General features: G+C 41.9%; 1 protein-coding gene across 1 annotated transcript; it reads right to left on the bottom strand.

The window, feature by feature from the left end:
* Positions 1 to 1,508: 1,508 nt before the first annotated feature.
* ATP9A (ATPase phospholipid transporting 9A (putative)) lies at positions 1,509 to 119,757 on the bottom strand. Its single transcript, XM_029070406.1, has 28 exons — positions 119,600 to 119,757; positions 90,905 to 91,049; positions 88,433 to 88,546; positions 83,841 to 83,949; positions 68,753 to 68,811; positions 67,390 to 67,441; positions 65,822 to 65,916; positions 63,591 to 63,671; positions 62,904 to 62,979; positions 57,570 to 57,646; positions 55,959 to 56,119; positions 55,474 to 55,616; positions 55,130 to 55,242; positions 43,174 to 43,386; positions 30,091 to 30,252; positions 26,301 to 26,393; positions 25,665 to 25,748; positions 23,596 to 23,766; positions 21,327 to 21,425; positions 20,179 to 20,268; positions 19,886 to 20,030; positions 18,643 to 18,707; positions 16,450 to 16,605; positions 13,516 to 13,580; positions 12,334 to 12,442; positions 11,766 to 11,823; positions 9,619 to 9,822; positions 1,509 to 7,205 (listed from the first exon to the last, which is right to left on the bottom strand). The coding sequence occupies exons 1-28, from the start codon at positions 119,665 to 119,667 to the stop codon at positions 7,069 to 7,071; spliced, it is 3,144 nt and encodes a 1,047-aa protein (XP_028926239.1). The 5' UTR covers positions 119,668 to 119,757; the 3' UTR covers positions 1,509 to 7,068.
* Positions 119,758 to 144,179: the final 24,422 nt, after the last annotated feature.

Below are 144,179 nucleotides of genomic sequence, written 5' to 3' on the forward strand. Positions count from 1 at the left end.
TTCTGGGTCACCCTGACTTGCTCCCTCTGCTCTTCCCCCCTTCCGGCTCCACCGCACTTAGGTACGTCTGTGATTATTTATATTAATGTCTGTCCCCCCCGCAAGACTGTAAGCGCATTGTGGGCAGGGAATGTTTCTATTGTTGTATTATTCTCTCCCAAGCGTTGGTACGGTGCTCTGCACACTGTAAGTGCTCGATAAACACGACAATGAATGAACCCACACAGATGAATCAATTCTAGTGTTAGTGACGTCAACACCCACTCTCTTGTCACTGCCAGTCGTGCTCCCACTACGGCACGGGTGCAACGAGAAGCAGTGTGGCCTAGTGGAAATAAAACAAAGCTAGGAGTCAGAAGGCCTGTGTTCTAATCCAGCTCTGCCACATGTCTGTTGTGTGATCCTGGGCAAGTCACTTTACTTCTCTGTGCCTCCGTTCCCTTATCAGTGAAATGGGGATTCAGAGTGTAAGCCTCATGTGGGACAGGGACTGTATCCAACCTGATTACCTTGTGTCTACTCCAGTGCTTAGAACAGTGCTTGGCACATAGTAAGTGCTTAACAGATACCATCATCATTATTATTATTATTATGCCTCATTTGTAAAATGGGTATTAAGACTCTGAGCTCTATGGACTGTGTCCAACTTGATCAGGCTGTATCTACCAAAGCGCTTACTACAGTGACTGACGCATAGTAAGTGCCTAAATACCATACAAAAAAAAAAATGAATGAGTAAAAGGGCAGGGGTACCACAGATAGTAAGCGCTCAATAAATACTATTGAATGAATTGTTAAATATAAATTACTCATTTACATTAATATCTTTCTCTCTGGACTGTAGGCTCATTTTTTAAACGGCATTTGTTAAATGCTTACTGGCACTGGTCTAAGTGCTGAAATAGCTACAGATTTATCAGGTTGGACACAGTCCCTGTCCCATAGGAGTTCAGAGTCTATATAGGAGGGAGTAAGATTTAATCCCGATTCTATAGTTGAGGAAACCAAGGCACAGAGAAGTTAAGTGACTTTCCCAAGATCACACAGCAAGAAATTGGCAGAGTGGGGATGAGAACCCAGGCCCATGCTCTTTTCAGTAAGCCATGCTGCTTCTCAATGTGGGCAGGGAACACGTCTACCAACTCTGTTTTATGGTGCTCTCCCAAACACTTTGTTTAATGATCTGCACACAGAAGCACTCAATAAATACTATAGATGATGATGATGCAGGTTCAGCATATATCCCCATTTACCCGCTACAGGCAGGACACGAATGAGAGCCCAGGTCTTCTGATTTCCAGAGCGGCACGCCGGATCTACATTAGGGCTGGACAAGAATCCCACGGGATAGATAGAGTTTATGCCATACTAGCAAATAAACCCCTTTCCTGTAAACTTTCCCATTCTCTGAATCTCTTTCAATGCCACCCAATCCCTGATTTGTGGTGAATCCTCACAAGTCGGATAAGAAAAAAGAACCAATTGAATTCACACCACCATAGACCAAGTATAAATAAAAGCATGAAGTTGCATAAAATTTATTTTTCACTTTTTTTTAAACATCAATCCCTTTCAAATTCTCATTTGGAACATATAACTCCACGGAACAATAAATAACTTGCTTTTGTTTTAAGCTGAATTAAGACTTTTAACTTGAGTAAAATATATTTACATTTTATGAACTAGATGAAAGGTACAAAACATCAGCATCACAATAAATATTCATCATTTTGACACCAGAATTCATGTTTTCATACAAATAAGAATGATCTTTAAAGGCTTAAAAGTACACTAGATTTATTAGGCAACAACAATGATCCATACCGGCAGACAATGAGAGAACTTTTGAAACACTACAGATCACGTGTCTCTTCTTAGAGTTGTAGTTCAATTCACTTGGGATTTCGTACTAAATATTGTACCAGTTTCACTCCTATCAAAAAAAAATCTATCGAATAATTTGAAATCAGGATTAGGTATGGGATACATGGGGAAGGAATGTGATTCCGCATGAATTTTAAACCTACCCCACTGAATGGAACATAAATTTGTCTCCGTTGTAATCGAGAAAATACAAATATACTTTGCCCCATAGTATTTAAAGACTGTCTCCAAAGGGTGCTAAAGTTGCTGAGGACACTGTTGCAGAAAAAATGGTACTTCGGCATGATAAGTGTCAACGGGCCACAGGTGCCAGAGCCAGGTAACTTGGGCTCCGCTCAAAACCTACCATGTGTTTCGGTAAAAATGGAGGACAAACTGGGAGACTGCACTTTAAGAAGGGTATTACGTTAATAAAGATTGGAAGGAAGTGTGGAAAAATGCAATCTGCTGAATTTACAAAGTTGCTTGAGCCTTTTGTAAATGGTGATATTAACTCGTGGGTGTAAAATGTCGATGCCATCAGAATGAACCATTGCATACCGAAATCAAAGATACGCAAGTATACAAAGTCAGAAACCCAAGTCTTAACAAAATACTCAGGCGCCGGAAGGGAAAAACTTCTGAAAGTAACTCCTACGTGTTTCTTTTTTATTTCTGAAATTAGAATGAAGAACAAGAATGAGACACAAATACTCCCCCCTAAGGCTCCGTTAAGCTCGTTTGGCAAAGGTTCGAAACTGTTTCCCCCAAATCACATGTCTGAATGCGATGAACCCCCCCCCCAATAAATAATATCTAAGTATAAAAACAAAATCCCATCTGAAGAAACAGATATTACGATTTCAACTCCCAGCGAACACCAAATTCAAAATATATTGAAAAGTCCCCGGAGGAACGCAAATTTCCAGGGCAGAATCATCCCCGTTGAAATTTTCGGTAAACAAACATCAGTATTTAACATCACTGTTACAAAAATTATTACTACTCGAGGAAACCCACTCAGACACAATACATAAAGTGCTAAACTCGAAAAAGAGACAGTAATTGCACAACCTGCCCAGTGCTGTCGCGACAGCTGGATTTGGATAGTAAAAAAACCAGCAGAAGGAGGGCTAGAGGAACCCTACTGCCTCCTGGCTATCTTCTTCTGGCCAGAAGAGAAGGTGACGGTGTCCTGGAGCTGGGGGGGTTAAAGAGGAGCATTGAGCAAACGACTTGGTGTAGGCTTTCCCAGCTCCTGGTAGTGTTCCGCGCTTACTAGGTGCCACGCACTGTACTGCTTCGCAGAGGGACCCCTGGGCCAGAAAGGAGTCATCACTGGGGACGAGTGTGGAGCTAGGCCTTCTCTGGATCCTCCGTACCACTGGAACTGGTCCAGCCCAGCCAGGGGTTTCTGCCGGAAGCAGTGCCGTCTTGGGGCTAAGGGAGGTTCCGCGTCACCTCCATCTCCACCGCCCACTCCGGCCTGAGGTGGGATTTCCGCCCCGGCCGCTCCCCCTTTCCCAGGCCCATCCTGGCTCCCCACAGGATCCTCTAGACTGAAGTAACCTCTGGGGACAAAGACGCCCACCCCGCTGGAGCACACATGACGTCATGACATAATGGTGCAATGTCACCCTGGCCCACGCACTGAAACTCAAGCCTACTCTGCTCCTGAGAACCGCTCTCTGGCTTTACAGCCAAGTTCTCTCTCCATGGCAAGAAGCCAGAGTTAAGAGCTAAACCACAGATTACTCTAACGCCACCCACGCACAAATGCTCACACACATACAGCTCGTAGGGATGGGGGTGTTAAGAGCTTTTCCACGCCACATATACACACATGCACCCTAAACTTTAACATCCAAACTAACTATGACTCACTAAAGGCATCTGCTCAGGTAGCTCGGTACCCTGCTTTAAGTTCAAAAGTTAAAAATAAAAATAAAGCGTGCAAACGAAGATACCAAAGAGGAGTTCTATCATTATTATGTTTAAAAAGGCAAGGAAAACTTCGTTCAGCGGTCTTTAACTATATTGATATGGCCCTCCAGGCTGCATTTGAACAGCCAACGGGAAATCTGATCTATTTATTTTACCCGCTGACGGTAGTACTGTCATGTCCTAAGCATGGAGGTGGATTAGATGATCTCTTTGGGTCTTTTACAGCTCTGATCGATTAGCTTAGAGGAAGAGAGAGAAATGGTATAACTTGAGAAATAAAATGAGGCTTAATTCTCAAGGTTTATTCATCCAAACTGTTTGCCATCACAAACGAACTACGATCTAAATGAAGTGATCCTTTCGACCTGACAATATCCCTTTAAAACAAGAAAAAAATATAATCCAGTTTGGAATTTTAATGCTTGATATCTGTTATTTTGGACTGCAGTTTGCCAAACTCAGTAACCCCAGAAAGTGGTAACCTCAACCCTATTTATTTTTGATAACATAGTAGACTTGGCACTTGTATTATTGAAGAACATTCGATTACTGATATAAAGCTAGTAGAGATAGCAGTGTTAAGAGCACAAGTACTAATATCATGTTCCTTCAACAAGACAAGAAACTTGAATTATTTATCCCAACTGGTTTCCCCTTTGAAATCTTCATGGTTTTCATTACTGAGTCTCCATGAAATCATATTAGAATGAAGAGTCCTTAAACAGATGTCATTTCCACAACTTGCACTTCCAGATTATCTCTCTTCTGCCTCCATTAAAGCCCTTCTTCCCTGAAGATAGAAACCATTTAAAAATCTGGATACCCACTATTACCAAAGGCTGTTTTGAATGAAGCTTATGGAAAAAATTCACAGGGAAATGGGAAATCCAAAAATAGCAGGCTTTTTCATACCAATCATCTATATCCCACACATGTGCTGTGGTCATATCATGTTCACAAAAGAGGGGCCTTACTACTAAATGGAGCCCTAGATACTTTTTCTCTCTGGGAATAATCGAAATAAGCTGAAGACATTTCTGTAATTAAAACAAGCTCAGATTGCTTCTTAACGTAGACGGAGATCTCAAAAAATAATAATAATCCAAATCGCCAAATTTCAACTGTCTAATTTCAGTTGAAGAGGAGATGCCAAACCAAATCTGATGGGGCTATTGCTACAGTATTTGAATAAATCACCATATTTCTTTAGCACCATCCCCGTCAGTATTTGCAAGCAGAATGAGAGGCTCCGATAAGATTCCCGATATTACGGATAGACTTGAACTGGCCTCTTCCGCCCACTTCCCTTTGAGGTCGCAGATGAAGAGCACCCACTAGGAGCTCTTCCAGCTTTTGAAGAGTTTGGAGAGAAAAAGGTACACTCTTGCCTACCTAGGGATTGCACTGTTTCATTCTGACATCTACTCCACCGCCTCCTGATTTTAGTTTGATCCATTTCTGGGTGAAGAAATGAACAGAGGAGATGGAAAGGGCTGGGTCTATTTTCTAATCTGAAAACCCCTATTGCACCAATTTATGACAGAGCCACACAACTTTTAATGGTCAACCTATCCTCGCTGTTAGGTTATAGAATTTCTGTGTAGGCAATAAGTCCCTTTAAAAGGTGTAGATGGGCTGCACTGAAAACACTGAACACAAGTCCCTCCAATATAGCCCAGCGCTTAGAACAGTGCTTGGCACATAGTAAGCGCTTAACAAATACCATCGTTATTACAGCCAAGTTAAACCCAATGCTCCCCAATTCTTTCAGCCCAAATTTGGGAGAATCCCCTCTGGGGCCAGGGGTAAAGGGCTAGAAAGGTAACTACTAAGACTTATTTTAAAATCCCACCAACTTCCTCCTTTCTGGTACTTTGCAGCTAATAGAGGGAAAAAGCCCCCCACCCCCACCCCGACATGCATTTTTTGTTTTACCTACAACCCTTTCCAACTCCTTGTAGCCTCCACTGAAATAAGTCTTGCAAACTCTCCCCCCCACTTTCATTTAAAACACATTCTGGGGATTTCTACCACAGGAGAAGCATCATGTCATTTATCACAGACTGCCTTTCAGCAGGCTTCCTTCAAAACTTTTGCTCGATGAAGCAAATTCCAATTTTTAATGCTGGAAGCCCTGCACATCTCCGCACTGGTTTTCCCGCTCTAAAAGCCTCTGATGAATGGCAACAGTGTAAGATGCTTCGGCTTATTTTCAGTTCTTCTTCATTAATTCCTCCTAACAGGAAACAGATTTTTATGTAACTGAAGAGCAGCAGCTCTCTGACCTTTCCTCTCAGCCTCAGAGGATTTGAGTCATGTCTGCCACATTGTCTAAAGAATTAGTTCAGTCTCTTATCACTCTGTCGACACATTTAAGGACAGTTCAGCTGCAAATTTCCTGCTAAGGAGCTTTGCTTAAATTCAGGGACTCTGCTGAGAATGCCAGCAGACCTTCTGTTGTTTCTGCATTATTGGCTCTTTCTAGCAGAAACGCTTCACCTTTAAAAAAAAATAAACTGAAAATATGGTATACTGTCTCTCAGGAGACGCTGTCGTGACTGCTCTCAAAGTTGGGCCAGAACACGATAGAGTGGTCTGGATTTTCAATCTTTTAGTCTTTCGCTAGGGATGCCAGAAGGGAAAAACTAATCTTAACAAAGGAGTCCCAGTTGTGTGCAGGTATCAATTAATAGTGGAGCCTTCTCGAATGGAGGGGTAATACCAGAAAGCAGTCAACAAAATCATCTGTAGCATTTTTATGCCCAAACAGGAGTTTCCAAGCACCCAGCATCTGCTGCTGAACCTTGAGAGAAATAATAAAAATATAAATAATACAAAGCCATTTCACAGCACAGAATGGTTCAAAAAAACCCACAAAAACAAACACACCCTGCAATCTTCATCCAAACTAAAAATATTCTGCCACATGATAAAAATTCAAAGTCGAAGAGCAGCTTTCCAGGTGAACACTTAGAGCTCTGGTTAAATCGTCATCCATTCAATTGAACGACAAATGGTGGCGAAACTGATCCGGTCCGGTGCATGAGTGGACTTCTCCCTCTGACACTGAGTCAGTTTAGCTTCATTTCACTACATCTGTAAGTCTTCTCATTCAAGCAGCATAGGCTACCGATTACTGCATATTCATGTGCAACTATCCTAAGTGTTAGTAACAAGGGATACATTATGTTTGTCCATCAGAAGTGTGCAAAGTTCCTGTTCACCAATCCCACCCGCCCACCCCCGCCCCGGATTAGCAGCCTATGACGTGAGCTTCGAGTAACTGGGAGGAGAGAATCGTCTTCTCAGGTATTTCAGAACGTAGAGGGGAAGACAACTGACCAGAGTTATGACTGTGACTTTCCACAAGAACGATAAGGTGGCAATGAAGTACACATCTGCAACAAAACAGGAAGAAAAGAAACATTCTTAGTTGGGATCCAGTATTTTCTCAGGGCTCCAAGTGGCTCAGAGATTCCACTTAAAAATGCTAAAGGCAAGGAAAAACAACGCTTCCCAATCCAAACATACCATCCTCCGAGGGTTCCCCTTTCAACATTCTTTTCTCTTGTTATCCCTCAGTTCCCCAAATGTCCCCTTCTCTATTGCCGTATATTTTTCAATATTCATTCATTCATTCAATCGTATTTATTGTGCACAGCAATGTACTAAGCGCTTGGAAAGTGCAATCCAGTACCCTAACACACTGATAGCTTAATTTCCAGATAACTATTTTTTTTTTAATCGGTCAGGATACGTTTCTTCCCAAGGGCACCCACCCCGATCTACAATGCTAAATTACACTCGTATCAGAAGGAGAGCATTTAACAAAGAGTCTTTGGGTTGGGAAATGCAAAATAGCCATTTCTCTCTGGGATTATCATTCTGAATATTTATAACAGGAATGTCAAATTCACAGTCTGAGTGTGCAGTTTCTTTCTGAGAGGAAGTGTAAGCTCCCATTGTAATAATAGTTAATTACTATTAATACTAATAGTTAATAGTTGTGTAATATCTGTTGCCAAGTTGTACATTCCAAGTGCTTAGTACAGTACTCTGCACAGAATAAGCGCTCAATAAATACTACTGAATGAATGAATGAAGAATAGTTTATTATGGTATTTGTTACGTGTTTACTATGTGTCAAGCATTGCCCTAAGTGCTGGGGTAGAAACAAGTTAATCAGGCCCCACATGGGGCTCAGTTTAAGTAGGAAGGAACACAGGCAGTGAATCCCCATTTTACAGATAAGAAAACTGTTCCCCAAATACGTAGTACAGTGCTCTGCATACAATAAGTGCTCAATAAATATCACTGATTGGGTGCTTTCTGTCTATGACTTCCCTTTCTGCCTTTTCCCTTCTGTAGCACTGGATGAGGGTCCACAGAATAAGGAAACAATATAGCTCTATTTACCAATTTCATTTCCTTTGTTTTATTCAATAATTAATTGAAAATGTATTCTATTCTGACTCCAGCTTCCAGATTCCTCAGCACATCCTCAAACATAATGTTACAGAATAAGTTGAATGGAATAAGACCTACAATATGCCATCATACCCATGTTTTGAAGGTATACTGTAGGGAAGCAGTGTGGCCTAGTGGATAAAGCACAGGCCTGGGAGCCAGAGGGCCTAGGTTCTAATCCTGACCCACCACTCGCCTGGTGCGTGACCTTGGGCAAGTCACTTAACTTCTGTCTGCCTCAGTCTCCTCAACTGCAAAGTGGGGATTCAATATCTGTTCTCTCTCCTACTTAGATTTTGAGCTCCGTGTGGGACAGTGGCTGTCGGTGGCTTGATTAACCCTGATAAAGTTGATTAACCCAGCCCTTAGAACAGTGCAACATAAAGTCAGCGTCTAACAAATAACAGGGGGGAAATAGTGCCTGTCAGGAGTATGTCACCCTGACCCTTTTTCCTCTATACTTACCATCAAAATTGCTGTACCAGAGATCCTGCCCTACTGAAGCCTCAAACCAAGCAGCAAAGAAAGAGAATTGGAAACTCACCTGGAGATTCAAGTTTCCTTTTTTAAAAAATTGTATTTGTTAAGCGCTTCCTATGTGCCAGGCACTGTACTATGCACTGGGATAGATACAAGTAAATCAGGTCGGATTCAGTCCATGTCACCCATGAGGCTGGCCTACTGGAAAGAGTCTGGGAGTCAGAGGACCTGGGTTCTAAACCTGACTCCGCCACTTGTCTGCTGCATGACCTTGGGCAAGTCACTTAACTTCTCTGTGCCTCAGTTACCTCATCAGTAAATTGGGGATTAAGACTGTGAGCCCCATGTGGTACAGGGACTGTGTCCAACCTGATTGATTCCAGGGCTTCATACAGTGGCTGGCACATAGTAAACACTTATATATCATTAAAAAAGAGTTAGGGACAAGCTTTTTAAATGACACATCTAGAGGGTTTAGAGAACGGGCTGATTAAATCTCAGCCACATTAATTGCTGAGGCTCAGGAGCCCTTAGATAGCTGGGGAAAGGAGGGAATATATGCTCCTCTACACTCGAGTAAGAAATGACTTGAGAATCTGATCAATAAATGTCTTCAGCATCTGATAAAGATAATGAGCTGCAGTTATTTTCAGTTCTGGCAGGCTAGATTAGATGGCCCCAAGATTACCCACAGCCCAGGAGGAAAATAGCAAGGTCATTCCAACTATCACATACTTCAAGTTTAGAAATTGGGGCCAGAGAAACCACTTAAGAGTCCTGCAAATCTTCCCACCCTGGAAATCCGTGACTTTATGTACCAGTTACTCGTAGACTGATCCTGAAACACTGAGGGTGGAATCTTACCGATAAACTCATGCAAGAAGACCAAAGAAGCTATATAGCAGGAAAGACTGAGCAATTCTGCCACGATCATGAGCCAGTGCCATGTCTGAATTGTTAAAGCCACCATCAGCAATTCCGTCAGAATTAAGGATGTGAAGGAAATGGCCACTATGTGGACAAACTCAGATTCAAATAGCAGCAGTGCTCCATACATGATGATGCTTCCTGTAATGACAGGGGAGAAAACATTAGTTATGAAACAACTAGGATGAGTAAGGATTCCACTGAGGTTAAAACAGAAGGAAGAGGGCTTAAACTGTAGCAAGGTGAAGGTTAGGTGTGAGCGGTGGAACTGAGATTTGAATGGCCATCCTTCCACGGAGAACTTTAAGAATAGATAGTCCAACAGCTGTTGACCAGGGATCGTGTCTACCAACTCTATTGTATCGTACTCTCTGAAGAACTTAGCTCATCCTAAGTGCTCAGTAAATGTCAGTGATTAATTGATGGAAGCTTGTTGTGGGCAGGGAACATGTTTCCTAACACTGGTGTATACTGTAATAATAATAATAATTATGGTACTTGTTAAGGGTTTACTATGTTCCCAGCACTGTTCTAAGCGCTGGGGTAGATGCAAGTTAATCGGGTTGGACACAGTCCCCGTATCACCTGGGGCTCACACTCTTATCCCCATTTTATCGAGGAGGTAACTGAGGCACAGAGAAGTTAAGTGACTCGCCCAAGGTCACACAGCTGACACGTGGCGGAGCCGAGACTAGAACCTAGGTCCTTCTGACTCCCAGGCCTGGATGCTATCTACTAAGCCACGCTGCTTTGCTCCCGAGTGCTTAACGTAGCGCTCTGCATGCAGCAAGTGCTCAATAAATACTACTGATTGATCTGTTTGATACAGGTAGCAGCAGCCAAGAAAATAAGAATACAAAATGGAACCAGCTCACAAAAAGTTTGAACCAGCTTACCCTCTTCACAGAAAATTTTCAGAAAAATGAAATTTGCCCTTTCTACTTGTCCAGAATAAAAATAAAAATGTTATTACCCTTGGGTGAGTGGATATTTATTTATACATCTGTCTAGTGTAGTTCTGGCACCAAATTAGATTTCCCCCTTGGGGCTAGGATTCTATCCATCCTCATCCAACCTCATCAATAGTAGCAACATCAACATGTAATATGTCTGGATTTGCAAATTCCACTGAAGCTGAAATGTGAACAAACAACTTCTGATGAAAAGTCCTGCTGGCAACTCCAGGTAGAGGATAAGCAATGAAATCATCTGAATGTTGTGTCTGGCTGACAAGGGAAAACAAATCATTTGACTCTACCTCAGTTATCCCTAAATATTTAGGCTTTCCCCTGTTTTTTAGAGGGCTCCAAGAATTTTTAACCAACCAGCAGCGTCTCCTGCAAAATCAATACTTCTCATTTGCTACTTTATACTGTCCTGAATATAAACAGGCGCACTCTATATTAATATTTTTATCTCTCATCTGAGCTTTTTCTGGTAATACTCCGCTCTTCTGCAATTGCTTTTTTTTTAAAAAAAAAATACCAAATGCCAATTATTACTTTTTTCTTCTGAAAAATTGAAAAAGAGAGCTAGAAACTAAAAAGAAATGTAAACTACAGGTGAAACCTACACATAATAACTATGGCGTTTAGTGAGAACCTCACTGGAGCATGGAGAAACAAAGCAACTATTATAAAACACAGGCCAAGATTCTCTTCTAATTTAACAAGCACTCGTTATAACAAGTATTTCTTGGAATTTTATAAACACTCATTATATCAAAGTTTCATCCGTACTTAACTTGGCTAGCTGGACATGAGTCATGATAAAGGAGTCAGTGATCTATCAGAGGCAAGGGGAGTGAGGAGTGCTATTAACTAAATCTTACCCTTTAAGTTTGACCACAAAAATCATGTGAAAAATCCTATTCCTCTCTTTCCCCTCCATTACTGCTTTTAAAGAACTTTAATGACTATACAGGAGATTGTTTCCATAATACAGTAATTCAATAGTGCTATACTCATCACTGCTGTTTTGCATTACTGACCTCCCGATATATTATTCATGTATTACAAAGTTTTGGGGCAGAACGTTTTCTTTCAGGGATTGCCACAAAAGGAAAAATAAGTCTAATTTCTTACCTTGATAAATGCTTATCAAAACCCATATTAAAAATGTCTTGTATGACAATGGCCGTCCCTAGGTAGAACACAGAGAGATTAGAGGAGTTGAATTTGGATAACCACCATCTGCCCGAATGCCACCTGAAGGCGATATCTTTCCATTAACCAACCACAAGAGAAAACCTGCCTATTTTCATTAAATGATTTATAAGCATTTCAATGCACTAGAGGAACTAAATAAGGAAATTAAGAGGGTCCCACTCCCAAGAGGTGTGTACGGGAAAGCTCTTTGGCAAATTGCATGACTATCTTAAAACAAAATAAATGCTATTACTGCATCAGAATAATGGCTCATCCAAGCCAGCATTCTGTGCCCCCAAAATGGACAATTTGATTGGCAGAAAAACAATGTGATGGAAATCTTCCCTGACATCTTGTCACATGTTTAAGGTTAGCGAACCACCCTTATCCCTCTACTACATCATTATTGACGATTCATTTATGAATTTAGTCAAAACTACTTGTTTGAAATCTCCCAATTCAAGCTAAATGGCACAAAATAAAAGGTTGAAAAAAGAGTTTAAACCTTAAGGAGGTCTTTGTAGAGCTCTGGATATAGCATGGCAACTTCAGATTTAACATCTTTGTCCAGGACAAGAGAGAACACCGGAAACATGGTATAAATGGTCGAGTACCTTGGAAGAAGGAAAGTCACAAATGTTAATGTCAAATGTTGAAGATGGTACTCAATCAATCAATGGTATTTACTATGTGCAGAACACGGTACTAAGCACTTGGGAGAGTACAAACAACAGAATTAGACTTTTTCAGACTCTCTTCAACTCAAACAACCTACCAGCATATTCAATGGACTAATGTGCTTTTTCCATCCCAAATACCCTGAGGGAAATGCCAAAAGTGGAAGGCATCTTCTATTTTGTTAAAAAAAATCCAAGAACAATTAATTCCTTCCAAATGGGACTGAGGAAACACTTTGGAAAAGGCCAGGAAGCCCGCATCATCTGCAGTCCAGCTGACTAAACAGGTAATCATTTTTCTACTAGTTTCTCTTGTGACTGCTTATATCTGACTTGTTCTTTCACAGTCTTCAAGTTGTCTTTTCCTCTCATTTCATTTTTTTTAACTATATTCAAACTGGAGAAACCATCCATGTAAACTGTATTGTTCTAATTCCCAGCCTCGTCTTTCCCAACAGATAGATGCCCTGATGCCCAAAGGAAGCACCGTTCAGGATTTTCATTTTTCTACTTGAATTCTCTTGACACAACCTTCTCACACTATCCTTTACACCCTTCATTGGACCCAGGAGTCTCATTTCTATTTCTATTTGAGAAGCACCATGGCCTAGTGGACAGGGCAACAGGCCTGGGAGTCAGAAGGACCTGAGTTCTAATCCCGGCTCCTCCACTTGTCTACTGGGTGACCCTAGGCAAATCACTTACCTTCTCTGTGCTTCAGTTAACTCATCTGTAAAATGGGGATTAAAACTGTGATCCCTGGACTGGGTCCAACCTGATTAGCTTGTATCTACCCCAGCACTTAGTACAGTGCCTGGCACATAGTAAGCGCCTAACAAATAACTTTAAAAATTTCTAGCAGTTTGGGAAGTTATGAGGAAAACTCTTTTCATTTGCTGAGAATTACTGATAGAGCCATACATTATTTTTCTTCTCCCTAGAGATCGTCTTCCACTTTCATCAGATTTCAGTGTTCTCAGAAAGGTTTATTAAAAGAGGATTGTTCTTACCCAATAATGAGGAATCCTTGATAAAGAGGAACTGAGGCAAAGTAAAACACTGAAGAGAAGACAGCCTGTGACAGAAACATGGGAACATTATCAAACTGAAAAAACAAATGCTTTCAAATCACCACACTTTCAATAATCTGCTCATATCCTGAAATGGAAAATGTCACCCATTAAGCTAAGAAATCACATCAGAAAAGACAAAAACATGAGCCTACGGTGTTTACTTTTCATGCTCTCTGATGGAAAAAGAAGCTTAATGCAATTGGCTTCTTGATACATTTTTCTAGGAAACCAAAGAAGTCTGGGCAATTACATTCTAAGATGCTCCCTAAAAACAAGCATCTGTGATCAGGAAAAACATTTAATCTAAGACAATTCAGCCTCAACACCCTAGGAGGAAGGGAAGACATACTGCAAAATGCAGTAATGGAATCCAGAATGCAGAAGTAGTGTGGCCTAGTGGAAAGAGCACAGACCTGGAAGTCAGAGGACATGGGTTCTAATTCATTCAATCCTATTTATTGAGCGCTTCCTGTGTGCAGAGCACTGTACTAAGCGCTTGGAAAGTATTCGGCAACAGATAGAGACAATCCCGACCCCAAAACGGGTTCACATTCTAGAAGGGGGAGATAGACAACAAAACAAGTAGACAGGCATCAACACATCACTAATAAAATAAATGGAACAATAAATATGTACAAATATACATAAGTGCTGTGGGGTGAGGAAGGGGGTAGAGCAGAAGGAAGGAGTAGGGGCGGAGGGAAGGAGCAGAAGAAAAGGGGGGCTCAGTGTGGGAAGGCCTCCTGGAGGAGGTGAGCTCTCAGTAGGGCTAGGATAAGGTAACTACAGGGTACAAATCCAAGTGCAAGGGTGCCACAGAACAAAAAGGGAGTAGGCGATGTGAAGGCTTAGTCAGAGAAGGCCTCTTGAAGGAGATGTGCTTTTAATAAGGCTCTGAAGGTGGGGAAAGTGATGGTCTGTTGGCTATGAAGGGGAAGGGAGTTCATTCATTCATTCATTCAGTCGTATTTAATTCCTGCTCTGTCACTTGTCCGCTTTGTGACCTTAGACAAATCACAACTTCCCTTTGCCTCAGCTACCTCGTTTGTAAAATGGGGATTAAGACTGTGAGCCCTATGTAGGACAGGGATTATGTCCAATCTGACTACCCTGTATCTACCTCAGTGCTTAGTAGTGTCTGGCACATAGTAAGCACTTAACAAATACCATTAAAAAAAGAGTAATAATACAATACTCCTATCAGCACTCTAATGGTCAACTAAAATCCTGCTGGGGATATGTTCTGAGTTTTCCAGGAGAGCATGACTCTCTTCTATAGTAACCTTCGGCTCCAGATGAGTCTCCTTGACAGGACGTACAATTGTGGGAAGCTAAGGAATACTGCATTTATTCTGTGTATTTAAAGAGGGCCCTCATTCCAAAAGTGGCCATAAGGAGAAAAACTGGTTTAAATACATCATTTTCATAAACCAAAGATATCATACCAGCTTCTTTGTAAAATACAGTGTTTTTCACCAGTTTTCAAACTGCAATCAACACATAACACTGTAGAGTCCCATCACTTCTGCTATACCACTTGCCCCTGCTAAAGAAGCATCAATTCTCTTTTCTCAAAGTAAAAACTAAAAGACAAAAGGAGATTAATTTAGCCTAAATGAATGATAACATCAAGCAACGGGGACTCATCAAGCCAACTTTTTCTAGGTGGCATCCAGTTACGACAAAATACTTTCCAAATGATTAAAAACAGTTTGAGTTCATCTAAATGATTTAATTAATGTAAATGAAAAGCATGGCTGTAAGGTATCATTAGCCCCACCAGCTGCTTGACTGTGGGCCTTTTTGAATGAAAAGGAATTTAAGTGTTCCCCTCCTCACGCCTCCTCTGCAAACACCGATGGATACCGACATATAGTGGGTCGAAGGACACATCACAGACACACACAAACACTCACACATGACCCGGGTATGACAGGGAAAGGGAAAAACAGAACCATCTGAATGAAATCTTGGTGAGTAACAACATTCAGAAAAGAATTTAAGAGCATGTAGCACAATGAGACTAAAGGACTAGTAGGTTTTAGAAAACAAAACAACAAATAAGCTAAATAAGCTCTTCTCTGTCCTTTAGACTGTGAAGCACAGCAGTTGGGCTGGTAAAGAAGAAAAAAACTTTGGGTCATCCACCTTCAATTCTTCAACCAGGATCACCTAGTTGAAGAGGCAGGACTAGCAGCCAGAATGCTTACAGCAACTGGAAGAAGAAATTTCCCTCTTTATGGCTTTCTGCTAATGGCAGAATCACAGTAGCTACACTGAGGGGAGTTCATTTACCCCTGCCTCATCTTCTCCAAGCACTCCCACTCATAATAATAACAAAAACTGAGGTATTTGTTAAGCACTTAATGGGTCACGGACTGTACTAAGGGAGAAGTAGAACAGGTATTTAATCCCCCATTTTACAGATGAGGAAACTGGGACATGGAGAAATTAACTAATGGGCTCCAGGTCACATAGCAGGTTAGTGGTAGAATTAGGATTAAAACTCAGGTCCATAGTCTTTCCACTAGGCCCTGCCGCTCCTCCCCAACCTTCACCCTTCTCAGGCCACATGGGATACACATGGGAATACCCAATCATATTTCTTGAGTACTTACTGTGTTCAGGGCACTGTACTAAGAGCTTGGGAAAGTGCAATATGAGAATTGGTAGACATGAAGATGTGGAAGAAAGGCAGATTATGTGGGGGTCTGTAAGAATATCCTTACGATATCGTGCTTCTCTTATCCAGGGGAGAAGAGGGCTGATTGTACTAATGGAACTCGTTGGCTTTTATTTTGATTGACTGTCTGAAATTCCAATAAAAGTAGTAAATATGCTTCATGCACCAAGAGCCCTTGATCCATTTACCTGCATGGTGCTGATACACAGGCTTCTGTGGATCACAAACTGACTGAGCGCTGCTGATCTCTTGTAGCTGTTCCTTCCGTGAACCATCAGTAACCGTCCCAGATGCTTAAATTGAGTGACAGAGAAATCCGCAGCAAGAGATGCTTGTTTTCCTTCCTAAAATCCAGTGAAATTGGACACCATTAAACACAGGAGGTCAGAGCAAATGCTTTTTTTTAATTAAAAAAATGAGACATTCTTAAAGAATCTTTGGGAGACTTCAATAAGGGGATGCGAGTTCTTTGGTTTCAAGCTACACACTGTAGGTGGTCCAACTCTAAATGCAATCCAAGAAGTAGTAAGAATTGAAATGAAAACATAATCGTATTACAGGTCAGTTGTCATTTGGGAGTGTTATAAGATACACTAATAAATTACAAATATATATCTGAAATGCATGGACTCCTCCTCTGTGGCCTCTACAAATGATTTCTTTTTCCCCAAGAAATTTTTTTTAATAGGAAAAGCAATAAAGATTGAGTTCTTTTTTTATCCAGACTCAAAGACAGTTTTGCTCATATTAGTAGAGTTGTCCTTTGATTTGAAGATGATGTTGCCAATGACGAGAACAGGGCGTCAGAAAGTTGGAGAGTGGAGGGTAGAAATCAAGGCATAGTGAGAAGACTAAGCGTGGGCCAAACTAGCTTTTACTGAGCACTTACTGGGTGCAGAACACTGTAATAAGCGCTTGGGAGAGTACAATATAATAGGTTTGGTAAACACTATCCTTGCTCTCAAGGATCTGACAACCCCACGGCACTTATGTCGGAATCTATAAATTATTTATTTATAATGGCTAACTCTCCACCAGACTTTAAGCTCGTTGTGGGCAGGGAATTTGCCTACCAGGCCCGCTGTAATGTACACTCCCAAGTGTTTAGTACAATGCTCGGCACATTGAGCCCTCAGTGAATACCACTGATTGATTGATAGTGGGGGAGATGGACATTAAAAGCCCAGATATGGGAAAGCAGTAGGATATAAGGTTATGTATATAGAGCTGAAAGGGTATAGACCCAAGACCACAAGTGAAGCAGAAGGAAGGGTGAATAAGGCAGGGAAAAGAGAGGTTAGTCAGGGAAATCTTCATGGAGGAAAGCAGCGTGGCTCAGTGGAAAGAGCCTGGGCTTTGGAGTCAGAGGTCATGGGTTTGAATCCCAGCTCGGCCACTCGTCAGCTGTGTGACTTTGGGCAAGTCACTTGACTTCTCGGTGCCTCAGTTACCTCGTCTGTAAAATGGGGATTAAGACTGTGAGCCCCACGTGGGACAACCTGATTCCCGAGTGTCTACCCCAGTGCTTAGAACAGTGCTCGGCACATAGTAAGCGCTTAACAAATACCAACATTATTATTATGATGCATAAGGCGGGAAAAGAGAGGTTAGTCAGGGAAATCTTCATGGAGGAAATATGATGCTTAGAGGTCTACCTGGAAAGTAAGGGGTGAAGAGAGTCAATATACGAGAAAGAGAGCTGGTAAAGAGTCTCCAAGTCAGTTGTGAGGAGAGATATGGGGAGCCATTAGAGGTGGCAAAGTCTCCCATGATGCTGCTTCATAAAATGGATTAGGTTTCTAGGATACATGTCCCAGAAACAATAGGGGCAGCAGTGACATGAGGCCACAGTGAAGTCCCACATTTCAGTCGCCCCCCACCCTGGATTTCCCCACTGCTAATAATAATAATGTTGGTATTTGTTAAGCGCTTACTATGTGCAGAGCACTGTTCTAAGCGCTGGGGTTGATACAGGGTCATCAGGGTGTCCCACGTGAGGCTCAGTTAATCCCCATTTTACAGATGAGGTAACTGAGGCACAGAGAAGTGAAGTGACTCGCCCACAGTCACACAGCTGACAAGTGGCAGAGCCGGGAGTCGAACTCATGACCTCTGACTCCGAAGCCCAGGCCCTTTCCACTGAGCCACGCTGCTTCCCCTGTTGTCACCTTTGACGCAATGAAGCTGTGTTCCATTACCCCATGAAAATGGCAACAGCTATACAATACCCAGGAAGCTCATGAGGGTGATGATGTCTCATCTATTTCAAATTTGAACTGCTCTTTGCAACACCCCTGACAGCGAGATATGGAGAAGAATCAGGCACAGAATTTAACTACAGAGAAAACGAACCTGACTGAACTTATCAGTCATCCACTCACCTTTCCTTCGACCCCCACACCACAGTCAGATTCCTGAATCATACTGACGTCATTTCCCCCATCACCTGCAGGCCAGGTGAAAGAAAAAAGGAACAAAGCAAAAAAAGATGAATTTGAGGTTGGTGACAGCAAACAGCCAGTAACATTTTGGGGGCTTGGATCCAACGTTTTAATATGGATAGTATTTATTACGTGTGTACGCTTCGCCAGGCTCTCTGCCAAGAACCGGGGGTAGACACAAGATAATCAAATCAGACAGTCTCTGTCCCACAGACATGGGACTTGCAGTCAAAGAGGGAGAGAGAAAAGGAATTTATTACCCCCATTTTACAGATGAGGAAACTGAGACCCAGAGAGATTCAGTGACTTGCCCAAAGTCACCAGCAGATGGATTTTCTTCCACAGAGACGTCCTATACCGAGCAAGTTTGTGCTCTACAGGCCACCACTTCATAAAAATAATAATAATATTTGTTAAGCACTTACTATGTTGCAGGCACTGCACTAAACACTGGGATAGATGAAAGGTAATCAGGTTGGGCACAGTCCCTGCTTAATTCCCATTTTACAGATGAGCTCATCAAGGCCCAGAGAAATTAAATAGCTTGCCCAAGCCCACACAGCTGACAAGCGGCAGAGCTGGGATTAGAACCCAGGTCCTTCTGACTCCCAGGACCATGTTCTATCCACTAGACCATGCTGCTTTGGCTCAGTGGAAAGAGCCTGGGCTTCGGAGTCAGTGGTCATGGGTTCGACTCCCGGCTCTGCCACTTGTCAGCTGTGTGACTGTGGGCAAGTCACTTCACTTCTCTGTGCCTCAGTTCCCTCATCTGTAAAATGGGGATTGACTGTGAGCCTCACGTGGGACAACCTGATTACCTTGTATCTACCCCAGTGCTTAGAACAGTGCTCTGCATATAGTAAGCGCTTAACAAATACCAACATTATTATTATTAACACAAACTTAATTACCAAGCAAGAAAAATACTGTGCAAAAGAGTTTCTCAGCCACCCCCAACACCACCGTCCTCAAATCGAGAAATCAATGAAACTAGAACTACAAGTAGGGGAAATGTGACACCAAACGAGTTCTGGTTGACAAATGAACTTTATGAACCAGCAAACCTCAGGGCTTTAAGAGGTTCTTCGTTTAAGCACTCTTAAAGCTGCAGCTGCCAATGGAAGGTCGAAAGAGAACTGGTCCAGGTGGGATATGCCAGGGCTCAGGGACTCAAACTTCTTACCTACAGCACAGGTCAGCTTTCCCGTCCGTTCCTGAAGCAGGCGCACAATCTGGGCCTTCTGAGTTGGGGCACAGCGGCAGCACACCACAGCGGGACACTGGCAGGCCAATTCCATGAACTCGTATTCATAGTATTTCAGACACACCTGAGCTCAGAGGACAAGAGAAAGTTCAGGCACGGTTCTCTCTCACAGGATTTGAACAACAAAGGAGAGGTGAGGGGGGCAGAAGGGAGGGGGGACCAGTTATTTTTTGGGAGCCAGCCACGTTCGTCACCAGAATTCCTAACCTCACCTCCAGGGAGTCTCCGGAGATGACCAGGGCACAGTCATGTTTCCTGCGGAATGCATTCAGCTCCAAATGAGCTTCTCCTCTGTTAGTCACCTGGAAATGAGCAAAATGGTGGGAAAGATCTGGCTCCGCAACAACTACCAAAACAGACACCGTATCGCTAGACTCCTTCATGTTGTCTTGTCCCTGGAGTCTTCGATCTAGTTGGGGTTTTGTTCCACCAGAGGGATGAGGCTAAAAATAATCCGTGCAGGAAACCAGGTGAGAATTGTGTTCCCCATTCCTGGCAACAAGTTCTCTGGCAGTCAGTTCCAGGTTCTCCTCTCTGGGGATGCAGAACAGACAATACAACTCCTCTCTCCCCTCCACACCCTTTCCCCCTACACATCCAGAACTCTGTGACATTGCTCTCAGGAGATTAGCACTTATGTGCTTATTTTGTAACCCATTCTCAGCACTTACCCGTTGCCAAATTGTACATTCCAAGCGCTTAGTACAGTGCTCTGCACATAGGAAGCGCTCAATAAATACTAATGAATGAATGAATGTACTTACATTCATTTAATTATGCGCTCGAGTGTTTATTTTGATTTCTCTGAAAGCATTTTTGCATCCGTCTCCCCCATTAGAATGTAAGCTCTTTGTGGACACTGCTGAACTGTATATTCCAAGCACTCAGTACAGTGCTCTGCACATAGTAAGCGCTCAATAAATACTACTGAATAAATGAACGGGCAGGGAATGATATATACTTCAAAAAAGCTTAGTACATTACACTGCACCCAGTGAACGTCCAGCTATTACTTTACTAACACTATCACCCTGACTACTCCTCTTACGACTACTGTTTCTCTTGGAGAGGAGGTTTGCCTAGTTAAAGGACACAGAAGCAAGAGTGTTATTCCCAACTGAGTCATTGGCTGTGTGACCTTGGATTATTTGCTTTGCCACTCTGTATCTGTATTTTGGCCTGTAAAAGGCAACCGTAACTCTTTATAAAAGAAACTTTTGTTAGTCTGGAATACAGGCAAAGCATGAGACTGGTAACTATGAATTTTAAATATCACTGACAGCTTTGATGGCTATAAAACAAGTCTAACCAAGGCACTTGCAACCGTTTCAAACGCGGGCAATTTCTTCACAAAACTCACCAGTCTAAAAATATGAATGTCCTGGTTTCGGGTTACTAGGTGAGCATTCTTTGCAGTACATGTGGCTGTCTCCAGTTTGTCCCCTGTGAGCATCCAAACCTGGAATTTAAGCATAAACAAACTGCCTGTCAATTTTTCTGCCACTGAGGTAGGTAGTTCAGCTTCTGAGAACACTAAGCTAAACTTTATCTCTTCAAGTTATTGCTTATAGAAACATGCAGTTTGAAAAGAGTACTCCACAGGAAATCCCCCATCTGATGAGTCAATGCTTTAATGTTCTTTGGCCTGTGATTTACATAAGTGTCCACTTCAATCTCATGCACATTATCGTCTGTTCTAAACACTCGCAATGTACCCACTTACTGAGAGTCTCCTTGTGGGGTCCCTCAGAGGAAAATACTAAGGGTGGAAGGAAGTCCAAATAAAGTCTTCCATACCCCCAAAATTCTTTTTCAAGCAAAAAATGAAATCTCTTAACTCTTGGACAGTAACTAAAAAAAACCATCAGAAGCCGAATCAGAAAACCCAATCTGGTAGTAATTTGGCAGTCATCCATCAAATTCTAAGTACAGAGTTTTAAAGATTAAAAATGAAAGGAGGATTTTCCTCTGCAAATTATCACCATTTATTACCATCAGACTGTGCTTATATAAGATAACAATTAATTGGGCTGGGTTTTTTTTTTTCAATTCGACTCCCAGCTCTGCCACTTGTCAGCTGTGTGACTGTGGGCAAGTCAGTTAACTTCTCTGTGCCTCAGTTACCTCATCTGTAAAATGGGGATTAACTGCGAGCCTCATGTGGGACAACCTGATTACCCTGTATCTACCCCAGCGCTTAGAACAGTGCTCTGCACATAGTAAGCGCTTAACAAATACCAACATTATTATTATTATTATCTGTTTCACAAGAGGCAGCTGGACCATGGAATGAAAATAACAAGCAAATATATAGAAAACCAGATGACCCCAAAGCGGTATTTAAGGTCAGCCCTCTGCTATAACATGCTTAGGCCACTGAAGGCTTTGTGGGAGCAAGAGATGAACAGGTAACAAGGATGGGAGTGATGTTAGCTAAATCCAAAAAGGTTTCATCTGTACTACAAATAGGACACAGTCTGAACCAGCTAAGAAGCAGGGTGCTGCCAACCCTGCCTTTTTAATCCCTAGAGTTTTCCCATTTTCTGTGCTTTTTTTTTCTTACTGACTTGAGAAATTCAATGCAGATGAGTTCTAGGGGTGAGTTCTGAAGCTTTTCTACGTAAAGCCAAGCAAAAATAAATGGTAAATTCATATTTTACTTGGAGACTGATCCACCGGCTCCCTCTACAGGCTGTTTAAATAACAGAGATTTTCTTAGGTTCAAAAACTTAACCTTCCAATAATCTGGAAGGAAGGGAAACTTTGCTTTAATTATGACTTCCTTACCCCTCACCATTTATCTCTAATCTCATCATCTTCAGTTAATACCGAGTCCTATAGCATGCAGCCAACAGATGAGAGAACCTGGACTTTTCCTCTTAAAAACTTTCACTTGAAATCTTGTCTCACCTGTTAACACCAGACACACGTTTTCAAATGGAATTTCTTTTGTTTAAAACTAAACCACGATACGCTATGTTTTAGCTCCCCTCCCACCATTGTTCTAATTAACAGTATTGACTCTGGAATGTCTCCAATGATATAAAAGAAAGAAAATTTACCCTTCCAGAACCAGGATCTAAAACACTGCACTACAAGAATCAACAGCCTGAAAAACACCCTGACCCAGAAAAGAATGATACATACAAATGGTCTCTCACATTTTGTTTTCATAATGTTGATGAAAAATGTGGTGTAATTTATTCCAATTGTGGACAGGCCTTTCAAGCAGCCAGGAAAGCAACAGATCTGGGCTCCTTATGCAACAGCTTCAGATCAGCCCATCTTAGAAACTTAAAATAATTATAGAATTTAAGTACTTTTTTCAGTGGTATGTGGTAAGCACTTACTACGTGTCAAACACTGACCTAAGCACTGAGGTGGATACACATTAATTAGGTCAGACACTGTCCTTGTTCTGCCTGGGGTGCTCAGTCTGAGTAAGAGGGAGAACAGGAGAATTGAGGTACTGACAAGTTAAGTGATTTACCCAATGTCACCCAGCAAGTAATTGGCAGAGCTGGAATTAGAACCCAGGTCCTCTGACTCCCAGACCCAAGCTCTTTCCACTAGGCTATGCTTTCCTTTAGGACAGCAGGATTTAAGCCTCATTACTAGATTGGCTCTACCTTAATGCCAGCATTTCTCAGAGTCTCCAGCGTTGGCCTCACGTCCATCTGTAGCTGGTCTTCCACTCCAGTTAGACACAGCAGTTCCATCTCCATTTCAAGACTCTCGATCACAGTTGCTACTTTCAGGGAGCGGTCATGCACACTGAGCTTTGCTTGGACGTAGCGTGCCTGAAGACGACCCACAGCACATATCCGTTCACTGCCTGTGCAACTCCTTTTGCTCACACATACTAAAACCAAATCCAGACCTAACTCTAATTTCATCTTTTCCTTCCAAGAGAGCTTTGCAATGAGCAGAAGATCAACTAAGACTAGTTAGACATATGCATATTTTTTTTTGATTCAGGGATTGCAGCAAAATTAAACCTAAGGAAGTCTTCCCACCCACTTTTGAACAGGGGGAGTGGTTTTCAAGCGACGTTGTATATAATCCTGCTGGCATCCATCTTTCTCGAAGGAAATAATTATTGTCCCGCTTGGAAGCAGGGAGATAACCAGTTGCTCACCATCTCAAGGAAGTGTTTTTGAGGATCTCCCACAGCAGTTGCCTTCAGTTTAGGAAACTGCTCAAGAGAACTGGTAGAAATAGCCGAGTACTGTAAACTCGTTGTGGGAAGTAAATGATTCTCCTAACTCTGTATTGTACTCCCCCAAGTGTTTAGTGCAGTGCTCGGGGACATAGTAAGTGCTCAATAAATACCATTGATTGATTTTTTTCTTTTTAATCATAATTATTGGTAATTGATATGATTGGTAATAATAATAATTACAGTATTTGTTAAGCACTTACTATGTGTCAAGCTCTGTTCTAAGCACTGGAGTAGATACAAGGTAATCAGGTTGGACACAGTCCCTGCCCACAGTAGGCTCAGAGTTTTAATCTCCACTTTAAAGATGAGGTAATTGAGGCACAGAGAAATTAGGTGACTTGCCTGAGGTCACACACCAGACAAGTGGCAGAGTCAAGATTAGAAGTCAGGTTCCCTGATCCCCCAGGTCCTTGCTCAGGTCCTTGCTCTTTCCACTAGGCCAAGCTGCTTCAGAGTAGAGCATAGATTCACTTGCCTCACCTGATTCCCAGGATTTTTAATAATTACGTGCTAAGCACTGTGGTAAGTGTGGGATCAATACAGATGATCAGATCAGCCATGATCCCTATCACAGGCAGCGCTCACAGCCTGAGAGAGGGAAAGCATCATTTTATCCTCATTTTACATCTGAGGAAACTGAAGTACAGAGAAGTTAAGTGACTTGCCCCAAGTCACAAGATAGGCAAATTGTCCTCCCACTACCACCTTGTCCTCCCAGCTCTAAGCTGATGTATACTTTAGGTGGGTCAGGCCTTGATTAATGAATTATATGACTTTAATTTCTCTTACAAATTTTGGAATTAGGCACTCCTGAATTCCACATGCATAATCTGTAAAAAACAGGCTAGCCAGGGTGTTGGATTAAATTTAAAAAAAGGTGCTTTATGACAGCATTGGTCATTAGCTTTGTTAAGTGTTTCCATTGGGCAAACATTACACACTGTTTTCTTCAGAACAAATGTTTTTGCTACTCATTTTGGAAAAAACGGGGCTAGGAAAGTAGGGAATATTCTTCCAACACCACACATCTATCTGGAAAGGGCGCAATGAGATATTGGAAGAAATGCATTTACTATATGTAGCACAGTCATGAGGAAAGTAAGCCCTTTGGTAGGGGAGACCTGAGTGCACATGCCATGAGGAGAAATAAAAGGATTACACTTCAGATTGAGTCTCTGGGTTCCTCTGGAAATCTCTCTTAAAAGTGCAAGCTAAAGGGGTAGAGTCTTGTAAAGATCCACATTTTATACAAAGTAAATATCTTTTACTAGCTTGATAGCTTCTGAGAATAGAGTGAACTAGTAAAATATTCTAAGGCTGGTAATTTTTCAATTTTTACTTAAGAACCCGTTCAAGAAGATACCAGAAGATAAGTAAATGGCCTGCCTTCTTCAAGGTCTTTCAAGCCCAAAGAACTTCTCCTGCCCAATGAGAATTACAAAATGGCATCTCAAAGTTATTATAAAAATGACTTACCTCAAAGTCTTGATACTGTTCCTCGGTCAAAGACTTCTTAGCCACCACAAGAACCCTCAAGCCTTCCCTGGCCATATTGCCGCACTAAGGTTCAAAATATCACAGTATTGAAGCTTGAGACACCAAAGGACTTTCATTAAAAAAAGTTCACCTCTGTAATTCCTGAACACAATGTAGGCATTAATGACTAAGGTCTGGAATCTCAATCAAATGCAACACTGAGAACTGTCACCTTAAAAATGTTCGAGTCCAAGGATTTTTAGAAAACATCCCTTCCTGTCACGAGAGGGAGAGTCTGAATGAACCAACACAGGATAAGCACCAAATTCCTGTAACTAGTGTCATGGTCTACTTCAGAAAAAGAAAAAAAAGAATCTCACCCTGCCTGCAGGTATCATCCTGAACTAGGCAGATTAAATTGGCATTTGGTCTGCATTTAAACTGACCACCATGAGCTTACTTGTTTGATCTCATTAATTTGTTCTAACAGTTATACTCCATCTCGCACTGTATTTCTTGGCATCTTGCAGCTTACCCCATCCCCCAAGGCAGCAGCAGTCCCTTCTCATGAGGCTGCTCTTATTACACCTGGCCTTTTAAATATTATTTTAGAGAAAGGGTACTCCCATTATATACCTCTTCCTCCAGCCAGTCATTATACTGCACAATGCCAGCCATAACCACGTCAGCTCCCTTCATGTAAAAAGTGATTTCTCCTGTTGATTCATCCTGCAAGAAATAAAAAAAAATTGTAGATTAAAGGGGTGTCCTGGTTCGGGGTACCTGGTTCTGGTTCTCTCTTCCTTACAAAGTCAGCTCTAATTTAAACAAACCATTTTCCACATGAAAATCTTTGCTCTGCTGGCGGTTCGAGTATTTGCTTCTGGATAAAGCCCAGGTAGAGCAGAAGTTCTCTCCGTTCTACAGAATTCATTGGGAAAATTGCTGTGACCAAACTGCTTAAGTGCTCGCTTCACTTTTCCCGAAAAGACACAGACGCAGAGGCTATCCGAAATAATCTCCAGCAACAGCTACATTTTAACCCTAACTTCTGCTGACTACCTCACTTTAGTTAACAGAGACACACAATGCAGGTGGATGATAAAAGGCAGATTCAGTACGTCATGCTCTCTTTTGCTATCACTAAGCTCAAACAATATTAAGCAATAATGCCTTTAAAAACAGAGTTAACCTATATGTAACCCCATTTCTCTCCCAAACCAATAGGTAGTAGAAAGCTGATGATTTTAAAAATTGGCTCCAAAATATCGAAAACTTGTTTAGGACAGCAAATTTACTTACAGAATAATTTATGAACTCTGAAACCCAACTTCCAACACAAAATTTACTTCAGAGTTAAATTATACTATTTTCATCTTTGGTATAGTGCATGGTCTTGGAATCCAGGCGAAAGGTAGTTGTTTGTGTAGGAAAGTATATGAATTTTAATTCTCAAAGAAACTGCTTAACAACAGCTCTGTAGGAAACTGATGTCTTCCACTTCCTTTGGTATAGAACTGGTTTAAGATAGTTTAAAAATTTTGTCCAATATAAATACTGTATCAACTGTCTTCTTGTATTAGTCATTTCCTCCCACCAAGTTCATTACAAGGTCACTTCGTTCTCATATTGTGGTAAGATCACAGTATAAATTTCAGAGAGATTTGCCAGTTGTATTGTTTCAGAGCTTCATCTTTTTCCACCCTCGTTTCATTTTGGCTAGAGTTCAAAGGCCTCTTATTCCAGATATGACAATGGTATGATTTCTTTTGGAGGAGAAACTTCATCATTCCACATATGTTGGAGGAAAATGTTAGTGGAAAATGCTGTGCACAGAAAAAAAAATAACCCTAGAAATAATCTTACTCTTAGAGTCAGATAAGTAAACTGACTATAGCTCATGATTAAAATTGAGACACTCAAACAGAAAGATGGCATTTTTGAGTGATAATTTAGCCAAACGGTTAAAAGAATACATGATATAAGAGCTAATTACTCATGAGAAAACCTTAAGCTATTTAGTATGAATGATAATCAAAACTAAAAAAAAATGTTAAGCAGATTGGTCTAATTTATAACCAATACAAACTCTACTACTCTCTTAAAGTAGAGGTTTACCCTGAATAAGGCTTAAAGAAGTTTTAGCTGGGGAACACACTGACTAGAGAAATTAAATTAGAATTTCAAGGAAGAGGTCTCTTAGTCCAGAGGCCCAGAAGTAGCTGTTGTTTTGTTACTATCATAATATTATTATCAATCAATTGTATTTACTGAGCATTTACTGTATGCAGAGCACTGAAGTAAGCACTTGGAAGGGTTCACGATAACAGCGTTGGTAGACATGTTGCCTGCCCACAAGGAGCTTACAATCTAGAGGGGGAAACCGATATTAATATAGATAAAATACAGATAGGAACATAAATGCTGTGGGGCTGAGGGTGGGGTGAATAAAGGGTGCAAATAATGTTGGTATTTACTAAGCGCTTACTATGTGCAGAGCACTGTTCTAAGCGCTGGGGTAGATATAGGGTAATCAGGGTGTCCCATGTGAGGCTCACAGTTAATCCCCATTTTACAGATGAGGTAACTGAGGCACCGAGAAGTGAAGTGACTTGCCCACAGTCACACAGCTGACAAGTGGCAGAGCCAGGAGTCGAAACCATGACCTCTGACTCTGAAGCCCAGGCTCTTTCCACTGAGCCACGCTGCGGCAAATCTAAGTACAAGGGTGATACAAAAAGGAGTGGGAGAGGAGGAAATGAGGGCTTAGTTAGGGAAGGTCCCTTGAAGGAATTGTGCTTTCATAAGACGTTGATGGTAGGGAGAGTAATCATCTGTAGGGAGGGAGTTCCAAGCCAGAGGCAGGATGTGGGTGAGAGGCTGGCAGCAAGACAGAAGAGATCGAGGTACAGCTGCAATAAGAAATCAGGGAGGAAAGGTAGGAGGGGACAAGGTGTTTGAGTGCTTTAAATTCAATGGAAAGGAGTTTCCGTTTGATGCTGAGCTGAATGGGCAACCATTGGAGGTTCTTGAGGAGTGGGGAAAGGCAGACAATGTTTTTTGTAGAGAAAATGATTTGGGCAGCAGAGTGAAGCATGGCTTGAAATGGGGAGAGATAGAAGGCAGGGAGGTCAGTAAGGAGTCAAATAGTCAAGCATTATAAGGCTGCATTCTTATTTTAGTCTGACAACACTTTAGGAAGGTATGAAGGGAGTATTATATGAATTTTATACATGGGAAAACTAAAGCATAGAGAAGTCCACTGACTCCTCCAGAGTAACACTGAATCAGAGATGGAACTGGAATTAGAGTCTAAGTATCCTCTCCTAAACTGTAGCTCCCAGACCAGATAATCTTTTCCAGGGTTAAGGAACACATGACACTTCTGCCTTTTAAAAGGAAAACCTTGGGTAGGTTCATGATGAGAGATTCCCGTACCCTGATTTATTATCAGGATGGCAAAAAAGAAGGAAGTGAAAAAGTTAACTTCAGATCAAGGAAAGACTATAAGACAACAGTACCGATTATGATAGCTCTGCTTCTCCAGGTCTGAAACAGATTGATTCTATTTTGTATGCCGTAACTTCCTCGTATAGATTACAGATCGACAAATCAATCGATGGTATTTATTGAGCACTTACTGGGTGCAGAGCTCTGTGCTAAGCCCTTGGGAGAGTACCATATAATAAAATTATAAACAGAATCCCTATCCCCAAAGATCTTACAATCTAATTGAGGAGAGAAACAATATCAGAAATTGCAGATAAGAGGCGGTAGCAGATTATAAGGAAAGGTACGTAAGCGATGTGTGAAGCAGAAGGGACAATGAATAGGGTAGAAAAAATCACGGAAGACCTTTTGGAGGAAAATATCCCTCTCTTTCTGTAATCTGACTAGTTTATATCTTCCCTTCTGCTCAACACAGTACCTGGGACATAGTAAGCACTTAACAAATACCATTTTTTGAAAAAGGTGCTGTTGACTGGAGCTTCCCGTGGGACAGGGATTGTATCCGGCCTGACGAACTTGCATCTACTTAGAACAGTACTTGACACATGGTAAGTGCTTAACATACACAATTAAAAGTCTACATTGCATTCTGAGCCCAGAGTACATCCTACTTACTTTCAGCAGAGGTGAACAGATAGGTAGTTATCAACTTGAAATGCTCAGTACACTGACATTTTAGCTTAAATTAGGCCTGAACTACTTCTCCTTATTTCCCGAAGTTATTTCAACCATCTGCCATGTTTAAAGAGGCACTGAAAACGAATTCAGTTCAAAGCCATCAGCATATTAATATTTGATCCGAGTTTTACAATTGAAAAAGATAAAGAGCATCAAAGAGAGTGAGATCAACAGACGTACTAGATTGACCCAGAGGTCAGTCTTTTGTTCCGTTTTGGTTTTTTAGATCCCTACTTACTCTGACAATGATCCCCATCCGTTTGCTTTCATAGGTGAACGGGAAGATTTGCAAAATGGTGAAGTTTAGGATTTGGCCACCGGGCGTCCTCAGCTGCATAGAAGATTGATCTCTGCCCACCAGGGTTAAGCCTACACTCTCCGTCCACTGTACCAGGGCCACCTAAATGTAACAAAAGGTCACAAGTCAGATAGATCGCTGAGTTTGCAGGTCCAGAGGTCACGCAAATAAATTCGGAGGAGGACGCGCAAGAGTCTGCCGAAGGGAACACCGATTCTGTCGGTTACGCTAACGAGAACGGATCCGTTTTCCCGTGTGGGCCGTGCAACCTGAACACACGGTCCTCTCGCTTAGAGTCTTGACCAGTCCCGACCTGACATGCGGCAAGAAGGTGATGTAGATGGCCTACCCCATCCCTCCTTCAGGCTTCCACGGCTGCCCTGCAAGAGGGAGAAGGACACCCAGCTGTCGTTCATTCCCGGGACACACTTTGGGCCTAATAATAATAATGTTGGTATTTGTTAAGCGCTTACTATGTGCAAAGCACTGTTCTGAGCGCTGGGGGGGGGGGGGGGATATGAGGTGATCAGGTTGTCCCACGTGGGGCTCACAGTCTTCATCCCCATTTTAGAGATGAGGTAACTGAGGCCCAGAGAAGTTAAGTGACTTGCCCAAAGTCACACAGCTGACGAGCGTCGGAGCCAGGTTCAGAACCCATGATCTCTGACTCCCATGCCCGTGCTCTTTCCACTGAGCCATGCTGCTTCTCTACATGCATGGATAGCTCAAGCTTTCCACGGTCCTAATCCCCATTTTATAGATGAGGTAACTGAGGCACAGAGAAGTTAAGTGACTTGCCCGAGGTCATACAGCAGACAAGTGGTGGAGCTGGGATTAGAACAGATGTCCTCTGAGTCCTAAGCCCGTGCTCTCTCTTGTACTCTTCGAGGTAATTAATGCAATGTTCTGCACAGAGTCAGCACTCAAGTAACTCTTGATTGATCAGAAATTAATTAGCAATGACTACCCGGAGATGCGATTTCAGTTCGGCTTTGAAAATGGAGAGTTCTGTTGTACCACTTCCAATGGGCATTCTTGTCTATTGGAAATCTTAATCACTCAAAGGAAGGGTGATTCAATTCTCTACAGGAGCACATTATAGCTTTTACTGAGCCAACCAATACACAAATTTTATATAATTTGCATATTCCTAGAGTTATGCTATTAGGGAATTTCTCTGCATTGGACTAGGTTAATACAATCAATCACATCTAGTGAGCACTTACTATGTGCAGAGCACTGTGCTGAATACCTGGGAAAACAGAGTACCACAGAATTAGCAGACATATTTCTTACCCATAATGAGCTTATGGTCTACTGACAATTGGTCAGTGCCATATTAAAGAGACATATAGTCCAAATACAAAATTCTACCTACCAGAAAGAAATATATCTGGGTTAAAGAAAGGTCAGTCTTCTACGGCTGGTTATGGAGTCCTCTGCATTTGACAGATATTGGGTTTAATGAGTAAAATGTTGAGAGAAATCAAGCCACTTAAGGGACAGGGACTGTGTCTAATTCCCACCTGTGTATTCTCTCCCAGTGCTTAATACAGTGCTCTACACACAGTAAAAGCCTTAATATATACTATTACTACTAAGTTAAATAAAGTTAGGAGGAAAATAATGTCCCCAAAAGTTTAGCAGAGTTTCGGTCTCTTGCACTGCAAAGCAATCTCTTGGGAAAGTTGCTTTTAACCACAGCAGCAGATGTTACCAACTTCAACTGTGAGGCCTAATATGGAATTAAAAAAGCAGTTTGAGGTAAGTGCTATCAAGGGAAATGCTTGATTACTGGTGTCTTTCTCCATGTTTTCTGTTCTTCTAAGAGGGTTTAGTTATGATTCAGATATACAGAATCCTGGAAAGCATGTTTCGTGTCAAGTTTCCAGCTTTGGTATGAAAACAACCACATTTTTATTATCAATAAAATTAACATTTAATCATGACGTCTTTTGAGAGTGGGTTGGCAAAAGTATAAAAAACTTTTTTTTTTTACCTAATTTTAAAGAGAATCTCTTTTTATTTATTCTCAAAAATGGAAAGCCAAATTTTTGTAAACTACTCTAAAACAATTTTACTAATGTCTTAATTCCATGAATTATAATTACTTCTCCCATCTCACCTCTTAAATCTTAAATTCATTCATTCAATAGTATTTATTGAGTGCTTACTATGTGCAGAGCACAATACTAAGCGCTTGGAGTGTACAATTTGGCAACAGATAGAGACAACCCCTGCCTAATAACGGGCTCACAGTCTAAATGGGGGAAACAGAGAGCAAAGCAAAACAGAACAAAACAAAACAAGCAAAATACCTAACCCAAATATCCTTTGTATATTATGGGAAGATGATTTTGAAGCTGAATATTAGTATTTGTGCTTTTGAATGTGCGTACAGAAAGATGTCCCCATTCAGACATGGTAGATATTTTTAAAAATCAAAAATATTGCCCCAGAGTCTTACTATAATTTAGGGGTATTAATGGTGGTGAACACTGCCAACACTCCTATTTCTGACCTTAAATTACAGTCAGGAGTGGCAAGCGTTGTCTGCTTTGGTGGTGGTGAAGAAACCAGATATAAACTGTGAGCTGTCTGGAGAGCCATTATGGTAATAACAAATCAGCAAAAAATTATCTGGCTCAAGCCAAGTTTGGGCTGGACTTCAAAATTTAGGTTGCCACGGAATACTAACATCAAAAGGGCAAAGTCAAATTTCTGAGGGGAAAAAATATTATTTTCTTCACATTCAGAAGTCAACAACAATACATGTACTCAGAATACAGAAATGTTTGGTGGGAGAGAAGATTTAAGTCTGGTTTTGACAAAATAATTTCACGTGGCTATTTCTCAATGGGCTAAACTGAACTTCACGTCACTGCAAGCATTGGAAATTTCCTGATTCCATACACTTCAAGTACATATCCCAGGAGAACTTTACGTGAACTTTTAGTAATAAATAAAGCAGAGAAATCCTTCACCTCAAAGGTCCCTCAGGTAACTCATCCAAAATATCCAGAGCAAGGAACTTCCCAACATCACAGGTTTAAAGTCCAGTATTGTGATCAATTGGGGAAATGGCTCTATCACAAAAATACAAGATTCTGAATAAAGGTGAATGCTTAAGGTTTGTTGATTTATCCATGGCCTACCCCCAGTCTCTCCTCTGTGGCATTACATTCCCCAGAATTCACATTAAGGAATCTAGTTTTCTGCAAACTGCTCTAACACTGCAATGACTAAAACCGTGGAGGGCCAGTTTAGAGCTTATCCAAACAGGATATGAGCACTGTAGGTCGTCTTCCATTTTCGCCTTCTGTTCCAGCCTGCTTTTTTATTATATGTCGGGATCAATTTAAAGAAATGTTCAAAAAGACTATATCAAAAAAGTCCCTATGTCCTCACTGAGGGCAAAGATTGAGTGGTAAGTTTTACATTTAAGATGCTCGCCAGTCTCTCGACTAAATTCAGAAGATAATTTGAGTTAATAGTCCTGGTTCAACATAATTCTTTAAGCTAATTTCCATTACACTGTGATTTATGGATCGGCTATTCTAGACCCTTGGAGCATTATCTGAAAGGAATCATACCGGCTCCGTGAATAATTTTAAAATAACTTTGCCTTCTGGGCAAAGCCGCTTGGCGCAATTTCTTTTAACATCCCATTTCCCAGAACCATAAATCGTGCCTGAAACAGTGTAATCTTGGGCCTCTGTCTCCTAATCGACTTCCCTAAAATACAAAGAGGTAGGAGTATGTTCTCAGAAGCCACAGCACAGAAGGGTTTCAGTGCAAAATCAGCTCTCTGAAAACACAGTGGGGAAGAATTAGCTCCACAAATTCAGTTATTCCCCAGTGTGATTGAACTGTTTTCCTTCCCTGAAAAAAAAAATATATAAAAAAATTCAGGAAAGTGCATTCCAAAGATCACCAGAGAAAGGGGTCTTTTCATTATCTATGAGTAACAAAAACTACTTGTGAAGGGATTTAATATCCCCACTGCCTTTCAATTTAGGTTTGTGCTTAGAAAATCTGCCAGAACACGTACAATGTCCTATCCAGAAATGAAGTCAAAACCACAGTTTATCTGCATAGGAAGCCAGATCTTAGGAAGGTGATTTCTTAGCTGAAAATCAATTTTTGACTTAAATCGGTCCATTAAGACGAGTGGGGATACGAACCACACATCCACCTGACACAGTCCATTAACGACTTTATATCTCCAGCCTTCTTTTCCAGTGGGTCAGGTGTCCCCAGAACCCAAGACTATCTCTGCATACTAAGAGGGCTGGGGCATATTACCACCATTATACCCAAGGAACAGCCAATAACTGAACTGAATCTACGACACAATGTCATGACAAAAATTCTGCCTGCACCAATCTATCGCTTATAGCCTCACACCAAGATGCTAACAGTAAATCTTCCTATCATTAAACCATCAGCTTTATTTAGGCACAGTTGGAGTCCAAAAACTTTGTTTAACCTGCTATTAGGTTTGCTAGAGTAGTCATTATTTTAAGAACAAGGAATGGGTGTGTCACTCTGCTTCATTAAGAAGAGTTCACTTCAAGTATTCAGTAGGATAGATAGATCTACAGATCAAGTGCTTAGTACAGTGCTTTGCACACTGTAAGCACTCAATAAATATGATTGAGTTACAGTGTTCATCTGGGTCCACCTGCCTTTAAAGAGTAGTCTGACTTGGCCGCTCGACCTCAGTCAGAAGCTAGGGATTCTCACTGATCAATTCTTTCATTCCACCCTATTTATTGAGCACCTACTTGTGCAGAGTGCTGTAACAAGCTCTTGGGAGAGTACAACAGATACATTCCCTTTGCAGAGTACTAAACTAAGCACCAGGAGGTACAATACAACATAATTGTTAGACCTCTTCCCTGCCCACAAGGAGCTTACAGACCATGCATTATGTGAAGTAAGGACAAAGTTTTGACCCAACACCATCTTTGATTTAACTGGGCAATAAAGGATGCCCCCAGGCAAGACAGCGAATCTACCCGCGAACCCTGGCAGCAAAGACAATAATAATAATGGTGGTATTTGTTAAACGCTTACCAAGTGCCAAGCACTGTTCTAAGCACTAGGGTTGATACAAGGTAACCAAGTTGTCCCACTTGGGGCTCACAGTTTTAATCCCCATTTTACAGAAGAAGAATCTGAGGCACAGAGAAGTTAAGTGACTTGCCCAAGGTCATACAGCAGACAAGTGGTGGAGCTGGGATTAGAACCCACATCTTCTGATTCCCAAACCCGTGCCCTAAAATGACCCTAAATGCTCAATACCACCAGGGAGTTTCCCAAGCCACATCAGTTTCCCTTGGCACTTTGGTTGGGAACAACTAAAACAGTTTCACATCTTGGAAGGTAGAAGATAGCAAAAGACATTTTCTAATTTGCCTGAAATTAGAATAATTAGAATAATAACAGACTAATTACAGTAATGCATAATCCTATTTCAGCATCATATAATTAAACTAAGCTACACTCTTTTCAAATTCAAGCTCTGGGATAAATAGGAATTTTAAAGTTTAGTAGAATACAAAACCTAATTCTCCTAACAATCAATGAATAGTATTTATTTAACACTAAGAGTGCAGACAGCAGAACTAAGTGCTTCAGAGAGTACAGAACGTCGGAGTTGGTAGACATGTCCCCTGCCCATAAGGAGCTTTATAATCTAGAGAAGACTCTACTTGGAGTCTACTTGGACTTTACTAGGAGCGCTTAGAAAATACAGGGGTTCCAAGAGCTTAGTACAGTGCTCTGCACACAGTAAGCACTCAATAAATACGATTGAATGAATGAGACAGATATGAAAATAAATCACAGGTATGTACCTAAGTTTACTCTATGATAGTAAGCTAGGTACTAGCAGCGGGGACTAGTGAAAAGAGCAGGGGCCTGTGAATCAGAGGATCCTGGCTCTTCCACATATCTGCTGTGCAACCTTGGGCAAGTCACTTCTCTGGGCCTCAGTTACCTCAGCTGTAAAATGGTGATTAAGATTGGGAGCCCCATGTGGGACAAGGACTGTAACCAATCTTATGAGCCTGTGTCTACCCCAGTGCTTAAAACAGTGCTTAGGACATAGTAAGCACTTATCAAATACCACAGTTATTATTGTTAATTACTAATATTCTTGGATCCACAAAGGGGTTTGATATGACAGTCCCCTAGAGGTCTAAAGATTAATGTTCTTTCCAGATACCTGGTTTAATGCAAGGAGATCCACTTAAGTAAATGGGCTGCATAATCGCTATAATCAAATCCTCTGTGCAGGTATTGAGTCCTGAAATCTCAACACTGAGGCTCACTCATCTTTTCCGACGGGAAACTCTGTCACTCTTAGACACTGGGAAAACTGGTCTCCCAGTTTCCATCAAAAGCTCACCATTCTCCAGTCACAACAGTGCTCTGTACAGAATGAACTCAGAAAATACTATTGAATAAACAGATTAGAAATGAAAACCACCATCCTACACTAGAGGCATATATTAAGGTATTAATAGGAGAAATGGTTCTAAAAACAATAGCTTAAAGGGTATTTCTTCCTTTAATGGCTTTCCAAGAAATCCTTGTTACATTAGTTGGACCAAAGTGAGGCAACTTCAGGTGTCTTCCGGGGACCGTTTAGCACTTTCCAAAGTAGAACCAGTTGAATCTTATTTCAGCCTTTTACCCACTAGTTAATAAGTAACAAAGGAAAGGCATTTTTTCAAGTTAAACCACGGCCCTTCTCCAAAATCGTACTGACTTGGTGTTGAAACAGTACTTTATGCTCATTTGTCCACATCTCATTCATTCGATCATACTTATTGAGCACTTACTGTGTGCAAAGCGCTGTCTGGCACTGTTGAAAAACCAACTCAAGGCAAAAGAAGGAATTTAATGAAACCAGAGCAAGATGTCCCTAATTTTCCTGCGATATTAAACTGACCCTGGAAGGCCTTTTTTCTTTTCCCTAACATTTTACAATGCAGCATGCCTAACAGCATGACCAAACTATGACATTTGGAGTAATCTAATAGTTAATTCCATTTATGTGTTTGATAAAATTTCTATAGGTGTCTGTATGTCCTCCTCCCTCCTTATATGGCCGCTCACGTAAATGTTGTGTCCCCTAGACTGTGAGCCCTACAGATGTTTAATTCTCATCTGTGTATTTTCTCCCAGGGTTAGTACAGTGCTTAGCTCTCGCAAACAGTAAGTGCTTAACAACTACTATTACTATTACACCTAGATTGTAATTTCCTACTTGACAAATACCAAAACTGGTTAACTTGCTTAGTACAGTACTCGATCCATGGCAGCATGCCGGTTCGTGCTAAATAAACGGAGAAAGGGAAGCAAAAAAAAAAAAGAGGATAAAGAGACGGGCAAGAAGAGTTTTTAAAATTCTTGAAGTTAAAAATTGCCTAGGCTGAAAAAAAATACCAATGCAATAGGTGAGTGACCTTTATGAAGTAAAAAAAAAAATCAAAGTCAAGGAAGTATGAAAAAGTCATTCATTTATTCAATAGTATTTATTGAGCGCTTACTATGTGCAGAGCACTGTACTAAGCGCTTGGAATGAACAAGTCGGCAACAGATAGAGACAGTCCCTGCCGTTTGACGGGCTTACGGTCTAATCGGGGGAGATGGACAGACAAGAACAATGGCAATAAATAGAGTCGAGGGGAAGAACATCTCGTAAAAACAATGGCAACTAAATAGAATCGAGGCGATGTACATTTCATTACCAAAATAAATAGGGTGATGAAAATATATACAGTTGAGCAGACAAGTACAGTGCTGAGGGGATGGAAAGGGAGAGGGGGAGGAGCAGAGGGAAATGGGGGGAAAAGAGGGTTAAGCTGCGGAGAGGTGAAGGGGGGGTGGTAGAGGGAGTAGAGGGAGAAGAGGAGCTCAGTCTGGGAAGGCCTCTTGGAGGAGGTGAGTTTTAAGTAGGGTTTTGAAGAGGGGAAGAGAATCAGTTTGGCAGAGGTGAGGAGGGAGGGCGTTCCGGGACCGCGGGAGGACGTGGCCCAGGGGTCGACGGCGGGATAGGCGAGACCGAGGGACGGTGAGGAGGTGGGCGGCAGAGGAGCGGAGCGTTTGGGGTGGGCGGTAGAAAGAGAGAAGGGAGGAGAGGTAGGAAGGGGCAAGGTGATGGAGAGCCTTGAAGCCTAGAGTGAGGAGTCAAAACCCAGGGAATCAGAATCAGCCAAAAGTGTGGACTAAGAAACATGTGTTCATGGATCACTGGTAAATGACAAATTTAAGAGTAAAATTAGTTACTCTTGGATTATCAGGAACCATTTCAGAAGGTAGGCACCATCTAAATAGCACAATTCTAGCCCAAGATGATTATCAACTATAAGTTCTCATGGCATTGATGTTAGAAGGGGGGGCAAAAATTTGAAACCTCAAGTTTGAAATAGTGATGTACCAACTTTCCAGTGATGGCAAATGACAGACAAGCTTCAATCCAGTCTAGGAGGCTTCTTGACTGAGATGCCTAATGGTTAGTGCAGTGGCACTTGCAGTCTCTTAGCCCTGTCAATCATGTCCCCGCGAGACAACTGCTGTCATTCAGAAAACCCATAAAAATACCACCTCATTTTTCATTCTCACTTGAACTGTAGGGTCTATAAGGCAAAACAGAAAGTAAATTTTGTTTGAACCCAGGATGTGTTAGAGTATATTTGATCTCTTCTGGGGAAAATGGTTTCTCAAAGCAGACAAGGCTTAACAGTGGCATGGGCTCCCTCTATATTCTCATATCCCTGTTCTGGTAGCTAACACCCTTCAACCAAACATCTTAGCTTTAGAGAGTAAAATGTCATGTATTTTTGTTTTCAAAAGCTTTCCCAGGGAAAATATCGGTCTCCTGCTTATGGGTCTACAAGAGGCAAGAATTTTCCAACAATACTGTATTGTGGAAGGAAAGAGGAAAGATAAGGCAGAGGGGGAATGTGAGCCACTGACAGCCAGTCACAGGCTATTCGGCGAACCTAACCAGCGGTGACTCACGAGTAGTCGATCTGTGAGTTTTTTGTCTAGAAAAGTCCCCACCATTGACAAAAAGCAAATGTGTGGAAATAGGTAATACAAAAGATTGAAACAATTCCTGCACTGACACGAAAACTCACAACCATATTCAACCATTTATTCCCTGCCAAGATGTTAGTTTGTTGTCATGTAAACCCAGGATAAATTATGATGTAAGGCAAGGATACAGATTTATCACTGTGTGAGTACTATGTTTTCATTGGTAAGAGGCTTCTCAAATGACAAGCATAGAGGAAAAGTAAAAAGAAAAATGAGTACAATAGGTAATTCAAGTAGTTTCTTTTTAAGCCATCTAAATAGCTGAATCCTCTCACTCATGCACACTTATTTTCTCATGAATCAAAGACCCAGGAGACAATCCATAAATCACCTGGTAAATTTTTCAAATTAAACTTCCTCATTAAGGTTTTGCCTACCCATATCACCTCTTTGCTCAGCTCACTTCAGCAGACAAGATTCCATTCTTGCATCCTAAATCTCCTACACTCAGTACTGCCAGAGTTTGATTATGAGAACATGGCAACAGAATTAGGGAATGGTCTTCCAACCACATGAACCTATGATATTGTTCATAGCTTAATACAGTGCTCTGCACATAGTAAATGCTCAATAAATACAACTGAATGAATGAGTGGATGCAGTCAGTAAGTCAATCGTATTTATTGAGCACTTATTTTATGCAGAGCACTGCATAAAACTGTAGCACTGTAGCACTGTACTGAGCATTTGAGAGATAAAAACATATCAGATACATGTCCTGCCCACAACAAGTTTACAGTCTACAACAGAATGTGATGTTGGGAGAAATGGTTATGATCATGTATGCTGCATGGTGAGTACAAGAAGGTGTGTTTTCCTTAACCCAGCTTTCTACAAGAATGCAACATCATTTGACATCATTGTACTCTGCCTGAAATTACCACTGGAGAAAGAAGTCCCTAAGAATTCTGTCTCACCAGAGGGATCATTGGAGGGTAATCAGATGACAATCTCTGCCCTTTCTTCACATTGACAATGTGGGAAACACAAGATTACTGGTCTCGGACCTTTAAAATCAACTACAGAAAAAGTGCTGATTTTTCTCAAAGGAGTCAAATTAAGGACCGACAGACCCTTTGCCATAATCCAGTCACCCTGAAAGTCGACTACCAAAATCGAATACTGGATCAAATAGCCAACTGATCACCGAATAGCTGCCCCAGAGAGAGTCGGCAATATGACAGAGTGGAGTGCTCATCTAGATTTTTTAAAAAATAAAGGTACACTTTTACTTCCCAAAGAGAGCCTCCCATGGCTAACCATTTCATTCTCTAATTACTGAATTATCCAGGATGCCATCTTTATTAGTTGTGTCTGTTTAATAGAAACAGATTCATTCTTGTTTCTTATCAGCTGCATTTAAGAAGGACCAACCTTGATTCCCCAGGTCCAGGTACAATGGCTTTAATCAATTCATCCCCAGAGCTCCCTCTCCCTAGGTCCCGCAAGCAGTGGAATGCTGGCGGGGTTAAATACTGTTGCCCAGAGATCTCAAGCCCACTTATCTCTGATCAGATTATATCTATTTCATTTCCCCTGCTAGTTACTGTAAGGCTGCCACTGAGGGGTCGTGGTGCCCTTTGGGCTGTAATCAATATCTGAATAAAGACACTTCAAGGATTCTAAATGGGAATGTGCACAGGAAACAAATTTAGGAAATCCTGCTTTCTGTTACAGGAAATGAATCCTATGCCAACTGGTAAAAATTACTCTAGCAGCTCCACGTAAAATGAATACAAGTTTCTGTATTCAGTTCATAAAGTGACCTTGCCTAAAATGGTAATATTTTATTGATATTGAATTTCAAAGGGAGGATTTAAACCCCAGTAAGAATTTTTGTGAAATCCCTGAGGGTCTGGCCGCAGAACAGCTTCTTAAAAGGATTTTACTTGGGTTGAATTTATCACCTCCTAATGTTATTCATTTGTGTCTCCTTTAAGACGCAGATGCTTGATCAATGTTGACACCTTTAAGGAATGAGCTCTAAAATCGGAAGAAAAAAAGGACTTTCTGAAATCACTCAGGATTCACTGTTCAAAACATCCCAATATCAAGAAGACTACAATTCAAAACAAAGCCTGAGGAAAAAGTCAAAAGAATTCTTTTATGGGAAAAGAAAGAGAGTTGGGCTATTTTCGGAATAACTTTTACACTTCTAAAAACCTATGCACAGTCTCAAAGGTAGAATATCAAACTCAATAAAGGCCTAGAAACATGTGGGGGCGCATTAGAGACCTGTGAATATGCATGTAAATAGGCAATAAAAGTATTAGGAAACAGTCCTAAGTGGTGTCCAGATTGTCAACATCTGGAAATTATTCAGATCTTAATTCAGTGAAAGACTAACAAGCTACTTGTAGCAGTGGGGATAGTTACTAGTTAACATACTCCTTCCCCCGATCGACCTTTAAAAGCTCATCATTTCCTTGCCACCCAGCTCTGAAAGAGCTCAGGTTACTGAAACAATGATGAAATCCTTTAAATCATGAATTTGAAATAGTTCCTCTGATTATGATTTCATGGAAAATATGAGGACTGACCAGGGAATTGGAACCTCTCCCTCTGGGTTCCTCAGTTGGAAGCAGAGAGTTAACCGGGGACAAAGGAAGTCTTTCACTACAGACAACCTGGTTTAAATCAAATCAGATCACAAGTTAAAGGAGTTGGATCACTTCGGGTAAGTCCTTCCTAGATATCTGGCACATCACAGCCCATGTGCTAAACGGTACAGTTGCAGCATAAGCAACATTTCATCACAGGAGCTGCTGGTTTCGTTAAGCATGAAAGGTATAGAGGAACGAGACAGGGAGTCTCAAAGTAGCCTTTAATTTGGGGGAAGCATCCCATCTTGCACCCCTACTTTTCCTAATCATATGCTAGAATAAGGAAGCCTGAACTTTTTCTGGGGTTCTAAAATCTCCAATTGAAGAGATTAGGATCTAAAATTTTGAATTTAAAAAGCAGGAACTCTCTCAGACACACAGATTTTTCATAAAGTTATGGCATGTATATAAAATCACAGAGTATTCCATGAAAATTTTAAATAGCCAATAAGCTTGCAGATTCCTGACAGGTCTAGGCACTACGGAAATATGATTGTACTTCACTGTTCTTTGGAGTTCTTCGATGAAAATGCAACCACTTCTACTTAATAAACATGGGTAAAAAGATTACAATTTAGAGTTTGTGGTGTATGGAATTAGATCTTAAAAGTAAAAATTACAGCTTAAAAGGAAAAAAAAGTGCACATTTCAAGCTAGAGGTTCAGAACGAAAGCCCCGCTTTTCACAAAAGCAACTCATCTTACAGATCCCAAGAGGAAAAAAACACGTTTCCAAAATCTGATATTGTCCCTATATTAGAGTGGCAAAAATGGTTTACATGAAATATGCCAATCTGCATATCAGGAAGTATTAAAATAGTTGCCTACTGTAAACGCAACAGAAAGGTGGAAGTCATGGACACATTTAAAAAATATTAGAAAACTAATTGGAATCACATTACAGACCTACTTAGAGTTTACTGGTCTTCTCAGGGTTCCATTCAAAAATCAATGGGATAGACAGATCCAGATGAAATATTTAGGTTAGAAGAGTTTACGTGGAGCCTAGATAAAGGAAATACTTTAAAGCGTAAGACTGAAATCGGATCTAATGTCTTTTCAATCTTGACTATTAAAACTGCTGATCAAGACCTTTCCCAGTTCAGCATTTATAAGCTTGAATGCGAGTTTCATTTATTTCCACAAGTCACATATGGTCAAGTCTCTCGAGTTGGTTTCATTAGCAATTATCTACTCTGATTAGTAGTTTCCTGATAACTCCTTGGGAAATTGCCAATTCCAAGCCTGTAAAAAAACATGAAGGAAAGGGCCTGGGCCCAGAGTTTTATCTAAGAATAATTTTTTACCTCATCGGGGCTGGATGCCTGGTAGACCCTACATGTGTCTTCATAATGCTTCTCAGCTTCTGCTTGGTCCGTCACTCCATTAGATTCATAAACCGGCGTAACATTATGGCAGAGAGCGATGGCTTTCACAGCTTCGTGAACTCGGCTACTCATGGTTTTGCGCACTTTGGTGGTGAGGGTAGGACCTTTTATCGCAGGAGGATCTTGTGATTGCTAGCAAGACAGGGAAGCGAAAGATAATTAGGCAAAAATCCTTGAAGACTGAAAAATCTAAGCATGGGGCCATTTTTTTTTTTACAGCTATCCTCTGAGAAAAAAAATATCCCATATGCACGCATCTTTCTGGTACTTTGTCTGGAAAAGAGTTTTCAGCACTGAGATTATATTATTACTGATGAACCAGCACACTTGACACCTGAACTGTTCCTATTTCTAGCTAAGTACAACTTACTAAACTGTAGACTTTGAAAGGACAGTCAGAAAGACAGCAATTAACATTTATCTAAGCCCGCAAACATTTTATAGCCATCACCTCCACCACCATCTACAGAAGCCCAGTGGTTAAAACTGTTTAGTACAATTGATTTATAGATTGCACGTTGCATTAAAAACACATTTTACTCAACAGAAGCCAAAATATCTGATACCTCAGAATGAAAAACTACATTTCACATGCACGGACACAGAGTTACCAGAAAACACAAAGCAGATGGATAACCAGTCATTTTAAAATAACTTTCGTTACATTTTTAATACTATTTTTAGTAGTAGTGGTCAGAGTCCTCAGGTAATTATGCAATTACTAAATTATACTGGTCACTGAGGGGACATACAGAGCTCTGGCTTCCTGCTCTGTTAACCTTTCGTGTCAAGAGGACAAAAGTTTCACTTCCAGGTCAAAGGGCACTGCATGGTAATAATAATTAGAGTAATGAATCAGAACTACAGTTTAAATGAATAATTACTTGCCAAGTGCTTTTAATTATAAAGAATCTAATCTCAGCAGTTATAAATAAGACCTGAAATTTCTGGTCATCTTTGCAGTATAGGTACAGTGAAATATTTTTCTTGTAGTTGATCACGAAAAATATGTCAAGATTAATAATTACAGTTCCTGAAAAGCATGTTTCTGAGTGTCTCACACATTCCTCAGCAAGTGGACTAACTTCAATTATTAATATCTAACAATAGGCCCAAGTGAAAGCAAAACATCCACAGTAAATCAAACCTGATCTATTAAACCATGACATGCCGAAGTTCATCGAGCCTTTTTCTCATTGAATTTAAATTCACTAAACCAGAAACTCATTGGACACATTTTCTCCAAAATTTCCTGGTCCTGTAAATTTATTTTTGTGTCCTGGCTGAGAATTACAAACAACAGAGTCAGCTCTCACCAGCTGATTAGGCAGAGACACAGCCAAGTAGATAGGATCTTCCTTCCCGTCCCCTCTCCCTTCCTTCAACACACAACTTCCTCAGTTGAAAAAGGAACAGGAATCCTCAATTACGTGAGAAGAGTAGCTAGCAACTCAAAACAACATTGAGTAACTTCTCATTAGAAGTCTGATCCGTCCTGAACTAGGATAGGTAGTTTTGTGTGGAATCTAGGTCCGGTGAATCACTTTATACACCTGAGTCACAGATAGGGTGGTCGCTGAAGGTGCTAAAACATTTTAGGCACCCCTCTGTCGATCCCCTGTAGGTGGCCAATGGTTGTCAATCTTGGATTGTTTGGCTAGGAGACAGACATATGTTAAATGACACACATCACATAAGCAGAATCTATCAATCAACCACATTTAATGAGTGCTTAATGCACGCAGAGCACTGCACTGATTGCTTGGGAGAGGACAATATAACGATCTAGCCAACACATTCCCTGCCCACGGTGAGCTTACAGTCTGGCGGGGAGGTCTGCGGAAACGATATAACCGTTGAGCCCGTTGCTGAATGGACCCCTGACCTAATGGAAGGCGTAAACAGAGATTCCACTTCCGAGCTGTGGGACTTGGCACAAGGAACTGAAATGGAGTGGGGCTGGACTATTAAAAATAAAAATATCAAATGTCCAGTCCATAATCTGTACTGCTCGGAACAGCTGAACAATGGTCTGCTTAGTATGAAAAAGGATGAATGGTCAATCTGGTGAAAGAATCTTAGGACTGGAAGCCAAGAAGTCTCCCGCATTGATTTCAGAAAGGATCGCATGTAAATCACTCCAGGAAAATATGAATATCTATGTTTAAAAATTCCCCCCAAAATTAAATATTCCACAACTCTCTTCAATAACTCATTCTGGTATTAAAGATCCTTACTGTGACATAAGGATTACTGCAATAATACAAACAGCAGATGATAATAATAATAATAACAATATTTGTTAAGCACTTACTATATATAGGCCAAGCATTACACTAAGCACTGAGGTATATGAGAGATAATCGGATCAGATAGTCTCAGTATAAGAACAGTGTCTGCCGAGTTCCAGCCCCGATACTTATAAACTCCAAAGTCCTTAACCAGCAATCGGGTGAAAGGAAAGAATTTTCTGGCACTTAGAGTTGGGCTATTTCCGTAACAGCTAACTACCAGAATCAAGCAGGATGGCATTAGTGCATAGAGGCATGTAGAAGCAGCATGGCTCAGTGGAAGGAGCACGGGCTTTGGAGTCAGAGGTCATGGGTTCGAATCCCAGCTCGGCCACTTGTCAGCTGTGTGACTTTGGGCAAGACACAACTTCTCGGTGCCTCAGTTACCTCATCTGTAAAATGGGGATTAAGACTGTGAGCCCCATGTGGGACAACCTGATTCCCTTGTGTCTACCCCAGTGCTTAGAACAGTGCTCGGCACATAGTAAGCGCTTAACAAATACCAACATTATTATTATTATTATTATAAAACCCGGGCTTGGGAGCCAGAAGGTCATGGGTTCTTATCCCTTCTCCACCACCTCTCTGCTGAGTGACCTTGGGCAAGTCACTTCATTTCTCTTTGCCTCAGTGACCTCATTTGTAAAATGAGGATGGAGACTGGGAGCCCCATGTGAGACAGGGACTGTATCCAACTTGATTTGTTTGTATCGATCCAAGCGCTTAGTACAGTGCCTGGCACACAGTAAGTGCTAAACAATTACCACAATTATTATTATTACTATTATTATTAAATGCTATAGAAGCAGGGTGGCTCAGTGGAAAGAGCACGGGCTAGAGTCAGAGGTCATGAGTTTGAATCCCTGCTCTACCACTTGTCAGCTGTGTGACTGTGGTCAAGTCATTTAACTTCTCTATGCCTCAGTTACCTCATCTGTAAAATGGGGATTTACTGTGAGGCTCACATGGGACAACCTGATTACCCTGTATCTACCCCAGCGCTTAGAACAGTGCTCGGCACATAGTAAGCGCTTAACGAATACCAACATTATTATTAAAATAGATCACAATGGGTGGGGAATACAAGGTGGCAGGAGACAAAGAAACTCACTGGCCAAAGTTTAACTGAAATTAAAAAGCATAAAAACCACTGGACCAACTCATTCACCTGTTTTACAGTGAGGAAAGAATACATTTGTAAATCACACTGACAAATTCCAAATAACAAAAAAATTCTTGTATGCCTAGTGAAGGAAAGAATACGCATCCTCCAGCCACCTCAATACAACCGATGGACAAAAGATTGTCACTCTTTATTGCTGTATTGTACTTTCCCAAGTGCTTAGTTCAGTGCTCTGCACACAGGAAGCGCTTAACAAATACGATTGAATGCATGAATAATGATTTTTTTTATTTTTTTGCCAGACCTCTCTCCTACTCCCTCAAGCTTTTTAACCCATTTGCTTTTCATCTTAACAAAAAAATGTGCTGAGAAAACAAAAGCAGGTGCTAGATCCACGACAGCAGGTTCCTGAACATTCTGCCTTGGGGATAGCATGCTAGTCTCTTGCATTATAATGATAATTGTGGCATTTAAGTGCTTACTATGCACCAAGCACTGTAGTAAGCACTGGGATAGATACAAGATAATTAAGGGGCTCATAGTCTAAGCTGGAGGAGGAACAGGTATTGAATCCCCATTTTGCAGATGAGGGAACTGAGGCACCGAAAAGTTGAGTGTCTTGCCCAAGGTCACACAGCAGTGGTGGAGCCGGGATTAGAACCCAGGTCCTCTGACTCACAGGCCCATGCTCAATTCTCTAAGCCACACTGTTTTTCTTGCTCCTTCATATCTCATAACTCAACGCTCCACATCTATTTCTGTGTTTATACCCACGGCATATCTATGAGATAAGTGAGGACCGGTATTATTATCCCCTTTTCAGATAGAGAAAGTGAGAGGACACAGAGTGTTTAAATGCCTAACCCGGATCAAACTGTGAGTTAGTGGCAGCCTTGTAACTGGACTCCTAGTTTCTAGGTCTCAGCCCAGTGCTCTCTCCTTAGCTTCTTTCATCAGATGACAGCTTTTTAAAATAGCACTCGATGTGAATGTCTATTTCCTCCCTGGTTATTATTATTATTGCATTTGTTAAGCGCTTAGTATGTGTGAAGCAGTGTACTAAGCACTTGGGTAGATACTAGATACAATGTAATCATGTCCCACAGGAGACCAACAGTCCAAGTAGGAGGGAGAACAGGTTTTGAATCCTGATTTTGCAGATGGGGGAGCTAAGACCCAGAGATGTTACTTAACTTGCCCAAAGTCACACAGCAGACAGTGGTGGAGTCAGGATTAGAACCCAGGTCCTCTGATTCACAGTCCCATCCTCCGTCCACTAAGCCGTGCTGCTTCTCTTACTCCTTCATATCTCATAAACCCAAGTTCTTTCACATCTATTTCTGTGTTCATACTCGCAGCGTATCTATGAGATAAGTGAGGACTGGTATTATTATCCCCTTTTAAGATAGAGAAAGAGAGAAAGTGAGAGGACACAAAGTGTTTAAATGCCTTACCCAGGTCACCCTGTGAGTTAGTGGAAGCCTTGTAACTGGACTCCTGGTTTCTAGGTCTCAGCCCATTGCTCTCTCAGTTTCTTTCATCAGATGACAGCTTTCTGAAATAGCACTGGATGCGAATGACTGCTTCCTTCCTGATTATTATTATATTTTTTAAGTGCTTACTATGCATCAAGCACTGTTCTAAGTGCTGGGGTAGATACAAGTTAATGTCCCCGATCAGGGAATTCATTTATTTTAGTGGCAGTACAGCTAAGTTTTTACTTTTCGAGCTAATGTAGTAGCAAGTGTTGCCTATCTTTGCAAATAACTTGCACGTGTATTATGTGCACCTCCAATCATTTCCCAGTTCTTACTGGCTTTCTTCTTCCATGTTGCTTTCATCAATGGTGGCAGGTTGAATCAGGGAACATTTCTCCTTTGCTAACAATAAAGTACCCAGTTGGAGGGTTGGAATGTCTAAAAAGACACGTAGGGGAAAGGGAAAGCAGAGGGCAAAGGAACAGCTACAGAGGGAAAGGAGAGGAAGGGAAAAATAAGATGTAAGTTTGCAAAAATATTTTTTAAGCCTGTAGCTTTTCAATCACTGTCTTCAGGAAACTGCAGATATATTTCATTCTCTTTAATCAGCTTTTCGCCCCCCCCTTTTTTATTAAATGATTTTCAGTATACTCTGCAACTAAAAAACTCTGATTGTATACAATCAGAGCTTAGCACAGTATTTGCTACAAAAGTGAGCGCAAACTCCAAAGTTATTATAATCATATTAATCCTGCCTCCTCCCAAAAAAGGAAACCCTGAAATTAGATAATTCAATTTTTAAACTTTAATTATCATCTCCTTTTTTACACTACTTCTGAAGCAATTATTCCTACAACGTTTTCAGGATTTTTTTCTAGTGTGACCATGAGCCGTTCATCTGGCTAAACTAAGTAGGTCACATTTGTGCAAATATTGCCAACATCTGGTCTTCCCAACATACCCAAGGCACTGCTGAAACTGTAAGTCTTCAACAGGTCCTTGAACATCTCAGTTTATGAGGCTTTCCAAAACAAGAATTATGAGTTAGAGTGCTACACAGGAAATGTAGTTTTCTGACCTTTACAGTTCACAAAGAGTTATGTCCTTGTTTTTATAAAACGGCTACAAAAATCTGAGCCATAAAGATTCAAACGGCCTGCACTGGTTCAGGTCAGGGACTTTCTTGAGTGAAGTTCCCATTCAGGCTCACCTTGATCTGTGCCAGGACTGTTCTGTGGCTACAATCCCTTGGATTTTCTGCTACAACTTGTAACTCAAAGTTTTGTAAAGCCAAACGTCCTGGCAAAGGTATATTCCATTGTCCTTCACATTGTCCTTGTTAGATGGAACCACTAACAGTAAAATTGACTAATTAATGTGACTGCAAAGGCCAATACTAGACCAAACAGACCCTATGACACTGTGTGCTCAGACACACGCACAACAATTGCATGCTCATTCATTCAATCATATTTATTGAGCGCTTACTGTGCACAGAGCACTGTACTAAGTGCTTGGGAGAGTATAATACAGCAATAAACAGACACATTCCCTGCCCACAATGAGCTTACAGTCAGGAGGGATAAATACAATTGATTGATATGTTTTCTGTTGCTGAAATATTTTTGGATTTGCCTTAGTTTCCCTCAAAGAGACAAGGAGGCGCAGCAAACATTAGGCATGATGACACAACTAGAGGCCTCGGCTTTTGGGGGCGTTTTTTTGGAAGCAGCAGCATGGCTTAGTGGAAAGAGTACAGGCTTGGGAGTCAGAGGTCGTGGGTTCAAATCCTGGCTCCGCCACTTGTCAGTTGTGTGACTTGGGCAAGTCATTTAACTTCTCTATGCCTCAGTTACCTCATCTGTAAAATGAGGATTAAGACTGTGAACCCCACGTGGAACAACCTGATGACCCTGTATCTACTCCTGTGCTTAGAACAGTGCTTGGCACATAGCGCTTAACAAATACCATTATTATTACTAATAATGCACTACGTGGCCAGACTGTGAGTCCCACATTGGTCTCATCAGCCACATACGGACTCATAGGTGAACTTCATTGTCAGTGGGGTCTTCTTCAAATACAGACAGCTCTATATCGTTTCTCTATTCTCTCAAAAACTCTGTTTGAAAAATCAATCAATAGGATTTATTGAGCGCTTACTCTGTCAGAGCACTGAACTAAGCAGCAGTGACAGTGAAAACAATCCTTCCTTACTTGATTGGCACTCACCAAAACTAATCACATCGGTTATGTGAGAGCCAAGTGTTAGACTGACCATTGTGTTATCAAGCAATCAATGGTACTTGCTGTGCACTTACTGTGTGCAGAACACTGTACTAAGCAAGGACTTGGGAGAGTAAAATATCTGACCTTCCTACTTAGACTGTGAGTCCCATGTGGGACAGGGACTGTGTACTTCTACCTACCCTGGCTCTTAGAACAGGGCTTGACACAGCAAGAACTTAATACTAATCATCACCATCATCATCAAGAGAAGCAGCATGGAGTAGTGGATAGAGCACGGGCCTGGGAGTCAGAAAGTCATGGGTTCTAATCCTAGCTCTGCCACTTGTCTGCTGTGTGACTTTACAGGTTAGGGTTAAAGTGGGGACTGAGACTAAGTCCCACGTGGGACAGGGACTGGGTTTAACCCCATTTGCTTGTAATCACCCTGGTGCTTAGTACAGTGCTTGGCACATAGCAAGCGCTTAACAAACACCACAGTTATCATCATCATTATTACGACAGAATTAGTCAACACAATCCTGCCCTCAAGGAGTTAACATTCTAGCAGAGAATAGATATGCAAGGAGGAAAAGGGAATTGGAACATCAGTTAGTTTACAACATAACCAGAGAATCAAAAAAAAAGATCCTCCGACTGACCATATCAGCTCAATGTTAAGATCCTAGAGAACAAAATACTTGCAAGGGGTTGTGCAGCGGCTTTATAGCAAATTTTTTAAACAATTCACTTTCGGTACAAGTTCCCACATAGAGTGTCGCCTGCCAGATTTGGAACAAGTCAGACAGTTAGCTTAAAGCAATATGCTTAGTGGATCACAGCTTCACCAGACAAAGACAATGTGAGAAGAAAAGGCAATTGGGGAGATCCTGAAATAACAGCTGCATGGTGTTTTGAAGGCATAGTGAAGCAGTGTGGCCTAATGGGAACTGCATAGGCCTGGGAATCAGGGGACCTGGGTTCTAATCCCAATTCTGCCACTTGTCTGCTGACCTTGGGAAAGTCACTTCATTTCTCTGGGCCTCAGTTTTGTCATCTGTAAAATGGGGATTGACTGCCTGTTCTCTCTCCCCCCTTGGATTGTGATCCCCTTTGGAAAACAGACTGTGTGGGATCACTGTGGGCAGGGAATGTGTTATCCAACTTTGTTATAATCTTCCAAGCACTTAGTACAGTGCTCTGCACACGGTAAGCACTCAATAAATATGATTGATTGATCTGATTACTGTATCTACCAAGTGGTGCTGAAAAGGGCTTGGCGCATAAATAGGGGTCTACCAAATTCCACAATTATTATTATTGCCACAATGAAGCAAAAAGATGGCATAAGCACAGACAGTTGGATGACAATTTATTGCCTTTAAAAACTGGGTGACTCAGAGTAGGGGCTTCGAAAAGATATCAACACCTTCCTAAATCACATCCCTCCCCACCTTCAAAGTTCTAAAAGTCACCTCCTTTAGAAACATTCCCTGACTAATCCCCTCACCTTCCTAGTTATACAACCTCACCAGACTCCTCGGCACTCATGTATGTTTGGTTATTTCTTATCTATTTAAGTGCTTATTTTTGGTTCTAGTTTTTTATTGTAATTTGTGTTTGCCTGTCTGCTCTATCCAACTGTAAACTCATAAAAATGAAGAACCATGTCATTTACTTCTTCTGAAGTAGTAAAAAAGGTATTTATTGAGCAACCACAGTTGCAGTGCACTGCATTAAATGTTGAGAGACTATAATATAACAAAGTTGGTAGGCACTTTTCTGGAGAATGAGCCTTCGGAGTCAGAATTGATGTTTCTGACCATGATTATTGTTCAGTGTGGGTGAGAGCAGAGTGGCTGATAAGAATGATGCATTCTTATCATTCTGTCCACAAAGAGCTGACGTGCTAAGGGGGAAGACATTAAAATATTTCCACATAGGGTTATCAGAATCAATAGAGAAGCAGTGTGGCCTAGTGGATCAAGCATAAGCCTGGGAGTCAGAAGGACCTTGTTTCTAATCCCAGCTCCAACACGTCTCCTGGGTGACCTTGGACAAATCACTTTAACTTCTCCGTTTCTCAGTTACCTCATCCATAAAATGGGGAGTAAAGCTGTGAGCTCCACGTGGGACACTGACCGTGTCCAACCTGATATGTTTGTATCTAACCCGGCTTTTAGTACAAGGCCTAGCACATAATAAGGGCGTAACAAATACCATAAAAAAAATTGACTGTACAATGTATTAACATGTATTCTCAAGAGTTGATGAAGGATATAAACATTTATGGACTACAGGTATGTTCTCAAGTGCCTAGTACAATGTATTCTACATAATAGCTGGTCAATAACTGCTCTGAGCTCTGTCTGCAGTTGGTATAAAATCAATAATGAGGATGAGAAATGAAAACTGATCCAGGTACTCCAGGTAGCAAACAAAACAACAGAACAAGGGGTAGTCTTTAATGCACTCTGTAAGTAAGGGATTGTCACATGTATCATTCTTATCAGCCACTCTCACCCACACCGAACAATATCATGGTCAGAAACATCAATTCTGACTCTGAAGGCTCTCTCTCGAGATATACCGCCCCTGGGCTGCTTCCAGGGTGCTGCCTCCCCTCAGCCATGACTTCATGCCTAGTTCCTTTGGTTCCTCCACAAACCCACCCAGACAAACCCAAAGCAGTGTTTTCACAGCAGTTACAGGAGGCACGGAGCAGAAGAAACTAATCATTAAGAGTGGGGGTCAGTGAATGGGAAATATACCAATTGATATATAATACTAGTAATGTAGAAAAAAAAAAGTAACAGTAATTGAATGCTGACAACGTGCAGGGGGCCGCTTTCAATTCTCTACATGACTCCGAGGAAATATCACCACTTTGGACACTGAGAGGCACAAGACTGTGGAATTGAAAGGGAAAAAGGAAATAACCGCATTCAAACCTAAACAAAAGTGTCTTCTAGTTTTAAGAAAAGCAGCCACCCAAATGCTACAGAAAATAAAAGGCTTTATGTTGTGGGGCTGGAGGAGGAGCGGCGTGCTGGAAAGGGAAATTTTACAGGTAGGATTAAACTCTGGTCTGAAAGAACATGAGTGTTGATAACGAAATCCCGGAATGCACAGGAAGGATAAGAAGTCTGTACCTCAGCACAGTTATCTGAGTTTGATGAATTTAGGAAAAGACATGACAGACTTATCTTTAGAGCTTCCCTGACATTTTTCTTGGATGAGAATCTGAAAGGAGCAGCTTACTACAGCTACTCAACTTGTTTTCTTGGTAAATTAATACAGTTAATTCAGAAGGATTAATCTTTGTTTCCAGAAAATACCTACGTTTCTGCTCAGTCAACATCAAATTAGAAAAGGTGGCTGCCTTTACCTTTCCCCAATGAGAGGTATATATCTAAGTGACCTTTCTGATATTAGTAGGATTTTTTTTTCAAAATTTCAAAACAGGTGGCCTAACACTCTCCCATCCTCTCCCCAAATTTTGTCCTTTATTTCTTATTTTGACATTTTCCAGTTATTTTTTAGCAACACTTTCACCTTTGCTAACTATGATTGATAGCCAATATGAGAAGAAAATCAAATATCACCAATGACATTATAATGCTTGGCACAGAGGGACACTTCATCATTTACATTCATCATTAGCTTTCTTATCATAAAAAACCCCGTTCTTTCATGATTTGCCAGCAGCCAAGTCTCAACATAACTAGTTCTCTTCACCCCTTCAAATCCCTACTGAGAGCTCATCTCCTCCAAGAGGCCTTCCCAGACTGAGCCTTTCTTTTCCTCTGCTTCTCCTCCTTTCCCAATCACCCCTACTCCCTCCCTCTTCTCTACCTGCTTCCCTGCCCCACAGCACTTGTGTATTTTTGTACATATTTATTATTCTATTTATTAATGATGTATATATATATAATTCTATTTATCTATCTTGATGCTATTTATGCCTGTCTACTTGTTTTTTTTTGTTGTCTGTCTCTCCCTTCTAGACTGTGAGCCCACTGTTGGGTAGAGATTGTCTCTATCAGTTGCCAAACTGTACTTTCCAAGCACTTAGTACAGTGCTCTGCACACAGTAAGCTCTCAATAATATGACTGAACAAATGAACATAAACTCTATTTAAAAACAAATCTCTCATAACATTTAGGTAGCCTACTGAGAAAAAGACCACTAAGCTTAATTCTGTCTTGTTTTGCAGGGCTTTGTACCATCAGGCCTGTGGTTTAACAGAGGACAAATTACTACTATTTTCTACTGTGACTTCGCCTTTTTCTTCCCCCATGCAACTCCACCTAATTGAATCCACACATCCTAGAAAATTTAGAAGTTTATTTGCATCTTCCCTCACAATTTTTTTCAACGATTAGTTTTACAATACAAACCAAATGGCCTGTTCATTGAGACACTGGATTCACCTCTCAAACTTTCCTGGTTTATCTGCAACACTATATTTGGTTTCAGAATGAGTGTAGATGAAGAGGAAGCCAAAAAAACAAAAAAAATAAAGCCAAATTGTTTTACACAATGTACAGCACCTATATTTTTCCTACTTTAGTCTCATTAGCCAAGCAAAGGCAAAGAAACATTGACATACAGGTGAAAAAAACTGAAATATAGCACCATTCTTTTAAATTTTCCCAACGTCTGTCCTTTTCGGTAAAGTGGAATAGTATAAACAGCTTGATTTACCTTTCACAGATGAATGGGAAGGAATTGCTTTTGATACAAGAAACTTTACCTGAGTGTATATACTAAATATATGACTCTGAACTTCATCCATTGAATCCAATCCATAAGCTACTGTTCCAAGATGAAGCCGTTTGAAAACCATCTCATTCTGAGTAAGAGTTCCTGTAATACAGGAAGCAGGAGTTACTATGTCCTAGGGTTTGGAAGAACATTACATCAAATAAAGACTTTCTCCTTGTTCTTGCAAAGGAAAAGAATGAAGGGGCAAATTACTGTATCCTCCCAGAAGACAAAAAAACATATTGACTGAATATGCAAAATAAATATTATTCCCAAAGCATTTATGACACTTATTTGAATGGTAACTCATGTTTCCCTGACTGCCTGGCTTACCTGTTTTGTCGGTAAGTAGGTAAGATATCCTTCCAAGCTGCTCTGGAATCGTGCTGGAGCGAACCACTGTTCCGGGTATTTTGGAATCCCTACGGATTACCCAGCTGTAAACAATTTTCCCCATGTCCAGGTTGACCCGCAAACTGTTCAGAAGAATCAGAGCAAAGTGATTAAAGATAATTATCCATTTATTCTCCATAAAATTAAATACTACTTGTAATATGCATTATACACACACACACACTCTCTCGCTCTCTCTCTCTTTTAGGATTGTGAGCCCCTTGGAGGGTAGGGACTGTGTCCAATTTTTTCTCTGCGATTAAGACACTGCTCTGCACCCAGCTGGTGACAAATATTATTATTACTATACCTGTGTCCTAGGAATATGGTCAGTAAATTCACAAACAATGAATGTTGAGGCTCAAAATCAGTTCAGTAGAGACAACCTGAATCAGAAAAATACCATTTTCCTTTGTTAGCCTTACCTGATAGGAATGATGTTGGAAAACAAGAGGAGGAATCTAATGATCTGAAGATACCAACGACCAGCGAAGTGCTGAAGGGCCACCATGACGAGCGAGACCACCACCAGAGCTCCAAAGAGAATCTTCGTGAGACAGTTCACTTCCAGGTCAAACAGCCCGATCTTTAAGGAAGTGGGGCAAAAGGTCATGTTTGGGAGAGTCAGTGCGATGAAAACAAAACTGGGATAAACAGAATGCTCCATCTGGGCAAACCGGACACTTTGTTCAAGGTGCCTTTGTTGAACCAAGAAACACAGCAACTGGTCTTCATGACTCTGGTCTGTGGCATGTGAGTTGTCTAAATTAGTGCTTAGATGGGGCCTTGGGTGAGCTTTTCTCTACTTCAACTCCATGTCCCAATAATAACGGTATTTGTTAAGCGTTTTTTTGGTACTAGGCGCTGTTCTAAGTGCTGGGGTACAGTCCGTGTCTCACAGTGAGATTCACAGGCTTAATCCCCATTTTACAAATGAGGGAACTGAGGCACAGAGAAGTGAAGTGATTTGCCTAAGGTCACACAGCAGACAAATGATGGAGTCAGGATTAGAAGCCAGGTCCTTCTGACACCCAGGCCTGTGCTGTATCCACTAGGTCATGTTGCTTCTCCCTGAAATGCTGTGGAAGTGCAGGGAAGAGCTGCAGGGGGGCATTCTTTCAGCTTTAGGGCAGAGGCTACCGCCTTCTTTCTCCCTCTCCTTCCAGCTAATCTTTCTCTGAGTCAGCATCAGGGCCGTAGCCAGGAATAGAGTGAGAACAGACTTGGCCTGAGTGGGAGAAAGGTGGAGGAAAAGGAGGAGACTGTGCCCTTCCCAGGTGTGAAATGGGGAGGTTTCCACCCCTGGGTAATAAAAAAGAAAGAAAGAAGAATCAAATTCAGCATTCAATTTTGAAATACTCCTCCCTTCCAATAATACTTTACAGAAAAAATGAATATATCATCTCACTGGAGTACCAACCCCTCATTTTGAGCCCAAGGGAGAAGTTGAAGTGGAGGACTGAGGGGGCAGAGTGTTGGGGATGAGTCAGAAAGCAAGGAACATCAGCAGCCAGGAATGGGCAAGCTGAGCCCCACAGGATCTGCACAACTGCTGCGCAAGTGAGGAGCCCTGTATCACTGACATTTGAGTGCTTACTGTGTCCACAGCACTGTACTAAGTGCTTGGGAGAGTATAATAGACTCGGGAGACAGGATACTTGCCTTTGAGGAGCTTTCAATCTAGTGGTTGTAACCCTGGCATCTGCCTCTTCCCTGGAGCCTTCCCAAAGCTGTCTGAGGTACTTATGGGGCAATGGGTGTAAGCCTCAACCCCGCTGAGGGCAAGAGGGCCGTTGCTTGCCATTAGAAGCTGGTGAGGGCCAAGGACTAGCAAGCTAGCAAGAAATAAGGCCGATATCTCGTCTCTCTTGGCCCCAGTCCTATGCGATCAGTTTGTCTCTCTCACTCCCATCACCTGTGACGTAGGCACCCCCTCCAACCACCATCACCTCGGCTCAAGCCTTCCAGCAAGGAGCTTAAATGTATAGTCTCGTAACTGAGCAGTCATGAGTACCACATCTATTTCGACTACACACCTTACTTCGTGGATTTGAGGTGTTCATCACACTCCGTAGCTCCCGGCCTGTGTAAAGAACAACACCGACCACCGTACCTATGGGTGAAATAATTGAACCAAGAACAGACCAAAGGAAATGTTAAACACTGATGGGAAATAAATGGTATGAGCTAAGTTCCTGGGGACACAGTTGGATGAGGTAGGGATTTCAACCCCAGAACCACCAACCTCAAGAGAAGCTGCATGGATGTCATGAAGCTGCCCCTGATCTTTTCTTTTCCATAACCATTGTTATAGGCAGAGAAGTGTGTATACAAAGGCAGGAAAGTACACGCAAAGAAGTAGGAGTGCACATATATTCTGGGAGTGGCGGAACGGAGGCCCACTGTCTCCCCTACTCTAGACTGTGAGCTCGTTGTGGCAGGGACTGTCACTCTTTACTATTGCATTGTACTTTCCCAAGCGCTTAGTACAGTGTTCTGCACACAGTAAGTATTCAATAAATATGATGGAATGAATGAATAAGGCCGGCTGTACCTTAAAACAGTCCAGCTCTCTACCCAGTGGAAGGAGACCACCTCAGATGTGATGGATTCTCAGTTAAATGGACATTTGTGGATCTGAGTCATCGATATGCAAAACAAAAAATCCTTCTCGGTGAGTTATTCCTTTAGGGAAACTCGTGTTTAGTTTTGATTCTTTAAAACTCTCATCCTTGTTGGACTACAGACTGATAAGCACCTTTGAAGTCATGATAAAATAGCCTATGTGGTATGGAAACTTTCCTGCGCCTTCTTGATTATAGTCTCTCCCTTTTGTGTCTGTTTTCCAAGATCACAGAATTCAAAAACAACAACAAAAAAGTCACTGGAATATTGTGCAATGGGGAATAGAAACCAGATCACTTTTTAAATTCCTGGCTACCAACTACGACTCCACTGCCTTGTACTATGAACACTATCCATACTCTTGTTTCTACATTTCAGATCATACAATTAAGTCAAGAGCTTGGCCTCGTTTTTTTTCTTTTTCTTTTCATGGAGAATAAGCAGAAGTCCTCTCAACTAGAATTCTCCAAATGCGGTTATGAATGTAATTCTGCCAGAGTAAAAAATGCCAGAGGTTATGGAAACCAAAAGAGCAGAAAAACAAGACTTCACTTCAATCTCATTTTTTTCCATAATTTAATTGTAGAAAATAGTGGAAAAAAGTGTTAAATTACCATTCCTAGATGCCTAAAACGACAAAGGAAAACCTCCAAAATTTTTAAATGCCATCCCTGAAAATGGAACACAAAAATTGGTCCCAAAGCACAATTTTAAAACATCTCTCAAGTTGGGGTTTTCACAACTTTGGAGCAAAAACTTTCTTTAAAAACCAATTTATAAATGTAATCTACAGAGAAACAAACCGGAATAGTACCACAGTTCTTCATCCTACCTGCTGTGTGTGATTTCAAACTCCGGGAGCACTATTATTGAAAAGAAGTTTGTCTTTTCAGCCGTGCTCCGGCTCTCCCATTCTCAACATGACCAAGAGCCGAAATTCTCCACACTCTCAATGCCCCAGGCAGTCTGATTGATGGGAAATTATTGACAACCTTCGCTTACTCCCTCTTCTAGAATTTAAAACTTTGCAGGTATATTCCAAGGACCTCTGTTCACACAATAAGTGAAAAAGAGATCCAGAGAAAGAAAGGTTCTAGTTTCACACAAAGCTCTCCTTCACCACAAGGCTGCACTGTTGCCTAAATCGACCCTGAATCAAGATTTAGCGAGAGGCTTACCCCAAGACTTGGGCAAGCACACAGATATTCAACCATCTACTTCTGTGGTTGATAGGAGACATCACTCCATTTTACAATTGCACAGAAAGAAATTAATATCTTGGTCCCTCAGAAGAGATGCTGTCATAATTTTAAACAAGAAAAGCCAGCCGGATTAGATGAATTAAACGAAGCCCTAGCAGCCGGTTAGGAAACAGCATACCTCTCCCCATCTTCCAACTATTCCTACCAGCTCAAAGCTGCTGATCATATTAATCTACATAAAGAATAATGGTGACACATTAGCTGATTAATTCTCAACTCGATTTCTTCACAGAGGGTTGAGCGCCATATGAATGAAGGGGAGGATTAAATCCCAGGGCCCACAAAACTGGCTTCTCCTCTATTTAAGGCAGAGGCATTAAACAGAAGCATCGTGGCCTAATGCAAAGAGTACTGGACTGGGAATCAGAGGACTGGAGTTGTAATCCCAGCCCTGCCACTTGATTGCTGTGTGACCTTGGACAAACCACCTAACTTCTCTGTGCCTCTGTTTCTTCTGTAAAATAGAGAGTAAATACCCTTTTTGCCCTCCCCTTTAGACTAGGAACCCCATGTGGGGCAGGGATTGTGTTCGACCTGATTATCATGCACCTACCCCAGTACAGTGTGTCTACCCCAGCAGGTATTAAGCTCTTAATACCACAATTATAATTAAATCTAACACATTTTGCTGCTCCTTAAAGCAGGAGAAAGAGTTTAAGGGGAATACTGTAGGATTATTAAAAAGCCACATTAAAAATGCCTACATTTAACCTAACCCCCAAACTGAGCCCCACTAGCAAGAGAAATAACTTTCTTAGGAACAGTCGATTGAAACAGCCGGCTCAGTCATATGCCAGGTTGTGAGACTTACGGCATTCTAAAATCAGTAGATGGCAAACTATTCCAAACCCCCCAGAAGCAGCTGATATTCCTGCTGTTGTTACCCTGCGCTGAGATCTAGTAACACTATTCCTGAGAGGCAGAATTCAATCCCAATGGCTGGAGCCAAGACTTTAGGGGAAAAAAAAAATCTAGAGAGAATGAGTCTCCTTCAAATTAAAACAAAATAACCATTGGGAGAGTAATATTTAAAAAAAATGGAAGCGCATAAAGATTTTTCTAATCTGTCACAACCACACTACATCAACCTATTGTTTTGGGGGCGGTGATTTTTCACTTTAAAATGCCAAATTCATGGTATTTGGAATGCTGCCTAGGAAACTGAGGCAAAGAGAAGTTAGGTGGCTAGCCCAAGGTCACACAGCAGGCAAGTGATGGAGTCAGGATTAGAGCTCAGGTTTCTGATTCCCAAACCCATGCTCTTTCTTTTAGGTCACCCTGTTTTGCCTAATAACAAAAATAATAATATTTGTTAAGTGCTATGTGCCAAGCACTGCGCTAAGTAGTGGGAAAGATACAAGATAATCAGTTAGAAACAGTCCCTTTCCCACATGGGGCTCACAGGGTAAGGGAGAACAGGTATTTCATCTCCATTTTCAGATTAGGAAACGGAGGCACTGAGAAGTTGGGTGAGTTGCCCCTGGTCACACAGCAGACAAGTGGCAGAACTGGAATTAGAATCAGGCCCATGCTCTTTTCACTAGGCCACGCTGCTTCTGTTCTCCATATGGCTTACATGTGTAGTACAGTTGCATTTATTGAGCACCCATTTGTTGGAGTACACTGGTCTAGATGTTTGGAAAGTACAGAATAACAAAATGGCATGTTCTTATCCACAATGAGCTTGTACTTTTATAGCAGAGGCAAAGCATAAAAATATGAGTGCTACCCTATGCAAGTCACCAGCTTCTTTAATACTTTTGAGCTGTAAATATGCATCTGTGTAATAGGGAAAATGGAGTTCTACTGTGCTACGTTCTCTAGAGTTTCTCTTCCCACTGAGTTTAGTAGTAACAGCGCTAGTAAATACTCTTAGGAATTCTCCCTACCTCTTCTGGCTAATATAGTTTGTTAATAATTAAACTTCATAAAATGTAGTTGCAATTCTTTGTTTTCCAACCAGGTCAATGTTAAGCTCATCACTTTCTAGAAAAACAGCAGATATGATCAATTAGATCTTGAGGAACCACGATTCTGGTTTACTGAATGTGGAAAAAAAAAATTGCCCAGGGAAGAAGATGGTGCCTGTAGGATCAAGGACTGTGTGGCCCTGCTTATTCTGACTTTGTAGCATAATAAAGGGTCAATAAGAAGGCAGGATTTTGTGCAGGACCTTTCACAACGGCTACTAATCTATTAAAGCAGCCAAGCATGATCTATGCTAGTTATTCTTTATTAATGAAGTTATCCAGATAGCCATGGTACTTTGGGTCCTGTTTGTCTCAGATAACTAAACTTTGACTGTAATCTAAAAAATTTTCACAGCGCCTTTGCACTGACTTCAAAGGGAACTCTGCACACAAAAGGCTCACAAATCAGCCTGTGATATTACCCACAGCCAAGTTTTTTGATAATTTGCTGTTCAAAAGGCAGTCAGTCTCCTAGCAGTATTGAAAGCCTTTACTTTTCTCATATCCTTGGGTGCATACTTTCAAAATAACATTATGCAACAGAATAGTAGTCAAGGAGACAGGAGTTCTGCTCCTGGCTGTCTGCTCTGTTGTTGTGTGACTTGCATAGAGTGTCTTGCCCATCCTGTACCAATCAATCAATAATATTTATTAAGCACCTACCATGTGCAGAGAACTGTACAAATGCTTGGAAGTGTACAAAAGACTTAGTGGATATGACCCCTGCCTATCAGGAGCTTACAATCTAGTGGCCCCCTCCTCTATAAAATAAGGATACCTGGCTCTACCTATTTCATAAAGAACATTTCAATAAATGTACAGAAAATATTATAATGAAACCAAAGGGCTTAATTCCAGAGTGATTTTGTCATTTGGGAGGTCTTGAAGTTTTTCAACTGCTTTAAATTATGCAGTAGGTTATTAGGATGAATAAAAATATAAGAGTATTTTTTATATGAAGAGATTTCAGAATCTATTATGCTGTTTGGACTGCTTAGAAAAGGATCTATCTACATTTAAGGTAACATTAATCTTCACTAGCATGAAAGTCCTGCTCCCAAAGAACATTGATTTTCCCTCTCTCCTGTTGCTCCAGTGAATAAATAGCCAAAAATTCAATCGCCGCAATATACTCTTGTGCTTACAGAATCTCTCAGCAACAGCAGGATCTGCCCTGTCATCTCTTTAGACACATTTCCATTACCAGATTCGGTTTGACACAATTCTGTTACAGATTAGAATGTCAATGTGGAAGGACAATTAAGGCCTGTTCCCAAAGTGGATGTTCCAGAAGAGCCCAAAGGCCATTCGAATTCCCGATCCTTCGCATCTATAAATGTCTGAGAAGTAATTAGATGTCAGCCTAACTCCCTAGAGGTGTTAGGACAAGTGGAAAACTTCATTATACCACTAATTTTCCCAACTGACAGAGGATGATTGCCTCAATTACAAAAATATTTTTGTTTTTAATTGCTAACATATTCCTCAAAAATTATACTCCAGTTCCACTCACCTGAAGCGATCACGGTGCTGGCCCATAGAGTATTCTCTATGCTCAAGCTCTCACTGACGGGAGGGTCACTGTCCTCCTAATAAAAACCAAGATGAATACCGTTATCTGTGAACTTTGCAGAATACCCCCCAAATTCTCCTTCCTCCCACCTTCCCCCTACTTGAGCTACAAAGGAAAGCTTGTTCCCTTATTCTAAGTAGGCCAAGAGGAAGCCCTTCTCTGAGCTATCCCAAAGAGAGAAGCAACATACAGCTCTTTTGGACATTTTGCTTTGCCCTAATAATTTTCTGCTGAAATGCAGTTTTGGGGTGAGCAACTGCACAATAATAATAATCATTATCACGCTACTTATTAATGCCGACTTTGTCCTACGATATGAGGTAAAGAAAACAAGGTTAGATGTGAGTAGCAGTGAGAAGAAGTAGAGATAAGGAAGAGAGAGAAAGTGTAGACGCAGATGTCTTTGAAGGACTCCTCGTCTGGTACTCCTCAAATCATGCAATTACTTTCTGGGCATAGTCAGGAACATTTTCAAGAATCTAGAATTACAATATATTTCTGTGCACAAATTTCAGTTGCACAAACACCCCCCCTCCCCCCCGGGAAAGCATTATATTTCCCTTAAAAGTGCATTGTCATAGATTTGCATCTTTTTTTGGTGTTGTTTTTAATGTAAGGTCAACTTACTCTGGTAAAAGTTCCCACAAAATTATGAATGTCAATATTTGGTTCTTCTGCATAGACGTAGGATCGGATTTGAAGAAGATCCTATTGAATTGACAGATAATGTAATAATTTTAGCACACTGACATAAGCCATTGATTCTTTCTTCAGAGAAGCACTACGGTACGTGCTGCTATTGCTATAATGCCATCATAAACAATACCTCATTTACCAATGTTAAATCTGATTCCATAGAAAGGTACAATCTTTCTTTAGGTTTACTCTTTGAATAGTAATTGAAAAAGAGATCAGAAGTTCCCTTACAATTGATGACATTTAAAATAGCACCTTCTTCCCTTTATAAAAAAATGAATGGAGTGGGTCCTCAGTTTACCTCCAGGAATAAGCAAAACTGCACCTAAACCTAATTTAAAGACACTCGTTGCTTGTTCTAACTTTGAAGAGTCTCCAGGCAAAGCAATTCAACAACTCCCAACAGTAGTTTGTCCAACAGTTAGCAAAATTATATCAGGAAGCTTAACTATGTCTAGCCTGTCTGATCCATTAGACTGTCCAAAGTGCTTTGTCATCTTCCCCGTGAACCAGACAGGAGCAGGCATCAATCCAATTTTTGATTAAAAAACTGAGGCAGATTTCCTAATGGCCACTGTTGACACTGCAGCATCCACAGTGCCAAGAGAGGACACTTTGGTAATGAACTCCCTTTATAATTCAAAAATGTTATTTCAGAGCACTGTAAAAATACAAAACATCACAAGAATAATTACACAGAAAGTATAAAATTCCCTCCTGCCTCCTCACCCACACCCAAATTCTTCCCAGAAACAAGCTTGTGTGACTGTGATCAAGAACACCTAAAGCAGCGTGCCTGGGAAGCAGCGTGGCTTAGTGGAAAGATTCCCGGGCTTGGGAGCCAAAGGTCATGGGTTCGAATCCCGGTTCTGCCACTCATCAGCTGTGTGACCGTGGGCAAGTCACTTAACTTCTCTGTGCCTCAGTTACCTCATCTGTAAAATGGGGATTAACTGTGAGCCTCAAGTGGGACAACCTGAATACCCTGTGTCTACCCCAGCACTTAGAACAGTGCTCTGCACATAGTAAGTGCTTAACAAATACCAACATTAACTATATCTCCTCTGGAGAAGTCTATACATCTTTTAAGAGACTGGGGTCTTTTTTGTACCATCTAAATTATTGGTTTTTTTTTTAAAAAAAAAAGACTGAATCAGAGCCAGGAGAAATGTCAAGATGCCAACAGGGAGAGTCCCCAACTCCTGGTAAGTAATCACTTATGCCACTCAGGGCAGGTGGCTCTTTTCCCCCAGCTTCTTCTTTTTTTAAATAAAAACAAACCCAAAACTAATGTGTTCTATCCAGAACACTTATTGAAAACACACATCATGGAACAACTGAGTGTTGTTTGGAAAATCAGCCTAACACTATTCAGTTCAGGCCAAACTCTAAAATAATATAAATTCTCTAATAACTGGTATTTCTCATTCATTCAATCCTATTTATTGACTGCTTACTGTGTGCAGAGCACTGTACTAAGCGCTTGGAATGTACAATTCGGCAACAGATAGAGACAATCCCTGCCCAACAACGGGCTCACAGTCTAAAACGGGGAGACCGACCGCAAAATAAAACTAGTAGTCAGGCATCAAAATTGAATTTCCCTGTAGAACGTTCTTTTTCAGTAATGGTGCAAGCCTACAGTCCAATGCATTCATTAGTAGTCCATTAGGAAGATATGGACCACTAATCTGTACCTTGGAGCTCTGAAGGGCTGATAGTAATTCCTCTTCCGCTCAGCCAGCTGCCAGCCTGGGTGGCCTTAGAACTGACACCAGGAGGGGAGAGAAAACAGGGCCCAAGCACCCTCACACCTCACCTTTCAATCACACAACTCCCAGGCTTCTCAGATGGCATACACAAGTCAGCTCGACCACGGCTCCCTCACCTTGTGCCCACAACCTCAACGTGACATTCACATTGCGAACAACAAAAAAATTAGTTCCCAAGCCCTCATCCACTGGATTACGACCAAAACTGGAATCGCATTAGTCATTTGAGAGCAGGGAATAGCCACACAAGATACTTTTGAGTTTTTCCAACTGTTACGCGGTCTACCGTAGGCGGGAAAAGAAACAAAAGTGCTCAATTTGCGCTTGTTGATCGTGAGCAGATGGGTAGGAAGAGTAATCTTAGTTTATGGAAAAACAAAAGCTACTTACAGCAGCAGTGGGTAATCTTTGTGTGCAAGCCACGGGAAGTCGCAATTTCCAATCTGTCTCACCATCCAACTGATCGGTACGCAAGAAACAAGACCCTGTGGAATTTCAGCAACGTTTAGGTCCTTTCTCAATTTGGAATTTGCAAACTCACGCAACACTAACATTCTATTTTCCTAGAAAGAGCCACAAGTAATTTCAGTTCTTTCTTAAGAATTTAAACCAAAGGTCCCCATATTCCCTCCCCCGTAAAATCATAGCTATTCGCTGATCACTAAAGAAAGGGAAACATACTGAATTACCTGCTCCCTCCCTCCACACCCCATCACCACAGTGATCTGTGACCCAGAGATCAAAACCTTTCTTCCTTAACTATCTTCTGTGAAGCGTGGTCAATCTAGCTACAAGAAGCCAAAATCAAACAGAAATCTCTATGGAGAGTAAGTCGATTGAACTGACATATTCAGTTAATTTCACTGCCAGTTAGAGTTCAGTTTGGCCTTCTTACAAAAACACATTGTGGCTAACGAATTATAAGATGTTCCGTTTGTGTGAACTGAATTCCGCATGAAATGTTACGCATACTGCAGTCCACTTTAAACAGGCATAAAGACCTTTAGCTGTTTCAAAGTAATAAAAAACAGGGTAACCTTTCCAAATAATTTAGCAGGATAACAAAAACACTCTTTAAAATGGCAAGAGCGACCTCTTTTTGGAAAAAGAACAAAAAAAGGAGACAGCCTATGGCCTGTTAGAATAGTATGAACTCAAAGCCAGAATAGAAGAAAAGAATTTCCTCGCCTTATCAATGGCCTCCACAAGCCCTTCTGATCGTTAATTCTAAAATGAAAAACCGTGATCAAGACCGCCCTCAAAAGCAAGTATTTTTGTTTTTAAGAGATAAATGTCAGCAAATAACCAGATAGAGTTTGATTGCCAGAAGTCTGACACCAGTTCCTCAGAGCTTCTTTAATACCTAAAAGGTTTGTAGACAAAGAAAGTAAAGGCACTACTATAGGCAGCAGAGATGTCACTCACGTATACACACGTTACCACAATAAACAAGTCGATGGCCCTTTTAGAGATAGCGGCCCAGGTCCTTCTTGCTAAGCTCATGAAAAAGTCTGACTATCCCTTGTAGTTCTATGTTGCCAAAGATCACAGCACACCATATGATGAAGGAGGTTCCTAAGACGAGACTGAACTGTCGCTTAATTCTTTGTGTTCCATTTTCTCTCAAATTCCCTAACTCTGCTCTCCTGATATCCAACATAACTTAGCAAGAGTGTATTAGCATGCAGTGTTTATTTAACTCTTCATGTAATGCAAACCACTGTGTGGCTTTACCAGCTGTGACTCAATATGGGTCCAAGTATTTGTATCTTTCGAATTATCAAAAACTATTGGCATGTCAGAGATTTCTAAAACGCACCAGCCTATTAAAAGAGGCTTTAATTTGTCTCTGTGGCTCCAAAATTATATCTACTTCTGTTCCATTTTCAAATGATTATTTTGCCAAATAGCCACTGAAAGGTTAATGGTTATTTTCAAAATTGATCCCAGATGTTTACCGTTTTTTTCTGATGTCCTCAGGAAGATCATGTCAGCAGGGACTCGCTGGTTCTACATTATGAGAAGAAAGACTGTTATTGTGTACACATGTGCGTGCTCTGATCCAGAAAGAAAAAGCCCTTAAAAAAAAAGTTCCTTTCTTTGTCAGAGAATTGGAGATTTATTTTGTTTGGAAGCTAAAAAAAAATTCTTCTACATCCCTGTTATAGTACTAATCCACCATAGAAATCTGATCTCAGGAAGATAGCTCCTGGGTTTCCAGAGTATCTAACCATTACCTCCAGAGATTCTCATCAAAGGATCAACAGCTTAGGAGTTTAAGGCTGCTATTGGCTTCCTTCCAATAGCTGGTAAAGCCACAAACACTCTCAGACTTTCTGTTTCCACTTACTCCCCCCTGTCCCCTCTTGGCACTCTGCTAGTATTGGGGATATTAAAAGGGAGATAGATGCAGGGAAGGCCAATGAAAGTCATCCTTAGACTTAAAGAAGAGAGCAAAAGAACAATTTTATTATAAATACAAAGGAAATGGTGAAAGAGGCTTAAAAGGGACATTTGCTACTATTGGGTTTCCATCTAAAAGGTTTCTCTGGCTCAAATCATGTTTGTACCGACTGTTTTAATCCTTTCAAAAGGGCACCTTCATTTTCTTCAAGAGGAAAAAACCAAAGATGCAACCCTTCTAACTAATTTTTTTTCAGGAAATCTCAGATCCAGACTAATACATTTTGGCCTAAAATTAAACTCCAAAAGACTAGTTAGATTCCTCATGAAAAATGCCTGTATTTTACATCCTAAAAAACACAGATCTATTAGATGTACCCCCTTTATAGCTACCATCTATGTTTAAAGAGTTTTTATTGTTCTTGTTGACTGATGCTCACTGTTAAACAACAGTTTCATGAGAAAACATGTATTTTTATTCAATGATCGGGCCGGTAGCTGCCAGCTGGAATAAGCTGAAAATATAAACCAAATATGAATGCAGAAAAAGCCCACCTAGCTAGCAGATTTCTGGAAAAGCACTTATGACTTGTTACTTGAATAATAAATGAGTAAATGCTGGGCTACAAAACAGTCTGAAATATATCAGAAACAGTTCTTGTGATCCACCTTATATATAAGCAAACTTTCTGACTGGTGAGCAAACAGAGGCCTTGGAAATTAAGGGGAAAGAGTAGAAAGGAAAGGCAAAGAGAAAAGATTCCAAGAAAATCAATTAAAAATAATCCCAAATACCACAAAGCCAATTTGCTAATTGCATAGACAAATTGAGATAACCCCAACTAGGAGAAAAATGTTGCAAATAAACATCAATCCAACCCCAGCAAACAGCTTGTTGGACAGCAAGCCTATACTGACCTTTTCAACAATGATAAGATCTCCTACTTGTATACTAGAGCTCTTCACTTTCACAGTGCCTGCAGAGAAGAAATGATCACATCATGTTTAAGTAAAATCATTCAAAATTTTAACTCTATTCCAAAAACACAAATACGTGTGGGCACTCATGGAAGGGAAAACAAATCCTTTCACACTGTCATTGGAAAAAGTTCATGCTAAATTGGTATTTTGCAAATTTTATCCCCTTAATCATTGCTCAGTCCCAAAATCCAGATTAAAAAAATGTTTATCCATATTTTGTTGATTTCCTGACATCTTGGAAACCAGAAAGGTTGCGGGGAGGAAGTGAAGATAGTGCAGGTGACAGCCTCTCTCTCTTATTAAATTATAAGCTCATCATGGGCAGGGAACACATCTCAGTCTTCTGATGTACTTCCCAGGCATTTAGGATAGTGCATTGCACGTCACAGACACTCAAAATACTAATATTATTTCACACCATCCTCAGATTTCCAATACAAATGGTACCCGAAAAAACACGTCTTTAGCAGAAACATGCCTGAACCAATTTTCTTACAGGAATAATGTGTTAAATGGGGAATTTGTACCCAAAAATAGATGTGATTCAAAATTTTAACCAAAATTATCAAGGATCATGCGTTCAACCAATTTCAGATGAGTAATATAGTTAATGTCTCAATATTACATCAGAGAGGTTCCATGACAGCCTGGCTACATTCATCCTCATCATAACAATAATGGTACTTGTTAAGCGCTTACTATGTGCCAAGTACTGTTTTAAGCACTGGCATAGATACAAATCAATCAGGTTGGACACAGTCCCTGTCCCACATAGGGCTCCCACTCTTCATTCCCAATTTTATAGATGAGGTAACTGAAGCCCAGAGAAGTTAAGTGATTTGCCCAAGGTCACACAGCAGATGCAGCGGAGCCAGAATTAAAACCCAGGTCCTTCTGACTTCCAGGCCTGGGTTTTATCCACTAAGCCACACTACTTCATCAGACATCAATGTGTGTCTGTCCCCCGTGGGTGATTCCACCTGGGGATGAGGTAACTTCTCTCATCACCCTGACTCCACCTCTGATTCCCTTTAAACCTACTCCTCCCTTTCCGTCTCTCCACATCGTGCATTTTTCCTTCTTTCCCTATTCATAGTTCACCCTCCTCTGCCTGCAACAGCCTATATCCCCGGATCTAGTGCTATAAAGTAGGCCAGCGTTGTAAAGTCGAAATTGATGTGTTGTCAATTTTGAAATGTGTTATTTTTCTTAACTATAAATGTCTTAAGCCAGGGAATGTCTTGAAAGCCAGGACAGAGGAGACCCACCTATTCATGAAGGTCTTGGTTCACAAATATCATCAAAAGATGAACATTCTGAGCTGATACTTGTTTCCACAGTAAACCTGGAACTTCCCCAATTCTAAGTTTGAGAAAGCTGTAACAGAAGTGTCTCCCCAGGGAAGCAATTCACATTTTGTAATGCACTTCTTATAAAGAACCACATTCATTATCTACCATCCTCAAAGAAAATCTACATTATATAGTGCCATGGGGTACATGGTATCATTCTGGGATTTATCATTTGCTCTACACTGATTTCACTCAACTGAAAAATCAGATACGGAAAAACCCAACTGGTCCTCTCATAAACCACATATAGTACACACAAAGGTTGCATTTTTGCAAAGCCTTGAGTCACAAAATACTCGTCCTCTAGACTGTAAGCTCCTTCAGTTAATATTTACTGAGTGCTTACTGTGTTCAGAGCACTGTACTGAGTGCTGGGGAGAGTACAATATAACAATCTAACAGATACAAATCACTGCCCAGAAGAAGCTCACAGAGGATGAGATAGACATTAATATAAATTGTGGGCAGGGAATGTCTCTACAAACTTTGTTATACTGCACTCTCCCCCAAGCACTTAGTTCAGAGCTCTGTATATAGTAAGCATTCGATAAATACCATATACAGATTGATCCAACCCCCTTTCCATTTAACCAGTTCTCTCTAAATCTGTTCCGCTTTCTTCAGGACATACTATTAATGGATTTTTTCCATGTCTTCTCTTTTCTTCCTCTTTCTAGTTTATTCTTTCCCTCCCTATTAACCTTTGTTTCGCTTTTCCTTGTGTTTTTCCTCCATCCTGCTCTTTACTCTCTCCCTCTTTTCCGCATTATCTTTTTCAAATTCTCCTTTTTAAAAATTCTGATGGACTGTTTCTTCTCCCTCTGCTCTCTCCTCCGGAAATCTGGCCCAGTCTGAAAACGCCCTGCAGTTTTGGAAGTGCCCTGGGTGCGGAAAAGGGCTGAGGGCCTGCCCCACATCCTCCAGCATGGCCTACTGGAAAGAGCATGGGCCTGAGAGTCAGAGGACGTGGGTTCTAATCCCTGCTCCACCACCAATCTGCTCTGTAACCTTGGACGATTCCCTTAACTTCTCTAGGCCTCAGTTACCTCATCTGTAAAATGCAGATTAAGACTGTGAGCCCCACCTGGGACAAGGAATAAGTCCGACTTGACTAACTTGTAGCTACCTCAGAGCTTAGAACAGTGCTTGGAACATAGTAAGTGCTTAACAAATACCACTATTATTTTTATTACCCTCTCCGTGGCCTTTTTGTACTTGCCCAGCTATCAGTATCAGTGGTCCCACTGCCCACAGCCTTTTTTTTTTTTTTTAAAACTCCTGATTCATTTGGACTTTCTTAGCTGGAGAGTGGCAATGTTGGGAGAAAGGATTTAGGGGAAAGCAAGGGAGGGAGGGACGTTGCATAACACCTGGCCTCTTCAGTCGTGTACTGGTATTTGTTAAGTGCTTACTATATGGCAAACACTGTTCTAAACTCTGGATAGATACAAGGTAATCAGGTGGTCCCATGTGGGGCTCACAATCTTAATCCCTATTTTACAGATGAGATAACCAAGGCATAGAGAATTTAAGTGGCTTGCCCAAGGTTACACAGCAGACTAGTGGCAGAGCCAGGATTAGAACCCACACCTTTTGAATCCCAAGCCTTGGCTCTTTCTACTAAGCCACGCTGCTTCTCTAAGAACATCCTTCTGCTCCCTGCTCTCAGCAACAGGCCAGGGAGTCACTCCTCCCCTCTGCCTTTTCCTTCCCATCCTTTCAGCACTGCCGGGACCCGACAGAGCAGAGCCAAAATGCAGTCCTCCCAAAAAATAAAAAAAATTTTAAAAATGGCTGGGTGTGGGGTATGTCATTCCCCTGGAAAAGAAGCCTCGCAGGAAGTATTATTATCTAGGGTCAGGCCTGGCGAGGACAGCTCTGTGAGCCAAGCTGGAAACCCTTCTCATTTAGATCTTGCACCTTGTCAAACAGGGGATAAAAATGCCTTCGTTTTCCCCCGCTGACAAGTTTAAATAACCCACAGGCTCCCCCTACGCACCGAAGTTACCAGCACGACTGTCAACATTTCTGACCCAGCTTTGCAGATACGTCGTCTGGCGCGTGACTCCTCTGAGAAGCCGGTGGGCCTGCCGTCAGCCGGGACTGGAGTCCAAGCTCTCTGCCTTTGGAGGGTTTTTAGTCGCAGGCGGACAGCCTGGGATATTGCACTAAAGGGAAGGTGTTTAGTTTCCCTGGGAATTTTGCCTCTGCAGGGTTTTTAGTTGCAGACAGTCAGCCTGGGATATTGTTTTGAAGGAAAGGTATTTAAAATTAAATACAAAGCTCAGGAAGCCTTGCACCAATATTGCTGTGTTTCCGGTTTGTCACATCTACTCCAAATGTCTAGAACAATACTGCGTCCCCCTGGGCACTCAATAAATATTCGTTGATTAGCTATTAATGACTCCTCAGGAGACAATATCCTGCGGTCATACTTTCCTGCCAATCAGCCTAATTTTTCATCTAGTTAATACTGAGTCACCCAACCATTTATCTCTTCACTATTTTTCCTCTGATTTAAATACATGGCAGAAAACCCCCCACAGCAAAAACACAACAGAAATTTCCCAGACACACAAGACTTCATCTTCTCCAAACTACAGGGTAAATTCTACCCAGGACTTGACAAAAATTCTGTACACAATACATGTTCAACAAGTATTTGAAGCTTGACATTTAATTTATGGGTTCAAAGGCTTACTGAAGGCACACCTCCTCTAAGAGGCCTTCTCCGACTAAGCCCTCATTTCTTCTCCCACTCCCTTCTGAGTCACCCTTGCATTTGGATTTATTCACTCTTCCCTCAACCCACAACAATTATATTAATGTTCATTCATTCATCAAATTGTATTTATTGAGTGCTTACTGTGTGCAAAACACTGTACTAAGTGCTTGGGAGAGGTACAATACAACAACAAACAGACAAAGTCCCTGCCCATAACAAACTCTATCTCCCCTACTAGACTGCGAGCTCACTGTTGGCAGGCAAAGTGTCTACCAACTTTGTCATATTGTACTCTCCCAAGTGCTGAGTTCAGTGCTCTGCACACTTTCATTCTACTCATTCAATTGTATTTACTGAGGGTTTACTGTGTGCAGAGCATTGTACTAAGCGCTTGGAAAGTACAATTTGGCAACAGAAAGAGACAATCCCTACCCAACAACGGGCTAACAGTCTAGAAGGGGGAGACAGACAACAAAACAAAACAAGTAGACAGGCATCAATAGCATCAAAATAAATAGAATTATAGTAAGCACAGTAAGCGCTCAATAAATATGGTTGACTGATGGATTTTGGCACTCCACTTTCTCCCAGAGTGCCTTTCTGCCATTCTTCTTATCCTGTTATTGAGCTTGCTATGGGTTATTCACTTCCACCACTAAGGGGAAACAAAGAACACTGAGCATGATTCTACCTTGCCACGCGTTGAGGGAGGGAAAAGGAGCTTTTAATTTGTCAATTCTCCCCTGCAGCACCTGCAAGTGCCAAGAGGCACTTAACTCCCCAGCAGGTAGTAACCTGTATGAGGGGTCCACAGAAATAGACAAATAATAATAGATAACTAGATAAGTAATAATAGATAAATAATAATGACAAAGTACTTACTGTGGGCCAAGCACTGTAACAATAATAATAATTATGGTATTTGTTAAGCATTTACTATGTGCCACTCACTGTTCTAAGCACTGGGGTAGATAAAAGGTAATAGGTTGTCCACGTGGGGCTCGCAGTCTTAATCCCCATTTTACAGATGAGTTACCGAGGCAAAGAGAAGTTAAGTGATTTACCCAAGGTCACACAACAGACAAGTGGGGAGCTGGGATTAGAACCTACCGCCTCTAACTCCCAAGCCCGGGCTCTTGCCATTAGGCCATGCTGTACTAAACGCTCTAGTAGATAAAAGGTAATCTGACCCGACACAGTCCCTTTCCCACATGGGGTTCATAGTTTAAGTAGGAGGGAGAATATACACTGAAGCCCAATTCAGAGGAGGAAGCTGAGGCACAAAGAAGTTCAGTGACTTCCCAAGGTCACACAGCAGTGGTGGAGTCGAGTTAGAACCCAGATCCTCTGACTGCCTGGCCTCTTTTTATCAGGCCACAGATTCTCCTCAGCTCTCAACAGTGGGAGTGGAGTAATTACCCACTCCACAGCTGAGGTGACCATAGTTCTGAGCTGCTCCAAGCTCCTTTGGGTGTACCTCAGGCCCTTCCCAGCCCTCTAATGGGGATTAAGCCCTCTGAGAGCTCCCTATCAGAGCCCTGCTCATATGAAGCCTTGCCCGTCAGCCTCTCCTTCTCTGTAAAAGGGGTAAGTCTCCCCCTCCAGTTTCTCTTCTCTTCCTCCATCCCCAGGTTTACACAAGCTAGCTCTTTCATCTGCAGGGGAAAGAAATGAACCCTAAAAAACACTAATATGTTGAAAACAAACCCCAGAACCTCGATTCTACTTTCCACCTACTACCTCCAAACAGAAAAGGAGTCCGGGTCCTCCCCTCAAAGCTTTTACCCAGCTTCAGATTTCCCCACCTTCTGAAACATAAATATACAAGAAATCCAAGTTTTCATTCACTAGAAATAATCATACTCCTTTGATCAAGTTGAATTTAACAATTCATTTTAAGTTTTCCAGCTGCAGATTTTCTTCCCAGAAGTGGGTCGTGATTTATTATCAGTTAATCTGAACTCTGCCTCTCCTTGTCTGTCTGCTCTACCTCAACAAAAACCTCTTTAATCCCTTGTGTTTGGAGTGAGGTTTTTGAGGGACCCCAGCAAGGAAGGCCCTTTATGCAGACAAATACTCCTACTGTACCTTACTATTCATTGGCTAAATGGTCAGCTATCAGCTCTAAAAGAAGGGAATGAGGGGAGTTTTAAAAAAGGGGGGGGGGGAATTAACACAACCACAAAGAATCACTTTGATTTTACTTTACCCTTCATTAGCATCCTTCTCCGAACATGCCCCGTTGTGTTCCAGAACAAGGAAAACCATTCTGAAATCTTCCCATGGCGCAAATGTCTTTAATGCCTGAGTAAACATGAGTTTCCTCATACATAATGAAATCATCGCTAAATCTATACATCCTCACCTATTTTCTTAAGACATCATTTTGAGGAACTTTAGCCTGCTTTTAGCTCAGGGATAATAATGACAAATAATAATTATGGTATTTGTTAAGCTCTACGTACCAGGCACTGTACTAAACGCTGGGGCAGGGTTGGACACAGTCCCTGTTCCACGTGAGGCTCACAGTCTCAATCCCCATTTTACAGATCAGGGAACTGAGGCCCAGAGAAGTGAAGTTACTTGCTCAAGGTCACACAGCAAAAGAGTGGCAGAGACGGGCTGCTCGGCTTTTTCAGTTGGAGGGTAGCGATAGTGAGAAAGCAGTGGAGGAGGGTGAAAATTGAGGATTACTCCTGCCCTAGCTAGACAAGTGATGACAACAGGCAAGTTGAGAGTATTCGTTTAAAGTAGGGGAGGAAAAGAGGGGATGTGAAACTGTAAACTTGCTGTGGGCAGGGAATGTGTCTGTTATATGTTCATTCCCAAGTGCTTAGTAGAATGTTCCACACACAGTAAGCGATTATTTTGCACAGAGTACTCTACTAAGCGCTTGGGAGAGTTTAATATAACAGAGTTGGGAGGCATGTTCCCTTCCCACAGGGAACCTAAACTCTTATCTCCCTCTTCAATAGCTTCATGAAAACCTGGCACTGACCTAAGCCGTGAAAGTTCAAGGTTTCTGGGGATGCTTGACAACTGTCTAAAAGGATTTTGGTATCACACTATAGAAGAGCTCAACTCCCCTTGCAGATGTTGCAGCCAATGAATGGCAGGTCAACCCAGCAGTGAGTTTTGTTGACATCTGGGGAAAAGAAGACTGATCCTGCCACCCATGATCATGCATCCCCCTTTGCTGTTAGAATGAGAAAAATTGAGGGGTGATGGGGAGGGGGGAATTGCTCTAATAAGCATACTTGTGGTAAACCCAAAATCCCGCCCAGTGGAACAATGCTGTGGTCTGAAAACTACTTGAACAGAGGAGGTCTCATAAGCATTCCATCCTGTAGACTGTAAGCTCCTCATGGGCAGGGATTGCCATCTACCAACTGTGTTCTAATAATAATAATAGTAATAATAATAACAATGGTATTTGTTAAGCACTTACTATGTGCCAAGCACTGTTCTAAGCACTAGGGTAGATACAAGGTTATCAGGTTGTCCCATGTGGGGCTCACAGTCTTCATCGCCACTTTACAGATGAGGTCACTGAGGCACAGAGAGGTGAAGTGACTTGCCCACAGTCACACAGCTAATTAGTGGAGGAACTGGGATTAGAACCCATGACCTCTGACTCCCAAGCCCATGCTCCTTCCACTAATCCATGCTGTTTCTTAGTTCAGGACTCTGCACATGGTAAGAGCTCAATAAAGATCACTGATTAATTGAGTCCATCTTGGAGGACAGATTTCATTTAATTCACAAGAATAATCTAGCATTACTAATTTCAAAATAATGCAACCTCGCCTATGAGTTCTGGAGAGTAAACTTTGCTTTCAAGCAATAAAAGGAACAGAGACACCTATCTAATTAATATTTCTGTTTTCCATTTCGTTGTCAATAGAAGCAATGCCTTTCAAAGCAAAGCTAATTTAGCATTACGCTCCTAACTTCTGGCCTTGCATGGGTGATGGCTTAAGAATAAGAGCAGTCTGTCCTACTTGGGAGGGAAGGACCAGATGTTTCTCCCTCCGAGTGAATTGCCTCTTGGTTGTAGTAACTCAAAACTGCCGAACACTTAGTAAAAAGATTAAAAATAAATAAATTCTTCAACACTGGAATGTGAGGGCCTATTTTGTGCCTTCCAATACCTCCAGCTGTACTTGTACTTTTCATTGTGTGTATGTATATGTGTAAGACATTGATTGCTTTGGAGACCTCTAAAAACAATCTATAGGCACTACCCTGGTTAATGTATTACTCTTTAACTCATACTTTAATCTGACTTTGACATTGATGAATTGAAGGCTCCTGTATGTTCCTCTGCATGTATATGTTTCAAGAGGTTAATATGAAAATCAAGATTCAGACACATCCAGAACTTGCCCATCTGGACATTTGGAGCTTTCCTCTCCAAATAGCACTGGGTGGAGAATGGGTCTCTTCTTCTCTCCCAAGTGCTGACCACAGGGCTCTGCACACAGTAAGCGCTTAATATATACCACTGATAGATTGATTTCATTCTGCAAAATACAGGGCAAAGTCAAAATCAAATAAACAGCCTCAAAGTTATATCAAAAACCACCACTCCTGGGTTTGATCTTTTTAACAAATCCAGAAGCTGGTGGGCTCCTGAACTCCTGGATGTTTGGAAAACGAAAGAAATGCAAATACCTATTTAACATTCTACATGCCGTTTATTTAATTGTGTTGTCTTCAGAAAACCTAATTATGCAGGCCATTCGGAAATGGCCAACACCCTGGGAAGGGAAATGCTTTTCCTTACCATATAAGGGCTTAAGCGAGATTCCAAGAGGAATCTGCAGAGCCATTATCAATCAGCAGATCAAAAGGCAAATGATTGGAAATTAAAGGTGAAACTGGTGCTTTCAAAAGAACCAACACCACCTCCAAACAGTGGTGACTTCATCTCTTCCATCTCCATTCAGTTTTACACTGCATGGAGGCGCAAACACACACACACAAACACAAATACACAAACACACACAAAACACTTGGAACAGTTTTATTTCTGGGGGGCTGGTACATGACATTTAATCTATATCAAGGAGCTCTGAATTTTCCCATTTCATCTCTTCCACACTCTCAATAATAAAAGATCGATCAAGTAAAGGCTCACCAAAGAAAAGGGAGGAAGGGAATTTCAATTTTCTATCTGTTTGGGGCCATTTTCAAAATGCTCAGTGGGGGCCCCAAATAAATATTCCGTTCAACCGTGGGCTTGTAAAATTCACTCCTTGCACTAGGACTACTAAGAAAAAGAGTACAAAATAATCTTTTTATTGCATACAATATGACAGTGACCAGGTCTCAATCAGCAGATACAAATGATTGGAAACTAAAGGCCATGCTGTCAAATGAACCAACACCCCATTTAATCAGTGGTGACTTCATCTGATCCATCTCCCTTCAGTTTTACACTGCATTATCATCATCATCATCATAATAATAATGGTATTTGTTAAGTGCTTACTATGTGACAAGCAACATTCTAAGCGCTGGGGTAGATACAAGGTAATCAGATTGTCGCACGTTGGGCTCACAGTCTTAACCCCCATTTTACAGATGAGGGAACTGAGGCACAGAGAAGTTAAGTGACTCGCGCAAGGTCACACAGCAGACAAGTGGCGGAGCCGGGATTAAAACACATGACCTCTGACTCCCAAGCCTGGGCTCTTTCCACTAAGCCATGCTGCTTCTCTAAGGAGGAAGGCACTAAACACTTGGAACAATTTTGTTTCTGGGAGACTGGTAAATGGCATTAATCAATCATTAATCAATATCGAGAAGCTCTGCAATAACAGTTGCCAACTCTACCAACAGAGAAGCAGCTTGGCCTACTGGATAGAGCACGGGCCTGGGAGTCAGAAGGATCTGGGTTCAAATGCCTGCTCCACCACTCATCTACTGTGTGATCTTGGGCGAGTCAATTCACTTCTCCTTGACTCAGTTGTCGCATCTGTAAAATGGGGATTAAGACTGTGAGCCCCATATGAGACATGGACTGTGTCCAACTTGATTTGCTTCTATCTACCCCAGCGCTTAGTACAGTGCCTGGCACATAGCCTTAACAAATACCTTAAAAAACAGACAACAAGAGAACTCTGTTATACTATACTCTCCCAAACTCTGCATGCAGTAAGTGCTCAATAAATGACTGACTCACTGATTAATACATGTTTTAAGTAGTAAAGGATGATTATCTTTCCATTTGCTAGACATGGAAAGAGAGGTATTGGGCACTGCTGTCTTTTTAATCTATTTCAAATGTATTCAGTGAGGAGAATAAAAGCATAGCCTAGAGGAAACAGCATGGGTTTGAGAGTCTGAGGACCTGGGTTCTAATCCTAGCTCTGCCATTTGCTGTGTGATCTTGGGCAAGAGTCACCACATTGTCTGCCTTGAAACAACAAAGTGAGCATTACTGCAACATCTGAGAAAGTCAATATGGCTGCCAGAGTTGTGAAGAATAGTTAATTACTCCAGGTGTTATCAGAATCACCGGCTGAGCTTTACCACCAGGCAGGGGAGGAACTGTTTATAAAATGTGTATACATCCTTTTTCAACTATTACATTCCCCACAGTGCCAGACCATTTTAAATATATGACCATCTCCTCACCCAAAGGAGCTACGGCTGATATCAAAGGCAAGTGGATAAGAATGGGGCAAGAGGAAATGCAGAGGATAGTGGACACCTTTTCTTTAATAATAATAAAAACTCTAGTACTTGTTAATAATAAAAAATTAATAATATGTCATACTTGTTAATAATAAAAACTTTTAGTACAGTGGCCAACACACTGGGTTAAGTGCTGTGGTAGACAGAATCAGATCAGACACAGTCCCTGTCCCACATACGGCTCACAGTAGAAGGAGGAGGGAGAATACTTTCTAAGCCCCATTTTACTCATGAGGAAACTGAGGCTCAGAGAACTGTGCCTTGGCCAAGATCACACAACAAGCAAGGAGCAGAGGTGAGATTAAAAACTGCATTCATTCAATAGTATTTACTGAGCGCTAACTATGTGCAGAGCACTGTACTAAGCTCTTGGAATGTACAATTAGGCAACAGATAGAGACAATCCCTGCCCACTGACAGGATCTCTGGACTCCCAGGCCTGTGCTCTTTCCAATAAACCATGCTGCTTCTCTCTGTCACCTCATGCATATCTCCCCTACCAGGCATCTCAGAGTAGTTTCCAAAAAGAAACAGAAAAAAAAAAACCTACACAGCAGTAGAAAGAGTGAAATGTCAGAACATTCTGTATACATTTTTAAAGCCACAAAAAAATTCTTAAAAACTCATAGAAAAGGGATTTCATCTGATACAGAAATCCTGTATTAGCATCTTCATTAGGAAAGGTTTTTTTGTCTTTTCTCTAGAAGAAACCATCCTGTTTAACATTTTTTGCACCTCAATTGTAGTATTAAATATTGAATTAATCAGTCACTTTCTAAATCATCACACAAATTGGCTTTTTTGTTCAAATTTTGAAAAGTCTCCAAGTTGCTGCTTTTATATTCTAAACTATTCTCTTGTAATTACTGTAGTTTGTAGTTCTCAATATTGTCACCACAGCCTCCTGCTTTTGTAAGCCTATTGCTTACAAAAGAAGAAAACAAAGAGACACACGTTTTTAATGCTAGGGCCATCTGCCAATTCTCTTTAGGATCTTTTCAGGAACTGAGTGGTAGTGAGGGCGAAAGGGGAGGTAGTAGAAAAATCATTCATGGGAAAAGTAATTGCAATATGAAAAGAACTAAAGAAAGGCCAGTTCCTGGATGGACCAATGAATAGAATCCAGAAGGCAACTCCTTTTTACCTTTAAAAGGATGTATTACCTCCTCTCTGATGGGGCTTTTGTTGGTCACCAGGCACTTTAAATGTTATAGTAAAAATATGTTATTGAAGGGGAATTTAATATACACTGCATGAATGGCCTCTAAGGTTGTCTTATTCCTACTGTTATAGAAAACCTACAGAAACTTGACCTTGTAAGAATTAAATGGAAAAAAAATTATTTCCTTAAGGCTCTGGATATTTTAGTGAAAATTACAGCATAGTCAGATGTGCTTTGACAAATTTTCTTAAAATACTCAGGGTATGAATCTGGGGGACTACTTAATTTAACCTAATTTCTCCCCCCATCCCTTCACCAATCATTTTTTAGAATTACATTAAACTCATTAAAAAAAATAATTTTTAAGTTTTTTTCTTAGCATTCTTATTACCACCTCATATTCAGTATTATAATAACTGGATGGTTTGATCATTTTTAAGTGTATTATGAGAGAAACTTTTCTCTCTAATGTGTTTCCTTCAGTAATTATCACCACGGGGTGGCCATTTTAACTTATCTCTTGGGTGTGCATACCATTCTTTTGTTTTTGTTTTCTCCAGTGCAGTGCCTGACCCTCAAAAACAAGATTTGGACACTGAGGGATTGAAGCTGCAATCTGAATCCTTAAATTAAATAAGGTTGTCTTAACAATTCTATCATACCAATATGCCATTTAGCATTTTGGGGACAATTTGCAAGAGTTGCCTACACCAGAAAGGAGTAGTATTTCTGAAGGAGAGCTGGCTATGTACATGTTGCTGCATGGATATCAAAAAAATGATAAAATGAAAGGCCAAAAGATTTTAAAACTGATTTTTTACCTGGATTTTTATTTACGCAGACAAATCTCCCCCTACAATTATACATTTTAAAATGAAAATATTTTAAAATAATCGTGTATGATACAATCTCTCTCCATCAAAACCCTACTAAAATCACATCTCCTTCAGGAAACCATGCCTGGCTAAACTCTTACTTTTCCACCTTTCCTTCCCTCCTTTACTGTCACCTATGCACTTTTTATTTTATGTCATTTATTAAGAGCTCTGTGGCAAGCACTGAAGCAGCGTGGCTCAGTGGAAAAGAGCCCGGGCTTCGGAGTCAGGGGTCATAAGTTCGACTCCCGGCTCTGTCACTTGTCAGCTATGTGACTGTGGGCAAGTCACTTAACTTCTCTGTGCCTCAATTACCTCCTCTGTAAAATGGGGATTAACTGTGAGCCTCACGTGGGACAACCTGATTACCCTGTATTTACCCCAGAGCTTAGAACAGTGCTCTGCACATAGTAAGCACTTAACAAATACCAACATTATTATTATTATTAAGCACTGGGGTAGATACAAGTAAATCAGATTGGACAGAGTCCATGTCCCAATTTTAAAGATGAGGTAACTGAGGCACAGAGAAGTTAAGTGACTTGCCCAAGGTCACTCAGGAGACAAATGATGGAGCTGGGATTAGAACCCAGGTCCTTCTTACTCCCAGACCAGTGCTCTTTCCACTAGGTCATGCTGCTTCTTGCCATACTTGAGTCCTTAGTCTCTAAGTATTTAAGTACTCACCCCACATCCTCACTGACAAACATACCTTTATACTTGGTTGTTTCTCCTATCTGTAATTTATTTTAGCGCCTGTTTCCTCAACTAAACTGTAAGATCCTTGAAGACAGGGATCATTCATTCAATCTTATTTATTGAGCACTTACTGTGTGCAGAGCACTGTACTAAATACTTGGGAGAGTACAATACAACAATTAACAGACACATTCCCTGTCCACAAGGAGCTTATGTCTATGTGTGGAACAGGGACAGTATCAGATCTACTTGTATTACATCTACCCCAGCACTTAATACAATGCTTAGTACAGTGTAAATGCTGAATACCACAATTATTATTATATCTATTAACCCTATTGCATTCAATCAAATGCTTTGAACACTTGAAATTCACATCACCCTTAGCCCCACAGCAATTACGTGCATAACCATAAATTACTAATTTATGGTAGTGTCTGTCTTCCCCTCAAGAGTATAAGCTCCTTGGGAACAGGGACTGTGTCTACCATCTCTGTTCTGATCCCTCCCGAGCGCTTAGTACACAGCACTCTGCACACACAGTAAGCTCTCAATAAATACCACTGATGATCATACTCTGCACACAGTAATCGTTCAATATATACCTCTGATTGACTGATACAATGCTCTGCTGAGAGTAAGCCCTTACTTAATATATATAACTGATTGTACTGTACTCCCAGTTCTTCTAAAACTAAACCCAACCCAAAAATTTTCATGGGACTCAAACAAACATACATGTGCACAACCGCTTTTTACTGATCCCACATCTGGTCACCAAACTGGCTCTCGTCGTCAGACAAATATTCCCTAATTCCTAGCCTTCTCACCAAATAGCATAGGGAAAGACACAACCTGGCCAAACCAAGTGCATTTTCTATTGTGCTCTCAATCTATAAAGCAATTTCTAAGTGCCCAGATATTTTACTATAATTCACCAGCCGTACTTAAAAATTTATTGTATCTTCAATGATTTAAGTTTCTACTTGCCTAAGCATATTTTCCTACAGTAACTGCTCAAGTAGTAAGAGAAGGAGTAAATGAAACAAAATCCTGGAAAAATAGTTGCTTCTGGCTCAGTAGATCAAAAACCTAATATGCAGGCATTATTAATCCATGTGCCCTAAAACTCACCATCACCCAGAAATATCAGGACATTTATCCTTCATCTGAGACTTTCTAGGGTCGTTAACCAAGCAGTAGGGTAATGTTGAACATTTTAAGAGAACCATTATCTGCTCATTAACTTCACCAGAATCCATGCACAAGTCTTTCAGATGAGCTCACCCAAGCACTTGGTGCAGTGTTTTGCACTCAAGCTCTCAAAAAATATCCATTGATTGATTGATGGTGCCCAGAGCAACAAGGTGACTGTAAAGCCACGTGCCTACAAGCCTATAAACCCTGTTTGTTGAACTCTGCTTCTTTTACTGTCAGCAGCATTTGATTGAGTTGCAGTCAGCGACAGGACACAACAAGCAACGTAGAGAGCAGAAGCCAAAAAGCTGACCTCTTGCTGTGAGTTTGCTGTAGATCTGGGAGTTCACTTCCTTATCCCGCACGTAACACCGGATCTCTTCCACTGCCTCTCGAATTATGGTCACTGCGAGTACAAAACCCTGGAAGGGAGAGATAGGAGGAAATGTTAGAGGGAGGAGGAAACGCTGAAGTAGTGAAGTGTTCTCAAACCTCATCTCTCCCTCATCTGCTCTGACTCAGAAAGGAAAGGAGAAGGTCACAATACTAGTCAAATTGAGGCTAATTTTCATGTAATTTTTTTTTCTTCCACTAGTACCGAAGAATATTTACTGCATTTTCCCTCATTGTTAAGGTGAAACTTCCCATGCTTACACAAATGTCAAATGCCACTTTTTAAAACAGGGTGGTGCTGGTCAAAATTTCCTGAGAAAGAAAAAAGATGGGAAACAGTAGTTCATTTTAAAGACCGATATATTTCAGAATTTGCCTCATGGAACATTTAACTCGGGTTCAACCTGATGGTTAAATCTTTTGTGTAAACTGACCAGAGATGTATTTTATGAAAGGACTAAAAAGAGTTGCTGCTCTTCACAATCAGAGGTTATTTCACTTTCCAATCACATTTAAGATGTACATTGTTCTAAAAGAAAAGCTATAAGAGCTTCAGAGGGAAAAAAAAGGAGACCACATATGGAGCGAAGATAATATATGAATTCCAGAAAAAGGATCTGATCCAACTACAAGAAGAATGTGGCTATTTTGCAATATGCAGCAGCTGCCTTTACAGATGCTCTAGTTGCTATTTCACTCTGCATGGGTGTGGATAATTCCCATTAATGTTAATGAAAAGTGTGTATGTGCACAAAGAGAAGAGACTATATCCTCTTTGCTTTGTATAAATAACACTCAGTACTCAAAGTATCTCATTTTCTCTCCATGTATGCGCATAACTTCCATTAATGTTCAGAATATTCCCCCAAGGCTGGAAATTGCTTTACAAAGACATGTAAATGTAGTATAGAAATCAGTTTCAACTACCCAACTTGGAGACCAATTAATATCCAGAGATATTTGAGAGAAGCTTTATTCTAAGGGGTTACTCACTGCTTATTCGCAAAGGAATCTGTCAGGGGTGTAGCCGACAAGCAAAGCAGAAGATTCTAAGCCCACTATTGAAAATATCTTTTAATTGCTTTTTATTCTTCCCTGGAAAATCAAGAAACTTCATATTTCCTTACTCCTCATTTTACCTTATGTGGTAAATTAGCTGTCTATAAAGAATTTTAGAACTCGAATTTCAAACAACTATTTCTATATTTGTAGTCATGTTCATTTTTCACACGGGAACCTATTATGAAAAACTATGTTTTCCCTGATCAAATACAATGAATCCATTCTTTTGTGAAGGATGTCCAAATGTTGATGAGACAATTTTAAAACTTAACGGGATTTAAGTTAGTAATTTCACAACTTCTACTGAGTAGAAGCAAATTCATTTTGTAAACAAAGGTTTCCAACCAAATTCATACAAAAATAACTCAAAGAATCAGAGGGAAGTTTCTGTTTTGGTGGAATCTCCTTGGACTCTGGTATCATGATTCCTAGCAGACAAAATGCAAGACCCCTCAGAATGAGAAAAATCAATCAGTGGCATTAATTGAACACTTTCTGGGAGAAGAGCACTGTAGTAAGTACTTGAGAGCATACAATATAATACTAAACAGACACATTCTTTGCCCACAACAAGCTTACAGTCAAGAGGACAAATCACTGGCTGTGGCTTTGGTAGAGCTCTCACTGCCAGGTGTGGGCAAATAAGGGGAATCATTTTTCTACAGAAAACTTCAGTCCATGTTTCTCCCTGCCTCAAGAGCCTCCAGTTGCTGTCCAGCCACCTCTGCATCTAACAGAAACTCCTCATCATCGGCTTTAAAGCACTCAATCGCCTTGCTCCCTCCCTCCTTCCTTACTTCATGACTTTCCTACAAGTTTCCTGGACTTTCCCAGTGGGCATACTCTGCTCTTTTAATGCCAATCTACTCACTGTACCTTCATCTCATCTATCTCATTCACCTCCCACCCACATGCCACTCACATCCTGCCTCTGACCTGGAACACCTTCCCTATTCATATCTGACAGAGGATCACTCCCCCCACCTTTGAAGCTTCACTGAAGGCACATCTCATTCAAGAGGCATTCCCTAACTCTTCCCCTCTTCTCTCTTCTCCCACTTCCTTCTGCTTTGTCCCTGCAGTTGGATTTGCACCCTTTATTCACTGGGGAAGAAGTGAATATACATATTCATAATTTATTTATTTATATTAATGTCTGTCTCCTCCCCCTAGGCTGTGAGGAACTGTTGTATTGTACCCTCCCAAACACTTAGTACAGTGCTCTGCATAAAATAAGTGCACAATAAATAGAATTGATTGATTGAAACCTTGCATGGGATTTAGCCCCTTGCATGTCCCATGGGACCCAAGGCTGTGAAGGTGGATTGGCTCAGCACCAAGCCATGTGGGTTCAGTTGGTCCCAAAATTCACAAAAAAAAAAAATCAAAAATATGACCCCTCAAAACAGGCAGAGCTGGGGCTGATAGAGGACCCATTTGGGCATCCACCGTACCTCAGCACCCAGCACCTCGACCTCTCCTTCGTCTTGGAAGAGGGCTTGGGCGATTACCCCACTCCCTTGTAGTCAAGTAACAATCAATGGTAACTAGGGAGCACTTACTGCATGTACAGCACTGCTTGAAACATGTGGAAAAGTACATTATAATAAATTTGGTATATATTGTGGCCCACAGCGAGGTTACGGTCTACAAGGGGACACAGACATTACAACAAATTCCAGATCGGGGAAATAGTAGAGTATAAGTGCTGTGGGTTTGGGATGAGTGGTGAGTCAGAGTAGTAATGTTATTTTTTAAGAACCAACTGGGTGAAAAGCATTGCACTGAGGGGGGGGAGAAGAGGCAAGAGAGGGAGGAATGGGTGCTGGCACTACAAGTTTCAGAAATTCCAAACACAGCCAGCCATTTCTAGTATGGCAAACACCCTCAGAAAAGAGTCCAGCCCCATTTCAGTTTAAACCCAGCCTCAATGCTCCCTACAGACTGGAGCCAAATCAATTAATTGGGCTCTAATTTCCAGGCTAAATGAACACTTTACCGGGGGTCTGTACTCCCACTGTAGCTCATCTACAGTAATCCTGCTGCCCGTCTGAAGGACAAGAAGTGGGTGGAGATCCAGTTAGTGGTACTGGTCTTTGGAACAGTCATCATCTTATCTTGCTGATCTCCTACAACCCAAATCACACAATTTACTCTGTGAATGCCAACCTACTCGTTGTACCTCGATCTCATCTATCTCACAGCTGACCCCTTTCCCACATCCTCCCTCGGGAGTAGAACTCCCTCCCCCTCCATGTACAACAGACTAGACCTCTCCCCACTTTCAAAACCCTACTAAAATCACATCTCCTCCCAGAGGCCTTCCTCAACTAAACCCTCATTTCCCCCATCTGCCCTCCCATCTTCGTCGCCTATGCACTTGGCTGTGTAACACTTAAAGCACTCTGATACTCACCCCTTTTCTCAGCACTTCTGTACATATTATATTCTATTTTTTGCCCTATTTGCAATTTAGGTTCTGTCTCACCCTGTAGACTGTAAGCTCCTTGTGGGCAGGGATCATGTCTACCAACTCCACTGTATTGTACTTTTCCAAGCCCTTAGTAATAATAATCATCATCATGGTATTTGTTAAGTATTTACTATGTGGATACAAGCAAATTGGGTTGGACACAGTCCCTGTTCCACATGGGGCTCACAGTCTCCCCATTTTACAGATGAGGGAACTGAGGCACAGAGAAGCAAGTGACTTGCCCAAGGCCACACAGCAGACAAGTGGCGGAGCCAGGATTAGAGCCCATGACCTTTTGACTCCCAGGCCTGTGGTATATCCACTATGCGATGTTGCTTCTCACAATTAAGTACTCAAGGACTCGTATCCACACACTTGTAACCATTAACACCCAGGAGAAATCCAGAATACAACACTATTGTCTAACAGGTAACAGGTTTTCATCATATTAAACTTGAAAAAAGGTTTTATGATTCTTGAAAAGCAACTGGTGGGAGAGAGGTGGGACGGAAACCCAATCCACATACTATCCAGCCAACTGCCCAGGTTTTGTTTGAAGCTCTATCATTGTGGTTCCACAGCAATTAGAAAAATACATTAAATAAATCTTAGAATATCCGCTCTTAGACAACAGCAACTTAGTGTTTTGCATATTCTATTCAGCTCTTTCTAAACTCAATGAGGCAAGCATTTTCTTATATTTTGAATGATCACCCAGAAATGTCTATAGGATGCAGAAAAATTCCATAATTCAGGTAACATACACAACACTGCTTCACAGCATCTGGATGATAATAATATATAAATTTAGCTTAACATTACAACTCAAATATTTAGACTTTAGATTGATGTGTTCACCCTATGTTCTATAACCAAAAATCTCTTCACTCATCAGATGCTCAAGGTGATTCTGGTAAAGAAAAAAAATGTATTTCATTTGTAATTGGTAATTGAGCAAACAACCTTAGTTTACTTACCAGAGGAACCCAATACGTATAAAGGGCTCCAAGTCTCATCTCAGGAACAAATTGAGAGCAGGCCAGAAGTAAGAAGTAAAGATTGAAAAAGTACTTGAACTGGTTAAACAACACCTGAAATTAAGAGGGAAAAAATTCAAGTTCAAGTTGAAAAAAGTTCAAGCTCCCTTTATATTTTTCACAAATTGATAAATACTAATAGCTTTTATAACAAGTTGCTAAACATGACTTTGAAGTGTGGCATTCAAATGCAGTTATGACATAATAATCCAAAATTCAATTTCTCCTGCTAGAATGTAATAAAATATATAATATAAAACAATTTAAATTGGCAATTTATGAAACAATAAAAATGTGGCTCTTCTTTATTTTGAAATACTAGAGTACTAGATGGGTTGTCTGAAAAGAGAACTACACTTAAAAATCAAGGTGGGGTGGGGGAAGGATGGTCCATTGAGAATGTTATTCTGATCTGCAATATTTGTGGCATTTGCCCCTATACTTTATGGTAAAAAAATAGGTAAGGTGATCAGATGGAGACTGTGAGCCCCATGTAGGACAGGGACATTCACTGCAGCTCTGCCATTTGTCAGCTGTGTGACTGTGGGCAAGTCACTTAACTTCTCTGTGCCTCAGTTACCTCATCTGTAAAACGGGGATTAACTGTGAGCCTCATGTGGGACAACCTGAATACCCTCTATCTACCCCAGTGCTTTGAACAGTGCTCTGCACATAGTAAGCGCTTAACAAATACCAACATTATTATTATTACCACCTTAGTGTTTAGTACAGTGCTTGGCCCAAAGTGAGAACTTCACAAATAATAGTAATAATAATCCTACTCACAAATCTCATTTTAGGCAGAACTAAACTGAGGTCCAAAGGGAGTAGGGACAGACGGGAAGAAGTTGTAAAAGAGGGCAAGGAACATGTTTACCTATTCTATTGCACTGTACTCTCCCAAGCTCTTTAGCACAGTGCCCTGCACATAGTAAATGCTTAATAAATATCACTGATTGCTTGAGAAGGGAAAAGGGGGGAAAATGGAAGAGTAAACTCATTCATTCAACAGCATATATGGAGCCAGAAAACCAAAGGCAAGAGGTAGAACATATTCTTGAGATTCGGGATTGTCCTGTTGAAATCAGGCTATCTGGTCAATTTAACAGTATCCACTCCCTAAATATAAACATATCAGAAAAACGCATAAATTAGATGAAAATCTGCCATATAAAGGTACTACACCACACTTCTGTTCATGAGAAACTCCTCCCGAAAGCTTGGTCCAGTGACAATGTATTCCTTGTACTTGGGATTGTTTGTTTAACAACTAATAAACACTGCTAGCAAAGTAAAATAATGAATAAATCAATTAACACAGTTTTACATGTTTTGCCAAAGACCCTCTAATGCCCAAGAGGACAGAGCAGACCTAAGGAAAAGAACCTGTTTCTTTAAAAATAAAAACAAACCTTAAAAGCATGAGAAATATGTTAACCATCTCAATAGTTACAATGATACCTGGAGGATACCAGGAATGAACCCTGGATAGAGGAATTTCATAATAATAGTCATGGCATTTGTTAAGCTTTTACTATGTGCCAAGCACTGTACTAAACACTAGGAAAGAAACAAGAAAATTAGGTCCCACATGGGGCTCACAATCTTTCTGGTGACTGGTATTGGAGCTCCATTTTGCAAACAAGGAAACTGAGATAGAGAGAAATAAAGTGAATTTCCCAAGGTCACACAGCAGGCAAGTGGCAGAGCTGGGATAAAAACCTTGGACCGTTGATTCCCAGCCCTGTGCTCTCTTCTCTAAGCCACTGCTTCTACAAATATGTGCACCTGGTTCATGAATGCTTTCCCAGAAAGGGAGGAAACAGTCACTGGAAAAGGTAATTCACAGTGTTTCACAGGGCCTTTGCATACAATGCTATATTTTAGCTAAAGCTTCAATGGCACACTTTTAAAACAAAACAAAAAAATGCTGCAAAGTTGTTGCAAAACCCAGTAATGTTACATTTTTCGAGAAAGTATATAGTTGCTCTCTCATCTCAGGAGGTCTGAGCATTTTGACCCAAATTCATTCATATTAAGAACAAAAATCCTGCCAGGAAGGATGGAGACAAATAAGCTCTTCCCTAGAGAAGGAAACTAAGGCACTGGGTGGTCAAGTCCCAGAGAAGCAGCTGAGAGACAGAGTGGCATTATTAAAGTAAAATGAGAAGAGCATCTGTCTAAAGGGCTCCAATTTCCCAAACTGACAGGGCTTTAATCCTACAAAGCGGAGGCAGTGTGTGAAACTTGCTCTGCCCACAAATTCTAGCTACACCCCTGGACCGACATGACGCTCCAATCTGTTGGCAATCTGTGTCCTTACCTGACCGCGGTCTTTGAAGAAAGAGCCCAACTCTAAAAGTGGGGTGGGGAGAGGTGGGGGGAAAGGAGAAAGGTCTTGTTCATACATACCCCAGGGAGAATGGTGAAGAAGTTGTATTTCTGATTGTTGATCACATTGCGAGGGTATCTCTGCTCTCGCTTTTCGGGGTGACCCAACCAGACAGTCCGAGGCCGAGGATCCCTTCTGCCACAACATCTCAGCCACTCGCAACACCTGCACCAAGAACAAATTCTTCTTTAACACCAAGCTGCTGGGTGTTTTTTTTCCTGAAGGAGATTTTTATTATATTTTCCCTTGAGATTGTGTCATTTATAATTACAGCATTTATCAAGTGCTTACTAAGGTTAAATGGTGGGGTAGGTGAAAGATTATTAGATCAGACATAGTCCCTGTCATGGCTCAGTGGAAAGAGCACAGGCTTTGGAGTCAGAGGTCATGGGTTCGAATCCCAGCTCCGCCACTTGTCAGCTGTGTGACTGTGGGCAAGTCGCTTAACTTCTCTGGGCCTCAGTTACCTCATCTGTAAAATGGGGATTAAGATTGTGAGCCCCATGTGGGACAACCTGCTTCCCCTATGTCTACCCCAGCGCTTAGAACAGTGCTCTGCACATAGTAAGCACTTAACAAATACCAACATTATTATTATTATTCTATCATAACCCCATTTTACAGATGAGCTCACTGAGGCTCAGATAACTTAAGTGACTTGCCCAGGTCACATAGCAGGTCAGCCGCAGAACATAATAATACTAATTATATTAATAATGTTTCTGTTCAGCACTTACTATTTACCAGGCACTGTATTAAACGCTGGAGCGGATACAAGCAAATTGAGTTGGAAACAGTCCCCGTCCCATGTGGGGCTCATAGTCTCAATCCCCATTTTACAGATGAGGTAACTGTGGCACAGAGAAGTGAGGTAACTTGCCCAGGGTCACACGGCAGACAAATGACAGAGCCAGAATTAAAACCCATGAACTTCTAACTCAGGCCCGTGCTCTATCCCCCATGCCATGTTGAATTACAACCCGAGGTCTCGTCTCCTCTCCCAGGGCCATGCTCTTTCATTCATTCACTCAATTCAATCATATTTACTGAATGCTTACTATGTGCAGATCACTGTACTAAGTGCTTGGGAGAGTACAACATAACAATAAACAAACATCTTCCCCGCCCACAGAGTCACACCAATGATTCTGCAAAATAGTACACTGCATTGGATGCTATGTGTAATCTCCAAGGAGAAGACCAAACAGCATCCACTCTCATCAACTGTGGCATTTAAGTGTTAACAGGTGTCAAACACTATTCTAAGCACTGAGGTAGAAAAGAGTTAGTCAGGTCACCCACAGTCCCTGCCCCACATGGGGCTCACAGTCTAAGTAGCCATTTTATCAGTGAAGAAGCAAAAGCACAGAGAAGTGACTTGAGCAAGGTCACACAACAAGCAAGCGGTGAAGCTAGAATTAGAATCCAGGTCCCTGACTTCCAAGCCTGTACTCCTTCCACTAGACCATATCTATTTAATTATAAGCGCTGTAATGGGTATTGGGCAAAATACAATGGAGGTGACATGGTCCCTGTACTCATGGTATTCACAACCTAAAGTTAAGGATAAGGGGTATCCACATCCGAAAACTCTCAAAAAGTAAAAAGTGTGCAATAATCCAAACAAAGCAATTCAGTCTTTAAAAGGCAAATCTCTTGCTGGGCGTTTTAAAACAATTATTCAATCAACTGAATATTTACTTTGTGTAGAACACTGTACTAGGCGTTTGTGAGAATACAGTACAACAGAGTTATTATAAACGTTCCCCACCCACAACAAGATTACAGTCTAAACAGACATGAAAGGCCTTAGTGGTTCATAGTCTTCTCCTCTCCCTAATGGTGCCAAGAATTGTGCTAAGCACTGGGGTAGATACGAGATACCACATTGCTGCCACCTTCTGCTTGGCAGTCTCTCAAAAGATGTGATCATCTTCTTGATTTGGTTTTGTTATTTTCTGGGAGTTCACCTCAGACTTAGAAGGTTGTTTTATTTTGTTGGCTGGTTCTATTTACCTTCAAGATTAGCTATGGAAATCCACCCAGGTAAACACATATAATATAAATATTACTCAGAGAGACATACATATAACCCCTTGTGTAAAACAAAGCTCCTTAATGTGACCTTCAAATTAATCTGGCAGTAGAGTTTCCTCAAATAAAACAGAGTTCCAAAGTAATTCTTCAGATTTCATCTTTTATATAAGGGTAAGGATTCTGTAAATGATCAGTTTTTCATTTCTACTATAATGTGTTTTCGTCACAAAGATTAAGACAGAATACAGAAGGAGAATAGGGAACACAGTTTCATAACAGCTACTAATTAGTTACAAGATTGGCCTCTGCCAGGACTACTAATTCAGGAAAAATGACAGGCTCTATAGCAAGCCTCTTATCAGTTCTTCATTAGCATTATAAAAGGAATCAATTGTAATTATTTGAAATTAAATTTCTACTGGAAACTAATTTTAAACAATGCAAATTGGGTCTCTGTGAGGTGCTAATTAATAACCACTAATAAATGTCAGAGAAAACAATAGTTGGCTTGAAACAAGCATTAAGAGTTTTCATCTTACTCATCCTTCTTGAATTTTACCCAGTGTGATATTATTTCAACTGTTTTCAAGCCATCATCTCCCCTTTCCTCTTATTATCTATTAAAACAATTGTTTGAAAATACCAATTTTTGGTAACATGGGGGTTTGCAGGAACACAAATACTGAATTGGAGGAGGGATAACTGTGTTCTTGAGCCCATTATTGGGCAGGGATTGTCTCTATCTGTTGCCGAATTGTACATTCCAAGCGCTTAGTACAGTGTTCTGCACAAAGTAAGCACTCAATAAATACTATTGAATAAATGAATATACCTATACTTTGATAAGTAGTCTCCTCTAGACTGTAAGCTCGTTGTGAGCAGGGGATGTTTCTGTTATACTATACTCTCCCATGCACTTAGTACACTGTTCTGCACCCAGTAAGCGCTCAATAAATTTGAGTGACTAACCGACTCCATTGCCCAAGTTTGAGCCCCAGGAATATCAGACCCACAGGTACTGGTCTTTAAACGCCCCACTTGCAATCTCACATTTGACGTGTGAAGCTGAGATGATAACAGCAGTAGTTATTGAGCACCCACTTGGACAGCACCACACCAGACACCTGGCAAGCAGTCAATGATATTTATTAAGCACTTACTGTGTGCCGGACATAGGGCTAAGCACTTGAGAGAGTAAAATACTAAAGAATTGGTAGACACAACCCCTGACCTCAAAGGAATTTACAATCTACAATCTCTTGACTGTGGACTCCTTGTGGGTAGGGACATGTCTACCAACTCTGCTGTATTGTAATAATAATAATATTCATATTTGTTAAGCGCTTACTATATGCAGAGCACTGTTCTAAGTGCTGGGGGAGATACAGGGTATTCAGGTCTTCCCAGGTGAGGCTCACAGATAATCCCCATTTTACAGATGAGGTAACTGAGGCACAGAGAAAAAATGGTAGTATTTGTTAAGCGCTTCCTATGTGCAAAGCACTGTTCTAAGTGCTGGGGGATACAAGGTGATCAGGTTGTCCCACGTGGGGGTCTCAGTTTTAATCCCCATTTTACAGATGAGGTAACTGAGGCACAGAGAAGTTAAGTGGCTTGCCCACAGTCACACAGCTGACAAGTGGCAGAGCCGGAAGTCGAACCCATGGCCTCAGATTCCAAAGCCCAGGCTCTTTCCACTGAGCCACGCTGCTTCCCTAAGTGCTCTCCCAAGCAGTTAGTACAGGGCTCTGCATACAAGGACTGACCCACAAGGAACTAGTTTCATTTCCGACATCGCTGACTTTGCTTCAGCTAGGCTTTCTCTTCGGCACACACAACACAGCTGGAATTCCTTTACATTTACAGTGAGCTGCCTGTCCATATTCCTTTCTCTTTGGAATACTCCTCCAGTAACTACTCTTTTCCCCAGCCAATTGCAGTCTGCTTCCAATAGCATTTTCTGGCTCTAAAGACACTCAAATAAATTAGGGCTAGTTCCCAGACTCTCTTCTGGACACTCCCACCAAGTCTTTTGGTTTGTTTTTATTCGTTATGCACTTACTATTTGCCAGGCGCTGTACTAAGAACCGGGCTAGATACAAGCTAATCAGGTTGGACACCGTCCCTGTCCCACATGGGACCCCATTTTACAGATGAGAAAGCTGAGGCACAGAGATGTTAAGTGACTTGCCCAAGATCACACTGCAGACAAGTGGCAGGGCCAGAACTAGAATCCAGGTCTTTCTGAATCCCAGGACTGTTCTCTATCCACTAGGCCACGTTGCTTCTCATGCCCAAGAGAAAACCTAGAGTTGTGTTTCTGGAATGATTCCACATGACTACATTCACTGACTTCTATCCAAACGGCAGAAAAAACAACACTTGGGCTATTGTTCATCCATAATTATCCACGCTTGCTATAAAGCAAACTGGTTTTGCCTCCACCCCCTTCAATGTTTATCCAGAGATGGACTTCAGACATTTGGAAATACGGACAGTATCCTGAAACAAGGGAATGAAGGTGTGGTCTATGGACAACTGGCAGCAGTTCTGCTGTAGACTGCTTCAGGGAATTGATTTTATCTCTCCTAAACTGAGCTCTCCGCCTCTGCTGGGGAACTAGGGAAGGAGTGGCTTCAAATTTCCCTACTCCAGCCACAGAGGTTAGCACAGAGTTAAGAAAAGACCCTTTCACTTTTTATTAATTCTTTTTTTCCTGTGAACGCTAATAGAGAAAATTGCAGAAATATGTGTTGTAACCACTGGACACCTCACAATTTTTTAGGAGCATACAACTCAGTCATTCATTCAATTGTATTTATTGAGCGCTTGCTGTGTGCACAGCACTGAATAAAGTGCTTGGAAAGTACAATTTGGCAGCAAATAGAGACCATCCCTACCCAAAACGCACTCACTGTCTAGAAATAGACTGGGGAGGTGAGTGGACAAGGCAGTAGCAGATGAGAAGGCAGCAGCAGGGGCTTCCAAGGGCTGGATCCACTCATTCGTTCACTCAATTGTATTTACTGATGATGATGATGATGATAATGGCATTTGCTACGTGCTTACCATGTGCAAAGCACTGTTCTGAGCGCTGGGGGATACAAAGTGATCAGGTCGTCCCACGTGGGGCTCACAGTCTTGATCCCCATTTTACAGATGAGGTAACTGAGGCTCAGCGAAGTTAAATGACTTGCCCAAAGTCACAGAGCTGACAAGTGGTGGAGCCAGCATTCGAACCCATGACCTCTGACTCCCAGGCCCACGCTCTTTCCACTGAGCCACGCTGCTTCTCGTGGTTTCTCATGGCGTTCTACTGAACGCTTACTGTGTGTAGAACACTGCACTAAGCGTTTGGGAGAGTGCGATAGAACAATAAACAGACACACTCCCTGCCCACAATGAGCTTACAGTCTAGAGGGGGAGAGAGCTATTTGGGGAGTGAAGGACTTAAGTGTTTGGGGCTTAACGTGTCCCAAACCAAACTCGTCATCTTCCCATCCAAATCCTGTCCTCCCCACATCCTTCCCATCCTTGTAGGCAGCAGCGCTATCCTCCGTCACAAGCCAGTAACTTTGGTATTGTCCTCGACTCATCTCATTCAACCCACATATTCAATCTGTCATCAAATCCTCTCAATTCTACCTTCACAACATCACTTAAAATCCAACCTTTCCTCTCCATCCGAACACTTACCCTATGCCACCTAACCTACTCCATCAGCCTCCTCACTGACCTCCCTCTCCCCGTCTTCCCCACTCCAGTCCTTACTTCACTCTACTGCCTGGAACATTTTTCTTAAAAAATGTCCAGTCCATATCTCTCTACACCTCATAAACTTCCAATGGTTGCCCCCACCTTCACATCAAACTCCTCATTATTCATTCAATAGTATTTATTGAGCGCTATGTGTAGAGCACTGTACTAAGCGCTTGGAATGTACAATTCAGCAACAGATAGAAACGATCCCTGCCCAATGATGGGTTTACAGTCTAATCATAATAATAATGTTGGTTTTTTTAAGCACTTACTATGTGTTAAGCACTGTTCTAAGCCCTGGGGTAGATATAAGGTAATCAGGTTGTCCCATATAGGGCTCACAGTCTTCATCCCCATTTTTACAGATGAGGTAACTTGAGGCACAGAGCAGTGAAGTGACTTGCCCATGGTCACACAGCAGACAAGCGGCGGGGGCGGAATTGGAACCCACGACCTCTGACTCCCAAGCACGGGCTCTTTCCACTAAGCCACGCTGCTTCTCATTATCAACTTTAAGCACTTAGTACAGTGCTCTGCACATAGTAAGAGCTCAATGAATACCACTGATTGATTTAAGGCACTCGATCGGCTTGTCCCTTCCTACCTTACCTCGCTGATTTTTTTTACTACAACCCAGCCTACACATTTCGTTCCTCCAAACCAATCCACTCACAGTTGCTCCACCTCGTCTACCTCGCCACCGACCCTTCACCCTTGGCCTACCTCTGGCCTGGAATTCCCTTCCCGCTTCATACCTGCCAGTCACCACTCTCTCCACCTTCAAAACTTTATTAAAATCACATCTTCTCCAAGAGACCTTCCCTAACTAAGACCTCATTTCCCCTACTCGCTCCCTTCTGCATTAGCTATGTGCTTGGATCTCTACCCTTTAAAGCACTTGATATTCACTGCACCTTTAGCCCCTCAGCACTTATATACATATCCATAATTTATTTTAATGTCTATCTCTAGACCGTAGGCTCTTGGTGGGCAGGGAATGTGGCTGCTGACTGTTGCTCTGCACTCTCCCAAGCACTTAGCATGGTGCTCTGTCCACAGTAAGCGTCCGATCAATACCACTGATTGATTAAAGGACCTCTTACCTCCTATTCGAAAACATACTCAGATGGCAAGAGGGGAGAGGAGGTCAAGGCCTTCTGAAAGTACCATTTACAGAATCTTTCTGGATTATGCTCCACGATATTAATTCCAGGGCTGTATTTCAACAGTGCCATCTGCAAGATCTGAGACTGTGACAAAGCCATGCTGACCCTTTCTAGAACAGATGTCCACGCTATGAGGACATTCTTCTCATATCTGGCAATAACCCAGTTTTGTGTGTTCTCTGGTCTGTTATTTGTAAGCAAACAATCTGTCCCAAATGAAGGAAAACAGAACTACCTAAAGAAAAGCTCAATCTAATAAAATACAATTATCTGGAAATTTTTAAATGCTGATAATGTGATTTAAAACATGTGGTGGGATCCACTACAGACAATGCTTAGAGAATTGGAGGGGCTTAGTGAATAGAGCTTGGACCTGGGTTCTAATCTTGGCTCTGCCATTTGTCTGCTGTGTAACCTTGGCCAAATCAGTTACCTCATCTATGAAATGGGAATTAAGATTGTGAGCTTTATTTGGGACAGGAATTGTATCCAACCTGAATGGCTTCTATCTCCCATAGGGCTCAGCACAGTGCCTGGCACATAGTACCTGCTCAGCAAATGCCATAGAAAAAAAATTCCTTAATCATACTCAATCACTTCCCACTATCTGTAATTTAGTTAGTATCTTCCCTGCTAAATGGCAAACTCCATGAAGGCAGGAATCATATCTATTAATTCCATTATATTTTCCCAAATGCTTAGTCCAGTGCTCTGCATGCAGTAGGCACTCAGTAAATACTACTGATTGACTGCATACTAGACAAGACCTGCTTGAGAGATATATATTCTATAACTGAGATTTTGACCATTTTTAAAATGGCAATTGCTAAGCATTTACTATGTGTGAAACACTGTTCTAAGCACTAGGGTAGATAAAAGTGAATTAGGTTAGACACAGTCCCTGTCCCATATGGGCCTCACAGTCTAAGTAGGAGGGAGAACAGGAGGACTGAGGCATGGAGAACTTAAGTGACTTGCCCAAGGTCACCCGGCAGGCATTCGGCAGAGCCAGGATTAGAACCCAGGTCCTCTGACTCCCAGGGCCGTTCTCTTTTCACTAGGCCTTGCTGTCTCTCTGTTGTACTGTATTCTCCCAAACACTTAGTATAGTGCTCTGCACATAGTAAGCACTCAATACCATTGACTGAATGATTTAATCTTTCTTGTTCCTACTAATAGAAAAGGCTGGTTCACAGATTTTAAAAACACAGACAAAAGTATATATTTTTCTCCTTTTTCAGTGGTATTAAGCGCTTACTATGTGTCAAGACGTGTTGTAACTCTAGGGTAAATACAAGTTCATTTTTGTGATTCAGCTACCTCATCTAGGATTAAGATTGTAAACCCCATGTGGGTCATGGACTGTGTCCAGAGTAATCAGCCTGAATCTACCCCAGCACTTAGTATACGGCCTGGCACGTAATAACCACTTACCAAATAGCATAAAAATAAAAGGTGGGACACAGTCTCTGTCCCACATGGGGCTCAAAGACAAATGGGAGGGAGAACGAGAAGTGAATCCCCATTTGGGGGTTGAGGAAATTGAGGAACATAGAGGTAAGTGACTCGTCCAAGGTCACACAGCAAGCAAGTGGTAGAACCAGGATTAGAAGCCAGGTCCTCTGGCTTTCAGGCCTGTCCTTTTATCTACTAGGCCACACTCCTTCCCTACTCCTTGGAGAATCTCCATTTCCTTATTGTGATTCCAAAAGATGCTGGCCGGGGCATAACATTTTATAAATTATAATTCCAATTCTGGTTGGAGTATTTATTAAACAGCTAGTGCTGAGCACTGGGCTAAACAGTGGGACAGAAACAACAGAATCAGATTCTGCACATTCTGCTACGTTTAGAGAAATATACGGGAAGAACTTAACTGCTTTAACCCAAGCTTTTGCCAGGGGAATGGTTATACCTTTCCCTAGGCTGTTGGGCAATGCCACAGTTTGTTGAGCAAGTTCACTTCATGCCTTGTGCCCACCATCAATCGCTCCCATTCCTTTTGGTGGCATTTGGAGCTACGTCTGCTTATACCCACAGGCAAGAAACCATACCAGAAGAGTAAGTGCCACTTCACATACAAATTCTCCATAAAGAATCATGAAACAAATGAGCAGCAACTAAGATTAGAAACCAGCTCTTTCTTCTGCAGCTCCTCCACCTGCTCCCTGGAGATCAGGAAGACTAGTAGCCTGGGAAAGGAAAGAGAATAAACCCAGGATCCGCTGACTCTTCCCTGCTACAGCTCTAAGCTCTCAGTCACTCAATCAATCATATTGAGTGAGTGCTTACTGTGTTTTATTTTACTCTCCCAAGCGCTCAGTACTCTGCTCTGCACACCGGAAGCACTCAATAAATATGATTGAATGAATGAATAATGTTAACGCTGATATTTTTACAGGCCGAGATCAGAATTTTTATATTAAAATAATAATTGTGGCATTTGTTAAGCGTTTACTATGTGCCAGGCACTGTACTACGCACTGGGGTAGATTCAAGCAAATCAAATTGGACACAGTTCCTGTCCCACATGAGGCTCACAGTCTTAATCCCCATTTTACAGATGAGATAACTGAGGCACAGAGAAAATAAGTGACTTGGCCATGGTCACACAACAGATGAGTTTAGAACCCAGGTCTTCCAGACTCCCTGGCCATGTTCTAGCCAGTAGGGAATGATTTTAGTCTGTTACTCTAGACTGTAAACTCCTTGTGGTAAAGGATCTTGTCTATCAACTCTAATGTATTATACCCTCCCAAGTGGGCAAGTCACTCTCCTCCTCAAACATCTCCAGGAGCTGCCTATCAACCTTCACATGAAGCAAAAACTCCTCACTATTGGCTTCAAAGCTCTCCATCACCTTGCCCCCTTCTACCTCACCTCTCTTCTCTCCTTCTACAGCCCACCCTGCACATTGCTCCTCTGCTAACCTCCTCACGGTGCCTCGTTCGCGCCTGTCCCGCCGTCGACCCCTGGGACACGTCCTACCTCTGACCTGGAATGCCCTCCCTCCTCACATCCGCCAAACTAACTCTCTTCCCCTCTTCAAAGCCCTATTGAGAGCTCACCTCCCTCAGGAGGCCTTCCAACACTGAGCCCCCCTTTTCCTCTGCTCCTCCTCCCCTCCCCATCACCCCTACCCGTTCCCTCTGCTCTATCCCTCCCCACAGCACTTGTGTATATTTGTACATATTTATTACTCTATTTTATTAATGATGTGTACATATCTATAATTCTATTTACCTATTTTGATGGTATTGATGCCTGTCTACTTGTTTTGTTTTGTTGGGGAAGCAGCGTGGCTCAGTGGAAAGAACCTGGGCTTCGGAGTCAGAGGTCATGGGTTTGACTCCCGGCTCTGCCACTTGTCAGCTGGGTGACTGTGGGCAAGTCACTTAACTTCTCTGTGCCTCAGTTACCTCCTCTGTAAAATGGGGATTAACTGTGAGTCTCACATGGGACAACCTGATTACCCTGTATCTACCCCAGCACTTAGAACAGTGCTCTGCACATAGTAAGCACTTAACAAATACCAACATTATTATTGTCTGTCTCCCCCTTCTAGACTCTGAGCCCATTGTTGGGTAGGGATCGTCTCTGTTGCCGAATTGTACTCTCCAAGAGTTTAGTACAGTGCTCTGCACACAGTAAGCGCTCAATAAATATGATTGAATAAATGAAGTGCTTAGTATAGAGCTCTGCACTAATTAACTGCTTAATACCTGATTGACTATTTGAATCATCCTATTGCAGAGAGATCACCGAGAGGTCAGACAGACATCGAGCAGCAACAGCTGGAGCAAATGAGAACAGAGCACTATATCATCCATCCCTATTTTCTTCTCTAGGCATTCCAATTTAGTGGAAAGGTGGGAGACAGAATCAGGAGACCCAGGTTCTAATCCAGCTCTGCCGCCAAATTTCTGAGGATCTCAGACAAATCTCTTAGTGTTTCTGAGTCTCATTTTCCTCAGCTGAAAAACGGGGATCAGATACCAGCTCTCGCTACCTCTTCGACGACGAGTCCCATGTCCAGTCTGATTATCTTCTATCTTCCCTAACACTTATCACAATACTTCGGCACAAAATAAGTGCTTCACAAATACCATCATTATTATTTTCCCTTGATATTCTCTGTACACCTCATGTTTTCACCTATATAGAATATAATCATGCAACTTTTCTGTATCCAGTTATTTCCAACCAAGCTGTTCTGGCAGTAGCTGCATACAGGCAATTAGTGTCAGTGAGTCAGGGAGAAACAATGGTGCAGAGAGGGGAAATTTAGATGCATTAGGAATCAGAGGACTTTTTGAAATCAATTCAAATTGTACAGGAGCTGAACCAAAATGGCACTAAGCTGCTACGACTAAAAATGAGACGGTAGAGTGGCTTTTAAACTCACAGCTGGGGGAAAGAGTGTCTGCAGAAAAGCACTGGAGGTGGATTGCAACTTAGGGAATGTTAAGTTGTGAGTCAGGAGGGAAACAAGTGAGGCAGTTGAGAAAAATGATGAGGTCAGAGTGAATTGCTCAAGCAGGGAAGCTGGACGAGGTTGACACTGGCAACGGGGCAAGGCCAAAAATAAACAAATGTTTCTACACTGATGCTTGAAGCCTAGATACTATAGTGGGTGAGTTGGAATGCTTGGCAACTAATGAGGGCCTTAAAATAATTGGTATTTCAGACTTGGAGGAGGAAGGGAAAAACAATTCATTCATTGCATTCATTCAATAGTATTTATTGAGCACTTACTATTGCACAGCTCTGTACTGAGCGCTTGGAATGTACAGTTCGGCAACAGATAGAGACAATCCCTGCCCAATAACAGGCTCACAGTCTAAATGTCTATGGGATACAGTGCTGCCAGGTTGTTAAATCTGTTGCATCATACTCTCCCAGGCCCTTAATACAGTACTCTGCATACAGTAAGTGCTCAATAAATACCACTGATGGCATAGGACAGCTAAGAATGGAAGCACACATAATTAGTAGTAATCTGGGAATCTTTACAGTGAAGAGGAATACCAAGAAGGACCACGAATATAAATTCCAAAAACTTAGTCACAGTAGGAGTGTTCAATAGGTCACCCCGTTGGGATGTGGAAAGTGATCGGGAAATGTTCGACTAGGTTGGGGAAGATGTAGAACAAGGCTGAAAATAATAGTGGGAGACTTTCATTATCTGCATATAAATTAACGGGTAACTTACGAAGAGAAGTGGAAATGAGTAGCCGCAATAGTACTAAGTACCTACTCTGTGTGTGGAGCACTGTATTAAGCACTGGGAATCGACATGGTCCCTGGCTCCTAAGGAGTTCACATGCTAAGAACAAGGGGTGGGAAATGGGGGAAAAGAGACTGGCACCAGACAGATAAGGAAAGTTGAAACAATAATCATATCAGAACATCACAAAAGATGAATACAAAAAATAAAAATATGAAGAGAGATAGGGATTGAATGTGGTCCTGACTGCTTTCTAAAAGAGTTAGATGTGCAGCCAACACAAAAAGACACTACGCTGGGCTTAATTCTGAATAGTGAACACAATCTGGTGCAGACTGTAGTGGGAAAGCCTCCATGTGATAATGAAGACAACTTGATTCAATTTCACATTCTTGCTGGAGGGTGGGAGGGAACCTCCTACTTGCCCCACCCCCCATGGATATTTAATTTTAGAAATGGAAACTATGGAAAAATGCAGAGCTTAATTAGGAAGACGCTGAATGGGAGAGCTAAAAAGGCAAGCGACTATTTTAAATAATTATGGTATTTGTTAAAGACTTACTCTGCGCCAAGTACTGTGCTAAGCTCTGGGGTAAATGCAAGATAACCAGGTCCCACAGGGGATTCACATTCTAAGGAGGAGGGAAGTACAGGTATTGAATCGCTATTTTGCAGATGCGGGAACTGAAGCACAGGGAAGATAAGTGACTTGTTCAAGGTCACAAGAGCAACTAAAGCGGCAGAGCGGGGATTAGAATCCAAGTCCTCTGACTCCCAGGCCTGTGCTGTTTCCACTAGGCCATGCCACTTCCCAGAGTCCGAGAAAAGACGTGACCCTCAGAACAAGAGCTGGCCACCAAACAAAAAGCTTGCATGACAAACTGGCAGAGTAAAAGAGGTTAACAGAGGGCAAAGATCACCCTTTCAAAAATGGAAAGCTCATCTGAGAACAAGAAAGTCCATAAAGAATGGCAGATCTGGTGCAAATATAAGTAGTCGAAAAAGGAATTTGAAGATTACTTTGCAGTAGATGCCAAAGCAAACAAAATATTTTTCAAATATTTCCTAATCAGTGGGTTCCCTGAGCAACTGTGTGGCAATAGGCGCACTGAGAGTTTAAAGGAGATGCCAAGAGGAAAACGGTAAAAAAAATTCCACATCGAAATTGTTTTTGGATCTAGAGGAACTGAGGCAAATCATGAGGACTAAATGGTTTCGACCAAACAGATAAACTAGATGCAAACAAATCACTAGGACCAGATGGCTTCCACCCACAAGTTTGAAGGAAGTTATAAAACTACTGGGAGTGTGTTTCACCTATCATTACAAACAGCCATTGTACTGGAAGACAGTTACCTTGCCAATTTAACTTCCATCTATAAAAAAGCATTGCAGGGGTGATCCTGGGAATTATAGAGCAGTAAGTCTCACTTCTATACCTAGCAAATTAGTAGAATTGATAATTAAGTTTAGGACCAGTGAGCACTTAGAGAAATACAGCCCTGCTGGGGCAAAGACAAATGGTTTCTGTAAGGGGAAATCATGCCTCACTAATCTGCTGGAGTTCTTTGAAGGGGTCAACAAGCATGAGGTTAGAAGGGAACCAGTAGACATAATATATTTGGATTTTCAAAAGGCTTTTGACAAGGTTCCACATGGACAGCTTTTTGAAAGAAATGGAACAACAATAGGATTTCAGGGAATGTTCTGCACTGGATAGAAAACTGACTAAAAAGATAGAAAACAAAGGTTTGGGATAAATAGCCACTTTTCAGGATGGAGGATTGCAAATAGGGAGGTCCTCCAGGAACCTAACCAGAACCGAAGCCGTTCAACATCTGAACAAAAATTCATTCATTTTATCGTATTTATTGGATGCTTACTGTGTGCAAATCACTGTACTGAGCGCTTGGGAGAGTAAAATGCAACAACAAATAAATGATCTAGAAGACTGAGTGCTCAGTGCAATCTCAATGTTGTACAGGACCCTTAGTCCTTCCAGTCAGGGAAATGTCATGAAGTAAACGATAAACTCCAGGAAGCGTTCATAAATCTGAGCGAATCTCATAATGCCATTTTACTTTGTTGCACTCTCCTGAGTAATTAGTACAGTGCTCCACTAACAGTAAGGGCTCAATAAATACCACTGGTTGATTTTCCAGACCCCTCGATGTGGGTGAGTTCAAGGTATTCAATTTGGGGAAAATAGTCTAGATTACAACTCCCTGATGGTGGGCTCTGAGCACCTCAGGGCAGTGATTTGGGAATCACTGCTGGCTGATCTTGTAAATCAGTGACTCAGTGGGAGGCGGTAGACAAAAAAAAATAAGAAAAAATCAACCAAATGTTGCATCACCAAACAAGAAGGTAGAAAATGAAAACAAAAGGCAGAGGCAGAGTTTCAGCACTTTATAAAATCATGGTGCACTCCTAATAATAATAATAATGTTGGTATTTGTTAAGCGCTTACTATGTGCAGAGCACTGTTTTAAGCGCTGGGGTAGATACAGGGTAATCGGGTTGTCCCACGTGAGGCTCACAGTTAATCCCCATTTTACAGAGGAGGTAACTGAGGCACAGAGAAGTTAAATGACTTGCCCACAGTCACACAGCTGACAAGTGGCAGAGCTGGGAGTCAAACCCATGACCTCTGCCTCCGAAGCCAAGGCTCTTTCCACTGAGCCACACTACCTCCCTGGAATACCCTGGAAGTTCTGGTTACCACATTTTAAGAAGGACATACTAAAACTGGAGAAAATATAGAAAAAGCTAACTGAGACCACCGGGACAATGAAGACGCTTCTACTGTGTGGCCTAGGGGAAGGAGCCTGGGCCTCGGAATCAGGGAACCTGGGTTCTAATCCCGGCTCTGTCTCTTGCCTGCTGCAAGACCTTGGGAAAGTTACTTATAAGTTGCACTTATAAAGAACAATAGTAAAGTTATGGAAAGGGCAAAAACAGAATTTGAGACCGATCAAAACCTAAAAATGAGTGACAATGTTAAAGATACAAAGTTGTCAAAGTTGTGTTCGGAGTCAACCCTAAAACACGCCTGCATTTGGAAGAGTCCTTAACTGCCTGAATGGATATAATCATTTCAATTTAGTTGGTGGCAACGAGAGGAATGTGGGATCTAAAGGGGACACGTTGCAAAGAGGCAAAATAGAAAACAGCACCAGTAGCTGAATTGGTGAATCTTACTTGACCGTACTGCGGAAGAATAAGGCTGTTGCCCATCGGTCTTAATTCTTACATGGGCGAAGTCTCACCATTAGACTGTACCAGTGAGATAGCTTTAGGATTCGAAAAGATGCTTCAGAAGGTGAGATTTTTGTATCAGCGTTTGTGGGTGTGGCTGAAAAGATCAACATGCATCAGGCAATACGTTCCACATCATAACAGAGAAATCCTATTAGTCGGGATGGCTGGCAACTCTCACACGATTCCCCAAATAGTCTGTTGTCAGATGGTAGGCACAGGATGCTGGCCTGGATGAAGCCTTGGCCTAATTAGTTATGGATGTACTGTCTACGATCCCTAACTGATCCCCTTGGCCCTCTTAATTTTCCTTCTAGTAACCCATTATAGACTGCTCATCCTTTAATTTATCCAAACCCCTGTTGACCCCGCTGACATTTTCAGCCTGCACAACTTCCTGTGGTAACACATTCCATATGCTTACCACCTGCTACTTGAAGAAGTGCTTCCTTTCATTTGTTTCCAAGTTGCCACCACCCAGCTTCAAGGAGTTTCCCGTAGTCCTTTTGTGGGATTTGACGGGCAGTAATTTAGCATCCTCAACCTATAAACATGAATCTCTACTCTTTAGGTTCACTGTGGGCCAGGATCAATTCTATCAATTCTGTTTATTGTACTCTCCAAGCCCTTGATACAGTGCTGGCCACATAGCAAGTGCTCAACAAATGCAATTGATTGAATCAGGTCCTTTCTGAGGTCTCAGTATTACCATTATTATAAATAATAATAATCATCATTAAGTGCTTATGATGTGCCAAACAGTGCATTAACCACTGGCTTAGAGACAAAGTAATCAGGTCTGACATCATCCCTGTCCCACACTGGGCTCACAGCTTAAGCAGAAAGGAGAACAGAGAGGTCCTGGATCCCCATTGTACCTATGTCAAAGCTGAGGCATACAGAAGTTTAAATGACTTACCCAAAGTCACAAAGCAGGCAACGGTCAGAGCCAGAATTAGAACACAGGTCCTCTGACTCTTAGGCTCACAGCGCTTTCCACTAAGGCAACTTTGCTCCCTCCTACTTGGACTGTGCACCCCAAATGGGACAAGGACTTTGTCCAACCTAATTCACCTGCATCTAGGCCAGAGCTTAGACCAGTGTTTGACACACAGTAAGTGCTTAACAAATACCCTTAAGAAAATCTTCCTCCGCTACATTTAGGAGTATTGCAGTGTTCTGAGGTTCTTCCACAGTTGGTTTCAAATTTCTCCATTCTTAAGTGATCCAAGACAGCTAGGAATATTTTTTTTTGCGCTGTCCACTTTTGCTGTCTAATCTATTAATTCCTGAGACCATGATATGTGACTTCACTAAGAAACAAAGCATTCGCTGCAGCAAATAACTTACTTAAAGAATTAAACTATAAGGGGCCTGAATCAACAGCTCTGTTCTGCTGCTTCTGTTCCATGCTCTGAACTATAGAACTTAGAAGAATTATAAGAATGCATTTTATAGGATGTTTCATTCATTAAAGGCATCCTTTGCCCGAAGAAAGAGTCTTTGAATAACAACTATTTCACTTTCACTAGACTGCAGACTTGTACCCTTCTCTCATCATTCCATCGCATTCATTGAGTGTATACTGTGTGCAAAGCACTGTACTAAGCACTTGGAGAGCGCAATATAACAACAAACACATTCCCTGCCCACAACGAGCTCACAGTCTAGAGGGGGAGACAGACATTAATATACATAAATTACAGATATAAACAGATATATACCTATGTGATGTGGGGATGGGAGGGAGGATGAATGAAGGGAGCAAGTCCGGGCGACGCAGAAGGGAGTGGGAATAGAGGAGAGGGGCTTAGTCAGGGAAGGCGTCTTGGAGATGTGCCTTCGATAAGGCTTTGAAGTGGGGGAAAGCAATCATCTGTCTGAAATGAGGAGGGAGGGCATTCCAGGCCAGAGGTAGGGTGAGGAAGAGAGGTTGGCAGTGAGATAGATGAGTTCGAGATACAGCAAGAAGGTTAGTAATAGAGGAACCAAGGGTATGGGCTGGGTTGTAGTAGGAGAGTAGCGAGGTGAGGTAGGAGGAGGCAAGGTGATTAAATGCTTTAAAGCCAATGGTGAGGAGTTTTTGTTTGATGCGGAGGTGGATGGGTAACCACTGAGTTTCTTGAGGAGTGGGGAAACATGATGTGAACACTTTTGAAGAAAATAATCCTTTAGACTGTAAGCCCTTTGTGGGGAGGGAACATGTCTACCAACTCTGTTATATTGTACTCTCCTGAATGCTTAATACAGTGCTCTGCACGCAGAAAATATTCAGTCAATCCATGGTATTTATTGAGTACTTGCTGTGGGCAGGGCAATAAATATGATCGATTGATTTCACTAGACTTTCCTTGAATTTAAGGTTAAACTCCTCATCGGTCTATTCAAATTCCCCAAAGCATTTCTAAAGTCTAGAAAAGAATATATTTCAAATTAAAGCAAGGATCAAGAGCAAGTTGATTTGATCTGAGAAATTTGCAGGTGGTCAGGAGGCTACCAAAGTATCTGATTAATGCTATTCTCCTATATATGTGAGGAATAGATTTGGCTTCATGCACCAAGGCCTTGAGGAGCCTTTCCTGACAAAGATGTTGGAGAAGGGGAACTTGTACCTACCTACTTTTGGAAAAAGAAATAACTTTAATGTTAGAGATATTTATAACATAAAAATTGGGACATCTGGCAACCTTTGAGGACTCAAAATGGAACTGAGAAATAAGTATTCCATTGCTGAGGGACAGACATCCATTGGGAGATTATCTGCTTTCAGGGATTGGGATTGACTTTTTGCCCCCGGAGTTTGCGAAGGGCAGTTTGCTAGAACAGGAAAACACCGGAGAATAAAAACAAAGAACATTGCTTACTCTTCTCATATTACTTAGAAGGGAATGAATTCCCCCTATATCAGGAGTTACTCTCAAAACCTCTCCCACCCTCCCCAAACTAAAATGGAGGCTCACTAACATTCAAGTTGAATTGCAACATATTACATTTTTTCTGCAACCTATGGAAAGAAATGAACTTCCAGTTTCTTTAATAGAAACATTCCCAAGGTGGGAACCCACTAATAAAATTCAAGTTACAATGGACTTGAAATAGCAACAATATTGATTCAATTATACAACTCCTGGAAACTCAGTGACAGGAGAAAACATTAAGTGGAGGTCTTGGATTCAACCTCAGCAAAGTAACAATATAAAAGTAGGAATTCATATATGTGTAAACAGAATTCTTCATTATAAACAATGGGATCAACAGCAACGAGGGAACGCCAGAAGCTACAAGCTGAAAGAAAAGGTTTTATAGAAGCTCGAACTCACACTGCTACACAACTTCTACGGACAATTTCTTTTAAATGTCTGTCTGCCAAGTGATTTTTTTAGGCAGGTAATTCCTGGTTTCATTATACCGAACTCATGCTTTGGAACAATAGACCAACAAGTATTTCTTGTCTGACCAGTTTTTGAAGGAAGACTGTATAAAAGGGCAACAAGTGCTCTCTTGGGAACAGTAAATATTTAGCATTTGAAACTTTTCTAGATCCTCTTTCTAAAGAGTACCTTCTTTTTTTCGACTTTCTCCTCTGCTGAGGGCAGTCATTTCTAGGATTTTATTACCTGACACATGGAAACCGCTCCTCTATTAATACTGCTAAAATATTATCTTTATCTGGGGAAGAACTGTTGTCTGTCTCTTTCTGCTAAAGTTCAAGTAATGACAACCTTTCTTTGTGGAAATGCTGTCAGCTTTTAATTCCTGTTCAAGTTGAAATTATACCTACCTTTCTATACTTCCTAGTTTCACCAACAAAAAAAAATGAATCACTAATTTGTATGGTATTTTAGAATCACAATTGTAAGCAAGATCATTCATCATTCATTTCCCTGTAGAACACACACCCACACAAACATATATTTATATATACAGAAAAGTACTAAAAAAGTTTGATAAGAGAAATATTTTTAAATTATGCTCTCAGGGATGACTTTAGCAAAAGCCAATGCAATTTGAGTTGGCTTTAATCACCAATGAATAGAACATAAGAACATATGCTTGGAGAACATTCAGAAGTATTATAATATGATGTCTGCCCTCAGTGACATAAAATTATTATTATTAATTGCATTTATTGAGAATTTACTGTGTGCAAGGCACTGTACTAAGCACTTGGGAGAGTACAGTATAACCATCTAAAAGGAAGACAAGATGACCAGCCGCTGAAAACCACCAGTGACAGACAGACTTATATCATCTTTTTCCATTTTGAAGTCCACTTTATTCTCACATTCACTGTTGAGGTACATTTCACTTTATATAAACCCAGAATACATAGAAAAATATTTTTTAAATTTAAGCTTGTTTTCAGACTAAACAGAAAAATAGTTATCTTGTTACATTAGTAGGCCATATGAAAAACTGCATGTGGGACATATTAACAGACTAACTGAAAACAGAGTGGGCTTTTTAAAATTCAAATACCACTCATTTTCTTCTCCCAAAGAAGAGTTGAGGGCACTGATGCCTCTTTCCAAAGACATGCTTAAAATACAGCTTATAATACCAGGATTAGCAATTTTGACCTTCATCACTTGCATGTGTATAGAGAGCCCTAAAGAGCTTTTTGTTATGAAAACTAATAGTCAACCCTAGAGAAATGGAATTTTTCAACAGCTCCATCCTCCTGACCTTATTTTCCCCCTTATGTCAGAAGATTTAGAAGTATTCCATATGTTACTGACTATACACACAAAATTGAAAACAATCTTAAGTATTCAGGAATGTTGGAAGGATCCCATTTAATTTTCCTGCTTTCTTAAAATAGATGCAGACTGTTCAATTTTTCTGGGAAAATTATGACAAAGAAGTCCAAGACCATTGGTGTCATCTTAGGAAATTTTGCTTGACTAGATGAAAGCCTACCACTGCTATACAGTATTTTGAATCACTTTTTCATCCTAAGAATATAAAACACATTCTATGCAGGAGGGCACAATCTCAATGATGTTGAGGCTTGGAAGCTTTAATTCTGCTTCAAAGAGAGAAAAAAAATAATGTGTAACGGTGACTTGAATAAGTGGGTAAACTATTCCCCAACAGCAGCGCACCTCCCTCTTTCCCCAACCCCAACTGTAAAGGAGACTGATCATGACAATTCAAGAGGCCTCCCTCCCCTGCCAAACCTGCTTACCGCTCTCTCACAGAACTAGCCCTAGGAGAAAAGAGAAAACAAGCAAATGTAAAAGGTGGGGTTAACATGTCCCATGAAGAGTGGGAGCAGGTGAACATGAGTCTGAGAATCTGCTCCAGGCTTCCAGTACCCAGTGACCACCAGAACCTTAAGGAAACCCTCTGTGGGTATGGCTGGATTAGCTACAGAGCAAAGAGCTATTCAATAATAATAATTGTGGTGTTTTTAAGTGCTTACTATGTGCCAGGCACTGTACTAAGTGCTGGGATGGGTACAAGCAAATCGGGTTGGACTCAGTCCCTGTCCCACTTGGGGCTCATAGTCTCAATCCCCATTTTACAGATGAGGTAACTGAGGCACAGAGAAGTGAACTGACTTGCCCAAGGTTACCCAGCAAGGGAATTGGCAGAGCCAGGATTAGAACCCAAGCCCGGGTAAAACGGAGGGTGGGGGGGGTGGGATGGTGTTGCTAATAAATAATACTGACCGATGGACTGACTGATGAATACACCATCCAATTGCCATGCCAAAACTACCTGAAGGACTTTGTCATTCTATTCAGTTCCCCAAGAATTCATAGTAATTTCAAAACATCAATTAATCAGAAAACAATGATAGTGTGACCGTTTCAGATAATAAAAGCTCCTTCCATTATAGAAGTGTCATGACAATTTCTGCAAGGTTAGACTTATCTAGAAGTGGAAATGACCCACTGGATTATCAACTTCTAGAGGGCAGAGATGGGGTGTATTGCACTCTCCCAAGTGCTCTGGACACTGTAAGGAGTTCTTTTGTTTTTGTTTTTAATGATATTTGTAAGGCACTTACTGTCCAACACGGCTTTAAAAAAATGGGATGGGTACAAATTAATTAGGTCAGACACAATCTCTGTCCCATATGGGGCTCACAGTCTAAGTAGGCCCTATAATGGGTATCACCACCATTTCACAGTTGAGGAAAGTGAGGCACAGATAAATTATGTGACTTGCTTGAGGTCACACAGCAAGCAACTGGCAGAGCCGGGATTAGAACCCAGGTCCTTCTGACTCCCAGGCCCGGGATCTCTCCACTAGGCCATGCTGCTTCCCAGGGCAAGGTGAGGGTGAGGGGGTGGGGTGGTGTTGCTAATAAATATCACTGACTGATGGAGTGATTGATGAGCATACCATCCGATTGCCATGCCAAAAGAAGGACTGTTTGTCATTCTTCTCCCCACCTGTCAAGTTGCTTTCTTTATTGCAACAATCCTAGTTCGGTCCTGCCTGATTGAGAGACTAACATTACAAGGCTCTCAGAATAGCTCTAAAGGACAGGTGAGGAAAAGGTATTTTTTATCCTATTTCATCAGTGGGCAAGCTTACAATCAGTACAGAAGTTCAGATCAAGCATCTTGAGGCTACCCGGACCCACATGAGTAATGCTATCAATGGTCTCACATCCTACTTTTTGAACAGTTGAGCAATTTTCTCAACATCGAATAGCGAGACTGGATCATAAACAACGAGGTCCAGGAATGCAGTTAATCCTGCCCGCTTCAAGGCAATGCTCATCACTGCATAGCTTCATGGGGCAAGACATCTGAAAACAATGGAGGGCAGCAGGATACGCAAGAAGTCCTGAATGTTAAACTGAACAGAGGATGATCATAAACAAGGAAGCCAGAAACAATATTTTGGAGGAACAGTGATCCATCATGGCTGTGGACTCCTGGAAAACACTAGCAGCAGAAAGCCCAAGTCTGACTTGCAGGGATCAAAAATGAAGTAACTTTCTTAGAGCAGACATTTGTGAAGCTCGTGACATAATGAATTAAATTTACAAACAGCAACAGACACTGCAAGAACCAAATGCAGCAGAAGAGCAAAAGACGACTTTTACATGACTGAGTGGAAGGGTTGTCAATTGCACATCATTCTTAAAATTCACACCCGCACATACAGTCCAAAACGTCACTCTTAGAAACAACACAGGAGGTTAGTTTTCAGGTTCCAAGGTGATGTAACCAAAAGTTACTCTACTCTACTCTCTGAAGCATTTACACAATGCTCTGCATAGAGTTAGCACACACCTAATATCGATTGAAAGGGTGTGTTAAGGTGGCTGAAGATCAGTAGACTACTGTCTTTCCTATGTCATAAAATCACAAATGCCATAATTGAGTCTGAACATTAGTTCATCGAGCCCAGCTTTGCTTCCAACACTGATGGTTGTGCTCTAGGCTCTAGACTATGAGTTCATTATAGGCAGAGACGTATCTGCTAATTCTACTGTACTGTACTCTCCCAAGTGCTTATTACTATGCTCGGTGAAGAGTGAATGCTCAATAAATACCATTTACTGATCGACCGATTGATCTAAATGGTTAAAGATGCATCTCGGGTCCCTAATTTTTCTCCTTGAATACCCTTAACTTTCCCTTTAATACCCTTAACTTTCCCTTTAATGACCCACTTGCTCAACAATATAAATCTCTCTTCAACCTGCTCATAATTTTGACTTGAACAACCTCTTGAGACACAGACTCCACCTACAACTAAAGATTTGAAGAAGTGTTTCCTTTTGTTAGTCTCGAAGTTACTGTGCTCGTTTGAAACAATGTCCCTTCGTCCACTCCTTTCATTAATTCGTAGACTTTAATCATATCCCCATTTATCCTTCACCTATCCAGAGTAAAGAATCCTAAACTCTTCAACTTGTGCAGCAAAAATGGTCCCTGTTGTTTCACTGTAATTAATGCCAGCAGTGCTTGGCACCATTTTTGTTCCTGTTTCTGTCACAATTTTCTCAACACCTCCACTTTAAGAGTTGTATCATTTTCAGTACTGTAGAGCAGCCTGGTCTGTCTGCTGTCACAACTATGTCCGTTTCATCTGTGACTAGGATTCACTGAGTCCTTAAAATGTTTCTTCCGTATTCCCTGTTAGCAGCCTCTTGGGTATCCTGCTGTCAATAATAATAATGATGATAATGATGGCATTTAAGCACTTACTATGTGCCAAGCACTGTTCTAAGCGCTGGGGGGGATACAAAGTGATCATGCTATCCCACGTGGGTCTCATAGTCTTAATCCCCATTTTACAGATGAGGGAACTGAGGCACAGAGAAGTTAGGTGACTCGACCAAAGTCACACAGCTGACAAGTAGTGGAGCCAGCATTAGAACCCATGACCTCTGACTCCCAAGCCTGTGCTCTTTCCACTGAGTCACGCTGCTTCGCAATCAATCCCCTCACACAGCCCACCCACTGAAGGAGGAATGTGGCAAGCATTTTGATGCTGGGGTGTTGTGATCCTGTCCTAGTGCAATAAGATCTAAGTGGCACCGAAAGAATTGCTGGAGTCAAATTTGGCACCTGTAAATAATCAAAGTCACACAAGAATCTATAGGCCTTCAAATGAGTTTGAAGACAGTGCCCTGTTGGAATTACAGCATCGGTCTTCCAAGGGATAGGCTGCTTTCCTGATTTGGTTTTACTTTAGACTGTAAGCTCCCTGTGGGCAGTGAATGTGTCTGTTGATTGTACTATTGTACCCTCCCAAGCACTTAGTACAGTACTCTGCACCCAGTAAGTACTAAGTAAATAACAACTGACTGCCTGGTGCAGAGGCGACTGGACTGTGGCTCGAGAGCCCCAAGGAACTCTTTTTTCCCTTGCAGTTGGCTAGAGGAGAAATGCTAGGAATGTCAAGACGGCAGTGCTTCTGCGGGCCCGGACCAGGGAGCGGTGTGGCCCCAGCTTTAGACGCCAGGACCATTCTCAACCGGAGAAGGGCCTGCTCTCTTCCACTCAAACGCCTCAAAGCCAAACACCTGCTCGCTGTTACGGATACAGGAATCCTGCTTTAATCTGCACCATCACTGCACTTGGCATTCACCCCACCCTTTGCCCCGCCACACTTACGTACATATGGGTAATTTATTTGTATTAATGTCTGTCTCCTCTTCCAGACTATAAGCTCACTGTGGGCAGAGAGCACATCTACCAAATCTGTTGTACTGTACTCTCCCAAGTGCCTAGTTCAGTTCTCTGCACCCAGTAAGGGCTCAATAAATGCCACTAACTGACTGATTTGTGGCTCTCGGCCATATTTCATTTTTGGTTTGTGGCTCTTGAGTTCATGGGTCTTGTCCCTCCCCCGACCCATCGCTGGTACCATCATTTTTGCATACAAAAAATTATATGGTGCCTACTCATTCTACCCTTCAAAGCACTTTGGCACAAATATAAGGGTACCGAAAAAGGACTTCGAGTTCTTTGGAAGACCTGTAAAAATAGAATACCTGTAACAATTATTGTAATTTTTCAGGGGCAGATGATCCGATGATAGGTTCCCTACCTCTGTGGATCAGTCTTCTACCCATTTCCTGTGTGCATCTTTCTCTGTAAATTATTGAAAATAAATCAGGTACCTTTGGGACACACCTTCTGCTTTTAAGATCTTTAAAGTACCATTTGATAAATTACTGCTGAAGGGCAGAAAATCGTACCCTAATGGCTTGAGAGTACTTCCCTAAGATACTTTAAGTACATCCAAAATGATCTGACTCACCTGGAGCTCTGATGTGTGCATTCAAAGGGCGCTGTTTTAAATCAGTCAATATTAATTGGGTGCAGGGCCCCACTGCCATTTTTTTTCCATACTTTATTACAAAAGTTATCCCACATATCATGTTTTACTGTATTTTACCCCTCCAATAGAGTAATTTATGGAAAATTAAGTCAATGTTTAAATGATGAACTTTCTAGCCTTCCTTCATTTGATTCATATTTCAGTGACCTGAAGTATATTATATCTTCAGAGGTTGGCTGGAAATTCAGCCTGCCATTTCCCTGTACAGGAGCCCAAGTCCCCATACAAGCTGGGTATCCACCATGGCAGATCTTGAACCTCGCAACTCTTTATCTGCCAGGGTGGGAACACAAAACATCGCAAACCTGGGACAGCTCCATAAAAAGGAGGGGCACAGTACCTGCATCCCACTCTAGACTAAAACCTCGTTGTGGGCTAGGAACGTGTCTACCAATTTTGTTATCTTGTACTCCACCAAGTGCTTCTTAGTACAGCATTCTGCACACAGAAAGCACTCAATAAATATGACTGATTGACCTGCACCTCTTTGCCAGAGAATTGGGAATGAGGGGCAGAAGAGGTTAGGAATATTTCATAGGGAGGGAAAAGGAAGAGAGGTTTTTTGGGACTTGAGCTCTTGTATGGGGAAATGGTTGTGATATAGTGAGGGATGGTGGACCAAATTTTCAGATTTTAGTAAGATGTGAGTAATGTGATGCGTGATGTGTTATACGATGACTCTCGTAAACCCTTTAAGACAAAGTCATATTTTACTTCTAGTTTAGGTTCTCAAGCTTCTAGAACAGTGCTCAGTGTCAAGACTAATGATGAGGATGATGATGAACTCAGTCAATAGAAAAAGGCTTTTAATCTGGAACTGAGTTTTTCCACCCACCCCAACCCCAAAACACTTCATTCTCTTGAAGGAGCTATAGGTGGAAGTGGAACAGTAAGCCTCCCATAGTCTACTTTATCAAGAGTATCAATACAGAAATGAATTACAAAGGATCAATCTGTTTGCCAGTAAGTACATTCAGCAAGACACACCCTTGGAAGATGTTTCTTGAGACCATCGCTATTGTGATCATTTCAAGAATATTTACAACACAGCTTCCGTAGCAACAGGAAGTAGTGATATTTCAATAAGAGAAAAGCAGTACTTGCAGGCTGCTCACTTGCCTCACCCACTAGCATGCATTGTTGGATGATAAAATGAACTGACAAACCAGTTATGTGCTACTATTTGAGATTTAGAATTCTTACATGGTCTGTAATATTTAAAAAAATCTGCAACAGTTTAAAAAATATATCAAGGTACAAACAAAAGGTGTAATGGTCTGCGGCGTCGAATACTCCCACTCGAAAGTAAAGAAGGACAGGATTTAGAGATGGTACCTCAAAACAAAAGAATTCTGGGATTAAATTGCACAGGGGTGATCTGCTAGGGCCACACCTCTAGGTAATAATAATTATGGCATATATTAAGTGCCCACTCTGAGCTGAGCACTGGCTTAGATACAAGGTCATGAGACTAGACACAATTCTGGTCCCACAAGCTATTTTATCCCCATTTCACAAGTGAGAGAACTGAGTCTCAGAGAGGGTAAGTGATTTTCCCTGGGTCACATAGCAGGCAAGTGGCAGAGCTGGAATCTGAAACCAAGTCTCGTGACTTCCAGTTCCAGGGCAGGCACCAGGACTGCCGGTAGATATTTAAATTGGAGAATAGCGGATAAAACCAATAGTCTACAAATCCTAACATCTCAGGAATTTTGTCTCTCTGCTGACATTATGCCCAAGCACTCCCACCGGAGGTACTGAACAATTTGAATTCCAGTTGTATTCAAAGACATGTCACACAAGCTTTGGCAAAAATATTCACAGTCAACAACAGGAGTGGATGTATGATTATTTCAGTGGGCTCCTCTATTAAGTCCATTAATAGTACGATTATTTATGCAAATAAACGTGTTTATAATTATGTGTACACATATATCCGGGCATACACTCAAAAGAAATACCAAAAGCAGAGCTGAATGCTTCATCAAGTTAATGGCCGTCAGTCATTACCACCAAGTCAAACTACGAGCTGAGAGCCAGATGATTAGCGACATAAATACGAGAAAAGAAACTCTCCAGGTTCTCCTCTCCACGGCCTTAATGGCAACGTGAACATGGGTTTTCTGCTTTACAGCCGGCCTTTGGGATTTACCCTTTATGCACCAAGGTACAGGCCGAAGCTCCGAAGGTCCAGGGGACTGTCGCCACCAAGGTCGCCACCAAAGGCTATTAAAACATCTGCTACAACACGACTCCACTTTCAACAGATTACCAACGTGCCCTCCCATCCAAAACCGAGGCCAACCCGGGGAGGGCTCAGGATTTTCTTTCCGGCATGAGAGATTCATCATCATCATCATCCTCATCGTGTTTCAAGATTGCGGAAGGGCAGCTTATTTGGAAGCACTTTTGTCTAGGTTTCACCAGGATGACCCACTTGCTTGGAAAGAAAACGAAACCAAGTTACTGTTTTCCAGCTGGTCCCATATGTTTCCATCTCGGAGGGCCCCTCTAGACTCTAAACTCGTGGTGGGCAGGGAAGGCATCCGTTATACGGTTATATTGTCCTCTCCCCAGCCTTCGGTACGGGTCCCGGCACAAGGTAAGAGCTCGATAAACGCGACGGACCGACTGACGGCGGGCTTCCTTCCTTTGGACTCATCGTTTCATGGTTTCCAAGCAGAAGCTCAGAGCGGCCAAGTCCGTCATCAAAGGGAAGAAGCTGCATCTGTCTGGCAGGGCCAAGAGTAGGTGGGTGTGGGGGCGGCAGCCCGCAGGCCAACACCTTGCACCTGTCCGCACAGTACAGTGCCTGCCACATACTAAACGCTTACTGAACACCCCAAGTATCACGATATTCCCGCATCCCTCCCTGCCTACGGAGCTCCATCGCTGGAAGCGAGGCACATCCACGCCGATCCAACCGTGGGAGCGGAATCGCCCCCGTATGCGCTCATTTCATCTGATTTATGAGCATTTAGTGGGGGCAGACCACCGGGCTACGGACCGGACAATCGGGCTGGGAGAGGGGAGGCCCAAGCGATGGGAACCGGATCGTCGATGGTTTGGAGGCCTAATATTGCCGTGATTGGGGGGGGGGGGGGGGGGGCCTTCAGGACTCTCCGAATTTCGTCCCACTCGGTGGGCAGCGGCCCCTAAGGAAGGCCAAAGTCCGGCCGGCCTGGGGGAGCTGGGGGCGACCGGGGTCCGGTCCCCTCCTGCCCGTTAGCCCCGGGCCGGGCTCTGGTGGCCAGGGCTCGCCAAGGGGCCAGGGCCAGGCGCCGCCGACCATGCCCACAGCCGGGGCCGGGGGCGACCCCCCCGGGGGAGGAGGCGTCCGGGAACAAAGGGCAAGGGGGTCCGGTGGGTGGGTGCCCCTCTTGGCAGGCGGCTCGGATGACGCCCCCCCTCCACCTCCCCGCCCCCCGGCCGGTCCTGGCGGCGCTCACCCTGCGCGGTGCTTGTTATCCATTCGCTTCTTCTGCCTGACAGGCTGCAGGGGGATGTTATCCGTCATGTCGGCCGGCCCGGCTCCCGGGAAGGCAGCTCAGCCCGCAGCTCCTGCCGCGCTCCCCCACTGCTGAGCCTGCAGCTCCCGCAGCTGCTGCTCGGAGGAAGGAGGCTGCGGGCTCCTGCAGCTGCCCCTACTCCCGGGAAGGAGGCGGAGGCTGCAGCTCCTGCAGCTGCTGCTCGGAGGAAGGGGGCTGCAGCTCCTGCAGCTGCTGCTGCAGCTCCTGCTGCTGCTCGGAGGAAGGAGGCTCGGTCGCCCGGTTTCCCGGCTGGGCTCGGCCTCCCGTGGGGCGGGGTGGGTGGCGGGGTGGGCGGGGGTCTCCTCTCTCCCCCCGCCCCCGGCCCGCAGGTCCCGGCTCTCCTCCTCTCGTCGTGCGGCCCACGACCCGCACCCTCGCCCCTAATCCTCTCCCACCGTGCCCAGCCCAGAAACTCGGGGATCCCCCACCCCTCTTCCCCCCCCCCCACCTCTTCTCCTGCCAAGCAGCGCCCACCCACCAGTCCTTCCTTCGACCCTCCTCCCCCCACCCCCTTGCCGTATTGTACTTTCCAAGCGCTTAGGACAGTGCTCTGCGCACAGGAGGGGCTCAAGAGTGAAGGAAAAGGATGAATGTCGGCTCGGCTTCCCTGCGCAGCTTTCCTCCCTCCACCGATCGATCCATCGACAGGAGAGGGGATTCCGATTTTCCCCGCATTCAGTGCCTGCCTGCCTGCCAGCCTTCGCTGGCCCCAAGGGGCCGCACCTAATAATAATAATGATATTTGTTAAGCGCTTACTATGTGCCAAGCGCCGTTCTAAGCACTGGGGTAGTAATAATGATAATGATGGTATTTGTTAAGCGCTTACTATGTGCCAAGCGCCGTTCTAAGCACTGGGGTAGTAATAATGATAATGATAGTATTTGTTAAGCGCTCACTATGTGCCAAGCACTGCTCTGTGCGCTGGGGTAGGTACAAGGTAATCAGGAGGCCCTACGTGGGGCTCACAGTCGTCATCCCCATTTGACAGATGAGAGAACTGAGGCACAGAGGATAATCATCATCATCATGGTATTTGTAAGCGCTTACTATGTGCCAAGCACCGTTCTAAGCACTGGGGTAATAATAATGATAATGATGGTATTTGTTAAGCGCTCACTATGTACCAGGCACTACTCTAAGCGCTGGGGTAGATACAAGGTAATCAGGTGACCCCACGTGGGGCTCACAGTCTTCATCCCCATTTGACAGAGGAGGGAACTGAGGCACATAAAATTATAATTATAATCATGGTATTTGTAAGCGCTTACTACGTGCTAAGCGCTGGGGTAGATACAAGGTAAGAGGGTGGCCCCACGTGGGACTCACAGTCTTCATCCCCATTTGACAGAGGAGGGAACTGAGGCACATAACATAATAATTATAATCGTGGTATTTGTAAGCGCTTACTATGAGCTAAGCGCTGGAGTAGATACAAGGTAATCGGGTGGTCCCTCTTGGACCTCACAGTCTTCATCCCCATTTGACAGATGAGGGAACTGAGTCACAGAGAATAATAATAATGATATTTGTTAAGCTTTTACTATATGCCAGGTACCATTCTAAGCACTGGGGTAATAAGAAAAACAAAAATTATGATGGTATTTGTTAAGCACTCACTATGTGCCAAATACTGCTTTAAGCACTGGGGTAGATAGAAGGTAATCAGGTTGGCCCACATGGGGCTCACAGTCTTCATCCCCATTTGACAGATGAGGTAGCTGAGGCACAGAGAAGTTAAGTGACTTGCCCAAAATCACACAGCTGACAAGTGGCAGAGTTGGGATTAGAACCCACGACCTCTGACTCCCAAGCCCATGCTCTTCCCACTAAGCCATACTGCTTCTCAATAACAATAATCGTGGCATTTGTCAAGTGCTTATGTGCTAGGTACTGTACTAAGCACTACAGTGGATATGAGCAAATCAGGTTGGACACAGTCCCTGTCCCATGTGGGGCTCACAGTCTCAATCCCCATTTTACAGATGAGGTCACTGAGGCCCAGAGAAGTGAAGTGAATTGCCCAAGGTTGCACAGCAGACAAGCGGCCGAGCCAGGACTAAAGTCCATGACCTTTTGACTCCCAGGCCCATGCTCGATCCACTAGGCCACGCTCTATCCACTAAGCCATGCCGCTTCTTGTTAATCCAAAAATCTCATTTCAGAAACAAGTTTCCATCCACTCTTTGATGTTATCATACTAGGGTTCCTACAACATCACAAAACTGGGATTGACCTGAGTTTTACCCCTCTTCCAGCTAGAAAGGAAGAGCTGATTTCCTGACTGGGAGACAGAGTGGTGAAGGAGAGGGAGGAGGAGAGATCCCTGAAAGATGCACCGGCTGGATCCTGAAAACTGGAAAATGATATGGGGAATGGAGTAAAACTTGGGGTCCCACGGAAGCTTCTGGCTAGGAACAGTTTCTTGCCCTTCAGTGCAAACTCATATCAAACTGGGATCGGGGATTTCAGCTAAATCACCTGGGGCCACTGGGAGCCCAGGTGTCAGATCTCCAGGAGAGGATGAGTGAGGGCTTCCCAACATCACTGAGGCTGAGAATGGAGATCCTTAGGGCAACCCCGAACTGAACAGTCCCAAATTGAGTCCAAGGTTTGGGGTCCTAGAAAAATCAGCCATTTGACTCACTGCTTTTCTCTCCATGTCATCCAACAGAATATTTGAGAACGAGATCTACGGATTGCAATTTAATGGCCAAGAGGAACACGAGAAGCGAGTCTTCTCGTAGTCTTCTCAGTCTCTTTTCCCTACGATCTCCAAAATTAAGCGAGTAATCTCTAAGAATATGACACAACCTAAGGAGTTATCCTTCTATCAGAAACGGCAATTCTCAAGCATGTTAAGTCACCAAGGTTTCACTACACCTAGCTTCTACCTATCCTGTTTTGGCCTAAAGATGTTAAAACGTAGCAGATAACCGAAGAAGTTAATTCTGCAGTTAAATGCTCTGCCGCTCTTGTTCCGTGTAGACTGAGTCCCCTCTGTGTGGAATTGACTCTCAAATTTTGTATTTCCTAAATTATTTAAGCAGAGTACCTAGTGGGAAGAGAACGGACCCAGGAGTCACAGGTTGTGGGTCCCAATTCGGCTCCTCCACTTGTCTACTGTTGGACTTTGGATGAGTCACTTAACTGCTGGGCCTCGATTTCCTCATCTGTAAAATGGACTTTTTGCAAATGGTGTAGTGCACATTTTAGAGAAACAACATGGCATAGTGGGTAGAGCATGGGCCCGGGAGTCAGAGGGTCATGGGTTCTAATGCCGACTCCGCCGCTTGTCTGCTGCGTGACCTTGGGCGACACACTTTTCTGGGCCTCGCTTACTTCATCTGTAAAATGGGGATTGAAACTTTGAGCCCCACATAGGACAGGGACTGTCTCCAACCCGATTTGTTTGCATCCACCCCAGTGTTTAGTGGAGTACCAAGCACATAGTAAGTGCTTAAAACCATAATTATTTAAATCCTACTCTCTTCTGCTTAAACTGTGAACCCCCATGTGGGGCAAGGGAATGTGTCCAATCCAGTTACCTTGTATCTACCCCAGCTCTTAATGCTGTGAGTACTTGGTAAATAATGAGCTATTAACAAGTATGGTAATTATTGACAGTAGTGATAGCATCCCAAGGATGCCTTCATACCAGAGCTGAACTATGCTTGGAAACCAATTCGTCTTCTTAACACATGCCCTTATCTGAAGTAAACTGTACTTCTTTTGAGGGGCAGGTCATATCTTGCACTGCTTGAATCAAATTATGAGGCCCTGTGGATCATGTTAAAGTTACATTAAAATATAATATGATAAAATTCATTATCTACTACTAATAAGCTAAATCATTTTGCTTCCTAGGTTCCACTGTGACCTCTGGTGTGTTGTGACAGATAACTCAAATCAACCCAACCACTTCTGGGCTTTAGCTTTTAGGCTAGATTTGCAATCCAGGCAGAGAAAACATCTGTGGGTTTTTGTGGTGGTGGTGGTGTTTGGGTTAGTGTAAAGTCGAGTATACTAGTCATAATGCCTGTTGATGTTTGTCATTATCAACACTGCATTTTGTTTTTTGTTTGCGTTGGTATGAAGTTGTGTACACTAGTCATAATGACTGTTGATATTTGTCAATATCAGTGCTCCAGTAGCTGCCAGACTACATTGCGCTTTGGGAGAAATTCTCTGGGTCAGGTTACACTGCTTTCAACCCATATGTTGAGAGGTTAGAACCTCGCCAACTCCCCAGGGCCATCAATTGGCCGGGTCGTGTCACCAGCCTGGGTCACTCATTGAATAACTGAGATCCATCTCTAGACAAGGGTGTCCCTCGTTTCATTGGAACTTAGGACAGAGAGGATCTCTGGGGCCAATTCAGCTCTCCCCGGGTATCCTCCAAATGTAGGAAGATGGGTCCGACACAAGTAGAAAGGTTTCCCAGTGGCTGATTTGCTCTCATCTACCAGGGAACTATCCCCTCAAAACAGTTGTATACTATTTCAGCAGGTCATTATACACCCGTTGAAAGGAAGTGAAATTTGCATAGCCATGTTGGAAGGCTGTTTCTAGCAGTCAAATAAAGCTCTCATCATCAAAGGCTGCGTCTTGGTCTTTTAGAGCAAGAAACTACGTATTGCAGCAGGCACCTGGAGTTTAGGTCTGATCTGAGCCTCCATAATACTACCTGTATAAAACCCAGGAGCTGAACATAGTGGGCTTCATAGGTGGGAGGACGAAGACTCCTTGTGGGATTCCAATTTTCATTAGGTGGATAACTTGGATATTATTTTGAATATAAGGACTATTGAACCTGGGCTCATTCAAAACTTTTATTGAAATCCACTACTAGATGAAGAGAAAACTGGGGATTGGATGCCAAGAAGTGACCTCTTTGGTCAAGAGAAAATTGGCTATGGCTATAAGTAATGCCACAGTGTTATCTAGGTCACACTTCTTGAAGATTAGGTTCATAAGCAGAGTTCTAACCAGGCAGGACCTTCTGGCTGTACTGGTCTGTTTTGAGTTTGAATCATTAGTTTAATCAGTCAGTGGTATTTTAGTGCTTACCAAAACAGTAAGCACAAGCCCATCAATGGGCAGGGACTGTCTCTATCTGTTGCTGATTTGTACATTCCAAGCGCTTAGTACGGTGCTCTGCACATAGTAATCGCTCAATAAATACTATTGAATGAATGAATGAAAGAACCATGTGTCAAAGCCATGATCTCCACTGTGGGTGTATCGGTGTCTACAAGCCTAATTGGGTGAGACAGGCAGATGTCAATCATTTAGGTATAGCAGGAGCAAGAACAAGGATGAAGTGGTTAGTAGTATCAGTTACATTGGGATGAAGTGAACAAATGAATAATTGAATATGTATATGCGTTAACGCTGAAGATGGCAAGAGCATGGGCTTGGGAGTCAGAGGACGTGGGTTCTAATCCCAGCTCCGCCACTGGCCAGCTAGGTGACCTGGGCAAGTCACTTCACTTCTCTGTTCCTCATTTACCTCATCTGTAAAATGGAGATTAAGACTGAGAGTCCTATTTGGGACAGGGACTTTGTCCAACCTGGTTAGCTTATATCTACCCCAGTGCTTAGAACAGTGCATGGCACAAAGTAAGCACTTAAATACTATCATTATTATTACTATTAATAATAATGATATTCAGAGCCAACTCTTATCAGCCCCAAATCCATAAATTTCACTTCCCTTCTCAATCATTCTCTCCCCCTTCAAAGCAGAGCAGTTACAATAAACAGGTCTTCGCATCCAACCTTCTGAACTCTAGGTCTGTATCTGGTACCTATCTAGTCTCCATTCCACATTTCCTGAGATGATCTATTGATATTCATCAGGAACCCAGATTTATCGTATGTGGTCCAATCTAACTGTTTAAATGCACAGGGCACCCCTTGTTGAAAATATATCTTCTAGACTGTAAGCGGTCTGTGGTCAGGTAACGTCTTCCAGCTCTATTGTACTCTCCTAAGCACCTAGTAGAGTGCTCTGCATAGAGTAAGCGCTCAGTTGATACAACTGCTCGATTGCCCCAATATATCAACAATTCAACTCGGGCCAATTCTAAGCTAGTGAAAGGATCTGAAGAATCAAAGTAATTATCTCCTATTGCTGGTTAAAAACACTTTGCTGGAATTTTCCAGTTTCTTGTGACTGCTTTTTTTTCTACCCAGATAATCACCTCAATTCCCCGCTTCATTCTACTCATTTAGGCCGGGCATCATGACCTCTCTGATTGAATCACCTCATTGGTCACCCTGAGCACTCATCCATATCGCTATGCATTTATTTGCTTACTTTTATTTTTTTGCATTTTTACCTCCTCCTCTGTTGCTGCCTCCACCGGGACAGAACTTCTGGTCTTTTGCTGAAAATTTCTGGGATGGTCAGAATTGCTTCAGAGTTGCTGCAATGAGACCCTTTTGAAATCAGCACTGCCTGCTTGAGCCACCGTTGCAGATCCGGGATCAGACGTATCCTCTCCAACCAGGGCCCCAGAGCCGTGGCAGATGATGCAACCTTGACGGGCCTGGCTTCAGTTTTTTGGCTGCCTGAAGCCGTGAAGATTTTCTGCTTCCCCCATGAGACCCATCAGATCACACTGAGCACACGGGGTGACATGTGACATCCTGGTTATTTCGTCCCTGTCCTTTACACCACAAACCAACTCCTGGTCCCATGAAATACCCTCTCCCACCCGGCTACCAGCAGCCTCTGAGGTGGGCTTTCAGGCTTCCCTCATAGGATAGGAAAGCAGCATGGCGTAGTGGATGGAGCACAGGCCTGGGAATCAGAAGGGCCTGAGCTCTAGTCCCAGCTCTGCCACTAGTCTGCTGTGTGATCTTGGGCAAGTCGCTTCATTTCTCTGGGCCTCAATTACCTCATCTGGAAAATGGGGATTGAGATTGTGTCCAGCCCCAATTGCTTATATCCACACCAGTGCCTAATACAGAGCCTGGCACATAGTAAATGCTTAACAAATACCATAATTATTATTATCATTATTATCATAGCTATTCTGAGAATCACAAGAAGGAGCGTTTTCAAGGCCAGAGCCGCTAAACTAGAAAGTTAGTTATCTGAACTAATTTGGACTGACTTGTTAAAATAATCGAAATCGTGTAAAAGTCTCTTGAGAAACAGTGTGGCTTAAAGGAAAGAGCACGGGCCTGGAAATCAGAAGAGCTGGGTTCTAATCCCAGTTCTGATATTTGTCTGCTGAGTGACCTTAGGCAAGTCACTCAACTTCTCTGTGCCTCAGTTTCAACTGTAAAATGGGGATTCACTCCCTGTCCTCCCTCTGACGTAGACTGTGACCCCCATATGGAACAGGGAGTGCTTCTGACTTGATTAGCTTATATCTATGGAGTGCTTCTGACTTGATTAGCTTGTATCTACCCTAGCATTTAGAACAGTGCTTGACACAGAGTAAACACTTTACAAATTCCATTATTATTATTATTATTAGTCCAAAATTTTGGGGTGAAGTTTGGGTTTTTTTTGCAGGGGCGGGTGGGGAGGGAAGGTTGATGCTTTTAACTCATCTCAGTTTGGATAACTAGTTAGATAGAAGATGTTTGGGTAATTGACTTTCCACTGTAAGGAAGGAAAGCATACAAGTGGAACAGCCATTTTCTAAAAGCTAACTAAAAAGATCCGAAAGAGCTAACTCACGTCCCGAAATCCCTAATTTGCGCTGGGAAATACTTTACTTGAGTGATGCAAATGAATGATGGTTCCTAACCCAAGTAATGCTGCTTCTAAACGTGGAGGAACATTTCAATTTAGGGATTGTGAGGGAGAAGGTAGTAATATGAACTGGGGAAGGGTAAACTCTAGAATTTGGTTTAATTGAATAAAGTAAATATACATATACACACTCACAAATAGCAGAATTAGCTTCAGTCATCTTACAGAGTTGTCTGCACACTAATATGCCTCTTTCTCAATCTCTCTTTTACTTTTCTGAGGAAGGACATCCTTGCCAAAGTGGCTTTATGACCCCATTTTTGAAGGGCATGCTGCAACTCCGAACTGCCCTGAGGCACAGCAGAACTATGACTGCTAAATATCTCAAAACACCACATCTCACAATTCCACCGAAAAAGAAAGATGGGGTTGAGATGTTTTTACTCTCCTCTTATAATTCACTTTTAAATATCCACGGGAGAGCCAGCAAAAAATAATTTTACAACCCTGCCAATCTGATAGCAAATAAATATCCCACGGCACTCTTGATCGGCTCTGTCTGTTATTATCAGTCTTTCTCAATACTGTACATTCCAAGGGATAAAGATCATTCAGTGATAGACTGTATTCAAAGAGGAATCACAGAGCTTATTCAAAATGTTCTTGTCACAAGAAGAAAAACAAGAAAACCTCGTAAATTAAATACCGCTCAAGAGAAAATAAAGAATTGATCTTCTGGTTCTGTTAGCATTTCCTTGGGGGTCGTTACTATGCTTGCCCCTCTGGATACACTGGAGGAATTACAGTGAACAGTCCTTTGACAACCGAGTTAAGAGTGATAGCTTTAAACAGCTCACTAAAGGTGAAACAAGGGTCAAAGAGAGCATTTTTTGTAACCAGTATATTTGATAAATCGAGAAAGTCAATGAAATCAATGAATAAATGGTATTTATTAAGTATCTACTGAGGGTGAAGCACTACTCTAAGCACCTGGGGTGACAGAATCGAGGCACACGTTTTCAGTCCTTCAAGAACAGATGATGTAAAAGAGAGGCAAACCGATGAAAAGTATTTACAAACAGTGGGAGCAGGAGGAATAACAAAGAAAAAGCAGAGCATAGTATGAATTAATGAAGGCAGAGCTGAATAAATAATGAAATATTTAACATAAATGCTGAGGACAGGAACAAAATACCAAAAATGCTAAGGACAGCTGATGGGTTGACACAATTTGGGTGTCATGAGTTATTAACCAGGGAAAGCTTCCTGGTGGAGGTGGGCTCTCAGGAGCATTTTGAAGATGTGGAGAGCTGTGGTCTGACATATTTGGGTGGGGAGAAGTTCAGGGCTGAAGGAATGGCATAAGGCAGAGTCAGAGACAGGGAGAATAGAGGAGTAGGTTATATTAAGGTGGTGATCTTGGGAGGAAAGAGGGTGAGCTAGGAGAAGGGATAACAGAACCAAGCAAAAACTGGCAGTTTATTGATAATTGTTCTCTTATTGGTTCAAAGAGCTGTACTTTTCCCAAGGAATAGGAACAACACCCAAATGCTAGCATTTCAGGGACAGTTATGAGTCTGATATTGGCTCCTCATCCTCTACATTCTCAGTGGGGATTACTCTGGGCAGAACACTGAATTAAGGAATTGAGAAAAGACATAGTTCCTGCCCTGCCCTTGAAAAATGTGTAATCTAATAGGAGGCTAAAATGGTCAATTATTCAACAGGTCAAAGGTAAAAACAGAAATAGAAGTAACAAAAACAAAACAACTAAATACGTGATTGTACATTTGAGTGTAGATTAATAGGATGATATAACCAGGAAGATGATTAATTTGAAACTTCTTCCGAGGGTTTTGTGATTGGAGAAAGAGAGTGGAAAGACAAGAGATGGGGAAAAAAACTGGTCTTGTCTTATGCTGTCAAGTCATCTCTGACTCATAGCGACACCACGGTAGGCAATCTTAAAGTCAGTGGTTAGAATTTTGTTTCCTGTGAGAAGAAATGGGGTATCTTTGGAGATTTTTGAGGACATAAAAGATATATGTCTAAAAGATATATGTCGATATCCATGGTTTAAGAAGGTCAGTGGTTAGAAATTTTGTTTTCTGTGAGAAGAAATGGGGTATCTTTGGAGATTTTTGAGGACATATAAGATATATGTCCATATCCATGGTTTAAGAAGAAGCTTAGGTTTGAAACTTATATGAAGCTTGAATAGATGACAGGAGAAGCTTGAGCCAGAGTGACTAGTAAGAAGTAGTAATCTAGCCAAGAGGTGATGAGATTTTAAATCTAGATGGTAGCTAAGGGTGAAGAGGAAAGGGCAGATCCATGAAATATTAGAGGAAGAATTAGTGGGATTTTAACAAAGCTATTTATGTGGGGGAATGAAATCTAGAAAGGAGTCAAAATCAGAGTTGTGTGAGGTTCTGAGAAAGAAAGAGAAGTAGTGATGTTGCTGAATTTGATGGGAAAGTAAAAAGGAGGAAAAGCTTTAGGTTGGAAGATGAGGACCTCAGAAGCTCAATAGAATCACAAACTCAGCATTCTAATCACAGTTTTTGAATCCCAGACTCAGCAGTCAAAAACACAACAGAAGAATGTTTTCACAGTGAGCGTATTGTCAGTTTTGCTATTTATTAGGAAAACAATGGGTAGGTTAATTAGCAATGGTACAGAATATTTCTATATTTCTCTTAAAGGCTCAATGCAGCAAAATCTTAGGTGATGTTGCTATGCAACGTCTATGAAGCAACAGCAGCCCCTGGACCAGCCTGACAAATAGAAATCAGGAATGGGGACCAGAGGCTTTAGACAGATTGCAAAGCAAAGGATGTGTTTTACCTGGACTCAGAGAAAAGAATTTGTCGTTTATGAATCAATCATTTTAACCACACCTGCACTCATGGGTACAATCTCAACATCAGAAGAGTGATCTTCAAACCCGAAGGTCAGTCTTATACACCAAATTCTCATTGATTCAGACCCCACTGTTATGGAATTTGGGAACAGAACTTAACCTTTATGATTCCCTTTATTTGCTGTTCTAGGGAGGTATGCTACAAACTAAAGAAGGAAGTGTTTAAGGTACAAAGCCCCAGTTAAGCTCCAAGAAATGAACAGAGGCAGCAGGGACTCATCGATCAATTAAGCAATCAGTGGTATTTATTGTGCTTTTACTATGTGCAGAGCACTTTTCTAAGCACCTGGGAGAGTACGGTATTCTACAGTTGTTAGACACGATCCCTGCCTTTAAGAAGCTTACAGACTAGTGGGGTCTGAAGGTATTCAGACCCATAGAGACCCAGAGAAACAATCTAAAGGGTCAACCCAACTATTCAGGTCCATTGATGAAACTTGTGCCCCCTGTGCTGTAGCAAAAATTGCATTATTCATTCATTCATTCATTGAATAGTATTTATTGAGCGCTTACTATGTGCAGAGCACTATACTAAGCGCTTGGAATGAACAAGTCGGCAACTGATAGAGACAGTCCCTGCAGTTTGACGGGCTTACAGTCTAATCAGGGGATTACAAAAAGCACTGTGACAATTCAACTTCTTTACTAATTTGACTGGTCTTCTTCCCCATCAATTTGTTCCAAAGTAATAGAGTTTTATTGCACATTCTCTTCACATGTCAGAATTAGTAGCAGTAGAAATCGAAGCATTTACTGAGCACTTACTGTTTGCAGAAAAATTCTTGGATCATACCAAGTGCACGTAGTTCTGCAAAATGGAACTCATGACATCATCACATTATGCCTGATTTAACACAAATGACGACGCACGTTTCCTTGTCTGATGTGGAGGAGGACCACAGGTGTCCACCCTAGCTAAGGTTGAAACAGATGAGTGGCTCATCAGTCCTTCTTATGAGACTTAGGGGTAAGAGAGAGAGAGAGAAGCTAACAATAGTTACCTCTACCTCAATGCCTAGAGATGTCCTGAAAAGTAATAGAAGCAGTGTCCTCTTTCTCCTGCTCTTCCTGTTACCATCTTGGCTTCACATCTGGTCCCTTTCAGGCTCCAAGTGATAGGATGGGTGCCTAATTTCAAGATTACTGACAAAGAAGTCAGACTGTGAGCCCCATATGGAACAGAGACTGAATCCGATCTAATTATCTTATATCTAGCCCTGCACTTAGTACAGGGTTTGACACATAGTAAGGGCTTAACAAATACCACAAATATTATTATTACTATTATCATCATCAACATCATCATCATTATTATAAGTTAATGCCCATGTCAGTGGGGGTCAGAAATGAGAGGGATGGGAGAGAGGAGAATTTTTAGGATTAGCAGGGAGAAGTGAATTAAATTCAAATCTTCCTATTCACAGGCTCAGGGAAGTAAATAGCTGGAAGTCACTTTCTGAAGCTGGGTTATCTAGTTCAATTTAATCAATCGATAAATCAATGAATGGTATTCCTTGAGCATTTTCTATGTGCAGAGCACTGTTCAAAATGCTAGGAAATGTACAATACAACAGAATTAGCTGACAATTCCCTGCCCCAAATGAGTTTACAGTCTTGAGCTTTCAGGTAACTAGCATCATTTGGGGCACTGAAGCAGAAATTAAATAAACGCAGTCCAGCTTCACTAGTTTGGACTAAAGCAAGCGGAGGAGGGATAGAGTTTGAATTAGGAAAAGTCAGAATTACAGAGGTATTTTTAAAAATTCAATGTAGATTCATTTCAGTTCTTTGAATGTGTGTCCCTTTGTGGGTTTGTAGGTCTCTAGTGGCCCATCTCAAAGATTTTTGTATGGGCTCTGCATCTCTCTCACTACCTCTCCTATGGTTACCGCTTATTGTCTTGTCTTATGCTGTCGAGTCGTCTCCGACCCATATCGACTCCATGGACACGTGTCTCCCAGAATGTCTCACCTCCATCTGCAATGATTCTGGTCATGTAGCCGTAGAGTTTTCTTGGTAAAAATATGGAAGTGGTTTACCATTGCCTACTTGCACACGGTAAACTGGAGTCTCCCCCCTCGACTGTCTCCCATGCCACTGCTGCCCAGCACAGATGAGTTTTGACTTGTAATAGATTGCCTTCCACTCACTAGCCACTGCCTACGCAAGGAATGGAATGGATAGGCCTCTGCCTGATTCTCCCTCCCATAACCGAGACTAGTAGAGGATTGGAAACATTCCAGGTGCGATCCTGAGAGCGGTTCCCACTGTTACAATACTAAATATTATGTATTATAAATGACTTATTTATTCATTTTAATATCTGTCTCCCCTTCTAGACTGTAAGCTCATTATGGCAGAGAATTTGTCTGCTAATTCTGTTATATTGTACTCCCCCAAGTGCACATAGTTACCGTTTTTTATGTGCTTTGCACATAGTTGGCACTCAATAAATAGGATTGATTGATTGTGTGATTGATTCACACTACCTCTCTATTCATCTACATTGCAGGAAGCTCATAGATCAAACTGAAGCACTGTTAATCACAATATAGGACAAAATTTTCCTTCTTTAGATTTAAAAGAATCTAAATCTTTAGGCATCAATAAGAAGGTAAAGAGAGAAAGGCTAGGATCAATATTCTTTCCAAATGATTACAAATTCTAGATTGGAGCCACCTGAATTATCCTTTTTTTTTCCTGGAGTTTCCTGAAGGCCTGAAAGAGTAGACATGGTTTCCAAAGTGGCCAAACTTCTCTAAAGGAATCACAACATACATACACACTCGCACGCACACACAAACACCCACACATACACACTCTTGTGCATACACCCACACAAAGAATCTGAAACAATAATTGGAATGATTTTTGCCTCTCACATTTTCATACCTTTGTGTTCTTTCCATGTAATGTTGAGAGTAGTAACTAAGCATAAGCTTTCTTTGGGGCATAAGTTATAAAATGACAGTTTCATACAAAAGTAGCTTCGGTTCATGGCTATACATTACAGGCAAGACAAAACGTTTTATATACAATCAGTCAGAGTGATTTGAGATGGCATTTCTATTTTACTCTAACTCCCCTGGAAAACAGGACAGATGGGAGCTGAAATTAGTTTCCACCAGGAAAGTGAGGCAAGAAGTGATTAAAAACGGTTTGATTGTTGACGTTTAATTGATTTGGTGTCAGGGAAATGATCGTAAAGGCTCAAAATCAGAATTTGTAAAGTGATTTCAGGAAGCGGAATGAGTCTCTGCTAGTGAAAATGTGATAAAGGAAAAAGAATTATAAGTTAAAAAATGATATTTAGCTGAACAATTAGGTATTCCAGCAAAAAAAAACACAGATCTTCCCTTTGCATAGTCTTTCATCATTCCCCAAGAATGAACCAGAAAAGTACCAAACCCATCTGGAGGATAAGAGGAGCCGAACAATCGCGTGTATTCAGAGGAAGAATCCCTCATAAAGGTTTTACAGATCCTTTGATTTATTATTTGAAACTCTTCTTTTATCAGTCTCATGACATAAAATCCATCATTTGCCATATAACTGTTTATACCAAAGGTCATAGGGAAAGAAAGGGAGTTCCTCCTCATAAATTTTGAGATACTTTGAAAAAATTTCTAGGTCCATTTACCTGTGGCTTAATTTTGCCACAACTATTTTGATGAATCAATCGATGGTGTGTATTGAGCACTTACTGTGTGCGGAACAGTGTACTAAGCGCTTGAAGATTTGAGACACCCTAGGCCACAGGTCACTTAGGCAAGCCTCAAACCTTTGGACCTGGTTTGTCTCTTGGTAAAATCACTGAACCCACAGCCAAACCCTAATGGATTTAATCGTTAAGGATTCTCTTGAAGAACTTCCTGTGTAGAGAGCTGATACTCCAATCCTAGACAACGCAGTTGAAATAAACTTGTAAGAGTCTCTTTAATGATAACAATAATAGTAATTATGGTACTTGTTAAGAGCTTACAATGTGCCAAGCACTGTTTATTCATTCAATAGTATCTATTGAGCACTTACTGTGTGCAGAGCACTGTACTAAGCACTTGGGAGAGTACAACAATTCCCTGCCCACAGTGAGTCTAAAGGGTGCGGGGGGAGATACAAGTTAAACAGGTTGGATACAGTCCCTGTCCCATTTGGGGCTCACAGTCATAATCCCCCTTTTACAGATGCGGTAACAGACCAGAGAAGTTAAATGCCTTGCCCAAGGTCACATAGCAGATATGCGGAGGAGCTGGGATTAGAACCCAGGTCCTCCCACCTCCCAGGCCCGTGCTCTGCCCACTAAGCTACGCTACTTGTTAAATGCTTGCTTTGTGCCAAGCACTGTTCTAAGCACTGGGGTAGATACAAGATTATCAGGTTGGACACAGTCGCTGTTCCACATGGGCCTCACAGTTTAAGTAGGAGGGAGTAGGATTTAATCCCCATTTTATAGATGGCGTAACTGAGGCACAAAGAAGTTAAGAAATTTGCCCAAGGTCATAGAGTGGACATGTGGCAGAGTGAAGATTAGAATCCAGGATCTCTGACCAAGCCAGTGCTCTTCCCGTTAGGCAATTCTGCTTCTCATCAGACAGAAAATTCTGTTAATGGAAAAATAAAGAAAAGCTGAGCAAGTCTACTAGTCTTGTTCATGTTTCTAAACTGTTAGTAGGCGTTGTAAAATCTTTAGGAAAAGTAGGTTCTTTTTCTGTTTTGGTAATGGAAGAATCCAATTTGCAAGCAATTTCTATCTAATTTTCCTAATTCTATCATCCCACTCACTATGCCAAAATAAACAAATCAACAGATTCCTTTAAATTGTTTCCACTTGAATCTGATTTAATTTGAACTTCTGAATCTATTTCCTTTAGAAAGTAACAAAATATATTTATTGTTTATGCTTAAGCAAATGGACAAGCCTCATGCAGTGTAGACGTACCTCAGGACTTGAAAGCTTTGATAATCTTTTCAGCTGGTTCAATTGAAATTTTCCAATGCTTCTGCAATTTTCGTTCCTTCCCCTTACCTTTTCCGCTATTTAATAAGTAAAGGGTATCCATCCAAACTATCTCTTTTATCTGAAGACTCTCAAGGCGGTAGAAGAATCTCAAATCTATTGTTCTGTAAATTCATCTGAAGGAGAGATTTTTTTTCTGAAAAAGACATTCATGTCTCCATGGAGGTATGACCCTCTTGAAATCCTACACATCTCTCAGGATCCACTTGAGAGGAGCCCACTAAATTCTCATTAGGTGAACTCCAAGTGTTCTCTCAAATCAGATCTAGCAGCAGCGGGAACTTTATTGTAGCGCCCCTGGACGGGTGTCGATGGATTTATGAAGGGCTTCCTTAAATATAGGCTTAAAGGATATCCGCTATCACCTACTTGTCAAGAGAGAAAAAAGGTAATATCAAAGCCATCCACACAAATCAGAGATACAGGTGCTAACAGTATGCTGCGGTCTGGTGGTGATTAAAACACCCCAATTAACTGCAGTATCCGTGTCTGAGTTCAGCCATTTAAAAGATCATTTCAAAGACAGACACATCATAAGATGACTCAGGACTCATAGACATTGCTACCATAATGATAAATGACTTTTCTTTGGTTTCAAGGATCCAACCTAATTAACCTAAATGTGTTTACCTCAGGGCTTAGAACAGCGCTTGGCACACAGTAAGTGCTTAACAAGTACCGTAATAAAAATTATAATTATTATCTGGTACTGTGAGGAATGGGATTGAAACATTTGAGTCCATATCATTTTTTTTTTCTTTCTATCACTTAAAGCAACCCATGTGCCGTGTTTTGAACAAAGAAAACTATTCAGGACCAGATGATTATGCAGACATTATATCATTCCAAGATACAGAGTGGGAAGATACATTCCCTATCTTCCCTTCCTTTCCTTCTGCATTACCCTTGCAATTAGATTTGCACCCTTTATCCACCCCATCCTCAGCCCCATCGCACTTACATATATATCCGTAATTTTTTTATATTAATGTCTGTCTCCCCTTCTAGACTTTTAGCCTTGTAGCTCTTGTGGACAGGAAACATGGCTAACAACTCTGTTATAATAAACACTCCCAAGTGCTTAATATAGTTCTCTGAACCCAGTAAGTACTCAATAAATATGATTGATTGATTGCTGTTGAATCATTTGCATCTCATTCAATGATTTGTGCCTGGGAAGCCCTGGAATTGAGTTCCTGCATTTCCACTTCTGGATACATTCCCTGAACAGCATCACTGGAATTTCAGCAACATCCTCTAAGGTTGTTTCAGAAATCAGATTTTTAAAAGAAAAGTGTTTGAGGCAAAAATCCAGCAATGTTTTCAAAGTTAATGGACACCTCAGCAGTGCCAGAGAAAGCCTGGCATTTGTTGAGGAGACTATCAGCTGGAAGTCATTTGTTCCTGCTTTACTGTGGGTGGAATTTCCAAAGTCATAGCTTGCAGTCAGGATGTGCCTACATAGCGCTAATGAGGTAACGACCAAAAAAAGTAGTGGAATTTGGTACCGTCCAGAAAAGTAATTTGAATCGCTTACCTTGTGCCAGGCACTGTACTAAACACTGGGGTAGGTACAGGCTAATTAAGTTGGACACAGTCCATGTCCCACGTGGGACTCACCGATTAAATCCTCATTTTCTGTTACCTTAGGCACAGAGAAGTGACCTGTCTAAAGTCACACAGAAGTCAAGTGGCAGAGGGTAGGATCAGAACCCAGGTCCTTCTGACTCCCAGGCCTGTGCTCTATCCATTAGGCCATGACAAAATGATGGAGTTGACCCTCCCCTCCCTCATAGCTCTTGGGGGTCATGTGCTTTTTCATACCACTTTGTTTCTTCCATGTGTAGGTCCCCAGGCCTCAAGATGAAAGTAGTTTTTAAATTCAGAGATCATTATACGGAACAGCTGAAAGATCCCAACTTAAATTTCTACATTTGGGGGGAAAAAAAAGTTCCTGGAAGACCATTTGGGGAACTTTCATTCAATCATATTTATTAAGCGCTTACTATGTGCAGAGCACTGTACTAAGCACTTGGGAGAGTACAATACAGCAATAAAGAGTGATAATCCCTGCCCACAACGAGCTCAACTAAATCGTTTCAGCCGACGAAAAACAGTTCCAATTCTGGCCTTCTGAAACTTATGTATTTCCTTCTCATTACTCCATTTTTCTCAGGGCACATTACAAGAAATCTAATAATCACTGTGGTATTTGTTGAGTGCTAACTATGCGCCAGCCACTGTGCTAAGCACTGGGATAGATACCAGAAAATTGGGTTAGACATAGTCCCCGTCCTACAAGGGGCTCACAGGCTTAATCCCCATTTTACAGGTAACTGAAGCCCAGAGACTTGCTCAAGGTCACACAGCAGAGAAGCGTCAGAGCTGGCATTAGAACTCAGGTCCTTCTGACTCCCAGGCCTGAGCTTTATCCACTAGATCATGCTGTTTCTCCTCTTCCTCTAAGGTCTGGAAAAATTAACCTGGTGCCATTTGATCAGGGATGGAGGTAAAGGAAGATTTAAAGAATCGAGTTCCTACTGAAATCTCTTCCCTCCTCTCACTACTCGCCAGGCTAAATCATTTCAGCACAAGGGCCTGCCATGTTGCCTGGCAAAATTGTTTAGCCCTAGGCCTGAACTCTTAGGGATCCATTCCTTGCGGAGAGAAGCATCTTGAAAAGCTTGAGAAGCCACTTGGCCTAGTGAATAGAACACGGGCCTGGGAGTCAGAAGACCTGGGTTCTATTCCCGGCTCTACCACTTCTCTGCTGTGTGACCTGAGGCAAGTCACTTAACTTCTCTGTGCCTCAGTTGCCTCATCTAGAAAATGGAGATTAAGACTGTGAGGCCTATGTGGTACAGCGGACTGTGTCCAATCCATTTACCTTACCTGGAAGGTACAATACCTGGTACATAATAAGTGCTTAATAAATACCATAAAAAATCATACCATATCTCCATTTTTACAGAGGAGGTAACTGAGGCACAGAGAAGTTAAGTAACTTTCCCAAGGTCACACAGCAGATAATAATTATGGTATTTGTTAAGCATTTACTATGTGCCAGGCACTGTACTAGGACCCTGGGTTCAATACAAGCAAATTGGGTTGGACACAGTCCCTGTTCCACATGAGGCTCACAGTCTTGATCGCCATTTTATCGAGGAGGAAACTGAGGCACAGAGAAGTTAAGTGACTTGCCTCAGGTAACACAGCAGAGAAGTGGTAGAGCCGGAAATAGAACCCAGGTCTTCTGACTCCCAGGCCCATGTTCTTTCCTTAGATTGTGGAAGAAATACAGGCTAATGTAAAAAATGAGAAATAAATATCTTTTGATGTGGAATGCATGGAAAACTGAATTGGTGTATATTTGAGGGATCAGAAGGTTTTCTGAAAATAATTTTTGGTAGAATAATTTGATTTTGTTCTAAATTTGCATGAGGTAACTTAAATCCTTACTGTCAGTTTACTAATGGAGGTTGTGCAGTACAGGCAAGATCAAGAGTTTTTGGAGCCTGCCTGAGGTTAATAAGTCAATCTGACTAACAAAGGATTTCAAAACCTTCCAACCCTCAACACAATCCCCTCCCTCAGTCCCACCCTGGCAATCATTCATTTATTCAATAGCATTTCCTGAGTACCTACTTAGTGCAAAGTATTGTACTAAGTGCTTGGAAGAGTTCTACGGAAACAAAAAATCCTCCCCTGCCCTCAAGGAGTTTACGATCTATTGTGGTTCTTATAATAATTATGTTCTTTATTAAGTGGTTTACTAGCTGAAGCACTGGGCTAAATCCTGGGGTAGATGCAAGAGATAAGAGAGAATAAGCATTTTATTCCTATTTTACAGATAAAGAAACTAAAGCCCAGAAAGGGTAAGTAGCATGCCCAAGGTCATGCAGCAGGACACTGGCAGAGCTAAAAGTAATACTAGCAATAGTATTTATTAAGGCCTACTGTGTGCAGAGCAGAGAGCACTAAGCACTGAGAGAGAATACACGGAAAATACATGGTCAATAAATCCCACTGATTGATTGACTGGTTGATCGATCCCTGTCCCTCGGGGGGCTCACAGTCTAGGAATATAATAATAATAACGACGATTATGGCATTTGTCAAGTGCTTACTGTGTACCAGGCTCTGTTCTAAACCCTGGGGTAGATACAAGGTATTCACGTTGCCCCCCGTGGGGCTCACAGTCTTCTCATTTTATAGATGAGGTAACTGAGGCACAGAGAAGTTAAGTGGCTTGCCCAAGGTCACACAGCAGACAAATAGCAGGGCCGAGATTAGAACCCACATCCTCTGACTCCCAAACCCGTTCTCTTTCCACTAAACCATGCTGCTTCTCATATGAGTGGGAAGAAGGGACTGGAGACAAATATCTCAGGGATGATGAAACATTAAAACCCAGCACAGACAAATACCCAAAATAAAACCAAAATCAGTAGGGTACTGGGGCTAGAGAATTTCAGGCTTCCTGAGGCTCAGAATAAGATTAGAACTCAGTTCTCCTTACTCTCATCCCCGATCTCTTTCAGCTAGTAGCTCACAGTCTCACGGTAGTGCTCAGAATCTAAGCACATTAGCAGAAAAATAGCAACAACAGTAATAATAATAATACCACTAACTGCTAAGTGTTTACTATGTGCTGAATACCACGCTAAGATCTGGGGTGGATGCAAAATAACCAGGTCACGCATAATCCTTCAGCTTTCTCCCCTCAAATGGACGACACTCTATCTGTATTGTTACCTGTGACCGGATAATATGGAATTCCCCACAACCTCATACAGTCAATAGGTTATTGCCTTAGTTGGGGACAAGGAGCAGTAAAATGAACGACCTGGATCGGGCTGGTCATTTGGAGCTCAGACCCTGTGAACCCTAAAATTGGCCCACTTTGATCTCAGGGTGCGAGGTAGAGTCAGGCGGTCTGGCAGGGCGGAGTGGAAGGACCTAATCTGAGAAAAGCAACGTGGCTCAGTAGAAAGAGCCTGGGTTTAGGAGTCATAGGTCATGGGTTCGAATCCGGTTCCGCTGCTTGTCAGCTGTGTGACTGTGGGCAAGTCACTTCACTTCTCTGTGCCTCAGTTACCTCATCTGTAAAATGGAGATTAAGACTGTAAGCCTCGTGTGGGACAACCTGATTACCCTGTACCTACCCCAGCGCTTAGAACAGTGCTCTGCACATAGTAAGCGCTTAACAAATACCGACATTATTATTATTATTGGATTGGTCTTCTCTACTGCCAAGGGAATATAACAAATTTTTATTTATTTATTTTGATTACTCATGCTATTGATTAAGCCCTTACTGTGTGCTAAGTGCTGAGGTGGGTACAAAATAATCAGTTGTCCACATAACAGAAAAAAAAAATCGCACTGGAAAAGCTACCTTGATCGATAATCAAACTGAGGCGGAACTAGAGGTGGAATGTATAAAATGGCAGCCATGGGCGTAGCCCTTTTCTAGGGGTGGATAGGCACTGCGCTGAAGTGATTTTCTCTGCTTGCTCCGGGAGAGAGTGTGAGTCACAGACAATCCTCTGGACTTGTTGGGGATGTGCCACCAAACCAACAGAATCCTAAAATTTCAGACCTACACTCCCTTCCTCCAGTGGGAATCATCTGAACGCTGGAAATAATCTTGATATCGGCCAAAAGTGACAGAGGGGGCTGGTCCGTGGACAGCTTTGGTAGCTTAATCCAGCTACAGGGTGTGACTAAATAATGCCAGCAGCTGGTACTAAATCAGATGTAACTCCATTACTTATCCTTCATTCATTCATTTGTTTAATTGTATTTATTGAGCGCTTACTGTGTGCAGAGCACTGTACTAAGTGCTTGGAAAGTACAATGCAGCAATAAAGAGAGATAATCACTACCCACAACGGGCTCACAGTCTAGAGGAGGGAAAGACATCCTCACCCTTCCACTACTACAAGCCAGCCGGAACACTTTGCTCCTCTACGGCCAACCTCCGTTTCATCTCACTGTCAACTCCTGCTCGGGTCCTCCCTACCTCCCGGAACTCCCTCCCCTCTCACACCCAGCAGACGGGTGTTATGTTCTCCCAATCTTCAAAGTCCTTCTTAAATCACATCTCCTCCAGGAAGCTTTCCCTGATTAACCCCTTATCTTGCTTTTCCCCTTTCCTAGGGAAAATTTGAGCCCTCACCCATTAAGCACATAGGAACTCCCTTCATCTCCTCCCACAGTACACATCTTTAAACTCCATTAGATCACCCATCTGTAATTTATTTTACTATCTGTCTCCCTAGCTAGACTGCAAACTCCTTGAGGGTAAGGTGTCTTCAATAATAATAATGATAATTGTGGTATTATTTAAGTACGTTCTGTGTGCAAAGCACTGTTCTAAGGTAATCAGATTGGACCCGATCCCTGTCCCATCTGAGGCTCACAGTCTTAATCCCCATTTTAGAGATGAGGTAACTGAGGCACAGAGAAGTTAAGTGACTGGCCCGGGGTCACAGAGCAGACATGTGGCAGAGCTGGGATTAGAACCCACATCCTCTGACTCCCGGGCCCATGCTCTTTCCACTCGGACATGCTGCTTCTCTATTGTAACTCTAGAAACTCGACAAACTCTATTGTACTCTCCCAAGCACTTAGTACAGAGCTGTGCACAGAGTAAACACTTGAAAAATACTATTGAATAACTATGCATACAGCGGCACCGGATGAGTCCCGTTTAATGACATCCCCGACTTTCCCACCACTGTAGACAACATCGCCACCCGCTTTGTCTCACAAGTCCATAGCCTTGACAATTTCTAGGCTCGTCTCTGTCATTCAACCTACACATTCAGGCTGTCATCAAATCCTGTTGTTTCTATTATCGTGTTTCTAGAATCCACCCCTTCCGCTCCATCCAAACTACTTCCATGCTGGACCAGGCATTTAATCATATCCCACCTTGACTATCAATCAATCAATTGTATTTACTGAGCATTTACTGTGTGCAGAGCCCGTACCAAGTGCTTGGGAGAGTATAACAGTTTGTAGACACGTTCCCTGCGCATATTACCTAAATTACAGATATGTATATAAGTGTTGTGAGGCTGTGGGTGTGAATAAAGGGAGCAAATCAGGGCAACTCAGAAGCGAGTGGGAGAAAAGGAAATGAGGGATTAGTCAGGGAAGGCCTCTTGGAGGAGATGAACCTTCAATAAGGCTTTGAAGGTGGGGAGAGTAATTGTCTGATGGATACGGAAGAGGGAGGCATTCCGGGCCAGAGGCGGGACGTGGGCGAGAGGTTGGCGGCGAGATAGACGTGTTTATGATCTCATCTATCTCACTGACAACACTTTGCCCACATCCTCCCTTGGAAAACCCTTCCCTTAATATCCGACAGACCACTACCCTCCCCATCTTCAAAGCCTTATTAAAACCATATCTCCTTCAAGAGGCCTTCTTTGACTAGTCCCTCATTTCCCCATCCTATTTGCCCTCCTGTCCGCATCACTTATGCACTTGGGTTTGTACTCCTTAGGAACTTGATATTCACCCCACCTTCAACCCCAAAGCAGTTATGTAAGTAGCTTTTGCTAAAAAAAAAAATGGTGTTTGTTAAGCGCTTAGTATGGGCCAGGCACTGTACTAAGGACTGGGGAAGATACAAGTTAATTAGGCTTGACCTAGCCCATGCCCCATATGGGATATAGATGAGGGAACCGAGGCACAGAGATGTTAAGTGACTTGTCCAAGGTCACACAGCAGATGTGACGGGGCCGGGTTGAAAACCCAGGACCTCTGACTCCTAGGTCTGTGCTGTTTCCACTAGGCCAACCTGCTTCTCCTTACGTTCTTCTATTCCTATATCCTTTCATTCTGCCATTTCTCCTATCGGTAATATTTTATTCTGCCTCCCCATACTACTTACTACTACTACTGCTAAAAATAATAATACTAAAGGTATTTGTTAAGTGCTTACTATGTGCCAAGCACTGGGTGGGGGCGGGGGGGAGATACAAGGTAATCAGGTTGTCCCACGTGGGGCTCACGGTCTTCATCCCCGTTTTACAGATAAGGGAACTGAGGCACAGAGAAATTAAGTGACTTGCCCAAAGTCACGAAGCAGACAAGTGGCGGAGCCGGGATTCGAACCCATTTAGACTGTAAGCTCCTTGTGGGCAAGGATCCCGTCTAACAACTTGATCGTACCGAACTCCCCGACCTTTTAGTACAATGCTCTGCGCTCAATAAATATGATTGATTGATTGTGAGCCTGACCCAGGAAGGTGATGGTGTAGAGAAGCAGCGTGGCTCAGTGGAAAGAGCCAGGGCTTGGGAGTCAGAGGTCACGGGTTCGAATGCCAGCTCTGCCACTTGGCAGCTGGGTGACTGTGGGCAAGTCACTTAACTTCTCAGTTACTTCATCTGTAAAATGAGGATTAACTGTGAGCCTCATGTGGGACAACCTGATTACCCTGTATCTACCCCAGCGCTTAGAACAGTGGTCTGCACATAGTAAGTGCTTAACAAATACCAACATTATTATTATTATTATTATTAATTACATTAGGAAGTTAGAAAGAGTAGGTGGCTGGCACATACAATGCGCCTCCTTGTGGACGGGAACTAAAGGAATGATGGGAAAGGGAAGAATTGATTTAAGCGGGTTTTTGCAAACCAGACTCCCCTTCTGCCCCAAATGGGATGAAAAGAGCACTTCTCACTCTCATAAGCCCTTGCTCCACTGCAAAGGATCCAGTCTTCTCCTCCACTCTGCAAATCCATTCGATTTCCCAAGCTGCCGTTAGGGTGGAGCCTGAAAGAGAATAAAAAGAGTCAAGGGGAGGTATTTGGGGGCCTCACAAACCA

Source organism: Ornithorhynchus anatinus, chromosome 8 (genome assembly GCF_004115215.2).
Source record: "Ornithorhynchus anatinus isolate Pmale09 chromosome 8, mOrnAna1.pri.v4, whole genome shotgun sequence".
In the NCBI taxonomy this organism is placed as follows: Eukaryota; Metazoa; Chordata; class Mammalia; order Monotremata; family Ornithorhynchidae; genus Ornithorhynchus; species Ornithorhynchus anatinus.

Excerpts from the sequence above, each read along its gene's own strand:
- ATP9A (XM_029070406.1), bottom strand. The coding sequence starts at position 119,667 with ATGACGGATAACATCCCCCTGCAGCCTGTCAGGCAGAAGAAGCGAATG. Across the intron at positions 88,547-90,904 it reads TCTTCACCATTCTCCCTGGG|GTGTTGTTTAACCAGTTCAA; the intron begins GTATGTATGAAC and ends TCTTAATTTCAG. Across the intron at positions 62,980-63,590 it reads TTGTGGGAACTTTTACCAGA|GAGGACAGTGACCCTCCCGT; the intron begins GTAAGTTGACCT and ends GGTTTTTATTAG.